This window comes from Cinclus cinclus, chromosome 5, assembly GCF_963662255.1.
Source record: "Cinclus cinclus chromosome 5, bCinCin1.1, whole genome shotgun sequence".
Classification (NCBI taxonomy): Eukaryota; Metazoa; Chordata; class Aves; order Passeriformes; family Cinclidae; genus Cinclus; species Cinclus cinclus.
The window spans coordinates 60,081,881-60,226,059 of NC_085050.1; the positions used below are offsets into that span (position 1 = coordinate 60,081,881).

At 41.2% G+C, this 144,179-nt stretch overlaps 2 protein-coding genes across 2 annotated transcripts in view; one reads left to right on the top strand and one right to left on the bottom strand.

Annotated features, from left to right (window-relative positions):
• Positions 1–323, top strand: part of MMAA (metabolism of cobalamin associated A) — a 5,295-nt gene extending 4,972 nt beyond the window's left edge. The window contains exon 6 of the mRNA XM_062493871.1: positions 36–323. Within this exon, the coding sequence (XP_062349855.1) occupies positions 36–323 (288 nt within the window). The remainder of the gene's footprint in view (positions 1–35) is intronic.
• Positions 324–22,789: 22,466 nt separating this feature from the next.
• Positions 22,790–101,658, bottom strand: ZNF827 (zinc finger protein 827). The gene is made up of 14 exons (XM_062493659.1): positions 101,580–101,658; positions 95,681–96,691; positions 91,609–91,781; positions 81,362–81,845; positions 69,575–69,802; positions 57,027–57,266; positions 56,280–56,337; positions 51,666–51,769; positions 33,130–33,267; positions 31,433–31,604; positions 29,803–29,969; positions 26,683–26,874; positions 26,412–26,589; positions 22,790–23,597 (listed from the first exon to the last, which is right to left on the bottom strand). Exons 1-14 carry the CDS (start codon positions 101,656–101,658, stop codon positions 22,790–22,792), a joined length of 4,032 nt encoding a protein of 1,343 aa, XP_062349643.1.
• Positions 101,659–144,179: the final 42,521 nt, after the last annotated feature.

Consider the following 144,179-nt stretch of genomic DNA (forward strand, 5'->3'; position numbering starts at 1 on the left):
TAGCTTGGCTTTAGCAAATCCTCTGGATCCAACAGGTAATGCGCATCTCTGCCAAAACCGGGGAGGGGATCTCGGATATGTGGGATAAAATGACCGAGTTCCGTGACCTCATGCTCACAAGTGGCGAGCTGGTTGCCAAACGACGGAAGCAGCAGAAAGTGTGGATGTGGAACCTCATCCAGGAAAACATGCTGGAGCATTTCCGGAGTCACTTGGCAGTCAAGGATAAGATCCCACTTCTGGAAGAACAAGTTCTTAGAGGAGTCTTGTCTCCTGGGCTGGCAGCAGACCTGCTTCTGAAGGCATTCAAAGATGGTCTCTAAGCATTGTTTTCAACTCTATTCTTGATAAGTGCTTTATGTAACATTAATACATTAAATACACTTTTTCTGTGCGTGGATTCAGATGTTTTGCTGCAGCAGACATGAGTAGAAAACCTATCCAGTACTCTGCAAAAGAATTCTGTTGAATTCTGTATATGCAGCGATCATGACAAATCTAAACACTCACTAAGAGATTACTACACGCTGTATTGGAAAAAAATAAATTTCCAAATCTTCTATTTGTACATGCCTTAGATTTTTTGATAAAAACTGGATGCCCATGTAAGATGATTTGGTTTGGGAGGGGAGTGAGGTTTGTGGTGGTGCAGGGTTTGGTTCTGGTTATAGGGTCGCCTCAGAGCAGTTGACACTGCAGCTTTCCATTCTAATATAGCAGCAGCTGTTGCCAGAATGGATTGCATTTTCTTTTCTCACTTTGAATGACAGCAAGAACATTGGACTGCCTGACAGCACCAGACCACAGCCTTAGTTTTAAATAAATTGTATGCATATAAATAGAACGTAGTGGTGTTTGGTCCCTCTTTGGAAGCTGTAGTTAGTTACTACACACTGCACAGTAGAAGGGAATTTTAACCATCCTGATATCTCATGTTATCTCATGATATCTCATGTTCCCAAATTTTACCTACTAGGCACTGTTTGCAGTGAAACACTAAGGAAGGGCATTGTGGTGCTTTGGGGGCCATACAGCTGAGGCATTTCTTTGGTAAGAAGGTTTGCACTGGGTTAGCTGGTGTTAGTGGTTTGCACCACCTAAATTGTCAGAACTTCTGAGCTCTGACCACTTATTCCTGTTTCTTAAACCCTGCTGTGGGATTGCTGCAGTTACCAAGAAGCAGCTGAAGGAATGTATGGAGTGGCAGAAGCACAGTGACTTTGTTATAACCATGCTGAATTTTTATTTAAATAACCTTTATTGAATATGTCAGAGAGTGCCCCAAACCAAAAGCAACGTCTTGTGTCCTTTGAGTCCTTTCAGCTTTAAATACTGGCTGTATTTCATGGTACCTTGTAGAAGAAATGACAGGTGGGAAATGAATTAATGAATTTTAACTGGTGCATTCTCAACTTTTTGATCTTCCCTTTGTTTCAGGTCGCAGTTTTTGAGGTGACCCCATTTGTGTTCATCTGTTAGATCAAACCCTTATGGTCATTATTACTTTTTCTGTCAGGGACTGCTGTTTTCCTTGTCTGTTATACATGAGCTGCTAAGCAAGTAATATAGAACCTGCAGCTTTGTTTAAATGACACCTGCTCAAGCAGAGCATGTTTTACAGCTTCTTCAGTATTTGTTTTCTGGACGCAGATCTGCTGATCCACTCAAGCTATGGGCTATCATTATTTTCTCGTTTTGTTGCTTCTTTTATAGTACTGTTAATTTAGAAATAAACTCTTAACAGAAGTGCAATGGCTTAAGCAAGCATTTTCCTCTTAAGGCAGAGCATTAAATGAAAATCTTATTTGTCTTCTTTATGTGTTCAGTTATGCCTCATGCTTCAGTAGGTGGAGAAATATCCTTATATTGAGAGGAATCTTTGGTAATAAAACAGTAAATGAGGCTCCCTGATTTGTTTTTCAGTGATTCCCCTCCCAAACTGAAGAGCTGTCCTGTGCAAACTGTGAACCAAGCCTTCCATATGGTAATGAAATAATTTGTCTTACAGCCTGTAAAATTTTGCTGTGATATGTTTTGGAGTTAACTGTTCCATTAATTATGCAGTTTTGTTAGTGGGCTGGGCAGATGCATTGTCTTCAGAAGGATTGCAGAGCTTCAGCTGGTCGGCTACAACTCTGTAAACAATCCACTATGTCCCAAGATAGGGAGAAACATTCCCAGCTCATCATTTCAGCTCTGTGGGATTAACTTGGCTAAAATGCATTAAAATCCTGTTGTTTGAGTAAACAGGCTTCTGAAAAAAGATAGTAAACAAATCTGTTGAGTAGGATGTTGACATATTCTTAGTTTCTGGAGTTCTCAAGCTGCTCTCATGTTAACACTTAAACCCACAACTATTTCGGAATATTTTGAGAAAATAATATAACTTCATGAGAAGCCAATACCAAGATGAAGTTTGTAGCTGGAGGTATGACAGACTGTCAGACAAATGAGTATGGGAGATAAAGAATAAACTGTTTAGCTACACAAAGTTGTTTCCTACAAAGACTTGCAGTTGTCTGTAAGTGTGAAACTTTTCCCCAGCTCCCTGTGTAATAGATATTGCTGGTGTTTCACAGCTGGAAAAAACAAGTGTGGTGAGATCAAGTGATTTACCCAGGATTCTGAAACAGGTCAGAGAGTGTAAGGGTTACAGTTCAGTAGTCTTTACTCTGAGCCCCACATATATTTACAGCCACGTTACTTAAGGTTGAAAAAATGCTCTTAGCAAGTTCATGCTCTTAGTGTGACTTATTCCTTTCATATCTAATCTGTCTGTTTTCAGCGACAGGACCCAGTGACCCCCTTCTTGACTACTGTTCTGTTGTAATGTCCTGCTTTATGTAATAAAAATCTTTCCTCTGATATCTAATCTGCCCTTGCCTTCTGTAAATGCATTACTTCCTGTTGTGCATACTGCTTCAGCCTTTATGTTCTCACATATATTGCTTATTTGTGAATCTGCAATGTGTTGGCTATTTGAAATTTCAGGGCATGGGAGTTGAGTAAAACTAAAGAATACAAAGAAATTTTTCTTTTTAAACTGTACACAGTTCCCTTTCTAAAGTTTTCTTTCATAATGTGGCAAGATTCAATTACTGACTTGGTCTATAGTGGTGCAAACATCTTCATTTCCCCTTTATTTTCCTTTCTCAGACTGCTCTGTTGCTCCCCCTTGGATGCACAGTCAATAAGTAACATGCTCCATGAGTTAAAATGAGAAAAACATTTTCACAAAGCTTAGTGCTTTTGCAACTATTCCTGCTGGACTGTTGTAAAACATTTATCATTTAATGAAAGATTGAACAAAAGTTGATAAAGAATATGTTTAAGGAAACATCAGTGTGCTCCCCTGAAGAGTTGGGCAATCATCAGTGCACAGACTGACTAGCAACAGGATTCCTCTTCCAAAAACCAGTTCTGCTACTCCACAGTCATATTCCTTACAGTTTATTTAAAAGTAACCCACCCAGCTCATAATGGAACATTACCAGCATTTGTAAATTGAGAATAAATTTTCAAAATTGAAAACTCATAAGCAATTAGAGTACATAATTAGAATGGAAGGATGACAGACATACTCTGTTCCCTCCTGTCATACTAAGGTATGGTTCAGCTGATGAGCAGGGAAGGAAAAGAGGAGCTGGCATTCATGACAGTGTATGGGGAAGGTACATTATGGAGCAGCAAGAAGAATGCCTGTTTTTCTCTATTTTTCCTCCCATGGGAGCATAAGAATTATCTTGGATAATTCACTGTGAAGCCACAGAAACTGATGTGACCAATGGTGTTTGCTGTGTGAGGCTTACAAAAAATATAAATTCAACTCCCACTCCTATCTTTTGGAGTTGTTTGTTGCATGGGACCATGTGACATTTGTTCTTTGGCACTAGGTAGGTTTTTTATTGGGCTGTAAGTGGGGAGTAGTTAGAAGTTCTTGTAGTTTGAGTCAAAGATTGTAACAAGTTACTTGTAACAAGTTAAAAGCTTCACCTTTCAGAATGCAATATAGGATTCCTGTATTTTTCTTTCAAATACTGTGGCAAAGCAAAACACTGCTTTGTGTTACTATGTCTCCATTTCCTCTATCTCTCTTCCACTGGTAGAGTAGCCTACAAAGGCTTTAGTTATGCACCTTTTAACATGACTCAGATATTCATGAAGTTAATCAGGGACTGACAACACTTCTGCTTTATTTCTTCAATTGAAAGTGACCACTACAACCTCGAGATTACAGCCTGTGAGAAGCCAAAGGCTATTACAGCTTCAGAGGCCTGGGCTGACCTGCCCTGTGCAGGCTGCAATGGCTGGGGATGCGGAATGTGTGTCTAATGAGAAGTTGCTACATGAGCTGTGTGGCTGGGAGCAGTGCACACTCACACTGCTAAAGGTTTTCTCCCTGCCCTGAGTCTGTGATCCTGTTTGTAGTTCTCTAATTGCAACCAGCAGAAGACAAGGGTGATGTTGGTTTTTATGACTTGTTGCTTAGCAGCGTTGATCAACAAAAGTACAACCTTTTCTTTTGCTGTAACCTCCGTGAACCCGGGCTTGGATGGAGCTCACCAGTGGAGAACAAGGGTTTCTGAAGCCGTGTGAAACTCCTGTGCTGTGTCTTGTTAGCAGTGTCTGAGGGAAAGCATCTCTTCTTGACCTCTTGGTTACCTTTGCCCTTTACTCCTCTTTCTCTCTCTCATCAAGTCTTAGAAGAAAGCAGGCACCATCCTAGGAAGATGTGGAGGATGGGAAATACAGGCACAAGTCAACTACACAGAGATGTTATCCTGTCTCTTTTCAGGAAAAGGATCAAAGCTGGTTGCCAGACTGTGATGTCAGACTGTCCTCTCATGGAAGGAGAAAGACTTCAGCTGTCACAGTAAGGTATATTCTTATTTAGAGAAGCTTTCCTAGTATTTCAGAATAGGCAAAATAATCTATAGAGGAAGTTAGGGCACTAAGAATTTCCTGGTTTGCATCTTTAGAAGGGATTTCACAAACTGAACCAGAAGGGGGTATTGAACGTGGTTGAAAATGATTGAGGGTCTGCAGTGAATGTGTGCCTTTATCTGATCAAATCTGGCAAAGCCTGCAAAATCAGAGCAAGGAGTAAGTTGCTTGTTTCACCTTAACTCTGAACTGTAAATTGTTAGTCTGACTGGACAAAGGCTTTTTAATGACACCAGGAGCTGCAACAATTATTGTGCCTTACAACATCAGAGGCTTAGACCAGGAGCTTTTACTGTTGCTCAAATCCTTGTCTTTTACACCTAGATCTGAGTAAGAAACAGCTGAGTATTTGTGTACTTTTTCTGCCAGAAATGTTATCCTGAGCCACCTTTATGCTCGTGGACACTAGGTGGAAAATAATGCCTTGTTGGTGTGGTGGTGTTCTCCTTTCCCCCTTGTCACCCTCCAGCACTGACTTCTCCCCTCTGTTCGTTGGTAGCTTTTCAGAGCACTACAGGTCAATGGGTTGAAAGATCAGCATGTGTTTCACAAGCCTGTTATGCTCTGGTGTACCTCCTCTTCTGATGTTTAAAGAGAAACTCTGCTGCTCCAATCTTGTAAAATTTATGGAGAGGACTGATACTGCTGTAATTGCATAATTGAGATCAGATAGATCAGATATTCATTCCAGAACAGGCAGCTGCATAAGAAACTGGCCTCTGCCCTATATGCCATGTCAAAAGCATGGCAAGTGCATGGTGTCCGGCAGAGCTTAATCAAGAAAAATGATCAGCAAATGGGAATGGGAATTATGTAGAAAACATTGTTCTTTCTTTATTTATTGCATGAATCTTAACAAAATTATCTACCTGGAAATCCTGACTGCTATCTGAAGCTGAGAAGAATGACTTTTCATGCCATTACTTAATGAACAGAGCAAATTGTGTTCACCCAAACAGGATTTCTTATTTTGAGCTGTGAGTATGATTTGTCTGTCTTCACTGAACAACAGCTGCTAATATCTGATATCTGCAGGACTCAAAGCAAGAGAGTGAAGTCTTCTTAACTTCTGATTTACAGGAGAAGTAGGGAACTAGAAGTAGGTCAAGATCAATAAGCTTTTAGAAACAGTTTCAGTAAAAGTATAAAAAAAGCCCCTTTTTGTTGTTTATGAGTGCTACGATGCAGCACTTATAACCTGACTGGTTCTTTTTGTGTGCAATGCCAATAGAAACTGATTAGACTTGAAAATTAGTGTTTCAGACTTCAGTTCAAATACTGTTGTCTTTCACTTTTCCTTTTCACTGCCCATTAGAATGTGGCATTCTTAGAAATTAAGGAGTCTTTAATGTGGGACTCTTTAGTACTGTCATTTCCACACCGGCAACAATGGAGCAGAGCATGTCTACTGTACAGCACTAGTACGACTAAAAGCCACTGAAGGCTTTACTTCTGTACTGACATTAAACAGTTATTTTGAGTTATGATGTGTTGAAAGTCCCAGTTTCACATCTTGCACAATGCACATTATCTTCCAGTTTAGCTGGAGACGCTGCTCCAGACGCTCATTGTCACCATGCACAACTCCTTCCATGTTAGAAATGTTTGTGCTTCTCCACACCCTGAGGTCAGGAGAGGTCAGCAGTGGAGGACGTGCCTACATGTGATGGAATAAGGTCCTAGAATAAAGGCAGCCTGAGGTTTGTCCTGCCAGGCAGGTCAGTTTTCCATTTTTGGGGTGGTGAACCTCGTAGGCAGTGAGACAGGAAATTTCAGAGGGAAACTGGGATAATTAAAATAATCTTGTTTGGCCCACTGCCAATTCTTTCAGCTCAGAAAACATTGCTGTGGAGACAGGCACAGATCCTGTAAATTAGTCTAGTCTGATTTGCTCTCACCTAACATTTTTGAACACTGAACCTGAGTGAACATCTATCATGCAAGGGCATTTCTGTGGGACAGTTTGAATGTTTTTGCTTTCATAATTTATTTTTTCTTTATTGAGTGTTCCTTGAGATTAAGGCTGGACTAAGTGGATCCTCAGGTTAGTGTGGTATTTCCTAATGTAGATTACATCACAGAACCACTCCAGAAGAAGGTATTTTCATGAGCAAGACCTGTATAAATTACAAAGAAAAATGAATTTGTCTGGAAAAGCTGAAATAGAGATTTAAATACTACACAGGCTGGATAGAATTAAACCTACTCTTGTTTTTCAGTTTCTAAATCTAGAAGCCATAACATTTTCTCTTCCTGTGCTTAATCTAGAGTGTTTGTCATAAACCACCTTGTCTGCATGCCAAGAGATTGCCACAGAGAGAGACAAATTGCTGCTGATGACAGAGGTAAATCTTGTTATTCTGAAAATTATTCCTCAGACAGCTTCTTGGTAACTTCGTTTTGCGGATGATTCCTGATGAATCGGTGGCAGCGACTCAGAGAGGAAACAGTAGCTCGGAGAGTTTTGCTGTGGTGACCCTGGTGTGTGCCCGGGCACCTGGCAGCTGGCTGGGAGCACCCACGAGCCGATCCATAGGTGTGACTCCTTCCATCCATCCCCTCGGCAGTACTTATGGAGAGCCCTTAGATGGTGCTGTACGGCAGCGCTCCGCCTGCCTGCACCTCCGCTGCATTAGGGATGCCTGTGCCCCACTCAGGGCTAACATTTGGCCGTAGTTCAGTGTGAAGAAGGTGAAAAAGCAGTCTCTGGGCACTGTTAACTAGGATGAGTAAATGAAATCTGTCAGTAGAGACATATTAAATGTTAAATTCAAACATGGATTTCAATAGCTGCTGTAATTTAATCCTTATAAACTTGAATCATGTCATGCTTAAATTTCCATGCCAAACTTATTGCTCCCTGTCTGTAAAACAAAGGGCTTATAAAATAATAGTTAAGGAGTTTTTAAAGGGTGTTTGAGGACCATCCTGATGGAAGAAGTGCTCACCCTGGGAAGTTCCTCGTGTAAACATGGGTGTGGTGGTGTGGCTCTTAGGTTTAATCTTCCAGGCTGTGAAACTCTCTTCATTTCTGTAGAGCTAGGGATGCATATTTAAGAATTTGAGTTGTGCTGTCAATTACAATGGAATCGAAATGGAATTTCCTCTAGCAGGATGGCTTTCAAGCCACGAAGTAAATTTTATTTGGAAACTTTTGGTTAAATTATTAAAGAAAGTTATTAGACTATTCTCAAATACTGATGGTATCTTTTGTAATAACACAGGAGAGAAGTGAGGTGTTGAAAACAAATTGATCTCTGCCCCTCGGAAAAGAGTTATGTGACTGGTTTTTTTCTAAGTTGGGAATATAGCTTTCCTGTAGTTTTACTGCATGCTTATGCACATTCCTGTATTTTGTGTTTTCCACCTGTTCCTGCAGCTTGTGGGGGTTAATCCTGGGAGTATTCTGCCAAATCAAATGAAATATGCACATGAAATAGTTCATGTTTTCAGAATGACTTCATTTAGTCATGAACTTTTTATTTATTTAGAGAGAGAGAGAGAGAGAGAAAGAGCTGATGTTGTTACAGTCTCTGCTCTCTTTTTTTCTCATCTCTGAAACTTCCTATAACCTAACTTTTTTTCTGACATTTGAAATGTCCCAGGCTGCATAAACGGAGTATCTGCTGTGTGTTCCTCTTGTCCCAGTAATTCTATAATTCTCGTCCTGTGGTCCCTGTATGCTGTTATTTTAGGTGTATCCTTTACCATTATGTGGGTTGTTAATATTACCCTGAATTCTGCTGCCATGTAGGTGGGACCAGGCACTGAGATTTTCTTTCTTGTGAGTTGAGAAAGAAACTCTGGCTTGAAAACACTGACAAGTTACTGGGCAGTGATTTGTAGTCTAAAGCTGGTGGCTATAAATTCTCACCTGTGAAAAGAGAATCTCACATGTAGCTCTGCATAACATGTTCCTCCAGCTGCAGCTGAATTTCTGCTTTGTTAATATCCTTAAGCAGCTACAGCAATGTGTCACGCTGATCTGGCATTTTGCATCCCCAAAGCTCTGCTCAAATATTTGAACTTAGTAAGGCACTCCACTGAGCTGAGAGGGAGGCCAGTGTCACTACAGCTTTACAGCAAAAGAAGCAGCATCTGGGAGGTTAAAGCAACTTTCCCTCACCATGCAGCAAGTCAGTGGTGCAGCTGGAATTACAGCTCAGGAGGTTCCTGGCTCGTGCTACACCACACTGTGGAGAAAGGTCATTTCCCAAAATAGTGCAGAAGGTTTGTTATTGATAATACGGCAACAAAGGGCTCTAGATGTATTAATAGGTCACTGTGTACTGCCCTTACTAATACATAATTTAGCAATCTAGCAAAATGGGCTACATCGTATTTTCCTGCAGCAGTATCACTTTTGTAGTTAGGCTTATCTGCTACACTCTGGATAGGTATTTTTGTTTTGGCTCTTCTAACACAGTTATATTTGAAGTAAATAGGGACATTTACTAAGTCGGCATGAAAAGCCTCCTGATCAGCAGCCACATTAAACTGCAATATCCAGCTCACCTTTCAGGTCAGCACAGCTCCTCTGCCCACACAGAGGTGACAGAGTATTGTGGTGCCAGTTCTACCTGGCAGTGCAGGAGCTGGGGTACAAGGATGGGAGCCCACATGGCTGCCAGGTTTGGTGATGGTCTTAGGCCTCCCAGGGAGGCAGGCAAGCTCCATCCCCACCCAGTGGGACAGGGTAGAGGGTGCTGATACTTGTGAAAGGGCTTTCATTGAGATTTGGTCCCAGCTTGGGATGGGATATTTGGTAGCTATTGTTGGATCTTGTAGATTTTTATTTCAATTTGCCTTTTATAAAATGCTGTTGATCCCATTTGAACTCTTTTACTTCAGCAGTGTACTTACTGAAGGATTTTATTTCTTCTCAAAATGAATTATTTGACCTGCTAGGTTATTCAGCAAATTCAAAAGTCCTATGTAGGAAACAAGTTTATTTTTTCACCAAGTACCCAGATCTATGCAACTGGAATTGAAAGAAGAACAAAATGATATTTTTCCTCAGCCAAGTCTGACAAATTGTAGTGAATAATGGTGGGAAGAATGATATTCACAAAGCAAATAGGTATTGAATCCATTTATTCCGTCTCATTATGGTTTGAGTTTGGGTGAAGAGTCTCCAAACAGGGAAACACCAGGGAAAGAAATGTGGAAGCCAAAATGTGTAAGGAAAGTTAAGCAGAGGACATACAGCATCCAGTGATAGCAAGGGTGCTGTTCTCTCATCTCCATGTCTGTGGATATATGTGTTTGAATTAACAGAGAAATGTGAGCTTTATGTGCTGCATTTGCTTTTTAATGCTTGGCGTTGAAGTAATTGGATCTATTGTTGTGGACATTGGGAATGCCAGCTTGGCTCTTACGGTCACTGACTTGTGAACATGACCTTCTGGAGGTCAAAACACTGGAGAGCTTGCTCTGTTTCATTCTCAGAGGTACCAGTCATGATAGTCACTGCTTTGAAAAAGCAATGTCAGTGTTCCCTGCCTTTATCTAGTTTGTTGTTTGTGCTGAATTGTGGTGTGTTTTGTTTTGTTCTTGTTTTGCTAACTCATCTCTTTAACTATCTTCTGGTGGATTCAGAGTTTTTGAAGTTTGGTTGACTTTTTTTTTTTCCCCCCCTGTGTGTGTGTGTGTGTTTTGGTTTGGTCTTTTTGAACCACAGTTGAGTTTTCACAATTGAAACTCGTTGATCGGAGATTGAATTGTATATGTTAGTGGTTTTGAGTGATTGGTACTTGATTTGGCATCCTGCTTTCTTTCAGATGATGAAGTCAGCCTGATGTAGTCAAGCAGTGCCACATAGGAAAAAGAGTAAACTTTCTGAGAGAGACAAAAAACCCTTCTTGTGATTGAGGCCAAATGATTCATGGCAAATGCTTATGGAGACATAATTTCAGCATTGACTACATCTGCCTTCCCTACCAGAGAACTCAAGAGACACCAGAGTGAAACATCCTATAATAGAAGAGACAAATGATCTTTCTAGATTGTCTCAGTTCATGCTCCTGGTCTGGAGCATGCTTGGGTTCTTGTGGCAAAAAGGAAGGTTTCAAGGTCTGTGTGGCTTGTAGTTTCAGGCATCAGATGTTTTTGTGGATCTTCATGGTATGAATCCTTTCCAGGGGCTCAGGGAGTTTGTGTCAGTCCTCAACTTTCCTTGTACAAACCTGTCAAAACATACAGGATTAGAGCACCAAGCATGGCATGAAGCAACCCATAGATTTTGTGGCCCATCACTGGATCAGCTGGACTTAGAGAAAAGCAATCATGGCACTGGTGATTAGATTTCCTATCATAAAATTCCTAAATGGTTCACATGGTGATAGTTGTGCTTACTCAGAGCCTCTTTATTTCTCCCTAAAAACTCACCAGGATATAACTATCGTGTTGCCCCTATCAAAGATTCTGTTTTAGCTGATTTAAATATGTTTTTCCCCAGTCTTTAGCCTTCTTGCACCACACTGCTCCTTAAAAATGCTCACACTGCCGTCTGAAATTTCCATCTGCTATAAGAATTATGTTTGGGACTGTGGGTGGGCTTACTCCATCTAGGTAGTGGTGTTGTTTTTCTGGAGTTAGGAGAGTTTAGACTTCCTTAAAATGGAACTGCTTACAATGGATTTGAGTATTTTTATGTCTTGCTAGACAGCCTTATTTTTTTTTGTGCTGCTCTGTGGCTTGATCAGGGCAAGTAGCACGTTGTATATCTGCCTGCACTTGTTTGGAATTGATGCTGTGCCCTGGGTATTTTGCTCAGATTTACAGCTGAGGTAAAAAGAACAACTGCTTGTTACCATCTTTTTTTCCCCCATCCTCAATGTGTCAAACTGTTCCATGGTCTTTTGGAAGCGTATTGGGCTGCTCAGAACCAGGGAAACAAATGGTGAGCGGAGTCCTAAATCAGTTGTCTCAGGTCTCATTTCCTTCAGGGTTCTGCATTTCTGACTCTTTTTGGCAATTTTTTTCACTGCTTTGCAATGGGCAAGAGCTACTGAGGATATAAAATGTTTTGTTGCTGGAGAAGAAGCAGGGCTGGGAAAATTAGGAGTCCCAGCTGTTGTGTAAATAGCTTTAAGGGCATAAATTTTGAAGAGGCCTGTTTGTGGTTAAGACATTCAAGGTATTCTGTTAGTAAGGGAATCTGTTTTCTGTAGCCCAAACAGATTAAAATCCATTTGGATCATCTCACAAACACCATTTTTTTTCTTTCCCCCATATATCTTTTCTTTATGTAGTATGGCCTTGCTAAAACTATCCATTCTTCAAAGCTTTCTTCTGCTCATAGTTTTAGATTCTTATGAAGGTGTACTGTATAATCACACAGTGAATTGTATTGTGTATTATTCTCCTTTTCTTTATTTCTCCCTGTAGATGGAGAGCTGCTAGAGCTGGGGTGAAATCCATGCTACCTTTAATTACTAAGGGCAAAGTCCCACTTTTGCAAAGCACTTCTCTTTCATTTCTTTCCACTCCGTATCTTTGCATCTCTGTCTTGTGGCTTGTTTGGCAAAGGCTGACAGACCCCTTTCTAGCCTGATAGGGCAATGCTGGCAGAGGTGCCTCACAGGTGCAGCCCTCTTCACAACTGTTAGATGAGGGAAAATGCATTTTTCATCTGGAGTTAGAAAATTATACACGCTATAGTCCCTTGCCCAAAATCCTGGCTGTTTCTTTTCAAGAGAGGCTGAAGTTATATCATGCATCTGACTGGCTGATGCCACAGTATAGAGCCTTTATTTATAGATGTGTATACATAAAATCAATCTTCCTCTACAAACTGTCAAATTGTATTTCCCAAAAGCTGAGGAATCTGCAGTCCATTACATCTGGAGATAATGAATGAGCCCAGCTCTCTAGAAAGAGCAGCTTTGGTTCAGAAAGACTGGTTTGTTTTAATTTGGTTGCTGACATTAGTTGTCTACAGTTTTTTCCTGCAAAAATGAAAATGTTTTTGATGTGTTTAAAAAGTTGCTGCACTGTGATATTTAGTGTAATTATGTTAATTCACGTTTTGTTTTGAATTATAGAGATCCTGAATAGTTGAAGGTGTATGTGATATGAGCACAGACAAAACAAGATGTGCAGGCAGGGGATGAGGAAGGGGAATTACTTAAAGACGGTGGTCATCTTCTGACATTATTTGTGCAAGGGAGAGGATAGATCACTGACTGCAGGTGCCCTGAGCACTTGGTATAGCTGGCTGCTGTTCACCTTTTTGGGATGTGGGTTTGAATTAAAGTGTTCTGTGTTCTGTTTGATGATTTTCAGGAAAAAAGAACCACATTTTGAACTGAAGTTCCTCGAGGTTAACTCCCATGCCTTATAAATTAAGAAAAAAAACCAGTTGCTTGTTTTCATGGCCAGCCTATGAGACATGGAAGATGCATTACCCATTTTCAAGTTAAACTGCATGAATCTGTTTTCTAACACTTCTCATGTCCAAAACAACCTGTAGGTTCTGTCAGGGCATATTGAGCTTGCTGGTGAGAAAGGGCTGGTTTCAGGACTCTCTAACAGGTCTTTGATTACAGTCTCAAGCTCTGCCTCTCCATCCTGGAGAGTTTTATTGCCAATCTCAGGTGTTCCCTGTAATGAGCTGAACACTGGATGAGCTCTGGCACATGCTTGATTGCCTATTAGAAAGAGAAACTGTGCTAATTGCCAAGAACCCCACAAGATATATTGGGTTGGCCAGATGGATGGTGTGAGGACAGGCTGCTGTCTTCTCTCGCCTCTGCCCAGTGTCCCAGATTGCCTGCTGCAGTCGAAGAGAGGGTGAGACTTTTCCCCTGCACTTAGCAGCAGTCTCTGTCTGTGGCTGGAAGGTTTCCCTCTGTTCTCTCACCTTGCTGGGAGATCTTCAAAGACCTTTGAAAGAGGTGGGAGGGTACCTTTCCTTGAGGGTAGCTTTCTTTGCTGGCTGTCCTCTTTATAGCCAGGAAGGGAAGAGTAAACAGGGAGAGCATCAGAATTCAAGTTGAATGCAACCTTGGGATGGTGTAAGATATCAGATTTCTCTTGGCTTGACTGACAATATTAATTGTGCTCTTGGGTAAGTGCTTTTTCCTTTTTTGTTTACAGGAAAAGTGTCTTCAGAAAGTCCCTTTCAGAAAGCTTGTGATGAGATGATGTGAGGGACTTGGCAGTCTTACATTGGAAGCAAGATAATTGATTTGAGTTTGTTATGACACTGCAACTTGTTACAACAAGCAGTCTGCCCTGTGCAAGAGTAGAGCAAAAGGAGACCAGGTATGTGCACTTCTGCTGGGATGGAAGTTCTCTGGCTTTCAGTGTTTGCAGAGTGAATTCAATGTCAACATACGTACAGACAGCAGATCTCAGAGGAGTAAAAGGTAAATAGCCTGACTTGAGGTTTCTAGAAAGAGCTGCAGAGCTAAGGGATTTCTTCTGGGTTTTTAGCCTGTCATGAACTGGCAGATGACATGGGAGAAGGCAGTCCCTGGTCATTTGGCAGTGCCAAGAGCAAGCTTTGAACCATGCAGGCTTCTGGCTGGTTAGGAAACATTCCCACAAGACATTTCAGAGTCCTGACCTCTCAGCTGCCAATGACAGTTTTGGGTGATCTTTTTATTTTTATCTGGTCACTACTACTGAGTTGTCTCAGTTCCTCTCTTAGACTAGCCCAAGAAACTAAAAATGTTCAGTGGGAAACAGATTTTCTGAACAGTGCAAAACCATACCCCATCCATTTTCTTTTGGCTCTCTAAATGTGGAGGATTCTTAAAGTCTCTGCCACCAAATAAGAGCCTGAATCTTGACAAGCTATTGGTTAGGTGACAGAAAATCTAATGACAACACTCATGTGACTTGGGCTGAATGGCAAATCCAAAGTCGAGTGCAGTTATTAGCCACGGGATAGTAACAGTGTGAAGATGGGGAAGAAGACTGGCCTGGCTGAACAGGGAGCTTTTGGTGAACTCAGGGAAGAAAAAGAATTTCTCACCTTTGGGAGAAGGGGCAGGCAACTGAGGAAAAGTACACGGATGTCATTAGGTCATATAGAGAGAAAATTAGAGAGGTGAAAGCTCAGCTGCAACTCAATCTGGCCTTTCCTGAGAAAGATAATAAAAAAGTGTCTTAATAAATTCATTAATAACAAAAGAATGGCCTTGGAGGTTTTTCCCAATGTTAATGATTATAGGATTCTGAGAAATGCATTTATCCTTGAAATAAATATCCTTGATACCCTAATTTTTGTGAAGTGCTTAAATTCACCCTTAGTTGTATTTTCCTGGTTGGAGTTGCTGAAGGACTGAATTTCCTGGCTCTGACTTAGAGAAATCTGTCACTTTGAGTAGGAATGAAACTTGACTGATGCAATCTTATCACAGTATCACCATATAAATGGATCTTATTTATTTTTAATTGAAATGTCAACTTAAAAGATGCAGTGCATATTTTTAAATCACACTGACATTATATTTAGATATTTTCATTAAGTTCTGGGTATGCAGTCCCATTAAAAATAGGGAGCTAAGTATAAAAACATGAAGTCTTAATGCTTGCTTACTAAATATTCAGTGTGCAAGTGGGCATTGCTCTGGTAACACCTGTGAATAGAGCTATTCTGGTACATTTAAAAAGTGTCACTTGCATGAGTGACAGCCACCAATGTATTCATATTATTTCAGAACCTTGCTGATGGAAGGAGCTTTCCTGCAGCTATTTATCTTAACTTACATTCCCATCCCATTTAAAATGTTTTTCTCAGTTTCAGGAAAGAAAGATCCAGTAACTTTTATTGCTAAAACAAGCACTGCTTCTAACTGTGTTGGAATGCAATTGCACACTATGTACTGGAAGTCTGGTAACCAGGGAAGTGTTAATCCCTGCAGCTGAGGAACACCAGACGTGGATAGTTTATCTTAATTTATTTTGCTGGTTCTAGCCCTGAGCAGGGTCTAGACCAGACTCGTGGTAATTTGTGGCAACTTGAGGCAGTGAGAGCAAACTGCTCCTCTTCACTGATGCAGCCTTGCATCTATGGCTCCCAGGTGTGAGCACCTTAGGGCTTTGATCCTCCCAGCTGCTGGCTTCCTGGTAAATCTCTTAAAAAACAAATTCTTCGGCCTGGCATGTGAATGAACATTCCAGGCTTAAATAGCAGGGAAAGAATCAAGGAAGTATTTAATGCTTTGTTGACCAGCCAGGAAGCAGGGCCTACTTATGGTTTTGGTCACTTTAAGCTGTGCTGCAAACACTGGCATGAAGGTCTAGGGCTCAACAAGAGAACATTTTTCTCCTCTTTATTTAAATAGGCACATTCCCAGAAGAGTAACAATCCAAAGTTTACACTTCCAGTGAAATGCTGTCTGAGAAGTGCTGGAAAAAGAAAGGTATGTGATAGAAAGTACAGGTCTGAAAAGTAAAGTAGAGCAGAACTAAATGCAAACAGAAGAGGAACTTCTACTACTTGAAATCTTTTTTTATTGACTATAGCCTAATAGCCTAACCTGGGAAAAAAATGGGGGGGGGGGGGGGGGGTGTTGACTTTTTTTTAGAGTTGTGACATATGTTGATTTTAATAATGATTAAGGTGGAGGGAAATGAAACAATTACAAAGAAACCAAAGCAAAGCAAAACCAAGCATGGAAAGCCCTTCCCCATAAATAGTGCCATACTATCACCTGACACTCTGCTCTTCTGTACAGTTGTTGGGTTTTTTGGGGGAATATTTTTTATTTTATTTTTTGCTTAATGAAACATTTCCAGTCAGTGTACCCCTTACCCCTGCTACTGCTCAGTTCCAGCTCTAAGTTTCCTTCCTTTGTCATATATGTAAATCAAACCCCTGCCAGGTTGGTCCAAGGCAGGTGTGCTCATGCAGAAGCCCAACAGCTGCATTCCTGATGTATTGCCTGGCATTCCCCTGGATGGCTTTCTAGGATATGTTCCCAGGAGTTCTACAGCGAGCCCAGCAGCCAGGTAAAATCCCAGTCTGGTTCAAATGGAACCTGTGAATTCAGTCAAGACGTGCCCCCATCCCTTTTCCAAGGGCTCTGCTGGACACTGAGGCATTGGCTGCCCCACCTTCAAGGTTAGCTGTCAGTTCAGGGATTTTTCATTGCATCTCAGAGAGTTTTTAAAACTTTGGTGCAAGACTCCTTGAGTGCTCTGTGCTGGGAAGACAAAGTTCCATTTGCTGCAGCTCCAGAGACACTGTGGTGTCTGACAGACTCCAGGCAGGAGTGATAGCCCTGGTGTTTTATTAGCTCCCAGAAAAATATATAGCAGGGAAAGAGGCCATGCAGGCTCCAGCACGGTCTGCCTGAGCTCTGACCCCTCGGGCAAGAGGCTACATTGCTTTTAGAGCCAGCACATAACCTTGCTGCTGAGACTTGTCAACAAGGAGGCCAATTAGCAGCAGATAAGATGGTGGATGATATAATGCAGATGTCTGTCTGTTAGGAGCATAACTAATGTATTTTTAACACAACAAGGATTTTAAAACACGGCTCTGCATAAATTATGCCATTCCCTCCACTGTAGAGAAGCCCTCCGACAGTGAAGTGTTATAGAAAATTGTAGGTTTGTTGTTTTAGTTTGGTTTGCCTTTTTTTCCTCCCTGCTAATCCTCTCTTGAAGCCTTGTTTTGCTAGGCTCATGATGACTATGGCACATGTAGGTTTTTTAAGAAATAATTATGAAAAAAGGCCATTTTATTTTTTTTTGCCATAGATTTAAAATATTTAGATTCAGAATGAAAACAGGGTACTTCTTGTGTTCCTGAAAGAGTCAGTACACAACTGGAGCTGTTCTCTGTAATCAGACATAGATATTGGAATATTATCAGAAAACACAGACTAGAGAAAGTTAATTGATTAAAATCATGCAGGTCTGCAAGGCTGTTATAGCCACCTGCTGCAAAGGGCAGGGGCTCCTTATCACATCTCAGCACTTCACACTAAAACCCCTATTTGGGTGAACACGGGGGTTTTCTGTCAGACTAAAGCTTCAGGGGCTGCTTGCAGGCAGTTTATCTTTTGATTGAGACTGGGCCTGATCTTTTAAACAAAAGCTTATTATGAATGACTCAAGGGCTGGAGTTTCTACAAGACTTAACTGCTAGCTGACTACTTAGGTAGTCAGGATAATTCAGTAAGATAAAATAAACTGGGAGGGAGCTGAGTTAAGTAATTCCACAGTCTGGTTTTGGTGATTTAGAACTTACTTAAACAAGGCACATCTTCATAGAAGGTTTGCAGTGGAAGCGACCTTAAAGTCATCCAGTTCCATCCCTTCTGCCATGGACAGGGGCACCTTCCACTGAACCAGATTGCTCCAAATCCCCTCCAGGCTGGCCTTGAACATTTAGAGGAATGGGGCATCCACAGCTGCTCTGGGCATGATTTGCATGGATTGTCTTTTAATTGCTACGATAGCTATTTATGTCTAGTGCAAAAAAACTCCACAGAGAGTATCACTGCATGTTTCCATTACAGATACAGTGTGGGTGGGAAGAGAGACACCATGACTTACCAACTCTGTGTCAAAGCTTTTCTTTCAGCTGAGGAGTCAGCAGCAGGAGAGGAGCAAGGGAGGTGAATTCAAACACCCAGCAACATCTACAAGGTACTGATAAAGGCCCTGAAAATTGGTATCCACACCCCAGTAGAAATAACTGTAAGAAGATTTTTCAGTTGAGCAGACATTAACACTGCCCTAACTGAGGCAAAAAGACAGTCCACATGTATTTAATGTTAACATTAGTATATCTGCAGGTAATTCTTATCTAATGAACATTCAGATTATTTCCTTTCCTTGATTAGTGTTTAAGCAGTCTAACTTTGTTTTAGGATGTTTAGTATCTTTTCTTGTTCAGGGGAGTCAGTAGTACCTTAGCTTCTTGCAGATTTGTCTGCTCTTAGTGTTTCCTTATTTCATATCCTCTGTGCATTTTAATTATTCCAATAATCTCTGGTTAAAAAAACAGGTTTTTCTAAAATGCTGATAAAGTGAGTACACAGTATTTTTTCAATTTAAAAACATTATTTTCATGACAGGAGTTTTAGTGCACAATGTTCTTTCATTCATTGCTTAGCTCATCTTTAAGGAAATTTCCCTGGTTTTATTTGGGCTACTTCCAAGCAAGAGCAAGTCCACCAAACTATTGCTTAAGGATCTTTTTTTGAAAGGTATGACTGAGCAAAGTGCACAGAAGAGGAATTATCCCCCTTGCAGAACTGACCTGGAAGGTTGCTACAAGCACAGATCCCAGAGTGAAGTCCTGGAGCTGTCCTAGGACTACTTGCTGTATTTCTTCATCAGGAGGGAGAGCCAGAATTTTCCTTCTCAATTTCAAAGCTGAAGATTAATATCATTGATAAGAGGAAAAAAAAGGCAGATCTTCTTGTCTTGTAGGACAATCCTTTCCATCTCCCTCCAAATCAACTCTAAATATATTTAAGGTAGAAAAAAGAGAGGAAGGAAAAACCAAAAGAAGCCAGAATATATAGCCAACCTTTTTAATTAGAGTATATTGTACTTCCAAACTGGATACACTAGAAATCGGCAATGCAACATAAGATGCAAAGAAATATACCAGTTACTGTCAAAATGACCCTGTACAGCCTTATAATGCAAAAAGCTTTATACAATACAAATTTTTATTAATGTACACAAACCTTGACAGAATGATATTTGAACATAATACAAGTAAAAAAAAAAAACAAACAGAAAGAAAAAAGTGCTGAGAACTTCAACTGAATTACAGAATGGAAAAACATGCCAGCTTTCGTTAAAGAATGCATAGTGAAAACCAGTATGAAATTACCTTTATGGTGGGGGGAATTTATCAGAACTCTTGGTCATTAATCAGTAGGAGGAACCTCTGGAGATCATTCCTGTCTTTAGTCTCAAACTGCAAACAAATTATTTTCATAGGCAAGAGCTCTGATAAATAGTGTATTTTTTTTTCTTAAAAAAATAAAAACCTCCTAACACACTTTTCCTTACAGAGAAAACTTCTATAACTTGCCAGAAAGAATGAATTTATCCTTTCCAAAGTGCCAGACAAACTTCCCAGGCACACTAAACATTGCCAGATCAGATATTGGTGCAGTGGAACGTGGTCAAAACACGTGGCGGTTGCATGTGGGCAGCTCATTCTTGGAAGTTCCAGCCCCATTTAAACTGCTATTTGGTTTAGATACACTGGCCTACTATTATAACATTCCTCCTTCTTCTTCCTGGACACTTGTACTTTACCTGTAGTTGGTGTGAAAAACAGATTTTTTTTTTTTTTTTTTTTGATTTGGGAGTATTTAGTTTTCTGTGGTGTGGTCAGAGATAAGCATGTGGAGTGTGTTTTACAGGACTGGCAGAGCTTCTGGATACAGACTGCAGATTTCATGCTGTCAAGATAGTAACTACTTTATGCTCTGAGTACTTACTTATCAACACAGTATTTTCTATTTCGCCTGTACTCCCAGGAAGGTGTGAGCAGGAGTAAAGCCTGTGAGATGGAGCAAAGGCTGGTGAGCAGGGCCCTGAGTTAGGTTAGTTGTTTACAAATGTTGACATGCAGTTTGGAGCTGATGGGTTTTCTGTGCTGCATAGACAGAACCGCCAAGTGCTTGTTAGAACCAAAACTGTCTGCTGGAATGTAAACAAATGGTGAGACTTCTCTGTCCTGTAATTAGCAATGCCAAATGATAACCTGCTATGATTTTGGGTATTTCCCCCTTGTAACTATCTTCCAGTATATTAACGGGAGTGTGTAGATTAGGATGTCCTCCACAAACAGGAAGAATTTGGTCATGACAGTTTGGCCATCTCAGTACAAAACTGAGAATGTCTGGCCATCTCAGTACAAAACAAATGTAGGAATCTTGCAAAGAGGTTGAAGTGATGCAAGTTTTGTGTCCAGAAAGTCTTTCTACATAAGCTTCATTTAAGAACTAATGAAGACTGAGTTACACTTCTACTTGTCCATATGGCTAAGACCTCTTGTGGACAAGAAATGCCTCCCTGAACTGGGTGGTTGCTTACCTCCTGTCACAAACGAGGGGTGGTTGGATCCCCCCATCCCACAACAACCTGCAGAGGAAGTTCCTTCAGGACAGCACAAGGGTGGGTAGATAGCATGAAAGATGTGACTCAGGGCACCTCCTACAGTGGCTTGGCCAAGGGACAGGGAGGGGACTGTGGAAAAAGCTAGGTCAGACACTTCTAAAAGACAGCCAGATCCAAATCCAAGAGACACCGTGGAAAACAATAATTCGGTATGAAGGCATTCCTGTAGGTCACATGATCATTTTGAATTGCTTCACATTTTAAACTTCCAATTGTAAAACAAGAGTGCTTTTAATTCCAATCTTTCTTACCACTTATTAAATTGTCTAAGGAACAGAAATCAATTAACAGTCAGTTAGCTTCTCTTGCATTAATATCACTCTTGGCATTTTCAGATTAACAAAGGTTATACAACCAATCTGCATTTGCTTCTTCCTGCAATAAAGTGCTACATATAACATGTCATTTTAATGACCACAAGTAAGAGCATTAAATAAGTACAAAGTTAGCTTCCTAGCAGGACACACTCTATCTGCCATCAACAGAAAGGAATAAAGTATTACTGATGACATGGAGGGGAGCGAGAGGACTGTCAAATTTGCAAGTACAATTGAAATAGTGAGGGTATAAAAGAGAACTTTATGGTTCCAAAAGCATATTTTTATAGCTTTATATTTCAAAGAAGTTACTGGTACCTTTTCAAATAAACAGTCTTGTTAACTTCAGCCCACAATTTGTTTTTTTTCTTTTTTTTTTTTTTGCAAGTGAGAAACAAACTAGTGCAAGACTAAAGCACTGTGCAAAACTGCCTTTTTTTTTTTAGTCTGAGTATTTATACCCAGAATTTACCATACCCTTTTTTAAATCCCCTTGTTGGATTTTTTTTCCACCATAGAATTCTAGTTATACAAGTTGTTCCTGCAAACTAAAAGGTAACCACTGCATAATACAGTATATATATATATATAATATTTATATGCCCTTTTAAAACAAAAGATGTATGCTGTGGCCCAGAGGCAGGTGTTTGTAACACCTGTGTGAGAGCTGAGAATTGGACCTGCTGTGTGGTGTGTAGGCTGCACACACTGCATGTCTGTGTGTGGACATACACACTCTTTTCATTGCTGTCATCCTGCAGTGCTGAAAGCAACTTTTTTCCCTCATCAGTTCTACCCCAAATCCTCCAACCTTGACAACTGAATACAAGGCATCAAACAACTGCAAACAGCATTGAAATAATACACCAGTTCTCCCCCCGCCCCGCCCAAAACATTGCTCCTTCTACAGCTCCACAGTTCAGGGAGAGGCAGGGGGAAGGCAGGGAGCGAGTGTGTGAAAAGGGGAAAAGAAGGATGATTAAATAAGCCAATCCAAGGGATGTGCAAAAGCAATGTCATGGCACGCTACAGGCAGCCTCTCTTCCACACACCCGCACGCACACAAAGCCCAAAAATAAAATGCATCAATATGTCATCTTACAAGTGCAGATTGCCAATAAGGACACTCTTACTTGTTTTTTTTTTTTTTTTTCAGCTTAACAAGACAAAATAGTTTCTTAGATAAGAGTACTGGGAACATGCCTCTGAAGGTAGAAGTATGCAGTAGGTCACCTCTTGGAGATTTAATAAAGCAGCTTTCATGTCAATGCAATAAGTATACACACAGAGCCATTTGCTAAACCTTACTAATGATATAGTACAAGTGTTCGTTACCTCTTGGGGCTACGTTTTGCAGCAATGTATAACCTGCTGGGTTTGTTGGGGGATTTTTTTGGTACAGAATGCAACTGCTCTCAGACAGTTTCTGCCCTTTCTGTTAGTCCAAGGTAGGCAAGGAAGGAGTGTTTAGGTGAAGAGGCACCTCCTGGTGCAGTCTGAGGTCTGGGTGGATGGAATGTGAGATCGTAGTGGTTTCTGGGGAAAAACATCGTTAAAGGAATAAGGTGGGCAAACTCTGAGTTCCAGTATTTATCAAAGGACAGGGAAGTGCCATTGACGGCCAAGGCTTTCACTGCCAAGTTTGGGTCTGCCCCGCTGCCGTGTGCAGCTGACATAGCTACTGTTTGCAGAGCCTGGGAGGCAGACATAACTGAGAGGGGCGAGAGAAGGTTCCTGGAGCTGTTCACTGGTAGGAGCGGACTGGCTTCCTTGGAGGTTGAATACTGGCCCTTCTTCTCCTCTTCGAAGCAGTCCCCATTCTGGTGCTTCTTCACGTGGCGGCTGAAGACAAAAGGGTGGGTAGTCTTGAACAGGCACTCGTCGCAGCTGAAGGTCTGGCGCGGAGCATGCTTCAGTTTCTTGTGCAAGTTGAGATTGTCTTTGCGTTTGCAGCTGTAGCTGCACTGGTCACAGTGAAAAGGGCGCTCGCCAGTGTGGACACGCACGTGCTCGATCAGCTTGTTGGCCGTCTTGGACAGGTAGCCACACTGGTCACACTTGTAATGGTTGCCAAGGCGGTGCTCTCGGATGTGCATCTCCAGCTCCAGCTGGTTGGCTTTCACTGTCTGGCAGATCCGACACTTGTACTCCATCTTGTAGTGAGTCTTCAGGTGGCATTCCATGGCTGCAGGGCGGTTCGTGGAGTAGATGCAGAATGGGCACCTGGCAACACAGCAAGGAAGGGCAGGGACAAAGAAAAGAGAGTCACTCGGGTGGTACACCTGCGTTCCTGCTTTAACCCTGGCACTCAGCCCCTTTCTGACCTACTAAGGAAGAGAAAAAGGCACTCAGTTCTCCCTGTGAAAACTCTTTCCAGTACTTGCATCACCTTGACACATCTCTGCTTAGAGGAGGTTTGCCCATTTAATGGCATTCCTAGGAAAATACTGATTTACTCTGAAGAAGCATCCCTTTAATCTTCTGGCTTACCTTGATGGGGTCTTTCCCCAAAGCAGGCCAGGGAGTGCAGGGTGGGTGACTGATGCACAGGTACTTTGTGTAACGATTCCTAGTGATTGCACGGAGTCACTTTGGCCATTTTTTCCATTAAGAAGTGGTAAAAGTGAGTGTTTACAGATGAGTATGAAAACAGCTGTTTAAGTAAAGATGGAATAAACTTGTAATACCACACGTAAAGCAAAAGCTTAGGAATTCCCTTTTATGTGACATTGAATAATAAGCTTGCTGGGTATCCTCCTAGGAGCAACTGAAAGCCAGGCTGTTAGGATGAGTTGTAGGGACTCCCATTGCTGGGAGATGAGCTAGCCATGCTGAAAGGGGCTTGTGCTTGGCAGTGTTGGCCTACAGCTGTTTGCCTCTGCCATGGCAGGAATGGCTCCTGTGTAGCAACAGGATGTGGGTTCTGCTTACTCACAGCAGCAAGCATCTGGCCTGGGGTTGGACATGGCAAAGGGCCTCACCCCAGCTCCTGAGCCAGGAGGGGCCAAGAAGGGTACAGGAGGGAATCAGGAAAGTTTACAAAGAAGCCTGAGCTGCACGCTGAACAAGCCTGGCCACCCACCAAACCCAAAGCACACCCACTGTTGCTTGGTGCAGAGGAAGAGGAAGTTGGTGGGGACAGCTCCCTGCCAGGGATCTCTGCTGTACTGAACCAAGCACGCATCTTCCACATGGAACTGGTGAGCTCAGAGAACAGGGCTGGATAAAAACTTACAACTAAGGCAGCTGGCTACTGTCTTCCAACATCCCTAGCTGCCACACATCTGCATTCCATGTTTAGTAGGGAATCTGCTAATCGTGTTCTGGCATTTTGGACAATTTCTAAGCTGAGATTCTCTCTGTCTCTATGCGTTTTCCTTGCTACACCTGGTTGCACATACAGGTATCATATTACTCTACAAGTTCATCAAGAGATTTTTGAGGAGAGTAGTAACAGGAGGACAAAGAGATACTGAAACACCTGCACACATTTCCTGATGCATGTCAAGTACTCTGATCCAGAGAGGGAGCCTGTCACTGAGGCTTCTAACGTGATTATCTCTTTCACCAGAGGACTTGGCTGTCAATGCACACATACCTCTCCTGGGCTGGGTGCTCTCTGGATCAGAATCTCAGATTTTGACCTGGAGCTGGAAGAATCATGTTTTTTTTCTCTTCCCCCACAGCAAACAGGAGACAGAAAAATACAATTTACTTAGATCTCTTCAGGCTCTTCTGGATGCCTTAAAAAAAAATAAATCAGAGCTTTTTCTTAGATGCAGCTTTCAAGGTACCTAAATATTACTTGAGTTGGGCAGGAATATAGACTGAGAAACCCATTCTGTTGGGAAGACTTGAGTCATATTATTGTCATGGTTTTTCCTTGGTAAATAGAACAGATTTTACGCAGCTTAAACCAAATGTGCACCCTGTATGTCCAAGGCAGACATCCCGTCTTTCTGACACACTGCTTGTTTCTCAATCTGGTCTTCTTCCCAGATTCAGTCATCTCATCTCAAGTGACCACAGATCCCAGTCTGTGGAATTACTGAGCTGGATTACTTTTGCCTGGCAAACAGGACCAGTTTTCCAAAGCTGCAGCGCAAACCGCGGGAGCTGCACGCGGTAACGTTGAACGTGGAGCGCTCCTCACATCCCAGCCACAGTGCACTGAAAACATCAGTCTGCTCAGCAAGAGCAGCAGAAGCTGGGAGCCCTGTGCTCAACCCTAGCTGGGATCCAAGTGGTTCCAGCCTTTTCTCCTGCAGCAGCTGGACCAGACAGAGACCAGGGAGGTGCCTCTTTCATAACATCATGCTGCCTGCCCAGAGAGCAAACATATGGCCCCAGCAGTCCCTCCTTCCCTCAGGGGTCTGACTTTGACATAAGGGCACACTCCTTCTCTAGAAACACTGCTCTGCACCAAAAGACCTTAAAGAACACCACCACAGCCAAAACCAAAGGGCTTTTATCTAAAAAGACTGTATCACTCATTACATGTCAATTTATCTAAAAGTGATTGCTATGGTGCATGCAGACAAAGCAGAAAGCATCCAAGTTATTAATTCTTGGAGAGAAATTACTTTGGATTTGAGAATACAGAGGCTATAACCTTTAAGGTTGTAACTTCATACTTAGTTGCAGAGGCTGTACATGATTTGGTTTCTTTGACCCAGGTGAAAAACAGAGCCTGGGCTGGGTGCTTCTTTTTGCTCTGATGTCTTGGAAACAAACCCTTATTGTGTCAAAAGCTCTTTGCAGTACTGCCTCATTCTCTGTAGGACCCATCACATACTGTCTCCTCTTTGACTCAAACAGGGAAAGGACCACAGTTTGTTACAGTTCCTCTGCTGCTAGGTTATCAATCTGCAGTAATGATGCAAGCCTGAAGGACTGGCCTTGGGCCATCTAAATACAAGGAAGCCCCAAATCTGGATTATTAGTTAACCAACCCTTTCTGACTGACTTCCTTTTGTCCTATCCCCACAGTATTAAGGTGCTTAACACAGTAAAAGTTTGTGTACTTGCTTTCCTTACTTGAGCCCACCGGTGGGGACAGTGTGGCATTTCTTGTGCTCCAGTAATTGCTCAGGTGTCTTCATGAACTTGTGGCACACGTCACACTCAAACATCCGTGTGATCAGGTGGATTTGCAGGTGACGCTCAAACATATTTTTTGTTTTGCAGACAAAGTTACAGAAAACACATTCAAAGCCTGAAAAATAGAACAGGAAAATTTCGTCCTTACACTGTGGCCAGATTGACTGCATAGAGTGAGAGTTTGCATTTGTTAAACAAATTTTTTTACCTTTCTCTGACTTCTCTTCAGTGTTCACTGAGGTCTGACTACCAGGCACTACAGAAATGACCAGCAGGTTGTTTGATCCCTTGTTTTTTGGGGTTATATCTGCATCTTCTTTGCTGTTGGCAGAGTCGCTTAGTGCTGACAGCGAAGATGAAGATGGACTGTTAGATTCACTGGGTGTCTTCCTCTCTTCAGCTGAAAAACAAAGACAATAATTAGTTCATCAGATTAGATGGAGTCTCCATGATTCCGTTTTAAACTTCAGGAAGTACTTATATTTAAAGTTAATTCAAAACAAGTCTGAAATTGATTGTGCTTATTAAAAAAACATTGTTGGGCCTTCTTCCTTTTTATTAGTGTTTAACCACAGTACATCTCTCAGTTTATCCTGCAGTTGAGTGTTTCTGGGATGGTAGTGGGAAGGGATCATGCAGTTCTACATCATTACTGAAAGAAGTCCCAAGAGAACACTTTGAGTTCAAAAGCTTGTCACTCAGAGAGGAAATAGAATTTCTGTAGGTTAGAGGGGCAGAAACCAAAAGTACCTACTGGTCCAAGCTGCACTTTCCCCCCCACCTTTCCATTTATGTGGGTCCAGTGGGTTAATTTGGGATGAAGAGTAAAGAAGAATAATCTCCCTCATTGTACTGAAGAGCATCCTCAGTAACAGAGGTAACAGTGTGATCTCAAGATTTATGTGTTTTTATTAGGATCTCCTTTCAAAGATAATTGAAAATAAATTAGAAGTTATTTAACTGGACCTAGAAAGCTTCTTTATGAAAGAAAGTATCAAAGCTTCCTTATGTGTGCAATAAGTGTATGAAGTCCAAATTCCAAACCCTATCACGCACTAGAACTGAACAAGAGGGAGAGTTCCCATACGAGAACTGCCATGAACCAACAAGGCAAGGATGGGCAAATTATTCTTTCCCACCCATGTCCTGGTTCAATGAAAGCTGTGTTAAAAGGAGACTTCACTAAAACTTCAAGTTCTCCGTGGATATAATCCCCTGACCAAGGGCTCTGCAAACACCAACACCTGTATACTTAACTTTAAACTGATGAGTGGCACCTTTAAGATAAAAACACAGGAATGCACTAATGAAATCTGATGACCCAAGCTGCCAGCAGGGAGGATGACTGGATATCATACAGAAAGATTCGCTGACCTTGGGGATAAGAGTAATACAAATGGAATGAAATTTAATAGCACACAGAACAAGGTTACGACCTGAAGGGCCAGTAACAAGAATTTTTTGCAACAAATGAGAAGTGCTTAGGTTGGAAAGAGTCAAGGAAAACAAAAGTAGAATTTGAGCAGAACAGGGGATGAAGATGAGCAATCAGTGTTCGGGAGCCTTCAAGGAAGGTAAATGTGATCACAGAATGTTACTGTGTGACCTGTTCCCAGTAGCTGCTGCTGGTTTGCACTGCCACCACTGCTTATTTCATTTCAGCATGTACAGCTGTGATTGCATATGTCCAGAGCAGAGATTCCAACAAGAACATATGCAGTGAGGGATTGGTACAGCAGCAAAACTGTGTTCCATATAGGAAAAGGCTCAGTGTACACTGAGAGGGGAGAGTATTGTTCTCCAGAAATGTACTAAGGGAATAAATACTGTGGAAGGAGGGATGAAAGGTAGAGGGAGGAAAAGGCAGACTGCTGTTTCAGATACAGGGCAGTTCTGGACAAGAACAATGTATGTGTATTCTCATTATCACTATGACACACACTGGAAATTTTAAAAAAGGTCCCTAATCTTTAACACAAGAAAATCTACAGCTGCCTGTCTCTTGAAATAGTTTGTTTAAAACAATGATACCTCTTTGAAGGCATATACCATATCCTCACAAACAGTCCCTTTATGACCTGGTACTATCACAGGATAAGGAACTGGAGTCAAGTGACCCAGAAAACCCATTCTATTTTTTACTCTGTATTTGCCATGTGTGTGAGCATTTGGCTGAATCACCAGCTGAGGGGCTCAGTTGGGCAGGGTGAAGGAAGAACAAGAGGGTTTTGCTTATCTTCTAAAGACAAGTAGCAGTTTCAATCTTTTAGCTACAATAGGAAAATACAGCAGAGCACAGCTCACTTTTGAGCTCTGAGGCTTTTCACATAGCTATGGGTGGTGTTTCTCATTTGCCTTGAACTCCTCTTTATGAAGTGAAGTAGTGCTGAGAGCTATGCTGGCATAAAATCCCTTGAGAGCTTTCCAGTAGTTCATATTTCTGTAGTTCCATTTAACTTATGTATCTGTGAACACAACCAACTGTATTCTTCTCTCCCTTCTTCTTCATCCCTCCTGTTTTCCCAATTTTATTCCTGGTAGGACAGGAAAAGCAATTTAGCAATGGGAAAGTTGTGCTGAATGCAGTCAGGTTCCATATTGTAAATACAACTGTAAGTAGTTTGTGGCAGCAAAAATGCTTCTGCCTGGTCTTATAAGAGAAATTAATTAAAAGGATTCCAGTTTTCTTATCCTTAAATTATGCCAGACTTCATTAGTTGGACTGAGCATATGAAGCTTGTTTGAAAACTGCTATTGCTCTTATCCTTGGCTATTAAGTGAGCAGGACCAGGGAGTGAGCACAACTTGGTCTGCTATTTAATATAAAGTACATTTATGGTATTGCTGAATCACAGCGTCAGCTAAACATCAGCGTGAAATTCCAAACTGATGGACTGTGGGGGCAAACACAGTGAGGAGCAAAGCTCAATATAATGTTTATTTCAGACTTGGAGCCAGGTACACACAATTAGCCCTCAAAGTCACCTTATCATCGCTGAAGTCAAAGCAGGATTTTGATGAAATAGTAAACCAGAAAAACAAATGAAATATTTGACTGAGTCCAGCAGGGGAAGGGATTTGGGGGGGATAAGGGGAATAGGAAGAAGAAGGGCTAAGTAGTCCTTCATTTATTTCACTAAGCTTGAAAATTGATCTGCACTACCAGATTATTTGCCTGGCTGGAGTCCAATTCACTTCACCTTTGAGAGATCAGGCCTTAATTAGCAAGCATTTCAGTGAAAGCAGAGTGCTAATGGGAAGTGTGAAGGTTGCACCTAAAAAGCAAGGAAGACAGAGATCAGTGCAGCTGGAAGAGAGGGATCATCACCTGTGTGCTTGTTGTTGACATGAGCCTTCATATCTGCCTCTTCCATAGTGACAAAATCGCATGCCGTGCAGCAAATGGAGAACATCCACTGCTCCTTGTCCACGTGGAGGGACATATGACTGACAAACTGAACATTCATCTCTGTCTCAAACCCACACACATGGCAGCTGCAGGCAGAAGAGAATTCAAGAATTAAAAACCAAACAACAAACAGAAGCCTACTGCCTTTCCCCCAGTTTGCAAGAGGAAACTCACAGCACAGTTTACTGCTCTTCCTTGCTGTTCAGTGTTCACTGCAAAATTTTTTTGTCTGCTGAAATGCCTTCAAACTGACGGCCACGCCAGTGTGATTAAGGGCAGGCACAATGCAACAATCCTGTACATGCTACACTGATGCTAAATAATCATAAAGTTAATTAAAAACTACAGATTCCAGATGCTGTGTATCACCTAACTGATTCCTCTGGGCAATAAGAGGCACTGCAGCTTTGCCAAGATGTTTAGTACAGCTGATACACTGACAAACAGAGAGTTTGCTGCACACTCCAGGAGTGATTTTCAAGCCCTGGAATGGTTCCCATGCCAAACTGGGATCTTGTGCAAAACTGCCTGGCAGTTTCAGTGTAAGCAAGTAAAAATGGGTTCAAACATTTCTTATGCTTGACTGGAAAAATGCAGTCTTGAGCTATGCGAATAATTAGCAGGGATACAGATTTTAAAGCCAGCACATAAACAGAGTGATACTGAGAGGCAGTGGAAAGCACTCCTTAACTTTCTTTGCAGAGTCCTCCTCTTGCTTTGATTAGGCCATTAACATTTAAAACAAGACAGAAAGATAGGAAAAGGCATATACTCCAGGGCACTATTTTGCTTTCCCAAGGGGAAGTACTAGATAATCTAATCCAGCAGGTCTCATTTATTTCTTACTTCTATGATTTTGTAATTAAATCTGCTCTTGGCACTTTGACTAAAAGTAAGAGTGATTTGGTAATCTGCTTGGCCACTAGAGTGCACATCACAGTTTGCAGAGTGCACAACAGTGCATACAAGAAAAATGTCTAAATACCCATTTCATCTGGGCAATTACTTTCAATTTTTCAGGCAAATTCTCCTGAAGGTTTTCTTTCTTTCACCAGGTTGGTCACAGAATGTATATACTTCTAGCAAACAGAGGAAATGTGTACATTGATTTAAGAATTCTCGATAACACTTTTAAGCTGTTTGATTTCATAGATTTGGCTGAAGAAAAGGGAGCAATCAGAGGCAACTGGAAGCGCTGGGCTTTAGATTCGCTGTGAATCCCTGGACATGTCGGGATGTTTCCGAACACAAAACTTGAAGGAACACTGCTTAAAAAGTCAGAGAGGCTTCTAAGAGCCCAGCTGCCTCACAAAGCCACTTGAAAAAACCACCCCCACAGCAAACCCCCGAGTCCTTCCCAATGGCCAGCCAAGTCAAACAGCACAAAGCAACCAGCCAGGGCTCGCTGCTCATCCTAAGCCAGATACAGGCAAGACAAATACTTCAGTCATGGCTCCAACTCTGCAGCACCGGAAGGGTGGCCCTGTCACACATCCTCAGCAGGCACACCAGATAATGTGTGATGCACAGCCCTCTTCTGGGTGCTCACCTGTAGTAATAAGGGTGCTTCTTTCCATCGCTGCCCTCGGCCGTGACGGCGCTGACGATGTCCTCGGTGTCGGTGCTCACCAGCTTCACCGAGTGCACAGTCAGGTGCTGGTTCAGGTTAGCACGGCACTTAGCAGCATAGGGGCACAAGTGGCATTTGTATTTTCTCTCTTCTGAAAAAAGGAGCAGAAAGATGTGAGTGCATACCTCAGTTCTGAAGCCTGCTGCTTAGAAAGCTGCCAGTAACCAAGTGTGCATTCCTTTGGGTTTCTCCAAGCAGCTTTCAGGATGAGGTACTTGGGAAGCTCAACATTTTTGAAGTTTATAGGCGTTCACAGCAATTACTCAGAAAAAAAACCCAACTAATTTGAAGGTAGTTTAAGGCAAGATTTTTTTAATTTGCTCTACCATTTGTAGTCTGATAATATAAAACTTTATAAACTGGAAAACTGGGGCACCTGCAGTTCTGGGAGCTGCAGCAAACCCAGTGGAGAAACAGGTCAATAGTCTACAACTACTTCCTATTCCCAGAATATTTTGATTTTTGGACTTAGTTATTGTTGAGGTTGCCCATGTGATTTCTTGCAGACAGCTGATAGTTGATGATTTTGTATTAAAATCTGAGGCTAGGAGGAAGTGGAACACTGTATATCATCAGTCCAGTTTCAAAAATAAACTAATGAAAAAGGTCACTCAAAGAACACTCAAAAAAATAAACTAATTCATCATGAGTTTCTGATGCTTCCCAATTTTAAATATTCCTCTTTTTTTATTTTAAACTAATAATTTCTAGATCCTGGCAGCACAGATTTTGTGTGTGCATCAGGCTGCATTTTGCAAAGGGTTGAATAAAATAACCAAACATTACACCAGCATTTACAACCTTTTCCTTTGAGGGTCTGGTCCTCTAAAATCGAAATGCAACACTACAAGTCTGATGGGAAAGGCATTCCATAAAGCAGCTTAGGACTAAGGAAACCTCACTAGACCATGGAGCATCTGAGCCTTTTCAGGATGGCTCTATTGGATGGCTCAACATACACTGGCATTATACCAACAGGATTTCTCAGCACTACAGAGGAAACTCTTGCTTCCGAGTGTTATTTTGCGCCAGCAGTCTGCCAGAGTGCATCTTCCATAAAAAACTCTCTTTGTATCAGCTGATATGAAGCAGATTCACTTTCTTAAAGTTGAAATGGGGTAGAACAGCCCCTATTCCTCTCAGAACTTCATGATGAGAGCAAAGATGAATGACTTATTAATCCTTTCAGTTTCACAGATCTAAAACACCAAGGCTGAATCTTTTGTTGTTCAGTGACACTTGAAAAGTTCATCAGGTGAATGATATTTCTCTCCAAAAAAACCCCAAATCCATCCAAAAAACCAGGCCATGCCCTCTCATCAGAACTCCATTACCAGACTTGCTTACCAGCTGGTGTCCACAGTCTGGTGTGCTGGAACCTGGACAAACTTGAATTGACAGGTTCTCTAAGGAGGAATTTCACGTAGGCTGCAAAGCAGTAACACGTTCACTCCCAAAGCCGCTCTGACATTGTGTCCTATTCCTGTGCTTGGCTCTGCTCTTGGAGAGCTGAGGATGGCTCACACACTCCTCTCCTTACAATCTTTCTCCTCCCTAAAACAAAACCCCATGGAATTCCCAAGTGCTGTAACAACCACAGGTAAGCCCTGCCTTACCTGTGTGCAGTGAGAGATGCCGGGACAGAGTCTGCTGGCGACCAAACACTTTTCCACACACATCACAGGGAAACAGCTGGTCGTTAAATTTCCAAGATGGCAATCCATTTCCCACCTCCAGTCCCAGCTTTTCTGTTTCTGTGCCAAAAAACCACAAAGTCATCTTAAGAACTCTGAAGACTTGCAGATTTCATTCAGCAGAGCCCTGTAGGCGTCATGTAAAATGCAGCACTTCAGCAGCATGCTGTGTGATCTGGCACATGAGTTCATTTAGAAAGGAAATTCCCAGTGCTGGAAAGGAAATGAACCTTTCATACAGCATCTTTCTAAAGCAGAATGCTGAGCCCAAGTGTTCTGGACATAGGCATAGCCAATGAGTTAAACCAGGTTATGTACTGAGAGAAGGTCAAGGATGAGCAAGGCAAGCATTAACCTCTAATTATGGTTTTGTGGAACAACCACTCCTTTGACTTTTTCAGTCAACCACCTTTGCCTGGTGCATGAAGAAGCCTGGCCTGAGATTGTCTATCTAACACTGGATTATTGTTCATGGCTGAATAAAGATTTTCAGACAGTTTGCTTTCTACTGAGGCAGGAATTTTTGCTACATAGAATCACAGAATCACTTACGTTGGAAAAGGCCTCTAAGATCAAGTCCACCCATTAACCTAACACTGCCAGGTCCATCACTAAAGCCATGTTCTGAAGTGCCACATCTACACACAAGAGCAGTCTGACTCTGAAGACCAGAAGATTGCTCAGACGAACATTAAAACAAAAGGACCCAGCACCCCAGTATATGGCTGGCCTCCAAGGTAAGCTCTACCCAGCACTGCTGTCCTCTGGCATCAAAATCCCCAGCAGCTTAGAGGGCTATTGAAAAACTGTGACCTAGAGTGAGCTATTATCTTTTAATAAGTTGTTTTAATTGTTTCAGGAACAGAGAGTCTGCAATAAAAAAAAAAAACCACAAACAAACAAACAAACAAACAAACAAACAAACAAACAAAAGAAAAAACGGAAAAACCCCACAGAGCATAGAGCACAGATATGAAAGAACTTTGTAAAAAGTCGAGAGAAAGGGACTGGGAATGAGGAAGAGGGAAAAAGGTTACACAATGCATCAAGAAGTTGAAAGCATGGCCAGTTTTGATTTGGACAGAATGGAGCAAAAAGCAGGTAAAGACTGGGGAAAAGCAGTGTACTACTTAAAACAATAAAAGAAAGAGCATCAGCAAATCTTGAGTGAAAAAATACCCTGTTCAAGGGTTCTGTTTCCTGAGGAGAAGGGACTGTTGTTTTAAGGTCCACAGAACTACAAGGGTACTTTTTATACACAGCAGCCAGCAGTGAGTGTGCAATTCTTCTAGTTCCACCGGAAGGAAAGATGCCACTGGCAGAGCACCTTTCCCCAGACCAACACCGCCTCTGGGATCGCTGCCCAGAACAAGCTCCACCAGTGTGTGGGAACATGCCCTGATGGAGGAAAACCACTTGGCTGAGATTTTCAGGTAAATGGGGGGAGAGGAGCTGGGCACAGAAGTTCAAAAACATTGTAGTGAGCATAAGTCAACATGGTGGAGTTTGACACAAACAGCGAAATCTTCATCCCATGAAGCACTGAGGAATAAACACCCACGCCCTTGTACTGGCAGCCCCTCACTGACAGTCAGCTACCACTGCAGATGTGACTGCCATGGCTGAGAGAGTTTCTCCTCCAGACAGAGCTTTTCAGACAGCTCCACTGTGGTTTAGGCTAAGAACTGTCAAATACTGTATTTAATTTAAGCAATAATAAAAAGAATGCCTCATTTGGGGCAGAGAGTCCACATAGCAATCTCAGCAAATTTAGAGCTGGCCATACTTGCCAGCCCCTTCTCCACTGCTGTTTTGCTCTCCTGTGACCCTGTAATATGTACAACATTCACACCAGAGGGATTCTGAGCCACCTCTGAGTGCTACCATCCAACAACCTATTTTTCTGAAAAGAACTTCTAGTTAGCAAACAAGTTCTGCCTATTCAAAATACTCATTTTGTGAAATTCAAAAGGAAGACACCCCCCCAATCCCCTAAGGACTGTAAGTGACCCATAACCTCTAAGAACTTCAATAAAGAAGGATTCTTTTTTATTGCTATCCTTGCGTTCCAAACAATGGAAAAATCTGACTGTGGTAGCGCTGCAGATGTTTCAGTAAAGCTTTTTGGGTACATAATCGTAACGGTGCTTCAAATGAGGAAAATAGTAATAATTATAAGAGAAGGTCACAAGGGTGTAGGTTGCTTCAATACGGTCACAACAAAAATGAATTAATTGGGACATGTACCAAACAACCAGACTCAATTAAGTAAGTAAGTCTCTTAACAATTCACTTCAGTGTTAGTCATCAGTCCTCTTTTATCTCTCAAGAAAAAGAAATATAATATCCTCTTCCCTATGAGGGATTGTCCTGGGAAGCTCATGGGAAGCTGGAAAAATAGAAGCTTTCTGATTATCTCAAGCTGGTGACAGCCAGTCCCTTGCAAAGCAGCTGCATATTTTTCATTGATGCAAAACAAGACTCTGAGGTGTTTTGAAAGTACTTCTGTTTACCTTAAAGATGTATTTCTGGAGTCCTAGCTACAGTGCTTCTTCATTCTCTTTTGACTGAATCTTCTCTCTGCAGCAAAGTGCTATTTCTATTCAGCAGCTTCTTAGCTTGCTCATGGCAAACCAGAGCTGGTCTCTTGCAACAGGAGCCTCAGTACTCTGTGAAAAATTTCTCAGCTCCAAGGAAAAGCACCTATTTCCACCCATCCTACCCTCCAGGCAAGCTTTGACTGCATCCTGGAAACTGGAGCTCCGTGTCCATACAGTGGTCCAAAATTCTTCCCAGAACATGCCTGGAACCTGACCTTGCCAGTGACCTGAAGAGTCGTGTGAGTCAACTTCCACACTCATTCCTTGCGCTCTGGCAACAATTAGTGCCAGGGAATGGTGTTTTCTGGGAAATGAGTTCAGGCCCCAGTGACTCCAAGACCACAACACTGGGCTGTGCAGAATGTTCCCAGTGCATCCCTACGCCCTGTTCTAAGGCAGTCAGTACTGCTAGCCTTAAAGAACACCTTACACAGTGGCCAGGAAGAAGATGAACTGAGACCAACTAATGCTAAATAATAAATTACTGTTGTGAAAGATGTCTTTCAGAAATCCATCATTCACCATGACACTCCCTATACTAAAATGAAAACAAAAAGAGGGAAAAAAAAAAAAGGGACTTGATACAGGATTCCTGCTTTAAATGTCCACAGCAAATTCCAAAATGCCTATGTTAGAAAATCATACAACACAAAATTATATTGAAATTATTAATTAATACACTGCATTTCTGTGTGAGTTTTGGAGCTTAAAATAAAATATGCTCAGTAAAATGAAAGGCCTCTACGTTCTCCACTACAATATTAAAAAGAAACAGAAGGATTAAGACTCAGGATATTACAAAGCTAGTGATAAAATTATTTGGAAATAACTTTGCATAGAACCTTTAAGAGCAAAGAATCTTATGTAAAGGTAAGACTTAATTAAATACAGTGAAATACATCTTTATTGACATCTTTATTGACATCTTTCCTGCCCTCCTGCATCACCTCCCTTCTAGCCACAAGTCAACTTCATAATAAGTAGCTGTGTTGAGCTGATCATCCAAGAAGGGGGTAGGAACTGCCACCATCTGCATTTTCTCTGAAATAAGGACATCAACTGCAGAAACACTTTTCTGTGCCTCCTATTCCCCTTCCAAATAGATTTAATTTCTGGCAAACAAAGCACTGCAGCTTGAAAGACTCAAGCCCTTTCCTGAGGTGTTGGGCATAATTCTGAACACACATGTATTTTTAATTTCCACATTTAGTGATTATTTTTTTCCTCTTCCTCTCCAACTGGTGATATAAATACAGAGAGTGTATTAACCGTCCCTTCTGCAAAGTCTTTACCCTGACTTTTGTCAGGATATGCTTGGGGAGAGGACACCGTATCTGGTGGAAGCTGTAACTGAAGAAGAGGATGAGGCATGACCTGAATAATAAAGTGACTGCTTGGAGTCACTCAGTCAGCCTTGTGACTGCTGCTGGTTGTCAGGCACAAGAACTCCCCAGGGACTGGCTTTGGACTCTGATACTTTGATTATTTATTTTCTTTTACTTTGATGTATTTATCAATTACTACTTCACAGTGTTTTATGCTACACCATGTTTTAATATACTGTCCAATGCCATGCCCAACTTCATATCTTTATACAAACAATGGCAAGAATGAAAGCCCTATTTAAGTGAAAAAGACAACCTAAGAAGACAAACAAAAAGTGTGCTGAGGTATCATTCAAAGAAGATAAATTCATATTTATAACCTCTGCTGGTTTATTCTCTGCTCTCACATCCTGTAACTCACTTAAACAGCTGCTTCTCTGTGTTATCTTTGCACCTCCATAGACCTCAGAAGCAAACAAGTCCACAAGGGCAGATCCTTATGGTCAGATGGAATCCCATGGATATAAATTAAAACAGATTGTTCTTTGCAATAAGTATTCCTTACAGAGATGGGACTGAGAGGTGCTGATAAGCCTTAACATGGAAGGTCAAAATTAATTCTCTCTTCAATCTTCTGGAAGTGTGTGTCAGAGTTATATTTTGGGTTATTCAGACAGTTGGACACCACACAAATGGTCAAGGAGAAACCAGGTAAGTTAATTCTGAAAATTAAATTAAAATAAAAATCCTGTGAAAATAGAGAGTGGTCATTAGAGTGTTTTCAATAAATGCCGCTTACAAGCCACCAAACCAGAAAATTAATAAACTAAGAAACAGTGGACATGGTAACCAGGGTTCTGTGAGCTCACGGCAAGAGGATGAACACTTCTGTGCAGACATCCAATGGCAAGGCATCTCACTTGGCTCAGAAAGACTTGGGACATTAAACAGTCATCGGGTAACTTTTGGCTGCTCCCAGCCTGAGGTGAATTGCTTTTTTCTTTGAGATCTCTCAAGTACCCCACATTTACTCAAGAGGTAAATACACTGCATGCAGCTCTACAGGAATGTCACAAAAGCTTGCTCCATTTGTAAGGTTATTTCTGTTTGGTTATGTCTAAAGACAAAAACTTCAAGAAATTATTTATTCAGAAACAAGATATTAAGGTCAGATAATCATGCAAACATTGCTTTAAAAACATTTATTTGCTCAAATAATTTTTCTTTTCTCCTTCTGTCTGCATTTATCTATCTTATTATACAGTCTTCCTATTTCTGTAGCGTTCCCACCATCAGAGATGCATTTTATTGCTTTGGAGTCTTCCCCTTACATGTTCATCCATCACCTCTGGCAAGCACACTGTATTTAAAAATTGAGAACTCCTTTTATGAAATATGTAATTATGGCTCTGTTGCAAGCTTGTTTGCCAAAAGCCTGTGAAAGGTTCCCAAGCTCAAAAATATATTTACTGTACGGAATTGCAGTGCTCCAAATACTATATATCTTACTCCCTTTCCAACTTGCTTCCACAAAGGTTTTATTTGTAGGGCCAGAATCCTTATTTCTAGCACATCAGTTAAAATAAACAGCGGAATCCTTCCAGGTACTGTAGTTCCTGAGGAAGATATCTCTCAACTTACCTAAGCTATCAGAGATCCTGACAGGCCCTGCAGTCTTCATTTGTCACCCCCTGCATCCTGTCTGCTCTTGGTTCAGGTTGTATCTTTTACTGTGAGCAGAGTCATCCACTGTTAACTGAGATAAGGAGGAGCTTTCTAGGCATAACATTCTTCTATATTCCCCACAAAAATACAAAGAACATCAAAAACTCTCGCTCCATGTGTGAGGGAGTCACATAGTTTTTGTTTCCTAAGCCCCAAAAATCTGCACAGAATCAATCTGAATGACAGAACAAACGCACAGAGGAAACAGAAAAAGTCTACTTTCCAATTAAAAAAACCTGTACTAATTAATGCTCTTATTTTTTCCCCTCAAAAGCTTTGCCAGTGTGTAATGTTACTATGGAGCTTGATAAAAAGCAGTAATGTTATGATAATTTAAAATCCTTGATATGGAAGAAAGCAGAACCCAAGTGATTTTATGTATCAGTAGCACTGTACTTTACCTGCTCTTTCTGGAAACAGCAATCATCAAAGTTGGAAATACTTCAGTGAAGTGCCTGCACAGCCCACCAAAAGAAATATTAATATTGTGCACAGAAGTAGTCCAAGTGCACAACAATAGACAGCAGCACTTGAAAAGGTCACTGAGAAACCATAAAGATGTCAGGGTTTGGAAAAAGAATAAAAACAGGTAAAAGATGAACTTTAAAGTTGATTCCATAGAGGAGCATATTGGAAAAAATTGAAGCCCCCTTCACTGCTAAGACCGAGCCCATTGCTCAAAAATGGACAATCAGAAGCAGAGGAGAAAGGGCAAAGAAAAGATTGGGACAACTGACTTTAAAACACAAAGCCACTCCCACCTTCTACCTTTGCATCAAATCTCAAACCTGTTTTCACTTCTCTTTTACAGCAGAAGACTTCTGAGCAAACCATGAAATACCTTGTGATAACCTTCATCTGCATTACAAAGCTCTGGGATTTGCTTCTATTCTCTGCATTAAACTCAAAATTAAGAAACAGCTAAGAAGAGAGAAAAAAAAATCCAGTTAATTTCGTGCAAGGTGTCTGAATTTGCAGGTTTTTATGTAGTTATTTGAAAACTACTTTCACAACATGTACATCATGGCATCAATTTAAGGATAATGCTGGGCAACAGCCTCCATTTCCCCCAGCTTGTATTACAACTGCCTTGCTTTGGCATAAAGCATAAACAGGACTGTCTTGTGGTAACTGCATCCCTTACACAACAAGAAAGAACAGAACAATGTAAAATTCACAACAGATGCAAAATCAGGCCCTCCCTAAGCTGTGAATCTACTGGCTGAGAAGTAGCAGTCCTGGAAGAATTCCTTTATGTCACCGCATGGCTCCAAGAGTTCTTCCATCGGTCACAGTATCACAGGGAACATCAGCTGCGATTCATGGCTGCAGATGAAGTAATACAATATGGCCCAGAGGAAAAATGGCTTATTTTTTTTCACTGGGGCTGCTGAGACATTTCAAGAAAGGCAAAGGAAGCACCAACAAATCTGCCCCCCAAGAAGTGTTTTTCAAAGCTTTACTTGATCATTGTTGGTCAAGAACAACTGAACCTTTAACTAGCAAAGGCTCTATCACCATTCCTACTTTTCTTTTTCTTGTTTAGAAATAACAGCTAAATTTAAATCCTATGTCTATTGTCAGAGAAAAACCTGGTAATGTGCTCCCTTGTCTTTGCATAGTATATTTAATTTCATTTCCTTCATTATCTTTATGACAACAGTTAGATGTGCCATAATAAACTTACATAAGTTTCCTCTAACTCACTCCCAAGCAGGTGGCCCTCACATCTACCTCAAGCATTACACTGCTTGTAACACTTCTTTTGGGTGCTACAGCACTAAGTTCCTATGAACTTATGAAAGTATAATTTGGTCCTATTGCTATTTTTAAACCAAAGTTTAATCCATTTCGATAATGCCAAGAAGTTTCCACCTTTTTAACTTTTTCCCCCCAATTCTGCTTAAGACACACTTCCAAGAAACAGTTTCAAAATCACTCAAACATTTGTGCAAATTAGGACCATTATGGGGCATACAAATTTTCCTTTTTGTTTTTATCAATGTGACAATTTCTGCTTTCAAGTCCATGGGAAATATGGGTTTTTTCTTTTCTAAAGAGAAGATAATAAACACAACTAGGGCACTTGGCAGAGGCTAACACTAGTAGTTCCCCATCCACCATTCAGGTACAAATAAAGATAAATTGGACTTCAGATTGTATTTTTCTTTTCAGCTTTCTGCCTCTTTTTGGGTGAAGCAAAATCTTCTGTACTTGGAAGAAGCTGGTGACCAGAAACCTCAGCTGGGGGGAATGCAAAATAAAGCACCAAATGCTGGGTGAGTTCCTGAGCTGAGTGAATTAATACAAAACAATCAACACTGGATGAGCAAGTAACTACAAACATTTGGCCAGAACCACCTTTCCCAAGGTGCTTGTGATTGCTGCTGTGAAAGAAAACGTTTTTGCTGCTTTTATTACAGATTGCCCAAGTGATAGAGACTGAATATGCCATTTCCTTGAGACTTTTAACTCACTCTTTTAAAGATATTAATGTGTCTCCTTGCTCTCTCCTCCATCACCAGCACATGCATCTACCTGTAAACCATCCCCCCCTTCTGCATAATTCTCCCATCTGTCTTCTGCTTTTGCAGGGCACCTGTGAGCACCACAATCTCCCCAAACTCAACTAAATCACACAGCAACAAATCAGGGCAAATTTGTACTGAGATTGAAATCACACTGTAGAAGTAAAAAACCCCCAAACTTGTCTTCAGCTTTGCTTCGATTATTTTTAAACAATATTCTTTATGTCTATCTATCCACCTGTCTAAAGAGCTGATTAATTCTTCATTTAAATTACTCTTAGGTAGACAAATGCTGTAGAACACAAACTTATACAAGGTAAGATAGGTGCGGACTGAAGAGTCTCAAGGTAATTCTAAAAAGAAATGTCAGGAATGGTGTGCTCCAATTCTTTTTGCAGAGCTAGAAAAGTAATTTTAAGACCTGTCTTTCTATTTCATGCTGAGCTGGTATTTGGAAAAGTTTCATCTTTGGGAAACAATGTGACTCAGTGCTGATGCTTACGTTTACAGAAGATTCTGATATTAGGAAAGACAAAAGAGGATATGAAACCAGAGATAGGTTTGAACGAGATGCAGATTCTAAACCACAGCATGCTCAGTATCTGTAAGCCAAATGCCTCATCTATCAAATCTTTCAGGAGGTTGTTCAATCACCACTGCAGCTTTGTTACTAAATTTATATTGCAGAATTAGAGCTGGAAGGGACCCCAGGAGGCCATCTTGTCTCTCCCTCACCCAGAGGCACATCAGTCACGCACCAAACTTACCCATCAGTCCCAACAGGTGCTTTTCTTACTTATCTTTTTTAAAAAAATCCTCCTGTGACGGGGGCTCCAGAGGCTCCTCTGACAGTTGTGCCAGTGCAAAAACACCCCACTGCTAGAAAGTTTCACTTGGTGTTTAGCTGCAATCTCCTCTGCTGTCATTTAAGCCTGTTATTCCTTACTCTGCTCACATGAACACAGGCAAAGTTTATTATTTTCCTCTCAAAGCTGTGATTTTACATATCAGAATTCCATTATCATATCTCCCTTCTTTTCTTCTCCAGACTAAATAAATTGGTAAAATTCTTCAACCTTCGTGCACAGCTTATGTGTTTTAAACCTCTGACCACCACTGTCTCCTCCACACTGTTCTTGGATTACAGAGCCCAAAATTGAACTCAGGGCTCCATCTGCAGAGCAGAATTACCACGTGTGCCTTACAGACAACATTCTCAACACCTGAGCCAGATGTTTGTCCTTTCTGCAATGCCAGCTCTAAACACTAATCCAAATCCCTGTCTTAAGGTGCCCTGCCTGGGCATTCATTACTCCCCTTTCTTCGTGGCACTCACCACTCCCCCAGGCACAGAACTTTGATCTCACTGCATTGGCTGCTATTTTTTACAGTTTATTCAGTTCCACAAGATAAGTATGAACTCTGCTTCTGTCCTCTGAAGTGCTTATAGCATCTCCCTGCAAGGTGTGCCCCAGACATTCAGCAAACATCCTTTCTCCTCCATCATCCACAACATTAATAAAATGAATGAATGCCAGAGCAAGCACAGCCTCTTGCAGACCCCACGTGGTCCCTGGGCTTCGGCAGCTACACCTCACCCTTAGTTAGAGCTGTACCTACCCTGGGTTTCCCTGCTCACTGTGGGCATTTTGTGGGAGGACACATCAGAAGCTTCACTCAAGCCCAGAGGTCATTAACTATTGTTAGGCTTTTTTTTTCCATATGCATCTCCAAGTTGGTTCCAGTTGTCCTTCCTGAAGCCAACAGGTTTTGTTCTGCTGTTTTCCCTTCTTCCTTTCCCAAAACCAGTTCTACAACTTTGTGCCATTCTCCCCCAAGCTGTCTTCTATCACTTGCATCAAAAGACAGCTCCTAAGAACTTGGTGGGCAGACCCTGTTGTACTAAATTCACTTCCCAGAAAAATACATAGTAGACAAAGTCCCACATTTCTCACTAAGTACTTCCAATGATTGTAGCTGCTCAAAAAACCCTTCTCAAATTTGACCTCCACTGGTGTCATCTGGTTAAGAATATTTCTGGCAACAATGATTTTACTTTTTCAAAAATCACTTGCTACTGAGTAGATATTACTCAGCAAACTTATTATGGTAAGTTAAATAATAAGAGTTGCCAAAATAGTAAGAGATTTCAATGAGTATTTTTGCCTGTATGAGAACACTGCACAGTATTGGAAAACAAAATTTACCCTGTATAAAGGCAGCCCACAGTGAAACAAGAAACACAAGCTTTCAGACAGATGTCAAGTAACTTTCAAGACAGCCATTAGACATGGAACTGAACTCTTTCTGCTTGTTTTAATTAACACCTTTCATCTTGAAGACCCTGTAAACAACTGGCAAAATAATCAGTGCAGTGACTTCCCAGGGAAAAGTGAAATCTATGCGGTCACATCAATTAGAGCAAAGTCCTGCTATTTAGCCTGTATTGAGAGATTGGCCAATTCACCAGGAATTCATGGGATGCTCAGAAGGAAACGATCACATTCCCTGCCCAGCAAATACTGATGGTTAAGATAAACTAAGACATGTACAACGATGCACGTACTGCACATTTCACTTGTCCTGCTTTAGCCAGGGAACACACTGTACACATGCCTGAGCAAGAGGTTATTTGCTGATTTGAAATGGTTTATTCTGCATAATAAATGGTATTTTCAGCTCTGAAAGGGATTCTGCTACTTATGACAACTGTGTGGCTGCTCAGGACACAGCCTCTACTGCTGCATCACAGATCTGAACCATGCAGCAGGAGATGCAAACCAGCTTGGGAGCAGATCTAGAAAACGCTGCAGTTGGCTGAAGCCACCTTGGTTACAATCCCATGGAATGAACCAGAAATGTTCATTCCTGTGCTCGATGGCTGTGGTGCAAAGTGGTTGTCAAGGCAGCTGAGTGCACAGGGAGAGAAGGCTGCACACAGGCAGACGGTCATAGGAATCTGAAGACAGGATGCGGTAGATGGAAAACGTGCCAGAGCCACTATCAGGCAGTTTCGCACTGAATTATATTGAACAAATTCTGCAAAATATGTCTTGCTTTGGAGAACTATGCCAAGTACAGCCCACTTCTATAGGAGTCCAACTATCTCACTTCCCTAGAATGAGTTTCCACAAGTTGCCAGCTATCTGTCTCCTGCTATCAGACTGCAGAGAGCCACCTCAGTGGCTGGCAGTCCCAGGCCTTCCACAGAGCTCACACCAGTCACTTGTACCAACAAGATACACTCTTTGTGGGAAGAATTAGCATGTTGGAGATAAGGAACTCAAATCGGTTACTAAAATCAATCTGCCGCTCTCTCACAAAAAAAAAACCACTTTCCTGCCATCTATGAAGCTGTCACACAGGTTGGATTTGTCAGAGGGACATCCCTTCAGTATTCTTTTTCATGCACCTGCATGGATTTTTACATGGCCATACACATGCATACCCATATGTACACGCACACACACACACAAAGAAGAGTATTTGGTTGAATCTTACTCCCAGACAAGTACCAGAAGAAAAATAAAATTAAAAGGGTGCTTTTGAGGACTGAGAGAGGCAGGCTTTGCATGGCTTAGGGAGTACCTACAATTGGGCCCTGCAGGCAACAATGACTATGTGGCATCTGCTTCCAGCACCACTTTCCCCAAGCACATTTCACAGAAATGAACAGCAGGACCAAGCGCCTGATGGAACATGCTTTGGTAGTGAATTAAGTGCCACTCTCACTTTTCTACCCTGACAGGAAGCCAACAGGGGTCAGGGACTCTCATCAGCAGGAAACTGAAGGGGGTATCCAATGTCTTGGATGGGCAGAGCTCATAACTCAGACCAAAACTGAAAGCAGATAAAATGATCATAAGCACTAATAATGGGATAAAGCAACGGGGGAAAAAAACCACTACATAAGTCAATTCACATGCACACGCACCCCACTCTGCAATTACATTGGCAATAAAAATTGCTGTTCCATCACAGGGATGGAAACAGCTGCCATGGTTTTGAAATATTCTTTCAGGCTTTCAAAAAAGTCAGAAGTCCGGCAAACATGATCAAGGGAATGGAGCAGCTGTCATACAAGGAGAGCCTAAGAGAACTAGGACTGCTCAGCTCAGAAAAAAGGTGCCTTTCCAACAGGGAAATAAGATGAAATCAGGATCTTAGTGATGCCAGTGGAGAGAGGGCAAGGACACAAATTAAAACACAGGAAAATCCATTTAAACATAAGAAAACAATTTTTCTTATGGTGAGCAAGGTCAAACATTGGCACAGCTGGATCAGACAGACTGTCCAGAGTCTCCATTCCTGGAGATGTTCAGAACCTGACTGGACATAGCTTTGAGCAGCAAGATGACTCCACTCTGAGGAAGGGACTGGAACTAGACTTCATACTTCAGCCATTCTGTGATTCTCTCAAAAATAATAATCCACAGGTTCTGCTGTCCTGAATGAATTCAAAATCGATTGCTTGTAATCATGCTCTTAAGCCCTGGCTTTCATTTACAAATGCTAACATTTGAACATTTTAAGAAAGTCTTCCTACAGTAAATAGGATTACCCACAAGCGGAGTGAGAGGCTTTTTGGCAGATGTAAGCAAACAACTGTAAGAAGGTGTGAATCATTCTAATTAACTCCATGGGTACATAGCAGGGAAGCTACACAAGGGCAATTTAAATGCCAACATTTCACTGCTGGTCACTTCAGTGGAAATCCACAGGGTTTGTGTGTTTCATAGTCCCCTAAGGCCTAAGGGTATTTTCCAGGGTGACAGAAATGGCAGTGATCCAACAAACAGAAATCAAACCCTCAAGGTGTCCCCTCATTTCTCAGTGTGCTTACAGTGGTCTCATGGTGATGACCCAAAATTCAGAACTGGTTGTTGTAGAAGATTGTAAAGTTTCTTTTGCTGCAGAGCACAGAAAACCAGAACAGAGCACAAATACTGCCAGAAAATAGTGGATGTGAGCACCTCTGCTGGTTAGACCAAAAGAGCTCTTGCTATCTACTTTGTAGATGCTTGAGTCACAGAAAATTACAACAAGAGCTATATTAAGCTTAAAGAATCTTTAAAAAGCAATTAGGCAAGAAGATACATGCAAACTCATACTAGAGAATGTAGAATCTACACAACACCACCACCATGATTTTGTTCATCGTATTCAAGCTAAAATTCTAAATCTTAAAGGAGGTATTTTCCAGCTACAGTAACAGAAAAAAATAAACAAGATTAAGTGCACTCATGGGCATGCCAGTCTCACACAAACGCTGAAATTTCACATGGCTGAAGGATACAGCCTCCCTTCACCTTGCTCAAATCCCAACATTCCCACAAACTATTAGTGAAGAAAGGAGATTAGTTCACTACTTCCCTGATGTGGCCACACAGGTGTTGGTACTGCTGCGAGCAGAATGTGCAAGGATGAGGCCCTGGGAGCAGGCAGGTTTTCACCTTTTATCATTATTGAAGTTTCAGTGGAATTACTGCTATAGAGAAAAGGACAGTGAGTATGACCAATAACAGGAGAAACCTGTTTGCAGAATAGTCCTGGAGTTCCAAACATACTGGAATCTTTTTACATATATTACCTTAGATCAATAAACATAAAAATGGGCTGATCCTACTAATTTAATCATCAATAAAAAAACAACTGACACTACCAAAATGCAAAATTTTTGCACTATGTTTCCAAATTTCTACTGAAATAAACACCATGCTACTGATTCTGAACAATCCTGAAGAGAAAGCATGGTCTGTCATCTTACAGGTCAGGGCAGGTGTGGACACACAGGGCAGAGGAGACCCTGATGCATTTCAAAAAGATACTGCAGCACAGAAGCTTTACTGGCTTAATTTCACTGAAACAAAACAACAACCAATAAGTTAAGCTGTGGCAAAATTTAAAAAGAGAGGGCTATTCCTGGACTAAAACTCCCTAAGACCTACATCCTCCAGTTCCCAAAGTTTATTTTAGCCACCTGAAATTTATTTGCCACCATCAAAATTACAGCGTTGCAAGTAGTACTAAATTCTCACAAGAAGATGGATTTAAAAGAAAAAAAAATCAAACAAATAATCCACTACAGATGGGATTGTTTCAATATTTGGCACTGTCAATGCAGACAAAGTAGAATACCAGGCTCTTGGTAAACAAGAGAGAAAATAATGAAATATTATTATAGTACACACAGATAGATATACATGGAGGAAAAAAATCCCAAAAAGCAGATGTTTTCACCAATATTAATGTACCATCCAGAAAAGGAATAGTGAATATCACTCATCTGGCTTCCATGAAGGCAAGTTTGATTTACAGAATGAGTCAATGAGATGGTGGAAAACTATTAAAGTACATTAAAGACTGACTAAGGGTCAGGAACAGCAGCATAAGATCAAGTTTTTAATTTATCCAGTGATCTGAACTGAACTATATAGTCTGACATAAAATTATTCTGTCAAAAGAAGAATCTTATACAACAGAAGATAAAAATGTCCTTTTTAAAGTGACTGAAATAAAATTTTTAATTTCTTCTCCCTACCTTTTGCTAGATTAAAAGAGACCACTTTCTTATAGGGAGCAGCTGAAATTATTGAATTGGTTTGGATACGACTTTGTATTAAATATTACTTTGACACTATGGTTATTTTTGAGTAAAGTGTAGGTTGCTCTAGATACCCAAACTATTTCCATTCTTGAATAAAAATGAAATTATTTGGACAGTAAGACTAATACAGGAAAGTGAAACATAATATGGTTATTAACATAGAAAATACCTTAAAAAGTGAGAGAAGCAATTCCCCAAATCTGTAAATCAGTAATCAGTAAATTGCTAAATTTAATCGGTAAATTTGAACTATACCCTAGGAAACTCTGTCTTCCCTTCTCAGAGAGTTAGGAATTCACCACTGATTATCTAGGAGATACCATGACTTCTGTGGGTCTGATGAGTCCCTTTCTGACAGCTGTTGGAGATTTCACTGTTATTTCCTTGGATACCCAAAATAAAATCAACTCTCCTTCCTGTGATACTGGTGCTGATTAGGAATGCTCCACCCTTTTTTCAGGCCAGATATCATTATTTATTTAGGATTTTTTCCCCCCTCCACTAAATGCCCTGATCAATGCATTGCGTTCACACATCTTTTAATATTCTTTCCTAACTATTTCATACTCCTTGAGGGATCTTATCTATTCAACGTCCTACAAAGAATGCTCTGCCACTTAAATACCCAAATTTGCAATTTTCTTATAAACTGGCTATAAAGTGAAGTGGTTTGCACTGAGGGGGCCACTAGGCTTAAGTCTCAAGGACTGAACTTTGGACCCAATGTACTTAAAAATCCTCTTTAATAGTTTCAACACACACACACACAAAAACCCTCAAACAAACAAGAATTGCATTAATGAAAGCAATATCAATATGCAGAAATTTCAGAGTACTGAAGAAATAATCTCAAGAGCTAAAATAACAAGTGAAACAATTCAAATTACAAGGTCATATGCCTGAGAGTGTAGGAACAAGAATTTCTGTTGCATGCTGAAATCATCAGCTGAAATTATAAAGGAAAAGAAAAACACAATACTATTTTACCAGCAAGGGAGACACCAGCGTGTTCTAGTTACAAAGGCTGTGGTTAATCAGGAGAGGCATTTCCAATATTCACTCGGAAGATTGCAGGCTGCTAAAAAAGTCAGGGGTAAAAACTCCTATGAAGGAGCACATACAGCTCTGACTACTCATATTTGCAGAAATTTATGCCCCTAAACAGAGACAGAAACAGTATAGGAAATGGAAACCCTATAATACTAAAAGAGACTAAAAGACACTGGCTGGATCACTTTCCCGAAACAAAGTCAGGATTAGAAGAATGTAAGATGGCACATCAGATGGTGAACATTGCAAGGAAGAAAAATTAACAAAGTTGAAGGACAGCACTGGTAAAATATCAAAAGTAGAACTTGCTGTGAATAAATTCAGGCTGGAAAGAGAGTGGTCCCAACTCTTCAAAGGGGTGAGCTTCTAGAACTGCATCCTCATAAAAATAATAAGGATGATGGGTTTTAAGATGAAGCTCATTAATGAATAAGATGGCATAATGTTACCTAGTACAGAAAAGGATTGAATTTGACACATGAAATGTCCTACGTTCCTGTAATTTTTCCCAATTCCTCTGCAGCTGGAGTGCCAAAAAGTTGGCAGGAGGCTGGGGATGCAGCTGCCCATTTTGGTGCTCATTTGAGAAGAGGCAAATGTGTACATGGGGGTCCACCAGGGCCACTGGACTGGGAATTTCCCATCATTTTTTGACACTGCTCTTTTCCATTTCTCACTGTCCTGTTTCAGGGATGGAGTAACCCAAACCAAATCTCAAGTGAAAGCATTTTTATGTGGGAGAGCACATATACACTTTCATACCATTTTTCTGTAAGACTTTCTGCAGGCCTTTCACAATTCTGTTCCTTAATGCTGCTCTTTGAAGGGATAAAATGTTTTCAGAGCTATCCATTGCACTACATATGCTATTTCTTCTTGCAAGGCTGAAATGAATAAGAAATTTACCTGTGGGTATTCTGCTGCTCTCTTACATGAATATAATGTTTGTAATTTGATTACAAATTTAAATCACATTCTTGGTGCTACTGAGAAGTTGCACTTCAGGCCTAAGAATTTGTTGTGAAGCTGAGAAAAAACAACATATTTGGAATTATAAGAGTTGTTCCAAAAATAAAAATGTAGCAAAAACTGGCATTAAAAAAATTTCAGTATAATTGCTACTATTATATGTCAGAGTCTTATAACCACAGAGCAAAATGTGTTATAATCCACAGATCTATCAAGGTTCCACAAAACAGATTATAGAGCAGCACAAATATATAAAAACTAGTTCCTCAGAAGCCAACCTAACACTCCAGGATGATCTAACCAACAAGACACTTTACATCTTTTAAGCAGAAGATCAAACATGTCACCAAAACCCACCCATGTTTCTAGTGGCCTCACTGAAAGTCAAGTCTTAGAGAGAATTAAAATTCTTCTGCATTTATCTTTGTATGATGTAAGAGTCTTGCTGCTAGAGGCCGTGTCCTCTGAGCTATGGAGCCCTGCCTGAGGAGTCTGTGAATTCTCATCTTTCATCTGGGCACATGAATATTCCACGTTATACCAAGGTAAAAAGCCAGGGTTGAAAGTTAATTTTAATACTTAAAAGCACCACACCTGATCTGGTTCTCCTTACCCAGAGGTACAGAATCCACTGCTTCCTTGCAGAAGTGTGTCTGTGCACAGCCTAGAGACCCTTGTCCTTATCCTACAATTTTTTTTCTTCTTGCTATGCATATTTACCCTTAGACAGCATCTAGCTCTTACCCTCTTCTGCCACTTCACAAGCGCTGTCAAATGACTATTCAAGCATTAAAAAAAAATGAAGGGTCTGTTAAGTTGTAAATTAAATGACAGTCTACAGCTGAAAATTAGCAGTAACATGCCCAAAAGTTTATTGATTGCTAAGAAAAGGTGCATAACCTCCCCCCCATAGCTGACTCTGTAATTACTGACCTTTAGAACCCCAGAGCTATTAATTTAAGAACAGATAGCAGTGAACTAGCAAACTAGTTATTTTGCAGCAGGACAGTGAAGGCACGTATCAAGTTTTTGCATGTGTTCAGTGCGACCTTGAATAGTATTATTACATGCCCATGTTTTCCATTTTCGTGCAGAATATAACCCAAGCTATACCTGGACAAAAAATGCCTGTCAACTAGTTCAGAAAATCAGTGGGAAGGCACCTACAGGCACTATGGCCTTTCAGTACATTTGAAGAACTCCACAACCTTCTAGAAAGGTTCTAAATTACTGTTAAAGTCAGGAAAATTGTACTGCCATCCTGGTATGTCCTGCAAACATTTCGTCTGTACTCCAGAGACGGAAATGGCCAGGAACAGGAGAATAGCAGGCAGTAACTCAGCATCAGTGCAGTGGCAGACAAGCACACACAAAAAATCCCATCACTCCTCTTGATATTGCTAAATTTAATCTGCTATAGACTACTGCACAATTCATAGAAACAGCAGCTAAAGACTATTAACACAAATGCTCCAGCAATATTTAACTTTTCTCTTGTTCTTCTAAATAATAAGCATTTACTATGATGGAGAAATAGCTGCTGAAATAGAATAAGCAAACCATATTTTAAAAGCATTGATCAGGTGGAGTTTACAGTAAGAAAATTTTAGAAATACCTGTTAACTGGAAGTAACAAAAGAAAAAGGTATCTGACCTGGTGCAGATGTCCTTCCATGAAGAGTAGTTTCGTTGGGAAGGAGATCTTTTGAGTTGGATGTGAATGGTGATTGTCTAAATGTGTCTTCAGAAAAGAAAGGGCTATAGGAAAACACAAGATGCCTTTTTTTAAGGAACACAGCAGTTAACAGAAAAAGTAGTAAATACGAATTTTGACTTCAACATCTCTGTTTTGTAAGAAATACCATCTTGTTAAAAAACCTATTTCACTTACAGAATTCATGCTGAAAAATAGGCAGACCATAAGGCAGTGTGCTTTGGTAAAATTGCATTTCAGAGTGAAAATTGAAGACCACACAAAAGGCTTTTAGCTACATTTCAACATCTCACATTTGCTGTATCACAATACAATACAGATCATTAAAATTAGCACTTCAAAAATTTGTATTCCATTGTCATATCTGGAGAGGGCAATCAGGAAAGGTAAAAAATATTATTATTTAATAATCTGAAGCATACAGTAGCTATCTTTAAAACAGAACTTTTCAAGTATTAGGTTAAGATGCTGAATAGTTCTATTCTGACATGGCCTTTCATGAATGAAACTGCCTCCATGAATATGATTTTAAAACTGGAAACAATTCATAAATTGAATGGGTGCACCCCAGAGAGTATAAAGCACAAAAATTACCAGCTACACAATTCCAAAAAGAATATTCTGCTTTAGTTTTAAATTACAGGCAGAAAAAAAATAGTTAATTTCAATAATGAAACGGCATCTTTGTCAAAGTATTTGTTTTCTGCTCAATTAAAGGTCATAACAGAAACAAGAATTCCTTGTCTGCAGTACAGACAGACATCAGCAAGAGGTACATAAAAAATTCAAAATGGAAAACTACAGTCTTTCTTGGAAAAAGGCTTTCTAAGGGAATGTATTCCACCTGCATGCAAACTATCAATGTCTTCTAAGCAAAGTGAGAATCACTTTAAATCTGATCTCTCCCAGACTGAGAATCCTTAACAGGCTGGTGTATAGTGGGTGTTTCAAAGGTGCAAAGAAAGAGGCCAGACCATTTCTGTAGCCTTTTCTTACCCAGAAAAAAAATCCAAGAAACTTTTCAGGATAAAGGACCTTCTGTGAGGTCTTACAAGGTGTTGCACAGTGGGTAGTCCAGACTCAAAGTACGTGCCAGCTGCACCAAGCTGACCTCACCAGTCCAAATACCCAAAGTTTCTGTCCAAAAGGCATCACTTGCCTGTGTTTTCCCTTGTGCAGTTTTTCTGCAGAGAGTGAAAAAGGTGTCTCCACCAAGTCACTTGTATTCTTAGATCTCTTCTGCCTCAGGGAAACTTGTTGATAGTTAGTTGACTTGATTGTGAAACACTTTTGGCAAGCACGTTGTTTTACTTTCCTATTAAGTTTTTTGGATATTAATCATTTTGTGCTGTTCCATATGTGACAGTTAATGGGATATTTTGGTATTTCTACAAAATTTTGAACACATCCATAAGCAGTCAACATTGGGCTGTGCTGAAGGGGAAGGCATGAAGTTGCCCCAAACCTGAACAGTTTGAAGAATGCAAACAGCTGAACAATGCAGGATACTCCAAAAATAAGTGACCAGGATACACCAAAACAGCTCCAACACACATGTGCAAAACTTAACTTCTTCCAAGACTCACACTCCCACTCAGGGGTGACATAATACGAAACAGACTGACACTGTACAAAAATACACCATGATTTATTGCAACATTCCTCTCACTGGTTTAATAATGACCTGAAAGAAAAACAGCAATAAAAAGTGTTTTATTACTACTGCAACTCTTCAAAATCTTGTAATCCACTCGGGTTTCCATGTTGGCCTTCCTGCTTGTGCCTTAGATTCAGTCACTGGGATACTGTTCACTGCTGGTTGCAAGCAAAACGGATGGTGCACGGCTCATCTATTTCAGGTTACGCCACAGATTGTGAGCAGGTGCTGTTGAAGGCCACATTGTGTCAAATCCCAAGGATTTCCCTCTCCTCCACTGGCCTCTGGTGAATTACAGAACCATCCTTGGATACCTCTTTTCTGCCTTCCTCTAGAATGGCAGCTGAGTCTCTTCAGTGGTGGCCCTATTACTATTATTTCTACTTCAGCAGCTATGTCCTGCAATTCCCAGTGCAAAGTATAGAGGGAAGAGCTCCTGCTTCACAGCAAGAAATTACACACATTGTCCTCATTCACTGTGCAATGTCCTTTCTGACAAAGGTTAAGCTTTAGGATATTTATTTTTCCTCTGGCTGCACTTTTCCAGTTTCATGGCTGCACAGTTCTCTAGATGAAAGAGACTTATCTTGGCATCTTACGCTGGCGTGCTCACTTCCAGATCACTCTCTTCTCCACTTTGTCTTCTCATCACAGATGCCAGGCTCTACCATCTCACCCAGCCACTGAACTGTGAGGAATCCTTGCCAGTTCCAGCTGCTTAAGCAAAGTCACATGGAAGTATATGCTGGCAAAGTCCAGGAATACTCACAGGAGGAACAGCAACAGATAGTTTAGAAATGTTAATAAGGAACAAGACAGCAAAAAGTGCCTGTCTACCCCATCTTGCTGGGGTTTGCTGATTTAAGCCTCAACAGTGACACAGCTAAATCTTTGTGCTTCCCAGCTACTCACAGGTGGACAACATTGACCTCACCTTGGCTCTCTGCAGCTGTCAGCACATTTCACACAGCAGTTGTGATCCAAATGCCTTTTTGTCATTGCTCCAGATGTGGGTTATAGTGAGCCAAACTGCAACACCACATGTTTTCTTAATGCAGTCCAATTGCCTCTGTCCTCCACTGGCTGCTCCATCACATTCTATTTTTGAGAAGGCATCATACCCTAACCAGTAAAGACTTCCAGCTGTTTATTTGGTTTGGATTTGGTTTGGGGTGGGTTTTTTTTTTTTTTTTTTTGGCAAGGTCTTTCAAGTCAATCTGTTTGAACTTGCAGGATGTAGTAGACTGACTCACTCCCCTCTCAAGAAGCTCTCCTCATTCATGTCTTCTTCTGCTGATAAATAGGCAAGATAAGAAAAGCACTTGGAGAAACTGAACCAGGCACCCAGCATTTCATGCCTTGATGGGTAGCAGCCACTGTAAGGACATCTCAGGAAAGCTCAACACAAGTTTGACAACAGCCAACTGTGCTACCCTCTTAAAAGTTGGCAGCCAGAAGAAGGGCAAGTTATCTTTGAACTGTCCTCAACCTTTCAAATTGGAATTATCTTTGATAGATCCAAAAGTAGCTCTGGATTCTCACACCAGTCCTGCTGGTAACATCATGAGACACTGAAATCTATTTTCAACTATTTGTCAGCCCGTCCCTGCAGCATACCCTGGCTGGTTAATGAGTAGTTGGACAATATGTGCATTTCTCTCTGTTTGTATCTCAGGTTTATGCTTTTTAAGTAGCCCAGAAAGGCTGTGCAGGCTGCATGTCTGACAAATTCCCACACTAGCAAATATGGGAAGCATTCACTGTAAGCAGAAGCCAAAAGCTCAACTGAATTATCTTTCAACTTGTAACATCAAAAAGTCCCTAATCTACATTTACTGAGCTGGTCAGTTTATTAAAAACAAATTATTTATTGCAGCTAAAATGAATGAATTGGATAGGACTAGAAATCTAAGTACAATGTATTTCAGAGACCTTTTCTTTGCAACCGAAAAGCTTTTCCATTCTGTCTGGGCAAAGTTGTTATAAGTTAGCACTGAGAACTTCTGTAAAGGGGCTGCAGAGGCAAGAAGCTCTTAACTCTCTTGGAATGAATTCTTCATCTGTTCAGTGTGCTCAGCCTCCAACCCATCCACAACAATTAGGGAACTTTCAGGTAGGAAATAAATATATCCTTGCCAATTCCTGCCTACTCCTCCTACCTTACCAAGGGCTCCTAAGTGTTTACCAATTCCAGCTACCACTTATTGCATAAGAGCTTTAAATCTTCCCATAGGGACATGTCACTTTGCAGCTCGTGGATATGTAAACATCTTGTGGGCTTGTTCCCAGCCACAATACTGTAAAGTGCACATTTCTTTAACAGCATAGGCCACAATAGGATCATGTTTTTAACTTCTTCTTAATTTAAGTTACTGTAATAATGTAACTGCAATATTTAATACATGTTTTGTTAGCACTGTCTTACAGTCTGACTTTTAAAAATTCATCTCTAGAATGTATTGAGATGACAAAAATACCAAACAGAAATTTTTCTAAAGAAATCTAGCTAGACAGAAGACAATCAAAACCACCTCTTCTTACATTGGTCCATGTCTTAAAATCCAGTTGTCAGCCTGGTCTTCCCTCGAGCACTGCATGTACCATGCAGTTTCACGTTTTGTTGGAAAAAATAGAATAAATAATTCTTAAAATGATGTGTGAATACTTGATCAGAGGAGAACAGACAAAAGCCCTTTGGGCCTTTTTGACTTATGAACCCTAAGCAATCAGATCTATAGTTGCAGCTTTCAGATATGGGTTCTATTACTCATAGAAATACCTTACATTTGTACTATCAGGTCACATTTGCAGGATACAGACAGGTTTGAGTTCACAGGGTAAGAGGAGGCAATGCTATAAACAGTGCAGCTTTGCGGATAACCATGGGCTGTACTCACCTGGCTGTAGTTCTGATGGTGTTATCTTTATTGTGGTTGTGCTCTTTGCTCACCTTTTCTGCAGAGGAACACATATGAGTTTTGTGATTATATGTCATATGCTCTTTATCACATTTTATTCAGCAGAAATATTTTTATGCTTTCAGGTAACAGCATAACTCAGGATAATTTAGGGGAAATGGTTCCAGCATGATTAGAGAATGGGCATGACTTTATTTAAATTAACACCCAACAAAATTTTCAGCTCCGCACATCAGTGTTAGAGTTCCATGCAGAGTGTGCAATGCAAGTGTTCATCTCCCACTGCCTTTGTGTGATACATGAGGTTCATCTTTGCCAAGGGAAGTGGGCACTGCAGCCCCAGGAGTGCTGTATCTTGCAGACACTGGCCACTTAGGCCAGGAACTGCCATCTGCAGATTCCCCTCTATAGGGATCAAAGTAGTCATCACAAATTATTTAATTAGCTTTCAAAAATACAGGAGCTGAACTTTGGCTTTTCCAACTCAGTTGAAATACTGTGAACCTGACCTGGCTGCCACAGTGCTTTAAAGCATATGCAAACTATGGGGGGACATTTGGCAAGGCCTCTGTGTTTCAAGTGTGAGGGTAGGAAGGTTCTAACTCCTATTTGTTTTCAGCCCTGGTGATCTCACAGTTTCATAGAACTTTGGGGTTACACAAAAAAAAAAAAATAATCTCATTTTATTCTTTAACTTCAGCTATTGAGCAGTTGCACTGGATTTACCTGATAGCTGGAAGAGCAGCTCAGATGCCATCTTCACTGATATGTCCTGGCTGAACAGATTTCTCTCTGGGAGCACACGGCCTTCAGGTGCCTTCTGGATGCGCTCGCCGATGTCTCGCCCCAGTAAAGTGCTGTAGCCAACGTTTTGGCTGGGTGACACCGAAGCCTGCGAGTCGTGGATGTCAACTTCCATCGGTTCTTCCTTTATCTTTACTGTCTGGGCTTCCTTGAAACTCTCAGCTGCAAATATGTATTAAAAAAACCCAAAAATAAACAACCGCCATAATTATTTAATTAGGCTGCAATTTTTCAGAGTGCTCAAACCAGAAATCACAATTACCAAGTTCTAATTTGTGTACCGCATCCCTGCGAATGGGAAGGGAAGCAAGCAGCTGACAGCCTCAGTTTTCTTCTGGCTGTTATAAATAGAAGCAAGCTCTTGAAAATAATTTTTCAAACTAGAAAGCAGGAAACAGTTGCATATTTGCAAATATGAGTTACATCACTTTCTAGGAATACTGCATGTGTGATGACACAGTCGTTAGTGAAGCTTTGTTTCTATTTATTAAACGATGTTGCAGCTCCACACCAGCTCCCCTAAGGTGAGCACTGAAGGCCTCTTACAAACTCCAAATTGCTCTTTATCAACCAGCACTGACAGTCAGCAGTACCAGTATGGGGATAGGGGCAGAGGAGGAAACCTCATCTCCTCTACCATTCTCTCTTTTATAGAAAATTCCAGACAACCATGTGAAGAACCTGTTGTTCATTACACCTGCACAAGCTTTCTAGATGAAAGGAGTATTCGGGGGCTCATGCTTTTCTCAAGGCTGACAGATATTTCCTCATACAACACAAGGTCCAGACACCTTAATGTACAGTTTTCTGAAGTCCATATCCTCCCCTCCTTGTCTTCCTCTCCAGCATCCCAGGTTTCATAAACAAAACCATAGTCTATAAGCCAATTTCTGGTTCACTTTCTACACTTGGGATTCCTTGGGTGTTGCTGAATGCTTTGGTTTGGCTGCAAGGTAAGTGATCATTTTTTATTCAGAATAAAAGCCCCAAAATCTGAAAATCAAAGCTCCAAGGCAACTTGTTTACTACACCCCAAATATCTATAGAGCCCTTTCGATTCAGACTTCCTACTGTGAAAAGAGAAGTTGAAGACCTGTAGAATTTACTCTCAATTTAGTTTCAGAGATAGAGGATGTTTTTTCCCCTAATGGTTTTCATTCAGAGCACTCCTGAAAGGGCACCGGTATCATGGCAGAACTCCCCAACGAGGTGTTGCTTCTGCTGGCTGGATGCTGACCAGAAACTCCAGAGACAGCATAAAAAAGGCAATATGCTTGGAAAACCAAGAATATAAATAAATGCATGAACAGAGTTAAATACCAGAAGGGACACCTAGGTAAGAAACCATTCCAACAAAATTTTTTTGTTCTGTTTTTCCCATCCTCTCTAACTCATGTGTGACTGCGTCAGTTTCACAGATTTTATTTCAAGTGTGAAAGATTCAGGCCTTTCATTTTCAATTACCCAATACTACAACAGATCTCAGAGGCACCAAAACATGGTTTGGTTATCCCCAAAAATATTTTCAACTTCTTCAGCTGGTTGGTGCCATGCTGTTGCCTCTTTATCAATAAGGCATAAACATTCTACCTAAAATTAAACTGGTATCTATCACCAAGTCCTTTTTCATTACCTTGGTTTTTGCTTGTCTCTACATTCCTGGATTAGAGAAAAAGTGGCTTTACTTCCTACAGCTCTTAAAAAAAAATAAAAAAAAAAATTAAGCCAGGAGATAAAAGCCACTTGGATATGTTCCAGGAACAATTTACATGAAGTGCTTTCAATCTTGTCTTATGACATTTCTTGACCTTTAAAATATACATATAAACATTGATAAAAATCTGTACCATCTACTATCCACAGATACATCTCAGATTTCAGAAGTTTTAATAGTGAATTCTCAGCTGAAGGCTGGTTAGAAATATCATAATGCCTTTTTTTTTGTCCTGTTAAGATTTTTCCTTTTTAAAAAAAAATTGTTTAAATCTTCCATTACTCTCTTAAACCACAGAACCTTGCATCTGCGTTCAAAAGTGTAAAAATAGCATGCTACACATTGAAAGTGAACACAGAGCAGCAAAGGAACGCATCAGGTAACAGTGTCAATCAAAAGCTCAGGTAACTCCACAAACAAATGAGTTCTTCAGATGTCTGACAGACTGAGCTCTGCACCCAGCTGCCAAATTTAGGTGCAGAGTCAAGCTGACCTTTGCTGCTCTCTCTGCTTTTAAAATATTCTTTCTATTTCTGTTGCTGCTCCACACAGTTTAATTCCCTGTCCTGCAAATGCTTTTGTATCAGACAAACTGATAGGACCCCAGCTAAGGCAAGAGTCAAGCAATACCACTGACCTTCTCTCCCTCACCATCAGCGAGCACTGCAATTGCCCTAACTAAATCTACATATTTGATCATTTCCTCTGACCTTTATCTTCCCAGCTGCACCCTTTTGATCTGACAGAATGTCCCTGCCAAATGTGAATTCTGTCATACGTTAAATCCCCAAAGCAAACACACAAAGAGAAGGCTGAAGGAGGGTTTCTGATAATTTTACAAGAGCTAATGAAAGGGAAACACAGCCAGTCTGTCCCATGAGCAGCAATCACAGGCATAAAACCCTGCTGTGCTAGATTTTGTGCTGGCAAAATACTGCAATTAAGGTTATGCCCATACCTGTCTCACCATATAGGCAGTCAAACTCCAGCTTCTTGAGGATTATTTTCCCTTCTGTGCTGTTCATTGTGCCCTTATTTCTTTACACAGGTCTCTCACATGGTTATAGTGCAGCTGCAGTTTTTTCAAGTCAAGTACAGGTACAAAAAAAGGTCTCCTGCTTTAAATAAGGAAATAATTTTATCTTTGACTTTTATAGCAGACCTAGTAGATGAGCTGGTTAAATAATCTGCAATGTATCAGAATATGAAGGTAGGATATCAGAGTCAGATTTTTTTCAACAGGTCAGATTTCTATAACAGTATGGCAAAAAATCCATGGGTTTTGAGTCTAAAAAGACTCAAATAGCTCAGAAGTATCCAGACCATGATCTCCAAAACACAGTCTGCTATTCATTCAAGACTAACCTGGGTGAGGCTCAGAATAACAGCACAGCAGTGCTGAGACACTTCATAGGGCAAAAGATGAACTAAATCACCCGACCTTAAGGTCTTATTTTGCTATTAAATTTGTGATACAGAAATACCTTAACAACATAAAAGAAAACTATTTTATACGGGGGTGTGCTTTATCAAGCCACAGAGATGCTGTTTCTTTACAGAGGAATGCAACTTTTAATCTTATCTATGAAAGTCTTAATGAATGTCACCCTATTCACATTGAGTGAGAAAATTTTCCACATCAGATATGAAAAACAGACTACTGGACAGGCTTGTTCCAGGAGGAAGCAATTTCTTCCACAGTTTTCAGGTTCTCTGGCATTCACAACTGCAAGGAAGCACAAAGTAGTAATACCTGCTAAAACCAAGAACAGAACTTCCAAACCTATAACAGCAGAAATGTAGAACAATACTTGTGCTACCTAAAAACTCAGGGTACATTTATCCCTGAAGGCCTGAGAGTGTCATGTCTATAATGTGTGGCAATAAGAACACTTCTGAAATTTAGCCTCAGACAACACCACTCTACAGCCTAGAACAGAGGCCAGCAAGTTCTAGAAGGACCTTATTCAATCTCTCTGAAAGCTGGGACTATCACAATCCAGCTCCAATTGAGCACAAGTCAGCAAAGTGCCCTTGTGACATCCAAGGCCAACCCTATTTTGGGCCCTATTATCAGATCTGCAGCCATCAGGCAGAGGGAGGAGATTCTTACCCTCTGTTCTGCACTTATGAGGTTGCATTTAGGGTATTGTGCCCCATCTGGGGCTTCCCCAGTGCAGGACAGACACTGACATCCCCAGAGCATGTTCAGTGGAAGGCAACCAAGGTTGTCAGAAGGCTGCTGCAAGACAGAAGAGCAGAACAGCTATGAGAACTGGGTTTGTTCAGTCTCAAGAAAACAATGCCAAGGGAACACTTTATTGCTGTCGACAGCTCTCTAGGGAATAAAGAGAAGGTGTAGAGAAGCTAAAGTCAGACTTGTCTCATAAATGCACAGTGATCGTATGAGTCAACAGACAAGCTGGAACATGGGGAATTCTGTTTATACATACAGGAGAAAGAAACTCTCATCAGGATGGGGAAATACTGACACATGTTGCTGAGACAGGTTGTGTTCTCCATCCCTGAACACATTCTAAACTTGGTAAGACCCTCAGCAGCCTGCCTGGCTTGACCTGCTCTGAGCAAAGGTCTGGAATAGATGACCCTGGAGATCCACTCCAAACAAAATCATTTCATCAACCTCCAGCAGAAGGCCAGCTGCAGGTTCATCTTGCAGAACTTTCAAAAGGAAGATAACACCTGTTCTAATACAGAACTAGACATTTTTTTAATGTCTACTCTGAACCTCCCAAACTTCAGCTGGCAGCTGTTACCCCTTCTTTTACCATCTGCCAGCAGGGAGAAGAATTTAACTCCACTGCCTTTCCATGTTTCCTTCAAGTAGCTGCAGGGTGCAATTAGATTGGCCTTTGGTTCCCCTGTGCCAGACTGAACAGGCTCAGTTCCCCCAATGCCTTGAAGCACAGGGAAGCCATGACCTGACGGACCTGATCAGAAGGTTGGAACACTTTGCCTGGGGAGAAAGGCTGAGGGAGCTAGGGCTGTTCAGCCTGGAGAAGGGAAGGCTCCAGGGAGATCTTACAGCAGCCTTTCAGTACTTAAAGCAAGCTTGTAAGAGAGGTGAGGACACAGTTTAGCCTGTTGTGACAGGACAAGGAGCAGTGGTTTTAACCCAAGAGAGGGTAGATTCAGACTACACACAAGGGAAGAAGTTTTTACAATAGGAGTGTTGAAATGTGGGAACAGGTTGCCCAGAGAGGTAGAAAATTGCACTTCCCTGGAAATGTTCAAGGTCAGGTAGGACAGGGCTCTGAGCAACCTGATCTTGATGAAGATGTCCCTGCTCATTGCTGAGGGGTTGGAGTGGATGACCTTTAATGTCCCTTCTATCCCAGACCATTCTGTTATTCCATGCAGCACTCACATGCTCTGAACAGTACACTGAATGTGCCGTACCCTTCCTAATGCTTTTCCTGTTATTTGAGATAAAAGTCAAAGGTAAGGGACAGATTTCATAAAAAAACCACAAGTCATGCACTAAATATTCCTTTGGCTCACACGACAGCTGTCCAATAACCTTACATTGCCAAAATCAAATAAATACTTGTAAAGTCATTCCTGCTCCTTCCCACCATTTTTTTCAAAACTTCATTCACCCTGCGACTAAAATTCTAAGTTACTCGTATTTGCTGAAATGCCCATCAGCTTTACAAATCAACTTCATGAATCAACTTAGAGAAGAAAGCCTTTCCCATATGTGTCATAAATGGGACTCATGTACCAGTCTCCACAATGAAGCAGACAGCAGTAACTAGTGGGTCAACTTGTACCAACTTCAAAAGCTTTCAGCATGGAGAATCAGGCGTTTTGTTATGCTAATTGTTCAGATTTGCTAAGAAATAAACATGCCCTAAAACAGCTTAAATGAAACCTCAGAGGTAAGGAACAGTTGGTGAGCCCTGAAGGTTCTGCTACAGACACACAACAAGGAACATCTGACGTTCCCTAGGGCGCTGTGCTTGATACTTTATTTTGCTAGTATTTTTTTTCAAACTGCTGTTTTATATAAGACAATGTCAATGAATCAATGTTACAGGATCCTGCATTTAAAAAAAAAAAAAAAAACAAAATAAAACAAACCAACATGAAATGGCTCATGTTTATTGAAGTGGAATCTCTGAACTCCCATGTTACAGAATTTTACAACTACAAGCTGCTTCACAGAAATGTGATCCAAGGAAAAAGAAAAAAAAATGAGCAAAATAAAGCCATGGACCAATTAGAGTTGTTATAGACATCTGGTGCCCCTTCCATTTAAATGGTAGGATGATGGTGCTTACCTGCAAGACCCTACTTGAAGAACCTGGTTAAAATAAACCAAAACCAGAAAAAGCTCTAATAAAACTCACTTGGTTGGTAGCAGGGTTGAATCTGGGAATGTGGTTTGCCATTTCTCTACTTCCCACAAAGAGAAAGTCTCATTTCAGATAATATGCTTCCCCACTTACGTTCTGGGTTCCTAGAGAAGCCCCAAGGAACACAAGACTTCCCTGTATTTTCCCTTCTCTGCCTGTTATCATGGCTTTCTAAGCAGGGATGAAAGCCTTGACAGCTCTCCAGCAATCAGTCCAGGTGCAGGGACTCTGTGAGGTACTGGCAACAGGGATGTCCAAAGATGGCACACAGGCACTTCCCAAAGCAGTCCACAACGTTGTGGAGAAGAAATAAGCAGCAAGATTAGTTCTGACCTTTACCTTACACTAGAATTGCACTATAATTCTTTTCTCCTTGTTTTACACTTTTTAAATAGTTGTTCTGCTCAATTAAATGTATGATACAGTGTCAAAAAGATTAACTACAAACAAGAAATACAAAATTACCATAATTTTTAATTGGATAAAGGCCTGTTGGGGGTTGGTTCTTTCCCTTTTCCCGCTGTAGAATTTTCCCCATTGTCATGCTAAGATACCTGTTGACTGTGCCCTGGTGACAAGGGGGAGGAGAGAGAGAGGAGGGAAACCCCTCAATATCCAAACATCCAGAAGAGCAGACAGAAGGCTCTGGCTTGGCCCATTTCCCCCGTGGAGTTCAGACGAGAAGGACGATCGGTGCCTCGGCTCCATCCCTGCCATCCCAGCACCAGGAACCATCCTCACTGCTGTGGGACCCTGCCCTGCTGCCTTCTCGCTGTAACCTGCCACCATCCAGCACTCTGCTGAGCACTGGGACCCACACCGTGAGCGGAGAGCTCTCTCTCCATCTCTCTCTCCCCCTGGGACAGCTCTGCCATCACCCCCAGCCCTCCTGCGGCTCTGCGGGACCCGCCCGCCCCCAGCACCGGGAACTGCAGCTCAGGGAAAAGGTGCCTGCAGCCAAAAAACACTGGGACTGAGTTACTGTTCTGTTTGTGGGTAATTTCATAGCTGTTGTTGTTCTTGTTTGTCTTGTTAAATATACTAGTAAAGAACTGTTATTCCTACCCCCGTATCTTTGCCTGAGAGCTCTCTTAATTCCAAAATGATAATTTGCAAGGAGGAGGGATCACATTTTTCAGTTCAAAGGGAGGTTTCTGCCTTTCTTAGCAAATACCTGTCTTTCAAACTAGGACAAGGCCTAATCAAAGAAAGCCAAAAAACCCATCATACCCCTCCCCTGTAAAAACCAGTTGCTCCAAAAGAGAAACTATCACAAAATTAGGTGATAATAAATGGAGCTGATCAGGAATGCTTTTGGACTCAGTTGTAGGCAGCACCTCAATTTGTGCGCTGAGGTCATGGACTAAGTCTGCACTAACTTCATGTGCTGATAACCCAAAATTAAGATACCTGGTTGGTACCGGTGTATTACAAGAAAACACCGTGTGACCTGAAGACTGAAGAACAAAAACTCCACAGGAACCAAACAGTACAAAAGCCATGCACTTGCTTGGGCTAACAAGAAGATATGTAATACATGAGGAATTGACCCACTGAAAAAAAAGAGAGGAGGAAAACAACCTGAGTAACATGCAAAATGGACACATTTCAAAAACAGGATACATCTGAAATAAAGGCAAATGTGATTCAGACAACATTTCTAGGAAAGACAAGGACATGCTAATGTCCATGGGTAAAACATTAGTTAGAAAGTGCTAGTACCTGGGATAGATTTTATACTCCCCCACCTATACACTCATTTTTGGACAAGAAGTCAAAACACTGTATGCTTCTAAAAGCTAATCCATGCCCCAAACATATCAGCAGCATGACTATTTCAGCAGGAAATGAGTTTTTCAGCTCTAACACTGGCAAGCAAATGCAAATATTTATTTTTAATTTCAGTCTCCTCTGAAACCTACCTTTCAATTTACAAGACTAAGTGTATAAAATTGACCAGGAATCATTGAGGGCACCACTTAATTAAACATTTTGAGAAATAAATTAGCATTTCCATGAAAGAGACCTGGTAAAAATGTAAAAAACAGGTGTATTTGAAACACATTACTCCCATTTCTTCTAACTGATTTTATGTAATATTTTACAGGAATTTAACATCTTGCAGGGATGGCATCCTTCCAAACAGAGATGAGAGCAATTTGCCCCACTCCACTACCTCCTCAAATCTGTTTGATTACCACTGGATCTAGTCTCAGCCAAGATTTAGCAACGGACAGAATTCCCTGTCCATTCCCACACAGCTCACCTGTGTGCACTCATACATACCACAGTGGTAATTTTATTTTCTTCTGTAAAATGGAGATTGAATATCTGCTCAAACTTTGCTGTTAACTTCCAAACACCATTACCTTCAAAATTAATTTATTCTGAAATAGTAGCCTGATTGTTAGGAAATTTTGTCCTCGCTGTTTGGGTGGAAGTGGATTCTGCCCAGACATGCTCAAGAGACATGAGCCCCCTGAGCTTGGACAATACTTTGGAAGAAGTGTGAGTAGGTACCAAGTCTATGAACTGTGGGGTAGAAGACTTGAATCCTAGGGGAACATGGGAGAGAAAAAACTGGTGTAAAAGGTCCAATTCCACCAAAGTAATGTGTGGGGCCTGATCCCAAACTCTGGTCATGTTGCTAGAAGCAATTGTCTGAAGAGCCCTTCAGCTTGAGAGAGTCTTGTCTTGTAGAACTAAAATAGCTGTGTGTGATTTTTCTCTTGTTTCTTTCCATCTGCTTCAACAATGGCAGCTAACAATGTTCTGTTAATGCTCTACTACAGGAAAAGATGTTTATTATTCTAACTTTTCCTAGGTCCGGAGTCATTTCTGAGGGGCTAACAAACGGAGGATGACAAAGGGGTGGTCATTTGGAGTAAACCTACCCTATAAGTATGCACCAGATCAAAACGGGCTCCAGAGTTGGAAAGGCCTTCCATTATCCTGTACAGCTAAGAGCTGGTAACACAGCACCTCTGACTGGGAAAAGAGATTTCCCTGTGAAAAACATAAATCAGTTTATCCTTATCACTGAAGGAGATAGCAAGGTCTATGCCCAAATCCCAAATGGCTCCCACCCATGAGTTTGAAACAATCAGCAGTCTTCTTGCTCAGAGGATAACAGCAGCATGTATGTCAAGAATGCAAGAACCACAACATTTATGTTGGAAAGTCCTTCCTGAATTAGTATGTGATGCAGGTTTTGGTGATTAGTATTACACAGAATAAAGTGAAAACAACAAAGCAAGAACACAATCCATTCATTCTTTACCAAGCACATAGAGAATCTGGAAGGACTTGATTTAAACTCAATTATAAAACATATCAAATCTAACAAGGGCAGTTGACTGAGGATTTCCCACAGAGAGTAAAACATCAAGATATACCGGTTCCATTTTTTATCTTTCTTTCTTTCTTTCCAGTACCATGGAAAAGAAGAAAGCTTGTTCTTGTTTTCCCTTTCATCTCAAGAGGTGGCTCAGGAAGAAATGTGGATGCCTCATCCCTAGAAGTGTTCAAGTTTGAGCAATATCTTCTAGTGGAAGACGTCCCTGCCTACGGCAGAGGGGTTGGAAGCAGATGATTGCTCTCTACAGCTCCCTGAAAGAAGGTTGTAGCTGGAGGAGTCTCTTCTCCCAAGCAACCAGCAACAGGACAATAGGAAATGGCCTCAAGCTGCACCAGGGGAGGTTCAAGCTGGACATCAGGAAAAACTGTTTCACAAAAATGGTTGCCAAGCATTGGAATGGGCTGCCCAGGGAGGTGGTGAAGTCACCAACCCCAGAAATGTTCAAGAAATGAGTGGATGTGGCACTCAGTGCTGTGGCCCAAGACAAGGTCATGATCAGTCAACAGTTGGAGACAATGACCTTGGTGGTCTTTTTCAGCCTAAATGATTCTGTAATCTTTAAGGTCCCTTGATGCCTTGAGAGGCTGCCTAGAACAGAGGCTAGACAGTGTTAAAGGAATAAAGCAGGAATTTACTGAAAGGCCTTTAAAGGATACACCTTGGGCAGTACAAGAGCCCAGCCATGGCTACACCCAAGATGGACTCCGCGTCACAAGTTTTCACATTTTTGTAAGTTTTGGTCCTTTTACATATTGGGGTTAATTGTCCAATTACAGCTTCAGGTTACGAAGTCCCATCCTCCCAGTTTGTTCTCCTCAATTCAGCATTGTTTATACCTTTTGTGCCTAAAGTGCAACAGTGTCCTTGGTTCTTGGGCTGGAAAAGGATTGTTTTGTCAAACTAAACGGTGAGGAGAACTCACTAACACTTCATATGAAGTTCAGAGTTATATACTAATGCAGTACAGAATCTGGGTAATATGAAAGCTAAAACTTAACCATCACCTTCTATGATTTTATGAGTAAGTGGCTTAATTGTTTAAGTAAGTTTTAAGTCACCAAAACCAGGCTACAAAATTGCTTATGGTAGGTTGTGAAGTCAACAGTGATACAGGAGTATTCTACCAGATAAAGACTCAAAAAAACACCAAAATAAACCACAAAAGAGGCTAATCATTTTAAGATTTTCCTCTTGTAGTTGTCCTACATTAAACTGTATCTCAGTGTTTTCCACTCTAGTTTCTGCCTTAGATGGTAATTCAGGGAAGTGCAAGTTGAAAACTGACTGTGACAAACTGGGTGTAACCCCACCCTCTGGCTGATGCTGGAATACCAACAGCAGCAACGACAATTCCATAAATCCGAGTCACTCTTTACCTCCTAATCTATGGATTAGCAAAAAAAAAAACAAAAAGAAACAAACACTATCAGCAAAAACTGCTCAGTCCCTAAGAGCTTGTAAAAGAAATGCTACACTGGTGTATTTCTTATTACAGCCTTTAAAGCCTGGGAAGTCCCAATACAAGCTGAAGACTTGACCAAGATTTAATACATGCTGGATTTCTCTCCTATAAACAGGTATTTAAGGCACAAGTATACTAGGCAGCAATGGAGCTATTTAAACACAGCCTGCCAGTGCTGAACTCCAGACTGACAATCCAGAACCCTCGTGTCTCTGAAGTACTTGACAAAACATTAAATTACAGAGCTCTTTCCTTATAAAAATAGTTACACATAAATTAATATGCACCAAAAAAATAGTCACATCTTAGCATTCATTAGGTTGCAAAGTTCTGTTACCAAAATACCCCACTCAAACCAGTTACCGGCAGCAACTGTGAATTTTAACAATAACCAAGTGTTTCATATTTGGGAGTCTGAGAAAAAAATCTGGAAACTGCTGCTCTGGTTGGCTTTTGTACTTGGAAAACACTTTCTGCACCATTAACATGGAAGGCTTGCAAATTCAAATTCTTCTTCCAATTAAAGTGTGGAAGCTTGAACAGGAGTAAATTAATTACATGTTTTATGGGGGAGATCCTAGTCAGCTCAAGTCTTCCAGATACAAGTTTGAGCTCAAATTCACAGCTGACAGTGTCCAATTAAGACAACTGATTCCAGGTAGGTTTGACAGGGATCTCAGAAGTTAGTAAACCTGTAAGCATTCCCACAGCACTTCTTGCATGACTTTGGCATAATTAAAAAAATAAGTCTTGCCCAGTTTTGGAGAAGATTTAAAATCTATCAGATCCAGTTCAGGTGCAGAAGCACAAAACCCAGCCTGCCAGACTGAGTTTCATGTCTTGGTCCTAAAAATTCATCTGTTAGAAGTTCAAGACCTTTTCATCATTCAGTTAACCTGATCCCAGCAGAAAGAATTTAAACCTTTTATTTTCTCTTAAACCTTGATTCTGACAGATAGAGAAACCATACTCAGCAGAACATAAATTTTTATTTGACTCCCCTCAGCTTTAACACTACCTGTGTGTGTACACTGTCTTCTTGTCTGGCAGAAGAATCTATCACTGAAGCAATGGAACCAAGTTCAAGTGGTCTTGCTAAATGCAGAAAGCTGGCTCAGTTTACACAATTTTTTTAAACAGCGTGTCTTGTAATTTTGGGTACTATGTATTGTCAGAAAAACAAAAGTTTTAAAAATGATATTTTATAGAGCTATGTCAGGTACAGTAAAGTGCAGAAACATTCTTATGATGTTAATATGAATAAATTGTTATTAACATGGTTTTGTACATTTTGAAAATTACAACACCTAAAAGTTTTAAGGCATCATTTCTTTTGACTTATTCCATAGTCATTAACTTGAAAATCAGAGCAGAGACGATTAGATAGCATGGCTATAGATCAAACTGAGATTTCATGTACATGACACTTTGTAGACAGGCCTTTTCAATTCTTCCTTAGCTTGCTACTAAACCCAAACCTACCTTCTTGCAAGGTAACCCTGCTAGCATACCCCCAAAAAAATTCAGAAATTCAATACTATTAAATTAAATACCTACCTGAGAGCTTCATGAGAAGCTCAGATGCTGCCTTGACTGACATGTCCTGCCTCATCACATTTGCCTGTGCTTCTTGTGGCTTGATTTTCTCTTCAGGGATGTTTGGAGCTGAGGCTTCTTGGCTGAACACATAGCTGGGCTGAGACACGGCTGAACTTCCAGCTTCTTCATCCTTAGGCTCTTCTTTCACTTTAAAATTAGGAGTCAAGGGCTCTTTTTGATTTGCAGCTGTCAAGAGAAGGAAAGAAGTGAGACAGTGTAATCCCAGAGCAGCTAGTAACAGGAAGAAACCATAACCTGAGAAATGCTGAAGCAGACACATCAAACTGCTCAAAGATGCTTCAAGGGACAAACAAACTTCTGCACCTTTTCTACAAAGTGGCAGCTTTGAAACACAGTAACTGCATGTATAACAAAGCTCAGAACATGCTCTCACTTTTACCCCCTACTCCTCCTAAAAGCTCTTCCCACCTCATTGGTTTTTAGGTTTTCTACAGGCTTGGTAAAAGTTTAAAACATTTCATGTAAGGGCAAACTTGGCAAAGCCCATGGGTATAACATACTAAGGTTTTAAAGCATGGAAGAGAGGCAAGAGATGAAGAGAGTTGGAAGACAGAAAACCTACGAGGGGAGTAAAAAGGAAAAGATTGCAAATTCCTAGGTCCTAAAAGTTGCTATATTAAGAAGAGAACTAAGGGATTTTCAGAAGACAGCTCTGCACTGTTCCAAGCTCTATATCCATAAAAAGAATGAGAGCAACATAAAAATATTCCTTTCCAATACTCCTCCTAAGCAGCTGTACAACCTCAGAGGAGGGTAAGGAGACTTTGGGGAGTTGCTTAAGATCTACCCACTGAGCAATGCCGTTCTTGAAGGGTCTTTCTCATACCCTTGACAGCAGCACAACCTTTGCACAGTGTTTGGTTAAAAGGATAAAACCAGAACAGCTCTTAAACAATACTTCCAAGCCCAGCCAACATAAATTCATGGGCAGAGGCATGACAAGCAGAAAGCTACAGAAGTTGTACTATTTTTCAAGTAAATCTTATAATTTTTTTTATGTTTAACCGTTAAGAGATACTTCTTTCCCTATCTCTTCATGACCTTTTCTTGGCCAAAATATCATTTCAAATTCCCAGTAACACACAGCAGAGGATTAATTGAGTGCCTTTAACTTTGCAAGTTTGTATTTCCCCTACCTCTAAACTTCTGTATCCACAAACACAGAAGACACACCCTTGAGCCTGACAAAATCTGGCAACATTTACCTGCTTAAACCTTTGGTCTACTTTCTTCTTCAATTCACAACTTCTTACCTACTCTCTCAGTCTCCTCTTTTTATTTATTTTTTTTTTTTTGGCTAATTTCCTCAGACACTCTCCTCAACAACTCCCCCAAAACTCCTACAGGACCCAAATTCCTGCATCCAACTACGAAGTGCTCACCATCTCCCAGAGACACAAACTCTAAAATATGAGGTACAATTGTCATCTTTATCAGAATTAGACACATATTTGCTACTTTGAGCACTTGTTCATTTCCACACAGTTCAATTTTTTATGTTTGTCTTTGGGAGTGTGAGAATGATTTTTAAAGCTACTGCATTACCTTGTAACACAACACATCTTCTCAATTTATATTTCAGAGTTATCTGACTTTCCTCCTTGTTGATTGGCAAGCCATCACCAAAGAACAAGATTAAGACAAGTGGTATAAGGAGTGCACACATAAGCAACATGTGCCCATCCACATTAATTCTATTCACTTCAGAAATTACATTACCTTATATCTGGAATTTTTAACATGACCTATAGGCACTTTTACCACCACTAGGAATTGCTTTTGCATTTTTTATTTTTTAAAGAAGAGCAAAAGCAGAAATATGAAACACTAAAACATGCTTTAACCCATAAAAATACAAGTTAGAGCTCTCAAGCCAATCTTAACTTTACTAAGGTACTAACACAAAAATTCCATCTATCTTCTTTATCCTGGCCTTGGTCTATTCTGGGTTTTGACCTGGGGTGATGAATGGCCACAAAGAAAAAAAAAAGAAAAAAAAAAAAAGAGACCCAAACCTTCTCTGCTGAATTACCTTCTGCTGTCCTTTGCTTTTAAAACCTGCCACTCCAGCTGCTATGCTGATATGAAAAATACCTCCACCAGGATCTGAGTGCAACCACGAGAGAGCAGACTGCCTGAACTTTCAGAGAACGTTAGGGAAAGAAAAGGTCTTTTGAATTTATTTATTTCAAAAAGGTATTAATTCAAATCTGTCCTAGAAAATAAAGGAAGCATGAGTCCGAGTGAAGAGGTAAAGATGACCCACTGAGAACAACCATTAACCTGTGGAGTCAGCCTTGTCTCTGCCATGAACTAGGGCAGAAAATGAGCCAGGTAGAGCAAGCACTACAGGCTGGGTGAGCCTACACTCTTCCACCATTTAAAACAGAGGTGATATTAAATTTGCATAGATCAATGTAAGTCTGCAATCATATACCATGGCAAAAACATCCAGAAACAAACAGAATATAACAGAACTCATATAATATCACAGACGTAAGCAAGGAACTTATTACAAGAGTTAGCTGCTACAGTATGCAGCGGCAGATGTTTCTTTCATTATCCTCCCACAAGAAAAAGGATCAAAAGGAATAATTTTGGAAGAAAATAACATTTTTTAACCCTCTCATCACCAAGGCAAAAGTCAGCAGCCAGTTGGACCCAATCCAAGGGCAAGTGTAAGGTGGTGCCTCTGTGGTCTTCATCCCAGGGTTTCCTCAAGCCCTACCAAGATGAAGACAAGTTCTAATAGCTCAGAGGACCAAAATAACAAGGTAGATCACATCAGAGTTTAAATAGTTTAGTGAGAGTCCAGTTCTTGACCCCTCAATTCAGGAAGAACATTGAGGTGCTGGAGTGAGTCCAGAGAAATGCAAGAGAGCTGATGAAGGCTCTGGAGCACAAGTTTTATGAGAAGTGGCTGAAGAAGCTGGGGGTGTTTAGCCTGGAGAAAAGGAGGCTCAGGGGTCACTATTACTCTACAGTTCCCTGAAAGGAGGCTTCAGCCATGTGGAGGTCAGTCTCTAGTCCCAGACAGCCAGTGATGGGATAAGAGGAATAGTCCCAAGCTGGGCCAGGGAAATCTGAGTTGGACATCAGGAAGAATTTCTTCCAGAAAGAGTGACTAGACATTGGAATGGGCTGCCCAGGGAGGTGGTGGAGTCACCATCCCTGGAGGTGCTTATGGAAAGACTGGACATAGCGCATAGCAGCACACAGTGCTGTGGTCTGGTTCACAAAGGGGTGTTTGGTCATGGGTTGGACTCAATGATCCCGGAGGTCTTTTCCAACCTGATTGATCACATGAAGTGATAGATCCAGAATGAATCCAGTTTCCCCCCTTTTCTCTGTACAATTTTGCCCTTCTGTCCTACCCTACATGTGATCCCTCCTGCAGTGACAGCATGTGCTGCTAGGAGCCACTGCCTCCTCACACTTCTGAGCCATCCTCCAGGCTAACAATGACTGACAAAACCATGTTGATTAGAAATCTACCAGCACAGCAACAGACAATCTAAATTAGTTCTTCAGGGATATGTATACTTTTTGTGTTTACAATACTTCACCAATGAGAAAACACAGTCAGGGTCCCCCAACCTAGAGGACACCCTGAAGGTGTATCTTTGGCAGCATTACACAAAGGAAAAGAACCCCAGACTGTTGCTCTTACCTATGTCACTGATTCTGCCTATTCTAGCTGCTTTGTTTTAGACAGAAGAGGGAATTCATAAACTAGGAAAGAAGTGGAGTCTTATTTCTTTAATTAACTGGCAGCACATTCCTTAAACTGATGATGCTTTCTAAAAACCAAACATTTAAACTGTACATAAATCACAAAAATACAAGAGTTATTTGCATCATTTTTCTTCCCCCAAAAAATAAAAACTAAATCAGACAATTACCGGGTCAGTTTAAAGCTGGTTGCTACAACTAATAAGAGGTTTTACTCCTTCTTGAAATATACTGAAGCAGATTCTAATGTAAATGAAGCCTAAAGCAGATGGACAAATAAAAAAGGGCAGGTTGTCTCATTTATCAAGTGTGTGCATTAAAGCTAGAGGGGGAAAAACCCCACAACACAAAAAAGACCCCTTAAACAACCAAAGTCCCCACCACTCTCATCCCATCTTGGATCCACAACTAGGGACAAAATTGGTAACACATGGGGAATAGCAAGTGTGATGCATCCCCTAGTCATTTCAGGGAAAACAATAAACAGATCTAAGTGTTGCAAATAAGGGAAATAAAAGTCTACTATGACCAGTTTTTTAAAATCCCATGACTGAGGAATCCTTAAAAAAATTTGAACTAGGCAAGAATTAAAAAAAAAGAGTATGTTGAAGATTATTAAAGTATCTTTGAATGACAAAATTATTACTCCCCAGAAGGAAGAGTTATCTTCTACCGACACAAAAATAGATACACGCACATCCTAATTTGTACTTAATTTACATTCATTCTGAACAGCAGTGAGAACAGAATGAAGAATGTGCTGTCTACAGACTGACTAAAAAACCCCCATGAATTTAATTTTGAAGTACACAGCGAGCAAACAAAACAAACCCACGTAGCAAATGAAACCAACAGGCAGGAATCTCTCAAGCACAGTGGATAATGCTCCATTTGTTCCATTCCATACCCAGAAAACACACAGATCAAAGAATATTCCAGACTGCTGATTTTTATCTTCCTGGCAACTGGAATCATTTGAGCCATTTGGCAAAAATAGATGACAAAAGTTATAACACTTTCCTGAAACTGCCAAATGCCACAAGAAAAGTCTTGGGCATCTGCCACTAATCTGAAACACTCTGGTAGAAGCTGCTAACTCCATCAGTCCACTTAAGAGGATTTCTAAATGCTCAAAACATTTATAACTGAAAGAGGAAAAATGGGCTTCTTACTGCCAACCCAATGTTACAAGTCACAATCAGCAAAAAGTTGGTCACTGCTCCATCTGTCTGAGAGGAAAAACATGAAGAACAGAATCCACAACAAAAATTCTGCCACAAAAAAAAGCCATGAGAAAAAACCATCCACAGAGTCTGTGTTGAACAGTTCCACCCCTGATGGTAGGCTCTGGGCTGTGGTTGCTAAAGTGAACCAAGAGCCTCTGACAGATCAGTTCTGCAGTATTTGTAGGACATAGTCCCATGACAGTGGGCATCACATCACCCTGAAGGCAGCTGTGGTCAATAAAGGGTGTGACTTGGGTCATCTACTACTTTATTCTCTAGCAATTGAAATGTCCAGGTAAGAACTGGCATTCTGCATGGAAACCATGGCTTATATTTGATGATATTCAAGAACTGGGAAAGGGGCACAAACACTGCAGAAATAGCCCACAGTGAGCTAATTGCTTTGCAAGAAAATTCTATGGAATTGGAACCTGTTGGAGAATCTGCAGACTAAAATCCAATTGGGCTGATAAATTATGTTCATCTTATTAAACACAGAGGCTGTATACACTGTGAATGGCCCAAAAGAAAAAAATACTGTTCTTCTTGCAGGACAGTCTAGCTGGTCTATCATTTCCTTTTAGTGCCTCTTGCCGTGGAGTATTCATGTGGCCCAGAGCACATCATGCTACCTAACCCTTCTAGGAATTCTCAGTCAATTACACCCGAATTTTAAAGCCCCCTACTCTGCCCTTGGCCAAATAAACAAACCTTTAGGGCTATAAGGGACAGAAAGGGCATTATCAAGGAAGAAGCTACTCATGACTCAAGGGTTTTCAGCACCACAACACTTCTTTTTATCACAGCAATGGCAGAATCATAAATATGATGATACCACAACTTGACACCCTTGGGCTTCAGGAAGCCACCTAAAATATGAGGTCTTCCAAAATATATTGCTTAAGTACATTAAAAACTACAAGCACAGGTCAAGAAAGGCCAGCTAACTAAACTGATTTTCTTTAAAGCTGCTCTGTGTTCAGAAAGCTGAAGTCAAGCACAATGAGACACAGCAAAGGAGAATGACCAGTCCTGCTACTGTGCCCTCAAAATTTCCCCATGTCCCAGTCCAAGTGGAATGGAAGAATCAGGCAAATTGCTAAGGCAGGTGGTACAGAACCACACATCCCTCCCGACACCCCAAGGTGTCTGCTATGCAGCCAAAGTCTCACAGACTGAATGAGCTGTAGCATCTGCCAAGACCATTTCCTCCTTTTCCAGGTAAAAAGGAAAACAGCAGCAGAACAGGTAAGATTGTGAGGACATTGGAGAAAAGAGGAAGCAGTGAAAGGAGCAAGAAGGAATTTATTGCTGATAAGAAAGAATTACTTGCAATATGGAAATGTCTCCTCTCTACAAAGGAGCGAAAACAGGGGAGAGAAATAGCACCAGACTAGTCTTTATGTTTGTTTTAACAAAACAAAAAACAAAACAAACAATCAGAGATGATTGAACTAACAGTGTTTTCAAATCCCATTTCAGATAGATGAGAGAAAGGCTCATGAGCTCGGACTTCTGCCCAGAGTAATAGTGTATTCAGGGAAACAAAAGAGCCATCAGCCTAGTCCAGTCCCATACTCCAAATATAAGAGTTTGTGTAGACATTAAAACTAAATTGTAAGCACAGACCTGGTCCCGAATCATACTGCTGGATTCTTTTAAGTTGTATTGGACCAAGTACACAAACAAAAGGAGTTTGTTGTTCTGCATTTTAAATTGCTGGATTAGAACAGAGACTATACTGTTTAATCTTACTAAATTCTACACGCTCCTTCAAGATGCAAAACACGACAGTGAGATTCTAAGGATGCTGGGAAATTGTGGATACAAGACTAGAAATTCCTGAAAAGAGATTATAAGGGTGATGATATATCGGTAGTAAAGACTAGAACAAGATTTTATTTGCCCAAGTTTTAAGTAGATGTGCTATTGCACACCAGAATTTTACTTCAAGCTAAGGTCTATATGGAAACTAGGAAAATGTAAATCTGGAGAGACTTCGAAGAGAGAACTTGATGACATCAGGGTATTTACAGTGACAGGAGCATTACGGAATTCACAGTATTTTTAAATGAAGGACATGGCTCAATAATTGCCAGTCCTGTGCAATTACATATTCTAATTGAAATTTTACATTCTGACATAAACTACGAATTCCAAATATAGACAGCATGGGTTTTTCTTTGGAACTTGCTACTCAAATACATCAATTACAGCAATTTAATTGGATATGCTTTTATTTTATTAAAAATAGCTGTTTGAAGAGTTCAAGCCAGCCAGTTCAATCTAGTCAATGGCAAATAATAAAACATTTCCAATTACTTGTGTTACCTTTAAGGAACACAGTAATTTTCAAGAGCCAAACGAACAAATAATCTAAGTGATTACTTAGCTTTTCTACTTAAGTGCCGTATGTAGCTGTCTGATGATTTAATCTCTCATTATTCCATTAATGGAATCAGCTAATAAAACACAGATGAAGAGTCCAAATATTTTGGACAGTCACTGAAGTCCCATGGTGGCTTTATTTCCCAAAATAAAAAGACTTGTCTCCTCACATGACAGTGACAGCAGATATGACAAACGGAGAGAAAGCAGTTTCTAACTGGTTTAACATGGCCAGCCCCAAACCCTCAGCATTTTAGCTCCTTCCTCCTGTCTTTTTTTTAGTTTTTCCATGCAAGTAACTTGGGGCACATAAAAAGAACAGCAGAGGCAGGGCACACTTGATACCGCTCCACAAGATGAAGAGATGCGCTTGCTGGAGCAATGCACTTGTTCAAACCCAGAGAGGTGGGGGAGAGAGCCAGCAATGAAGGATGGGTACCAATTACTGTTTCCACACAGAATCCCACAGAGGGCAATAGTGCAAGAATCCCATTCATTTTGTTGGGAGTCATTTATTTCTGAATGTTAAAAGTTACTGTAGCACATAACATAGGCACAGTAATAACATCACTAGGGTACACTGGCCATTGTAGTGTGGATCATTGTGAAAGAATTTTCCATTATGAAAAAAACCAAACAACACCCACCAAAAAACAGCAGACACCAATAAAAGCCCAATAAACGCCCCCCCAAACATCCAAGCCTGAAAAGTGGTTGGATGGACACCAGTATTTAAAGAGATGTGTTGTATAATGTCTGCCACTGAAACCTTTGAAGCAGGAAAATCAACTATTCTTTAAATTAAGATACAAATGCTGTTATAAAGTTTGAACATGGAATTAATAGACTGGGGAGGAAAACATTCTGACAAAGCACTGATACAGCAAAATACTGGAAACATTTAAATCAGACCTACTGAAACCAGAGGAGCAAGACTTGAAGGTAAAAATACGCCCATGCTTAAAATTCTTCTCTTTATGTGTTGAGTCATCTGCAAATCGTTTTTACAAAAAAATCTGAATAAAATTTCAGAGAACCCTTTTAAATTTATCATTAATTTAAAATCCTCTCCTACCTTAAACTAGGATGTAGAGAATTGAATATAGGAAAAATAATAAATCAAGATTTGTTCTAATTCTTAGATTTACATTTGGTGATTTGTGTTATGCCTTATTTCATAAAACACATAACTAAAGATCTAGCTGGCAAGCAATAGCACAGAATTGCGCATGAAGTGGTCTTGAAAAGGTCACCCACGACAGTATTTCTCAATCTCTTTAAAGCTAAAGATTCCCTGAGCCTTTCTGAAAAAAACCTGAATGGCTGTTTTGAGCAGTGTCACCATAATTCATCTCTGGCCCACTCCAAATCAGGTCTAACTTTGAACACCTGTAAATTTCCCCCCAGTCTGCATCTCTACAGCTTGCTGCTTGTTTCTGTTTGGATAACATTTCTTGCCACTGCTTATGACTTCCTATGGTCCACTGACTGAGATTTAGTCCATCTTACTGCTTAATACATGACCAGCCATATCTGACAGGCAGATGTTTTTATATTTCCCCAGTGGCAGAGATGCCACAATCTCTCCAGCCAAACTATCCTAGAAGCATAAATACCTCAGCTTGGGAACGATCCTCCAAATACTGACTTAAACCTTACAGCAATACAATCCTGGTACTTTTTGTCCTAATCACAGTGATTTTATGGTTATTTACTATAATCTCCATTCTCCTGGAAACTGTGCTACAGCACACTGAAAACAAAGATGCTTGGTGACAGCCAACATGGCTTCACTGGGGCAAATCATGCTTGACAAATTTGGTGGCTTTTTATGGTGGGGCTACAGCACTGGTGGACAGGGGCAGAGCAGACTTGCGCCGAGCATTTGACACAAGTGACACGTGTGACACCCTTGTCTCTAAACTGGAGAGACATGGATATGATGGATGGACTTCAGGTTTCCCATGAAACTGCAGATAGACAGATTGACACCAAGCAAGAAGAGGTGCAATAAACACTGTCAAAAATACACAAAGCAATAAATACAAGCAAAAATAAATGTTCATTTAGAACATCAGTATTCAAGAAGAATGAATGCCACAGTCTAAAAGTCTGTATATCTATCTACTGCTTCTTTTCTAGCCACAAGGCCTGTCAGAGAAGAAAATTAGATTGTTTTGACATAATTTGGTCTCGAAAAATCTGTGTTGGCTGTTACAATTGGCATATATAATTTGAGACGTCAAAAGATTTATATCATTGGCAAGGTAGGGCAAATAATTGAAAGTCTGATGGGCCTAACAAGACTGTCGTAATAAAGAAATCACTCAAAGGAACTTAGCTCAGCAGAGCTGAACCATCAAAACTGCAGGTAATAGCCAACTTGCTAAAAGAGAATTACTTTTACTCTAAATTTATGCACTCTGTGTAGAGGAAAGCATGAACCAAATGTATGTAACACAATATAAATCTCAAAAGAAAAGAAATTCCCTTCCTTCTGACATTGCTCTTCCTGTGTAGCAAACTTGGTGACTGGCAGTACATTTTAATCCAAATATGCGTACATACAAAATTACAGATACATCTTGCTCCCCCAGCGACTTTATAACATGTTGCTAGGTAACAGTGCATACAAGTCAGGTTTCAAGACCTTTAGTAAGTCACCATAAAATAACTGCATAGGCCTTTTGCATGAATAATGTACATTTGTATCCTTTCTCTGATGCCAATAGAGCAGACACTGAAAACACGACTGTCTGCCGAACTGTGAACAGCTTCCCATCAACTGCTACATGAAAAGCCACACGCCAAACTGTTGCATGTTCTCTCAGCTTTCAGGCTTCCCCCCACCCTGCACTCTGCTCTCATTCCTGCTACGTGCAACCATCAGGAACACCACCCTCCCCAGGCCAGCCCTGCTGATGTGCAGAACCTCTTTGTGCACAGCAACCCAAATTTAAGATGGACATCGGGACAACAACATGTGCGGGACAGCTGTTGGACAGTGTAAGATGAATTTCATATTGAGTCCAAATTTGAAACTCAAGTAAAAAAATGTACAAGTAAATCAAAAAACACTCATCCTGCCCGCTTTTTGTCAGTCAGAGCAATAATTTCTATTGACAGATTATTTAATATTTTTTTCAGGGGGAGGTCCTGTGGCTTCTTCCAACCAACACAGCAAACCATTTGTGCCAGCCCAATTCACCTCCTGCTTGCCCTCAGCTGTTTTCTCTTTTCTTGGCTGGTCCCATGAAGCCTCAGTCTTGACTTCTTGTATTAACCCATTCTACTCACAGAACTGTGACCCCAGAGATACAAAGATCTGGGAAGATGAGGAGAGAAAGATTTTCCTAAACAAATGGCTGTGGTTTCACCAAGGCTGGGCATTAAGACAGAGCTAATTCCCTAGCTTATCTGACAACAAAATTTGCTCAAATACAACTTACTTTCCATTTAAAGGAGAAAGCTGACTAATTATTTTCTGTTGTAAAGGTTCTCTTTATCTCCAAAACCTAGAACTTCCCATAGGGACAGATCTCCTTGTGAAACAGAAGCTCCTTGAGTGGCATTTTTCCTGACTTCTTCCTCTTCAAAAATTCAAGGCCAACTTCAGAAACATTCGGCACAGAACACCTTCCCAGCATATCAACTGTTCCAAAGCATTCAGGCAAATCAATAAAGAGCACATAAAATATAACAGATACACCCTAAACACATCCTACAGTTCAGTCTCACTCATGAATATAATTTTTACAGCAATAATCTGACAGTGAAAAAACACTAAACACATTTGGCATTAGATACGTATTTCAATTAAAATAACAATTTTTAAAAGCTATACATGAATCTCTAGGACTATTCTTCTTTTAAAAGTGTTAGTAACAAAACCCAAATGCAGTAACACTAACACTTCACACACATTTACTACATAGGCATCAAATACCACTTGGAAAGGAAGGCGAGTATTTTATTAGTCCTTTTTAAGAGGTGGGTAAAGGCAAAGAATTTAAGAATTGAATTTTTGAACATGCTGGACACTTGGGTGAACCCTCAGTGATTTCAAACTAGAACTACAGGTATTCAGCATGCCTGGAAAATGCATCACTAGAGATTTTCCAAGGTAAACACAAATGAACGTGAAAGCCTGGATAAACAGCTCTCACTCCTAATCCCAGCAATCAAACAGCAAAACCCCCTTCTCCTCTCACTGCTTCCCTCTCTGCCCTCTACCATGCACCTCTGCTATCAAAAGAAACAAGAAATTATAAATTAAGAAGCTACAATGTTTTGCTCCTAGCAATTCCTTGACTTAGCAAAACCAAAACTAAGTGCCTCCTAGCCCACAAAGGAGCAGCCAGTGCTGCTGCTCAATTACCTGACAGCTTCATAAGAAAATCTGATGCCATCTTGACAGAGATGTCTTGGCTGAATAGCGCCGCTGCTGTATTAGCCACGAAGTCAGAGGAGTCTTTCAGTTTTGTGTTGTTTGGGGCTCTGTCGACAGTACCAAGCACAAAAGGTGCAGCTGAGGTACCAGTGTCGTCTTTGGGCTCTTCTTTCACCAGCAAAGGTGGAACCCCCCCACCAGGCTGCCCAGCAACATCGGGTGTTTTGGATACAGATGCTGATCCTGTGAGGTCAGGCCCTGCTCCTTCTCTCTGTGGTCCTGGGCAGGAGTCACTGTTTAGCTGTGGTGACCCCTTCGCCTCAGTTTCTGGCATTTCCTCCTTCACTTTAGACTCTGTCCTGAGGAAATGTTGATGGCAGCGCATGTGGAGTTTCAGGCTGAAGTGGCGGGAGGAGGTAAAAGGGCACAGCTGGCATTGGAAGGTCTCACCCCTGTCTTGGTGCTGATGAACCTGGTTCAAGAGGTGAGAGATAAAAGCATGTATTAAGTCAAGCAATTAACAGAACTGCAGAAATCTCAAGTCTGCATTTCTCACACTGAAAAAAAATAAACACAAAAGAAAATATTAACTAGTGAGTGAATTCATTCTGAACGCTTGGAAAGTGGTCAGACCCCAAGAACAGTAAGATTCTTTCACACAAGTCAAAGAACATAAACATCACACTCAAGTGAAAACAAAACAAAAAAACAAAAACAGCCAAAAAAATCAGGAACATCTGATTCTGCAGCTTGGAAATGATGAAGTCTGCTTTAGATCAAACAGTCCTTACAATCAGATCCTGATGACCTGTCAGTGCATAAGCTATAACTTCAAGCTATAACTAAATATAACTAATAGCATTTTTGATTTAAAAACAAACATAACTATGTGCAACTTAACTAATAAAAACTGTTCAGAGCAACCTAGCAAAAAAAAAAAAATCAAAAACCCAAAAACAAACAAACAAAAAACCACCACCACAAAAAAACCCAACCAGCACAGTAACATCTATCATTGATTTATGTATCATTAGAGTAAAAAGACAGCACCTGGCAATACCAAGGAGCTATTGAAACAGTTTGCTGCAAATTAATTCTACCACAAAATATACAGCTCTTTTATGACACAACAGAAACATGAGAAATGGTGCGTGCCATTTATTCCAGTTTATCAGTCAATTAAGGATCGCAGTTAGTCTTACTGTCCTTATTTTGACTGCAGGCTCTTTGTCATAGAGCCTGCATGCTCCAGTATGAACAGAATGCCTGCTATCCTCAGGCCCGATCCTGATTACCTGTTAGAGGGAACTCCATCCATCCATATGCAATGGCTCCCGTATTATATGAACAGACACACTCATTAAACTATATAAGCTACATATACATAATTATACAATTTTTTGCTTCATACAGTACTCATTAAAGAGAAGGAACAACTGAGCCCAGCGTAATAGCAGCAGGACTGTTGAAAAATCTTTTTGCTATGGTTTCGCAAATAAATTTCAAATCTTGACAGCAGCACTCCAGGCTACTCCCTGCAAAAAGGCTGGCAAATACATACATTTGTTCCTTACTAATGGATGAACATGTGATCAGGGCACACTGGCACCAGATGAGCTCCACACATTCACTTTCACTTGTGACTCAAGTTGGTTGGAAACATTTCAGTGAGACAGATTTTTGTTGGAAAATGGCAATTTGTTGAATGCAAAATATTTCACCTGAAACATGGAGAGGTTTGATGAACTCTTGGCAAACAAGGTGTGATTCCCCAGCCCTACTGAGTGGCACACTCTTCCTTCTCCCTGTTCCCTGGGCTTGGCTCAGAAGCAGCCAGCTGTGCCAGGGATCTAAGGCTTGCTGCTACAGCCTGGGAGTCCAAAAGCCCTGAGGGCTGCAGATTTACACTAGGGAGCTTGGAAAATGTAGCTTTAGCTAAGGCTTTCAGCACTTTCCAGTCTCCTGCAGAGCTGAGATCTAGATCCTGAGGGTCCTGGTGCAGACACTGCAGAGCTCCGGGGTAACAGCAGCATTTCCCAAACAAGGCTCAGTCAGAATTCAGGCTAGAGTTTCCCATGGTTGTAGACCTGGCCTGATTGATTTCCTATATTGTAAGAGGAACTTAGTCACAAGCTCGGTTCCAGGATTTCCAGTTCTACACAAGACCTTGACTCAGGTCTGCTGAAATGTGGAGCTGGGGGCTGCCCTCTTTTTGTACATTTTGCATTCAGTGAAGACACATTTCACCAGTGCTCGGTAACTTGTCATTCAGTAGTTCTTTGGTGGCTCTGGAGATGGTAGACAGATGGCAAGAGAGAATTTCTCTTGGCCAGAATGACATTCTCAATATTGTCTAAGCATGACATTTACAGACAAAGCAATTCCGGAATCTTATAATTGCACCTGACAACAACAACAACAAAATAAATAAGCTAGTGCTAACCTAATATATTTTAAGCAACCTTGCAGAAGAATAGCAGCTCAATAAATTCTAAATATTAGCAGGTTACAATGAAAATGCCAACGAGATTGCTTGTCTACACTACTGGAAGCAGGATGGTCTGTGAGCACAGCAGTGTGTGAGCACTCTTCTTAGAGAACACCGAGATGTACTCAGGGCAGCAAACAGCCTCACCATGGCAACTTTATCTCTTACACCCACAGATTCTGTGTGCCAGGGCTTCTCTCCAGGACCCCCTTCAATCAGCATTTCCCTGCCTATGTGTTTAGCCATGTCATCCAGAGGTCCTTATCACAACCATCAATACGATGCTTTCAGAAGGCTGCCACGGCTGCAGGCAGGTGACAGAGCCTGTGTGGGAGCCCACCTTCTCTCCCCAGGAGTATGGCAGGCCACCCCTGCAATATCTTTTCAGAATGGATGAAAATAGGAGCCACTGATTCATCTGATTTGAATTTTTTCTCCTGCCCAAAGACAGTCACTTCATCACCAAAGGATATCTCATAAAATAAAGAATGTTTCTAACTCGCAGGCGAGGAATGAGAGCTCAAACCCAAATATTTTGAATACTGAAAGGAAAAAATTTAGACCTAGAAAAAGAAAAAAAAATTTAAAAAATAAGCCAAAGTTTTAGCCCCCGGAGTGTCCGGAGTCCATTCCCACCAGAAGATGTTAAGCTTTTATTTTCAAAAATAAGTAACATTAATTTCAAAATTTGAACACTAAAGCTAAGCTAAAATCCCTCTAAAGGAAAAACTATCCCTTATCTTCTCATTCAACAGCAGCTAAAAAAGCCAAGATTTGCCATTCTTTGCCATTTGGGGGGAAAAGTCAAGGCAGCAACTACTCAATGCAGAATAAAAAAAACAAGAAACCCTGTAGAGCTACACAGAAAGCCACAGGGGAGATTTAGGCCATGCAATATTACAGTCCAAAAAGGTGCTTCCTTCATGAGGCAGAGAAGGGCTCTTATACTGTACTAATGCTACCCAAACCATCAGATGTCTTCTTTAGATTCAAACAGGCTCTTCCTGCAAGAACCATAGTCAGGAGGAGATAAGAGTGCAGCTGGCAGGTTTTCCCCAAAGTGTCAGTCTGAACCCAGCTGCTGCCAGATTTGGATGTCTCTGAATTACACTGCAACAAACCACAGTGCACAACCTGCTCATACACAATGCTTCTTTCAAAATCCCATAAAACTACTGTTTGACTTATGCCAGAACCACTTAAGGGCTTCTGGCTTCAGAGTTTATTTCCTTTAACCAGGGATGTTCTTCTTGACTGAGCAAAGGACTAGTATCATCTTTAGTCTAACCCTACAGCCTGCCCAGTCTCAAATGATATTCCGTGGTTCTGCAGTTTTTTCAGTGTGTGCTTGCTATGAGACACATGCAGTAATTTTCAACAGAATTACAGTGTCCCTACAAACTTTAGGCCTTGTCTGAGGACTTGGGTACAAGTTACATACTGGTCAGAATTTAAAATTTTTGTTTCTCTCAATTTCTCTGGCTGCCTCCTCGTCCTCACATTACAAGAAAGAAAAAAAGAGGCCATTCAGTTAATCTTCTCTATCAGGCATTATTCTGATCACACCTCTCTCACCCTCCTGGCAGTCCCATTCTTTTCAGATTCTTTCTTCAAAGGCAGTTCTTTCTTGCCATCCCACTAATAATTTTCACTGCCAGCTTTTAAAATGTCTTCTATTTCTCATGTCTTTTCTCATGCAGTGACCAGAAGCAGCAGCGTACCATACGCTAACAGTAACATTGTTACACTTTCAGTGTTATTTCTGTTTTATTCTCCAGATACTCAAATATCTAATGTTCTTTTTAACCACTGCTGTGCATGCCAAGAAAAGGTTTTCACTGAACTGTCTACAACAATATCCAGATATTTTTTCTGAGCAGTTACAGTTCATTATATCCGACAGCCAGGTGCATTATTAGACTCTGGTTTCCAAGGTACAGTACTGTCTATTTGTCAACAATAACTTCATTTGCCCCCTTGTTTATCAGGCAGCCAGCCTCCTTTTGTTCCCTTTCAATCTTTGCCTTTTTAAATCTCAATTCACGCACATAAGGTTGTACCATCTATAATTGTCTTACCTACAGCCATCACTCTGGGTAGACCACATTTGCTAAAATATGCACAATTCCACTTCTAGTAATGGAACACCCCTCTGTTAGCCTTTTGTCATGCTTGAAATTGCTAATTCCTTCCTACCCTTTGTTTTACTGTCTCTTGGTGAATTTCTAATTCGCCATAGTACATCACATTGCTTAATTTATTTGGCAGCTCCTCTGTGAGAAGCTTTGCCAAGGGGTTTTTTTATAGACCAAATAAATTTCAACTGATTTTAAAGTCCGTGATTTTCCTGACATGCTCAAAACATCTTAGTTGAGGAACACATTCTTTTATTTTACAGAAACCACATGTCCCCATCCTATCACATCATTTGTATAAATATGCTGGTTTTTCTGTTACCTTTTTTTTTTTCTTGCGGACATTGTAACTTTCCTGATATCATAAGCCACTTCTTAAGTCATCTACTTATACTTCGAAGCAACATCCCTGCTGATTTACCAGCCACACAGATGTGTCACAGGTACAAATACACGTGATCCCACCCTACAGGGTAAAACAGGAGTAGGGGTGAGGAAAAGGGTGACACAGGCACATCCTTCATTTCATGGTACTACTGAGGATGATCTTTTCCCTTCACCTTCCCTAAAGCTGAGTAACGCTTTGCTCAGACTCTCCTTTCTGGTTATAAGACACAGGCATACACATTTCTTTTGTGGGATTTTTTTAAAAATTAAGTACACTTTCCATTTTAACATCTATCATGTGCCCTCTGCTTTTTCATTTCATGGTCTTTTCCAAAAAATTTGGAATTTGTATAATACTGCATTTTCAAAAGTTAAGTCTTGTGGTGCTAGTTTTGATCTGATCCTTCTCCTGAAGACACGTTATTTATATAGCATTTTCTTTTTTAAAAGTATTTCCTTGCTTTGCTTGAAAACAAGGGGGGGGGGATAAAAAAGGCCTCCCTATAGTGCTGGACTGGATTAGGTGGTAAAAATATTTTTTGAGAAGATTTAAGGTGTCTCATATGCAAAAAGCGAGATTGAAAGGGAAATACATGAAATCATTTGTGGTATGCGTCTGAGACTCTGGACACAGATTTTACATGTTGAAAAGCTGTGCAATTTTGCATTAGCTCCCCTCAGCTGATAGGGAGGTCATGGAATCACAGGTGCCTCCCAGGACTCTTAAAGTTTAACTTAAAAACTAATAAAAAAACCCTCCCATAGAATACATTCAAGTTCCCTCTCCCACGAAGGTGAAGATGTTTTGAAAACAACCAGTCCCACACTTCACCAAAAAGGATTAGAAAAGCTTATTCAGTTGTCTGACAGTAGCTGAGGAAGAAAGAGGGAAAAGCAAATCACAAAGGGGCACTGAGCATCTGGCCTCATTCCTCAGGACCCTTCCTGATTCCCACTATCACATAATTAATAGGCTCCCTAACTGCAAGCCTGTTTATAACCCTCTTTGTATTAGACAAGAACATTAATCCGGATCTCACTGAAATGGTTGCTTTTCACAAGCAGGAAAATCCTGTGGCTGAACATCACATGACCTGCCTACCACTGCACTGAACCTTCCTGTTAAGCTTCGTCTTCCCTCATTTTCTATCAAACCCTCATGTTTCAGCACATGTTCACAATGCCAAACTTCTCTACTGCAACAAGACAGCTCAACCACTTCTGCCTTATGCATATATAGAAGCACAAGGAACATTTATAGATACTGGTTTTGGCCATATGCTCCTCTTCCTCACTCCCCCTTCCAAGTGCTCAGCTAATATCCTGTTGCTTTCTTGGAACATATCTGTATGATCTCACAGCCTATCTGTCCACCAATTGCTGAGGAAGATATGTACATGATCCAAAGGTACCAATTGGCCAAAGTCTGACTGATGCTTGTGGTATTGCTTTGAGGGAAAACGTAATCCCTAGCAAGAAGAACAGAAAAGCCTGACTACATCTTGCTGAATTACACCACAACTTTCTATTGCTTTCTGCAGAAAAAATACATAGGATACTGTCTGAAGAAGAAAACTTATTCCAACTGAACATATATTTTGATAAACAGAGAGAAGGCCTCTAGCATAATAGTTACTGCCTGCTTGGACAAGACACCTCTCTCAGTGACCGATTCATCTTGTCCAGCTTCATTTTCAGTTCAGTACCCTCAGCATCCCTGGAAACCACGTTATGACACCAGAATCAGTTGCTGAGATGCTCCCTCATATTCCCAGGAATAAGAGCCCAAACCTGTGGTTATGCATGCACTACAACTTGCCTCTAAAAAAAAAAAACCTAATAAAATTCTGTACTGTGTCTATTTTAGGATTTTTCTAAGGTGCCTATTGCTGTGGAATCTAAACACAATACAACGATTATAGTTAACACTCTGTGCCTTAAAAGGCAAGCTACTCAGCCCCCTTGCTTGTTGTGTGTTTGTGTGGAAACTTTCCTTCTGTTTCTCTTGTGCCTTTCACTTTCTCGCCTCCAGTTGTGAGCTGGCCCTGGCAAAGTGCCCTTAGTGGAAGACAGCTTCATCCATGTGGTGGGTAGCACATACAGATCTGAATATAGGTCAGGGCTGGAATCATTCCAGCTCTCTATTAAGATTTTCTCCATAGCAGGGGACAGGCCACCGAAAATCTTGGCAATGTTGTGTTCTGGGTCAGTCACTTAGACTGTGTTATAATGTCATAATTATCATAAAATTACACAGCATATGTATTATATAGTTATTGGTCATTAGCCTAAAGACACAGTAAGGAAGGCCCAGATGGACACACAGACCACTCATGGAAATTAAATCTCCAGATAACCAGTTTCAGTAGAGAAGGCCTAGAAGTACCTAGGAAAAAAAAAAAAGGCGGTTCAAGCTCATGGCTATGTTGCCTTGGAGGAATCAAAGACAAAATAATCTGATTTTGAGGACTGCAGCTGAACAATACACATTTTGCCTGTTAACCTTATTGATAGAAGAAAAAAAACCCTGAAAACCAAAGTGCAGCATATAGGGGAAAAAAGCTTGGTTTGTTACAGCATCCTGGAATAGAAGTTGGCTTGTAATGACTGACAAACACCAGCCCAGTATCTTAGCTCTGAGTAGCCTTTTTGGTTTTGGAAAAGGTGTCTTCACCTGTAGCCACAGCTGACACATGGGGAGAAGTGGGTGGAGAGGCAGAAGCAGCTCTATTTTTAGAGGCTGCCTGCCAGAAAGGAGATAAGGCCAGGTAGCTCCCAAATGATACTGAGACATAAGAAAACCAACACACCCAACTGGCATAACCAGAACACTCCATCCTAAGATCCTAAGCAGCCCCCAGCTGTGCTGTACCATTTCTGGTATGTATTCAGTCCATTTGAATGCTGTTGCCTTATATATGTGCCAGTTTTCATACTATCATATACAGACAGATTTAAAGGGAATGTTGTTAAAATTAGAAGAGAAATCTGGTATTTTTTTCATTTTTAATATTTTTATCGATTTATATTTCCACCAAAAGGAATTCAAATTATTTCTGACATTTCTGAACACAAGACTAACATGCCCCTTCCTCATTCACCTGCTTCAGTTTTGATGTGATAGAAAATAATTCTATTAATGGCTTAGTCAGTTGAGAAAAGTGTATGAAACTGAAACTAAGGTAAAACATTATCTTTAAAATTGTTGTGCTTGTAATTCTTTACATCTGTCTGTAAGACCAAAACACAAAAGCAAACCACCTGGTTTTGTAAGAAAATTGCTTTCACCTCAAATAAGGACAAGCCCAAGAATAAAGATGCCCAAGTCTATCATGACCAGACTGCAGTGAAAGAGGTGTCTTCACATCTGGCCTCCACAGTAAGGCTGAAGGTGGCTTGTAATCTCTTACACTGAGTCAAGCAGGCCTGACTCTGACCTCAGGGATTTCTAACTGAGCACTACCCAATCATAATCACAATCTCACAAAATAATTAACACCACATGCTACATGACTGCTTAAGGAGGTATGTTTTAAGCAGATGCAGACTCATTAATGAAAGCATTAATGCTAGGAGGAGAGCAGAAAAGAGTACAAGGGCCTCAGAAAGCCATCACCTTGAGAACACACAGAGACAGTGAAAAAAGTCCCTGATTTTGTCCAACATCCTACCTGTGACCACCTGCAGAAAACACCATGCCAAAAAGGAAGGGATAGACCCTCAACCTTCAAGCAACATTTTTTTGCCAGTAAGGCAAAAACATGCAGAGAATAATTATCTCTTCAGGGAACAATAAGGATGTCCTTTAGAAAGCAGGGGACAACAAATCATCTTTGCCAGGGAGTAGTAAGCTTCTAGGTGATGCACCCTTCTGTGCAGGTTGTCAACACCTGAAAACAAACAAACAAAAACCCCCACACTTTCTTTCCATGCTGTGTTCCCATCCTATCTATTCATCCTCTGATTAGGTTGGCCATCTGTGCCCTCTAGTCAACATGGAACAGCAAGTCCTAAAAGAGAGCCACAGACACTGAGTTTACTTGATAAGGATTAGCATGATACACTGAAGATGCGTGGGAATAGTGCACTGATCTACAGTAGAAGTGTTAAGGAATGAGCCTTCAGACTACAGGGGGATGATTTAAGACCTAGCAACAACTTAAACCAGAGCAAAATCTGATGCTGTGACCAGAGGAATCTGGATAATTTACATAGAAGGGACGAGTTTCTTGGGTGTAAGCAAGGCCATGCTCTTGCCCAGTAAGCCCAGATTCTTCAATAGCATATATGAAACCTGAACAGGCACCTCTGGCCCCCCTCACACCAGTCTGATACCCTGTAACACACATTTATCTACAACAAACAAAATGTTAACTATATTAAAACATTTCACTATTATTATCAAACTCAACTGCATTAACAAGGGAAATATTTTCACTTCAGCTTATTAATCAAAGGGCTAAGAGGACAGGTACCATTTTAACTTCCTCAAGAACATTCTACAGCTTGCAAGATCCAGCACTTTGTGTTGCAACCACTTCAGCTAAACAGACAATCAGTTTCTTCACATTTTTGTGTTTTTCTGTATAAACACAGATGTTGCTTCCTTCAGAAGGTCATCTTCAGCCTTAGCCCAAAACTTAGGCTGAGTTTAAAAACACACTTTAAACACAAAAACAAAATATTACAGTATTATCTGTCATTCATTTTTGGTTTGGATGATTCACTGCTGAAAAGCCCACAGTTAAAAGGTACAGCAAAAAAAAAAAAAGGTAAAAACTGCAGGCCTGTCTGTAGAAAGCAATGGAGACATCCCTGCTAGAGCTGGCCAAGTTGGTTTGCCCACTTAGAGTAAGACAGAGGCATGCAGGGTTATTAGCTGGCATCCTGGGAGTAGCACTGATAGGACTGAGTGTTGTCACATCCCAACCAACATCCCTGCTTCTGGTGGTTCCAGGTCTGGAACTGAGTACGCCACAGACAGCTTGTGCTGCACACAATTGACATAACCCAAGACAGTTTCCACACTGCATAAAATGGAAAGGCAAGCAATGGAATAAAAGTAATTTCTTTCTTTTTATGCCTCTTTACTTAAGTACAAGCATCATTCGTAGTACAAATAGGGAAATTTTGTTCTTGCAAATGCAAATGAAATAGCTTTCTTATACTATCAGTTTTTGACTGATGATTTGAGTACTTTGATAGTCAGTAAAGATTTCCCTTACCTTCATGTGTGATTTGAGATTGTCCTTGCGTGCACAGCGGAAAGGACAGAGCGGGCACTGATGGCTCTTCAAACCCGTGTGAATCACCATGTGCCGTTTCCAGTAACTCTTCCTCTTGATTACCAAACCACAGATGGGACACTGGAAAGGTTTTCCCCCTTCTTCTTCTGAGGCTTAGCAGGAAGAAAAAGAGAGGATCCTTTAGAGCCACTTGTCAAATACTTTTCCCCTTGTAAACACACACAAGATATCACTTCTCAGTGGCAGAGTTTCATCTGTAAAGAGACATCAGTTAAACAACAACAGGTACCAGAAGTTTCCATTCCTCCCCACATATACTTTTTCCCCTGGATCTAGTTATTGTCCCTCTGAGAAAGGTCACCATAATTTATAAAGGTTAATGCCCCTAACTTCCTCTTACTAATCAGTAAAGGATGCTACTCTCTTTCACCTGGGTCCTAATGTTTCTTATAATTTAACTGCAGTGAGATGAATGCCTCTCGTAATCATCACTTTTCAGCTTCATTTCCTATCAAAGGCTGGTTGTACCAGAGTATGGGAAAAAAAATGGGTAACTGTTAAAAAATGATCCATTTCCACATGTGATGGTCAGCCAGCAGGGAAGCAAGATATAAAGCACAGAATTCACAACTTAACTGAAAAGCATGCTGGTATTGCATAGCAGATACACTTAACACCAGAACTGAAAGACTTCGGCTGAAGTCCTGCTGCTGAAATTGTTTAGTTATGGCTCAAGCAGATACTAATGCAGCATCAGCCATCAAAGGTCTTCATCACAGGTTTCCTTCTGCTCCTCTAATTGCCAGGGCTTTAAATCTACTGCCTTCCTAAATGTCTGCACTCTGTTCTACTGCCCAATTCACCTAAAAAAGGGATTTGGTGGCATTGATCAGGAAAGTATGGTTAGACTTCCAAGTGCAGAACTATCACAAGGTTGAAGGGGAGAAATTCCTTGCTGCTGACTTTGCACAACTAACTCTCCATCCATCCAACCTCTCACAATTTCCTCTCATTATTATAAAGGCCTACTATTATAGTGGAACTCGATGTCCTTTTCCTCAGTGTAAAAGACAAGGCTGATTTTCAAACATCCAGAGCTCAGCAGTGTGCATCTTGCAATTCAAAAATTCCCTCAGACTATTTAATCTCATTACTATCACTGATAAGAATACAGTAAACATCAAATTCTCTTGATGAGGAACTAAGTGATAAAAACCTCCAGAAAGATCCATCACATCCCAAAATACAATTCTTGCTATTAAGTGGGAAACAAAACCACTGAAATTCAACTGATTAGACAGTCATTATGTAAGTACAGAAAGAGAAACAATGTCAAAGCATGTATTATTGCAAGTTCAGAAATTCTCCTTGTAAAATACTCTATCACATTTAAAATACCAAGTTGTTCCCCTCTCTGCATCTCTGAAGAGTAGGCCAAAACCAGTGTCATAACTACTTAAGCTTGTGCTAAAATATTTTTAATTTTTTCTTCACGAAAGACAGGAGAGAGATAAACCATAGAAAAAAAAAATGGGTAGCTTTTTTATCTCTCTCTTCTTTTCCTTCTGTCACGTCTTTTCTTCAGCCTCTGGTTATCACCCAGAAGAGAAACGTATAACCAAACATTACCTGGTATTGACCCCCTTAAAAATAAATCTACAATCAACATGAATCAGCAGTGATTTAGCACTTCACAAAATATACAAAGAAATGGGATGAATGCATGTGACTTCACCAAAAACAGTGACAATTAGTGTTACTCAGGAATTGTGCAAGTATGCTCCAAAGCTGAACCATGATAGCTTTATACTGCATGAAGCTCAGAACAAGAAGAAAAACAGGAATTTCAGCTTCCCTTCATTTATATGGATGTCTACTTTATATCACAATGTTACTCCAGTAAGGATAGAATCAGCCAGTGTTTCCCAAAGAAGTTTTGGGAACAAAATTGCATGCATCTCAGGCATTAAGTTACACCAAATAAGCACTCAGCCACTAAAAGAAAGGTCTGTCACTCAACACTCTTGCAAAACAATCAGAACTTAACAGATATTCCAGGCTTCCTTTTCAACTTCAACCCAAATGTGTGAGCAGTTTATAAAACTGGAAATATTAAAAGATTGCTAGAAAAGTTAGCCTCCTCTGCACCAATTTACTGTAATAAAAATGCAAGTAATGATTAGGTTGACCAAACCTGACATACCATTTCAGAAGCAACTACACTCTGATAAGCCATGGCTCCAGCCTCTTGCCTGAAATAATTCTGAGCAAATAGCTCTACGTGGTGGACAAAAGAGCAGCAGGCATACTCTTGTTATTAACTTAGTCCTCTTTAAATAGCCTCCATCTTTTCTGCTCCTTACTTACATCTAATTAATCTCACTGAGTACTGATCTCATAACGAAAGCTACATGTTGCTGGTGGGGAAGTGAACCACACTCAGTAACAGCAAGGCAAATTCATCAGTGCATTAACAGTTCAAAGTATGAGAGAGGGAGGAAAAGACCTCTCAAGCTATATCTACTGGGAAAAGACACCTCTCTCTGGGAACAAAACAACAACAAAAAAAAAACAAAACAAAACCAAAAAAAAAAAAAAAAAAAACAAAAAACCACCCAAGGAGCAACCAGACAGACACAAGAAGATAAAGCATTATATAATTATATACCTTAAAAAAAAAAAAAAAGAAACTCTTTTAGGTTCTCTGAGCAAAAGAAATCAGGAATGTGTAACATTTTCATGGCAAATGTACACACTCAGCTTTTAGCTTATGTTGTTCCAAAAAGGACTTCATCCAAACTAATGAAAACCTTAGGCCAAGCCCATGCCAGGAATAGTTTGCCACTTTAATTGCCTTGGCAAAACACAGCAGTTAAGCATTTATAGAACACATGTACAACACTGAGCAAAAACTGGTACTGACTGTAACTCATTGCATCCCTCTCCCTCCTCTTCCAAGGAAGGGATGAGCATTCCTATCCATCCAATAGCTTCTAAACTATGAGTGGTGACCAAGAGCTGCACAGGGAAAGATCAGGCCTCAGGATACCCCTAAACAAAGAGGTCAGGCGAGAAAAACAGCAGGGCAATTACACAATATCCATGTCAGGCTTCATATCTGTACACTGGCTTGCTACACCTGTGCAGCCAGGCTAGTATTCCTGATAAAACTCAGCCTGATAAAGCTGGAATATAATAAACCCCTTTGTGCATCTCATGAAGATACCTGCCATGCTTCTGTTTCCTCTGCAGCAGAACACTGACAACACCTGAAGCCAGGTGTCCATGATGTGAACTTTTTATAGAAAGAGATGAGAGAAATTATTTTTCCTTATTTTCAAGATGGATCATTTAAATTGCCCTGCATGGCTTGTCAGCTCTTTAAAGCTTTTGTTACCCAGTTTCTTCTTCCCTATAACCCTGATTCCTTGACTGTCAACAGCTGGAACTGATGGAGAAAAATCAGATGTGTAAAATGGTTCTTGTTGAGCAAATTAGAGAAATGCAGTTCAGTTGGATTTTTTTTTTGTTAACAACAAAGGATTTTAAAAAATTTTAATGAAAAGTGGCAACACAATAATATACTCTGGTAAATTAGGACAGGGTAGTAAGTGATTACACAAAAGTCCATTTGTGACAGAGACAGCAGGAGGGAGAATTCTCCCTTGTCCAATATTTCAAAAGCACTAGTTTTGTACATGCTCACTGATACTGTGAACTCCCTCACAGGGCTTCTTTGATCTTCTCCATTAAATATTTTTGTGGATGCATTCTAAACTTTATAAGAGAGGAAAATACTATTGTATGGAATAAAAGGGGGGAAAAAAATATACCAATCTGTACACTCATACCTTTAAAATAGGGAAACATTTTTGACAGCTTGGTGTCAAAGTGGTACTTCAAAAAGCTTTTCTATTCTTCACCTAAAGTATCTATTTCTTATTTTCATAAGACATAGAAACAAACCAAATCCAGACCCATTGAAGAGATGTTATATAAGCCTATAGCAAAACAAATACATTCTACTTAGTGGCTCAAATTGTATCCATACCTGTACTAGTGGGTTTGGATGCTCTTCCCTTGGGGACTGGGAGTAACAGTAATTCCAAAGATTGTGGTGGAGTTGCTTTCTCTTGTTTCATCTCTGAAAGCTGCAGGGGATCCTCAGGAACCAGTGATTTCTTCTTCTCAGCCAGGAGGGTGCCTGCAGCCCTTGCAGCAACCTCCTTGAGAAGGGCAGCTGAAGAGGTCATGGAAGCCAGGGAAAGGAAAGAGCTGGCCGGAGGCGGGTGCTCCTGCCCAGGAGTCATGCTTCTTTCACTCACTTTCTTAGACAAAGCTGCTAACGTGGAGCTGGCTGACTGCGAGCTAAAAGGCGAGGAAAAGGATTCAAAGCTTATCCTGTCCTCAGTCCTGGAAAAAGATTTGTCCTGCAGAACGGCATTGGCTGCAGCTTTCAGCTTCAGGATAGCTGAATCAGGTGACAAACCACAGGTGGTGGTTGAGTTTGGCAACCACTTACCTTGATTCCATATAAAGTGACCGCCTGCATTGTATTGGTCACTTTGTTCCTGTTTCTCAGCAAGCTTTCTGGCAAGCACACTTAGCTGCTGGGCATGGTGAGCAGGTGGAGAGAAAGAGATGTTTGAGCCAAGATTTACGGGGGACTCAACCCTGCCATTGACTGTAACAGCAGCATCCAGCTTGAGGGAGCCAGCCTCCAGGAGCCGCCTGAGGTTACTGCTCAGCGGCTTGTTTGGACCAGGAGGTTCCTCTTCACCCAGAGAGGACACATCTGGAGAAAGGTGCTCCTTGCTCTGTAGAGTGTCTCTTAGTGCCTCATTTTCAATGGATCCCAGCTCCACTGTGTTGCTGCTCGGCGTTGCACTTCCCAAAGAGGTATCAGGGGAGGTGGATTGCTCTTGAATTCTGTCCTCAAGAGACAACTTAAAGTTCTCCTGGACTTCTCCATATGATGCTTCCGAAGGAGTTTCTGAAGAATTCCCAAACCAGCGTTCTTCTTCACTGAGCTCACCTTCCACTTCTTCCTGTCTGGTACCATCTGTGTGGAAACCACGAACAACAGCATTATTCCCAAATCTGTGTAAAGCAGTTTCTTAGCATGAAGCGTGCCTGACCTCTGCAGGACCCTCCTGAATAGCCCCCTAGCACATCCCCCTAAAGTGCAAGGGCTTAGAATCAGCCTGGATTCAGTGACCAGAAAATGAGCTTTTCAAAACAAATAGATCTTTCTTAGAAGACAAAATGATGACAAACCTGTCATCTTTCAAGTTTGCCTAACTAAAGTAGCTAAAACTGCAACAGTGCATATAAACATAGTACATATTCATATATTGCAAACAATTCTTTATTGGCATAGTCTCTACATCCTGCAAAATATTATGAATTCTCTGGTATAAGGCAGGGATTTAAAAGATCAGAAATTACTAGATACTTGTGTATTTATACAGCCAGCACAGGTGTGCCTTCAAAGACAGATCAGGTGTGTAGCTCCTCAAATCTCAGACCAATCCTGCAGTGACCCCTATCTCAAATAAAATAAAATAAATTTGTACTGATAATTCACAATTCATTCCTGAATAGCTGCAATGACTAATACATGAATGCAGGCTAAAGCTCTCATCCCTCCAACTACTTAGGAAAGGGCTATCATATGCACAGTGCTATCTTATACAGACTAGTCTTATATAATAGACAATTCTAGTTATTTATTTGTCACTGTGCAATAAAGTTCTAAAGATCATCCTAAACTGCACTGAGTTTAGCTGGAAAAAAAAGAAAAAAAAAAGAAAAGTGCAGTTATGTTTTCTCCTGTCTGGTAACTGCAAAACACCTGAGTCTCTCCTGAGAGCTGCCAGCTTTCAAAGCACTGTGACCCTGGATTGCTCCTTTTCCTGACAGGTATTCAAAGTCATACAGACATAATCAAGACTTTTTTTTTGGCAGATCTTCCTGCCCAATCATAACATAGTAAAGAACAACAGCAATATTAGAATTAAATTCATATTATCTCCTCTTGCCAGATACATCTCACATTTCTTGCTTTTAGACACAATTTCCCAAGTTGCACAGGCATTTTGTAATTACACTACAGCAAGACAAAAGTATTTAATATAACCTACCACTGACATTCTGGAAATAAGCCTGCAGTATATGCGCTGTGTCTATGATCATGTATTATTCCCAGATCCCCTATTTAATTCCAGCAAATTACAAAACTTGGAGAGAAGGTAATGAATAAAAACTTAAGATTTCTATTATTGCTTTGATCCAAAGAATTTAAGAAGGAAAACCTCAGACAAACGTATCATGAGTACAGAGATACACACTCATGTACACTCCGAAAGCAAAGTTTTGGGAGTTTTTTTATGTTATACAGAATACGAGGCACAGTCTCTCACAGAAAGTTTCTTTTACTCAAAACCCTCTGGAAAAAAATGCCACCAATATCACCAATAGTTTAGAAGCTGGCAATAGATTCAGTTAGCTTAGGTTTGTAATCCAAGCAGAAGAGGGCTAGCATATTCCCTTTTCAAAACAAACAAAAGCCAAACAAACATCCAAGCTCTTAGCTAAAATTATTTTGGTATTATCCAAGTTAACAACACAGGCTCAGCAATAACATGTGCATAAAGGCCAGTACCATGCACATTCAAATAAAGGAGGTAGATGCTAATCAGTTGAACCAGCACCTATGCAGGTCAAAGCAGAACTGAATGTATTCCCTTTTTGCCCATGAACATTAAAAAAGTAACTTGAGCTAGTCTGTACAGCTGGGTGCACTCACATGACAGATCCATTCACTCATCCCAGATGCAAACAAGTTTTGGACTGGAAACCAAAAGAGCACCTTACTGGCACTTTGAACTGATATACCAAGTGCAGGGCACATCCTCTGGGACACAGCCTGGAGGTGACACAACCACACAACCCTGGAGCCAGAGCCTGCTTCCTACCACTTACATCTGTCTGCTGAAACAATCTCTCCCCTTCAAACCCCCTTCTATGTGCCTCTGTAATTCCCATCCATCGACAGGGAGGAAAACTCGCGTTTCTTTTCACTCAGAAAGCCACACAAACATTACAGTCTGAAGCATATTTAAGTGCAAATGGATCCAAAAGAAGTGCACTTTTGTTTTAGAGAAATCTAGAGCTTACTACACCCACAAACTTCCCTGCTCCTTGCCATGTACCTCAATTTCCTCCTTTTTCCAGACATGCACATTCCCCACTTGTCTTGCCTATATGTAAGGGCAGCCACCACCATGTTATTGACAGGGAGCAGCAAGAGGAAAGCAGGATTCTTCATTTATAGGCTTGCTCCCAAGCCCAGGATTTCCCTCCTCTTTAGGTGATGCACTGAGAGCTCCCTCTCCTGTTGCTAATCTACCTATGACCACTCAAGGCCTCTCAAAGCCCCATGCAGTTTCTATAATAAAGGGCAATTTTTCTCTGCGGCCTCACTATCCCAAAAGCCAGCAGGATACCTTTTTTCCACCAGTGCAGTTTCTTTCTGTAGCCAGAAATCAGACCTCTAACTGCTGACACTGTTCTAATTTTCCTCTTCTCAGTAATTCCCAGTTGCTGCAGCATCAAGCCCACTGTATTTGAAGGCTGTAAGGTTAATGCTGAAAAAGCCAGCATCAGTGTCTTATCATGAGCTCAGTCAAGCCTCCCTTTAAACACGAGTGAATTGGTTTAGAAGCAGAACAGTGAAGCCTGGCAATTTCATTTCTAAGAAACGTTGCCTTTCAAGGCCTTCAGGCCAGAATTTTAATTCACCTTGACTTGCAAGCCTGTGAGTTTGAACAAGCCTGAGAACTCCAGGAGAAATCAGCCCAATCCAACAATTTCTTTATGATTTCAAATTATATAAAAGCATCCCTCAGAACACAGGGGGTTCATGGGTCACCCAGACCCAGTTTGTCTGAAACAGGAGCCAGCTCCATGTGTCTGTCAAGAAAACTGTATTTCACATCTGCAGCAGAAATCTGCATGACATGTTTTTCACTTCTCTCACAACACAGTTATGGAGCTCTTCTCATTATGATTCAAGAGTCAAGACCTGCAAATACTGCTTCTTCCTGACTTCCAGAGCGATTCTCAAATGAGAACTGCTTCACAAGCCTTTTGCCACTGGCAGAGGCTAGCTGGAAATTCCAGACAGCCTACATGTTTCAGGACTATCACACTGCACAGCACCCAGGAGCCTCAAAAAAGCATTTTCCACTCCTGTCAGCAATGACAAAAGGCACCAAAGTACTGCTGGGTGACTGCTGCCACTGATGTAGCCCATGTATCCATCTCTGGCAAAGTCACAAATGTGTGCAGAAAGCATTGTTTGAAGAAGTGCCAGTTTCCCTCGCTCGCCAACTCATCTGCTTGTTTTCAAATACAGAGAAGTTCATTTTCTTCTTCAAGAGATCAGTTTGACAGACAAATCTTATTGATCCCAAAGTGTGTTATTTCACTTTGTGACCATCTGCCCTTTTATTTAGAGTGCTGATTAGAATATGACCCTAGTGCCAATAGAAATGTAAATATTAACTTGCTCAAACTACTTATATCTCAAAACTGAAAAAGACAAACATGTTTGTTGATTTATACACTGAGCCACTTGGTTCAAATGCTGGAAACTTTAACTGTTCCCAGTGCAATGTACACGTGCTATTCCTGAAAGTGGCAAGTGTGAGATGATCCACAGCTTCACTTAGTAAGACTTGGAGGGGAGAAATATCAATGTAGTGAGTTAGATAACCAGGAAAGAGAAGAGTCTCAAAGTTGTACTACTGAGGAATAGACATCGGCAGTTAAAACATTATAGAAAGAACACCATCTGAAACACTAGAAATTATCTGAGAAGATGCTACAGCTAAGGAACCCACCCCAGAAACTGATTTTTCATGCCAAGCATGAAAAAATTCTACTTTAATCATTCACTGTAATGAGTAAATTACAGAACTTCAACACAGAAATCTGTAATCTACAGTGATATGAAACATATGGAAATTGTAATGATGGGATTAAAGAATGAAAATTAAAGCAAATGTAAAAGTAGGTAGAAGTCAAATAATTTCAAATAAATGCACACAGGAAAATTGCTGATGACATAAATTAATCGAAATTGCCCTTTTTTCAGCACTTACATTTCAAGGAAAAACTGTGAACCTATAGAACCAGGATTTCAAGATGCAGGACAGCTGAACCTCATCTTTATTATCTTGATATCAGTTACCCTGATTTGTATAAGGATTTCAGATATGATCATTCAAGTTTGTGTCAATCTACATAAAGTTACAATTGCATTTGTTGTCCATTTGACACTCAGGTCATCTTCTTAATTTGCTGCCCCAACAACTCATTTCATTTCATCTTTAGCACCTACCATAAACCATCCTTTGGATTATCTTACATTGAACACCATACCTAGCCTACTGAAAGAGCTGGGATTAAGTGATAGCTTTACACTAGGGAACTGTGGAGCTCTGCAAAGATACCTAAAGAATTTAAAAGAATGCATTAAACTTAAATGAAGCAGGAAGCCATCCAAGAGGAGTTCTGCAGAAACACTGACTGGCTCGGTTGAGCAATCAAGTTTAAGGCCAAGTAAATAGGCAGATGCATAAAAAATAAGGCTGAGACAATACCTGAGCAAGCTAGAGCTTAGCCTTGGGTGACTTTTATCAGTGATAGCAAGAAAAGTGGCATGAGTGAAGAGAAGAAACAATCGACAACCAAGAAGGAAAGGACAACTGTAAAGGCTTTTAACCAGTCATGGACAAAGATAGGTGAGACACAGTGAACTGGAATGCTCATACGTGGCCTCCAGGATAGATTCTCTTATTCTATTTCTTCCTGACTGCTTTCTTAGAACCCTCAAAGGAGGACCAGGCCAGAACTCCCCGTCCTGACAGTCCAGCTCAGGATACCCTCTCCTGCTATAACCCAGGTTCCATCATGACTTGTCATCACCATCATATCCAAGTAAGACAAGTTTTCCCACCACATGGCGGCTGTTAATTCAAGATCAGCATAGGCTCCCCTTGTCCCCATCTCACCTCTGCAGACCGGATAATATGGAGAAGAATGAAGGAGCTAAGGACCAAACATAACTGATAACTTCAGGTAAACTATGTAAACTGTGAAAGTGCATCAATTTAGCAAGGGTAAAGAACAATTACAAGAGACCACCTGCTAATATCACATCACTTTCTAATTTACATTTACTCTGGGTGTCAGTTGCACATAAGCCACTGCTGATCTCACAGTCAGGTACTACAGAAACCAGAAGACACTGACCTAAAAATGACAGTCATACCTGGAAAGTCTATTCTGTGGTATCCTACACAAATTGATCAGTCTAGCTGACAGCCTACAAAACACCCTTTTGGTATTAGGCTGATTTTTAAGCATTTCAAATATTTTTTTTTTTTTAAAAGGGGTGAACATGGTATCTTTGGACTGAACAACTTTTATGGGTTCACACACTCACCAAACCATGCAAATGTGTGTGCTTTAAGACTACGTCCAAGAAGCTTGGCACACTGTGCACCAACACCCCACACTCTCCACCTCTCAAAAGCATTTACAGCCACATCAGATGAGGCTGCATATCCAGAGCAGCAGCTGCGTTGATTTTCCCATAGGAATGCTTGCTAGAAAATCATTATTTTAATAAAAATACAAAGGCCTACCTTAACTCCTTTTAATACATCTACAACAGCAAATAAGACTTGAAAGTCACAGTTACATACATAGTCATGTGCTGGAGTGGCCTTGGTCCCCCATTTTCCCTTCATGATTTTTGTGACCTATAATAGGTAAGCAGCACAGGAAGTCACTGTTCTCTTCAAATGGAATTTCTGGCTCGCTCCTTATCAACAGGATGATTATTCAACTCTTGACCTCCTCACAAAATGGTTTAGTAGTGTTGCTGGTGCTTGAACCAAATTTCTCTACTGCAGGCTGACCTAAAGAGAGCAGCACAGCTGCAAGAAGGATCTGCCAAAAAGCCACAGCTCTTCTGTTCTGTCTTTCTCCCCTGTGTTTAGGTTACGTGAAAATACTCACACAATTAGACAGGGAAAGAAGCCCTAGGTAGGACTCTGTATTTCATCTCTACATCTTCCAAGATAATGACTTTCCTAACTGGAGGGAAGGAGGAGAGGGGAAAAGGAAGGCACAGCTTTTAAAGACAGGGCATACATTCCCTACTTTTATCCCTAACTTTAAGTGACTTTGAAAAAAATCAACATGCAAGAAAATCCCAGAATATTCACCTAAAAATTTCTCTCATACTGCTTCTTTGAAAAAGGACTCTGAGCCAAAAAAAAAAATCTTAGAGAATGTTAATTATTTTGCAGTAACTAGAAGTCTTCAAGATGCTTTGCCTATCCACACAAAGAACTGAATGTGCCCAAATACTACACATTCAGGTTTGCAAAATACTAGACAGTCACAGATGATCAAAATACACGTACAACGCCTCAGTTTCCTCTCAAAGGCAGAATCCAGGTATGATGGACCCTCCCAAGGAAAAGGGGAATCAGGACAGATTACTAAAAAGCTTGTCACAGACAACATAAAACTACCTTTATTTTGTGTCCCTCAAAGGAGAGGGAAGCTGTGGTAGAAGGGAAACAGAGGCAGTGGCCTTCTATTTTCAGCCACAAGCCCCAGAAAAAATGTGCCAAGTAGGTTTCATTAGCTGCCAAAAAGATCCATCTTTTACTAGCAAGCATCCACAGAATGGGACGGAAACACAGTTTCTCCTGAGGAGAGCTGTCACTACTTGTTGAAGGTTCCCAGGGTTGGTTGACAGACCACACGACAGGACCTTACAAAGACAAGTCTGATCTCCCCCCAAAACAAGTTCAAAAGAGAACTCCTAGAATGATGGATCTTTGACATCTCTCCTCCAAAAAAAGATTAGCTATTCTGTTCTTAGGCAGGAGGTTATAGTTCATAGATGTGGGATTAGTGTTTGAGGAGGGTTGCTTCCACTGGGACTCAGATATTTTAAGCTACAAAGGAACAGGCATCACCTTACAGTGCAGTGAGGCGACAAAAGCAAAAGACTAACAGAAGGGGTGGTCCTGTGCCCTCCTTTAGATTTACTCTGTTGTTTGACTGCTTCATGAGCCAATTTGAACTCACTAATTTGGCAGAAAACTACTCATTCTGTCAAGAAATCAGAAAAAAAACTGATGCAAAAGCACACAGGAATGAGACAACAGGTGGAGTTAATCTGAGCCACCTGTCTCCTCTAGTCTTGTGGGGTGCAAAGTATATCAGGTCTTGTTGGTGAAAAACCAACTGAGGATTCTCTCTCCCATCCCAAACCTCAACAACATACTACACCTCTCAGGGCAGTGTTGGCCTGCACAGTCAGGATGGCCAAAGCAGTCAATATCACACAGACTTCTTCAGAAGCCTCATCTGGGACACCTGTAGCTGACTTGGCCCCCAGATACTCTGATCCTAATTTTAGAAAACCTCTTCTCTAGAATTGGTAGGTAGCATCTTTCTGAGAGAAGATCTCTAAAGACCCAGAAATAATATCTTAACAGTGAGGCACAGTAATCAGCAACCATGACAGTAGGAGGGCAGAGCAGTATGTTTATAAAGTAATAAATAACATTATGTGTAAATAGTACACATATATAATACATGAATGATATCTGCTTACTGTAATTTAGAATGAGTTGATCCTAGCTGGATTTTGCCAGTATTTCAGGCCCAGTGAGCTGAAGAACTTGAGGTGTGCATGTGAAACAGAACAGAACACACACAGCCTTAGAGGAGGGTAATGTTTTTGAAGACCACCTCTCAAGAGGCGCACCACAAAAGAACAGTCTGCACAAAAAGCTTCCATCAGCTGACTTGACCCAACTTGACTACCAGGGAGGTGAGCCTGGCTTCTTTACTCAGCCCTGGAGAGGCACACCTGGAAGGCTGTGTCCAGGTCTGGGCTTCTCAGTACAAGAGAGACATGGGGCTCTGACCCAGCTACAAAGACATTTAAGGAACTGGAGCATCTTTCTTACAAGAACTGGCTGAGACACTTGGACCCATTCAGCCTTGAGTAAAGACAACTGAGAAGTGACCATCAATGTATAAAAGTGTCCAAAGGAGGGGGTGTCAAGAGGATGGACCAGGCTCTGCTCAGTGGTGCTGGGCAATAGGACTAGAGGCAACAGCAGAAACTGATGCACAGGAAGTTCCACCTGAATATAAGGAAAAAGCTTCTTTACTGGGCAGGGACCACACAGTGGAACAGATTGACCAGAGAGGGTGTGGAGTCTCCCCTGCAGAGATATTCCAGAACTGTCTGGACACAAATTCTGTGCCATGTGCTCTGGGATGACCCTGCTTGAACAGGGAGGTTGGATGAGATGACCCAGTGTGGTCTTCCTCAACATGACCCATTTTGTGATTAACACAGAATAACTGGAGAAAAGGTATACAAAGACAGTTGATTTTTTTTTTTATGATAAAGGTTTTCAGAAGAAACAACTATTTCTGAGGTCAGCTTACGCTGCAAAGGCTGCCTAGTAGCCCCAAGACAGGTTCATAAAACACATGAAGTGTCAGTAAAACAACAGAGAATCATGTTCCTTGCAAACACTATTTTATGTTACCAGTGTTCTTGTAACAGTTTTACGGAGGCTGAGCAAAATACCACAGCCAGACTTACTGAAAGTTTCTTCCACAGGCCCTTACAAGCATCCTATAATAACCTATAGTTAAGGCTGGGCACAAGATACTGATCAGACTGATTTATACACTACAGGAATATGGCAAATTGGTACATTAACATATCAAAGGAATACACGTCTTCTTCCTGATGTAAACAGAGAAGATGATAAACCATTTTCTATAAAACCAAACAACTTTTAGGCAGAAACTTCTGAGCCAGATTAAAGTCCCTTATTAGGAATTTCAGGCTTCCCTGTGTCTTTTTAAAACCAGCTATGTATGGTACCAGTTTTTGACTCTGATAGATTATAACAAAGTTGAGGAAAAACTGTATGTGCAGGAGTTCCACTATAATTCCCACAGCTCTGCTGGAAATGGGAAACACAATTAACAATCTGTGGTGGTTCAAATGGTTAATATGCAAGTCTATCCAGAGAGATTCCCTGCACCTGGAATGGCAGCGCATCCTTGACATCAGTGAACATTTGCCACCTACACATAAAGTTCAGCAGAGCAATTAAAAATTCTGCCTTTTGTTAGTTATAAAAAGGAGCTTATAAACTCCTTAAAATTGTTTCTAGTCAGTCAAAATTTACTTTGATTGCTCATCTGTTTTGCTCTACATAGACATGTAACTAAATAGGCTGCTGCAGTGAGAAAATATCAACTACCGAACGATAATAGGGATGCTGGCACCTCCAAAATAAGAAGAACTAAAGGTTATTCTCAAGACTTCTCTTATCCTTAGCATACAGAGACAAGACCTATAATGTCAGCCTACCTCATAAAGGAGGGAAAATATTCCAGAATTTTGTAACATGAGCCTTGAATGAAAATAAGACCTCAAATAATTCTAGCAAACTATTTGCAAAAGCTGGCTACAACCAGAAAAGTCCCTAAAGGAGGAATTTTAGTTTCCACTCTAGATCAAATTATTGTGGGAGAATCCTATGAATGCCAAATATTCAGTATAGTAGTCCATAATATTTTAAAGCCATCCTTCAATAACAGCTAACTCTATGAGTAAGATTTCATATCCCTTGGCAGGTCGTTAATGAAACCTTCTTTAAGAAATTGCTTGTGGAACACAGAACTGGTGTCTCTATTAGGAAATTCTAAGCAGAAATACAAAACTACCTTATCTTGAACATAGTCTAGCTGTAAAGGAGAGGCTCAATTACTTATTTCCAAACAGCCATGTGCTTTCTAGTAGCTCAGTTCTTGGTCACAGAAGCCTCCATACCAAAACAAAATTATGAATGCTACAGTTCCTTAGGTCACATTTTGTATCCTATAGGTGCCACAAAAACAAAACAAAAATGCAGGAAAGCTTTGCCTTCTAATCATCATTTAACCTGGTAAAAAATAAAATTGGTGGTCTGCTATATTTTGCATACCTGTGTTCTCTGGTCTTGAGCTACATTCTGTAAACTGCCTGCTCTTATTGAGTACCTTCATCAGCCAACAATTCATCTTAATTAAGGCCTGCCCCTGACCTGCCACCTCCCCAGAACTGGCTGCAGTGATAGCTGTCTCAACTCTTGACTGCGACAAAAATGCATCTTCATTGCCTGAAGTGCACTGCAAACCTCAGCAGTCACAACCCCAACAGTAAAAAACAGGAGGCACAGGAATTCTCAAATATGTCCTCGCAACTTACAGCGGCCAAGAACAAAGTGATCCATTTGTGCTACAGATTATTGCAGCGCTGATTAACCCTCAATAGCTGCGACTCATTTTAGTGGGGCTTGTCACCCAAAACTGACAGGGTCACCACAGCAGTGTGATTTTAGTCGCCCTTACAGGTGGGAAGGAAGCAGAGAAGTTGCAAGCATCAATGCAGCTGGCAAAAGAAGTGAGAAAAGCGTTCAAACATACCACTTTGTTGCATACAGACGATCTGCAATGAAAACAAGTAATTCCCTAATGACAACTGCAATTTAGCATTATGGCCTGGCAATGGCCTTAAGTTTACAAAAGTTCTTATGTTACCTGAAAGACTAAAATTGATCTAAAATCTCCACGAAAAAGCTGCAAATCACCTATGTTCTGAGCTGTGCTGTGCATAGCAATTCCCAGCTTTCCCAGGAGACAAGCCATTGACCAAAAGGCTAATTGAGGCACCAAAACTAGGCTGGCTGATTACCTGCTCCTTCACCCATTCATTCCAAAGTTGCCCTCATGTGTTGTACACACCATATAGGATCATGCCCTTAAGCAATCCAGAGTAAATTTACCATAGCCATCACGATGTATCAGAAAAGATTGTCTGCTAAGGTTGATAAATCAGTCAATTACCTGCTTCCTTGACTTTTATTCTGGTGTAAATGCTTTCAACCTGACATTAGAAATACCTATAAGATGATGACCTGCACATTGCCAAAACCAACTATTTAAATTACTAGCAAATCCTTAATTAATATAAACAATATTACAACAGGTTTGTTTTAAAAAAAAGGTTCTAAATACCAAAGTGATAGCTCCAGAAAATAAAGCTCCCTTGCTGTCATTATTTGAGGCTGCTGGTTCCATGTTAACTCTGGCTCTGTGTAAGACCCTCAGAGCTCCCCGAGCCTACCTGAACACCACAGCAAGAGCAGCTGCTGTCTCTCCATCACTACTCCTTGCTTGGCTGAGCACAAACACAGGGCAGGAGGTTCCCATTCTCCTCAACGTCTCCTATGAGGTCTAAACCACCTTCCTCCCCAGGCCATGCCCTTTCCTCGTGTCAATAAAATAGGGAGAAATCTTTAACATAAATGTTTAACAAGGATGGTAAAGACAAGCAAATACTACTGAAGCACTGCAATTACTGATTTCGTCTTCAAGGCAGAGCTGCTTCAGTGCCCCTGGTGGGAATCTAAAGAACAGCCCAATTCTCACAGGTGGCAGAAGAGTGTCAAAAATCTACAGGCCATGGTCCTGGCCAGTGAGCTGATTTGGGCTAAAAATGGATTATTAAACCTATGGCAAGATAGATGCACATGATCTCAAGGAAAATTTCCCTTTCCACACCTCCTCCTTCATAGTAATAGCAAGAGATTCCCAGAACAGGAGAACAGCAAATAGCTGATGCATAGATGCCAAAATAATTAATAAAATAAAACATAAATGAAATAAAAAGAATAATTATATGTATTATCTTCCTTCCTCTACACACAAGTTATTAAACACAATGGACTGCTCAATAGGACTGGTTTCCTGTATCTCTTCAAAGGTACGGTCAAGTTTTGAAATTGAGAGGAGACAAACCGTGACCAGAGTTTGTACAGGTACAGACTGACACAAGCCTAGCACAGCTCCAATACTTGAGGAAAGCTCTGTTAGAAGTTTTCAGCAGTGCTGCAGAACACACAGCAGCATCCAGAACACATCTAGTCATTTAAAGGAGCATGTTTTCCAACTTTTTCCCCACTGACCTCTGCTCCTCTGAGGGACAACTGCTCTACAGATGCACAACCTCAATGACTTACCTCACCTTTCCCAAGGAACTATTAAGTGTATCTTTCCTACACAACCTAACTAGAAAACAGGCTCTCTTTTAAGGCTGAAACTGTTTTTTTTTTTTTTTTTTTGTTTGGTCACATGTGCCTAGGACAGCAGATTAACTCCCTGGCTTGCACTCCTATGCATTGTACATAACCAACAAAGGTGGAAGAAACAATTTCCTTGCCTCTCACACACAAGGTAACCTTTGAGACCACTTTCTAATGTCTTACTGCTAGCACAGAACACAGAAATTCAGGAGACGTAAGAGTAATCAGAAGTCCTACGGGAAGAACATGGTACCACCTTCTCCACAACTACTGTCTCTAATTTCCAAAGCCAGGCCAAAAATGTCAGGGATGATACAAATGAGAACCTTTACTTTTCCTCTCCTCTCCAATGCTTAAAGGCATGTTGTATCTTCTCCTGAACCAGTTCCAAATAACTTCCCTTTCTAATAACTTCTGAAACCACCAATAGCACTCGGGATGTGACACTGATAAAGTACTGCTATTGCCAAAATGAAAAACAGCTATTTCTTTCTCTACTTTCCTACCTTTTCCTGACCCATCTTCTTCAGCTGGCATAGAAAGCTTATCATAAATACTGACTGACAAAGGGTAAAAAAGAAGAATTATCAGTGATAAAAGCAGTGATTACACCACAAGTGTTTCTGAAGAAAGAGAAAAAAGAGAAATAGATCTCATCAACATACTATTACTATACAAACATTAAATCCGAAGAAAGCCACGTGTGAAGCTCTGCCAGTATGTTTGAAGATTCTCTAAAGAAAACTTCCTGTTGAGCCACGAGGAAAAACCAAACCAAACCCAACCAAACAAGCACTCAAAAAGAGAGATCTAATGTGTGTATACTATCCTGCTGAGCCTCCAAATATCCCCACAAACCATCATACACCCCAACAGCTCTGTCATTGCAATCTAGAACTCTTGGACCCAAAACTGTTTATGGAACACTGTTACAGCTTACAGCACCAGTAAAATAGCAAGAGAAAAAAACCCTGCTTGCTGAAGAGAGGTTTTCATCTCCAAGGCACAAGGTTAACCCAGGTAGATTCTGGGGAAGTCAGAAGAACATAACCTCTCTATCTGTCTCTTTATTGCTGCAGGTGTCTGGCTGGCTGCTCTTCACAGAAAGGACACGGTGGAGTTTGAAAACCTGCCAAAGAACCGATTGTGTTTGCCTATCTTGATGTGCCATCATACATCCTGACCTATACCTACTTTGACTTTTTTGGTTAGTTCACTATTTCCTTCTCTGAGCACGAATACAACATCCCAATTGCCCAGCAATCCCTGTGGCATCCTGACAAAAGCAGTTCGTTCCATTCAATTCAGAAGAAGTTACCATTACATATCCAATAATCCAAACACTTCTGTCTGATTTACACACAGGGCCAGGTTCTATCCTGTGAGATTCGTGGGTATTCGGCAAAGGAGGAGCACAGCACGAGCTCTGATTGTCTCTTGTGTTTTCTAAACCAGACTCAGCCTGGATATCAGCTTATCAGCAGCAGCTGGAAATGGCTCTTAACTAGCACTAAGTAGATCAAAATGCATTCCAGCTGTGGTTTCATCTCTAACCCTTCCCATCTCTGATCCTAAGACTATTTCAAGCTGCAGTGATATGAAGATGTATGAAATAATAGGATTATTCCTCTCCTAGAAATATGCATCCCTATGCGATATGAATCCCCATCTGGGGACCAAGGCATCTTCCATAACATTTTCATCACTCTAGCACTACAAGGGAGATCAGAACAAGGTTGCAAAGATGGCTCATTCCTGATAATAAACGTGAAGTTCAATTTTAAAAATAATGTTAAGGGAACTCACTGAAGTCATCCTAAATTATTCTAAATACTGAAGTCAGAAAGGTAGCAACAATAAATATTGTGAACTTTCTTTCCCTTTTACTAAGAATACAGAAAGAGAAAAATCCACATTAAGCACCGAAATCACTGACTCTTAGAGAAGGACTTTTAAAATACATGAAATTGTTGCTTTAGAACACCTTTATTAAAGATGTTCCAGAGATCAATAAAGTAAAAGAAACAACAAAGTCAACTAGAAATCTGTCATCTTAATATTCAGGTGGCAATAAACAGAACATGAGAAGCCTCAGATCAAGGGGCTACAGTGCCTGTAATTATCCCTACTGTGCTCACAACCCCTATCAAGGGGTCACAAAGCAAAGGGAGGAGCTCAAACTGTGTGGATGGCAATACTCAACCACAGCAGGTAACAACAACCAGAGTACCTGCTTTAACAAAAATCCATTTTAATTTTAACTAGTTTCTGTTTATTTTTGCTATAGGCAACTTCTCCTGCTTGATGTCTGGCAAATAAGGGGCTCCTCACTTACTATTTTACTCTGCCCCATTACTCACCTGAGGCATTTTCTTCTTATTAGCTTTCCAACTGGTTCAGAAACAAAGTTTACATTTCAGATACTGAAATTATCCCCTCCTATACATAACACAGGAATCTAGCTGCCTACAATTTAACCTTTTCTTCTCTCCCAAAATCAGATTAAAACACGGCAAATTATATTCCCTGAGTTTCTAACTCCTCCCACAAGGATACTATGATAAAGTATCTAAGAGAAGTTTCAAGAAGCATTTGTTTTGTCGTGCTGTGTTTGCTACCAAAGACAGCTGCTTTCTCTACTCCTGAGAGGATTGCTTGGGGTTAACAAGCAATGCCAAAATAAGAGAGGATTAGGAAGCTACTCATAGTGGTAGGAGAGCACACAGCAGCAGACCATGTGGAGTAGGCACTGCTCACTACCAGGCACATGGTTTTACACACTACACCTCAGCTTTCAACCTTAATTCAGAGGTCACATAATTAATGCGCAAGCACTCAATTAGAGGTGGACATTCCTCAAACCTTATCTTGCTTTGAAGAAATTAAGGATTCTGTGCCAAGCCCCCAGCACAAGAAATTACAGCTATGGCTACTTAGGGCACAGACACAGCAGAAATGACAACAACCTATTCTGACATTCTGCGAAAAAAAACCACCTAAAATTTAGATAAAGGTGAATAGCTAGAAGTGAAAAGGAAGTTTCCAATTCATGTCCAATCCATTCCCAGCTTTTTCTGCTGAACAAACAAACAGGTGAGACAGTGGCAGTGGAATTTGACTTTATTTTTCCAAAGTGCATTTCTTGGCTGAGAACTCCATGGGCTTTACCAACAACTTTTATGAAGGCCGGTAAAAGCCTTCAAAGACAACTACTTTGATTCCCCTGAGAGCGTGTCCATACTGAATAACACAGTGCTATGTGGTGATATCTCAGCCAGCTGGAATATACCCACAAGTAGTAGAACTGAATTAACCTGGGCACACTGCTGTGATAACAGCCTCCAGTACACAAGGCAGCTTATTTAGAGCTTGCTTTGTTATCTCAGTATGGCACAGCACTGTGCAGGAAGACAATATAAACAATTATGATGAAGCATATTTAGGTCTTATGGGCAATGTTGAAGTACCTCAAGGTGGGAAGAAGAGCTCCCTTCAGAATTATTCACTGTGCAAAGAACTCCCTTTGGCAAGGCAGAATTGACAAAAGGATTATGTCAGCCTTTCCTTTCCAGAACATGGAGCAGGGTGAGAGCCTGGGGGCAGCAGAAATTGGAGCAGCTCTAGGCTGTTATGCTTACTCTGGTGCCTGAGAAGGACTCCTCATGGGCTCAAAGTGCCAGAAACACAGAAGTAGATAAGGGGAAGTTCTGCTCCAAACATATAAAGAAATGGGTCCTCAGTCATTAGTTGCCAGGTCTGGATTTGGCACAGTGGTTTATAAAGGGAAAGACGCTGGCTGTGCTTCAGGAAAGCATGCAAACACAGCTACACCACCAGCTGCTGTCTAAATACACTTGTCTGCCACCCTCTCTGTTCCTTACATTGCACTCCAGCTAATGATCATCTAGTTGAGGAAGATCTGTTAGTATTTTAATTTTTGAGATGAGTAATTATTTGTCCTACTACACAAATCAAAGTGAAGCCTAGAAGCCTGCAAAGAATTTGTGTTCATTAAAGTCACACACACAGGGATTATTCATTAAGCTAAATATGCACTTAGTAAAACCAGCGGTCCTTTCAATGTATTTTTCTAAAAGTTACTTGCCCTGATATAAAATCTAACAGGCACCAAGATTCAGGACACATCCAAAGCATTTGGTCAAAATAAGAAGTTTCAATTTTAAAGCAAGCTTTTGCCAAATCTTCTACCTTTCAGAAACTTTCAGATAAAACTTCAGACGATGCAGGAAATACTTCTTTGGACCTGCACAGAAAGCCTTGCAACAGAGGAAAACCACATCCAAGCTGCAAACTCCAGATGAGGGCCAGCAGAGCTACAAACCCTTCTTGTGGAAAGGAATCCTCAGAGTAGGGTCATGCAGAATTCAAAGGAATGATGACAGTAGCCTGGCCTTGAGTTGCTCCAAATATGTTATTTCCACCCTAATGGGAGCACCCCAAATAAAAGAAACAAAACAGTGCAGATGTTTGGAACCTAATTTCATCTGCTGAAACTGCTGATTATAACACTCATTACAAGACCACTACTACTTGATAACCTTTAATATTTAATGGGATTTATTCTAAACAGCAACTAAATCATCAGTCTCGCAACGTTCTGTCTCCTGGTCTGCTGTGCTATAAGCACCAGCCACTCTTTCCCCTCTCCTCCCCATCCTGTTGTCTAAGTACTGAAAAGAATGAGGGGAAGGACTATTTATGCAGCCCAGTTTTTCTTTCTTTACTGAATGTTTCTCAGAAAAATACCCCAAACATGACTTGTGTCATTCCAAATCTCCCGAACTCAGACTCTGCATGAATGCTTAACCTGCAAAGTGGAACAGTCTTACCTTAGTGTTAGGCTTAACCTGGAACTCCAATACTCTGTATAATTACACCACAAGCAAGGAAATCCCTTGAAAGGCAGGAGAAATTTCAAGGACTAGAGCTAACTCCTAAGCTGTCAGGCTTAGACAGGGCATTCAAAATACTTGGTGTCTAGACCAAGAAGGATACCAAGCAAGGAAAAGAGAAACTGTCTTTGGGAGCATAACATTACCATAAAGTTGACTGTAAGTCTGCAAAAAAGAAAACCTGAAAGACAAGCTTTCAAGTGAGCTTATGGGTACAAGTTGCTGAATCCTTCACTGCAGTAGCCACAACACAGTGTGTAAGTGCAGCACCGATGCTGTCTGTACCCTAGAGCATGTATCCCTTCAAATGAAGTATGCATCTGAGTGTTATTATTTAACTACATTTACAAAAAGAAAATCCCTGGAGAAAGGGACATTATCCACCTTTTTGAAGGTTTTTTTTTCTTTATCCCAATATAATTTATTACTCTTCATGCCTATATCAATACATAGCATGTATTGTTAAGAGAAAACATTTAAGGTAGAACAAAAAAACGTTTTACTTCAGAGAGCAAAAAGGGAGAGGAAGAAAATTCCCCCCATCACCATGAAAACTGGGTTCTATTAAATACTGCTAGCTACTTTGCAGTCCAGGTATTTAGCACATTACTATTATTTTTGAAAGGCATATGATACTCCAAATATCTTGGAGGGATTTGTAAGCCTAAACTCAAATGATACAAATCATGTACCATGAATAGCAAACTAGGCAGCAAAAAAACAGGAAGAAAACCCCAAATTGTTATTTAGAAGATATACTCTTAAAGAACTCCGGAGTCATGCTCGAAAAGCTACAATAATAAAAGGATTCCAGACACAATCCATATCAGCTTTCCCCAACCATCTGAATTCATGTCTATATCATGATTTCTTTGCAACGTGGAAGGGAAAAAAGGTCCTCCATACAGTGCTTCATGACAAATCACACGCCTTGTGAAGCTTCATGTTAGAAACCCTTTTAACTTCCAAAAAGTCCTCTTTTGTAGGTCATGCTCTCATTATCTTGCTCTGGGATCTGGTCTGATTAAATTATAGGAAATTACTAATACTTCACTTTGAACAGCCAGCTCCTCCTGGCTCCTCTTCTTCCTTCTTTTTTTTCTAAACTTAATTCCTCCTACTCCTGCCTTCTTACATATGAAAAAGACAACAATCATTCTGCTACAAAGATTAAGTCATACTCATTCTTCATCCATTTTAAAAGTAAAAATGGGTTCTGTCCACATGCTCTTACATTTCCCAGTCCACTGCTCTCTCTGCTGGTTTTTCTTTTTGGCCAACTATAAAGTCTGCAGCTTTCTTCTAAGTCTTTGGCACCCTTACTCCCTCTAAAATCTCACTCATAAGATCCTAACAAGCACAACACTGACTCTGTGGTAGCCCAATCTATAATCCAGTGTGATTTATCCATATTTTGTACCATCAGACAGCACTAAGACATAGCCTATCATTGACGTGCTTCAGACCACTGAACAATCTTATAAAAGTGACTTCGTTTACATAACAAGAAAAAATTTGAAAATTCAGCACAGAAATTTAAAGAGACAGACTTTACACGCCAAAAAGGGTCCCCATAAAGAGAGGAGGTATTTTAAAAAAGTTTGTGAGGACTTCACTAGCGCAAGAGACAAAATGAGAAAAGTGTTTTCAGATGGATTAAGGGGGTTGTTACTCAATCCACCAAAAGGCTGCTGTTTATTTGAGAGGTGCATTACAACACCACCAAGACAACCATAATGAGAGCATTGAAATTATTAACCTTGTTATACCAAGAATAATAATTTTCCCTATGTGGATCCTCCTGTGGACTATGTGCTATATCAAGATCCCTGCAGTGGTAAGAGGTAAAAAATAACAAACATGTTAGAAGAATGAGTAAAACACGTTAGAAGAATAAATAAAACCTTCCCCCTATACATGCTATCTGTGCTAATAAAGCAATAAACTCATCCGAAAGAGAAAGATTCCCGTTCCTGGCAAAAGTGTTTTCTCTTGGAGGCAACTCTTAAATACCAAATAACAGCAAAAGCACTCCTGACATTGGGAAGACCTTTGAAAAAACCCATCCAAATGCATCCTCTCTTGCTATAAGAAAGTATCAGATGAAGCAAGCTGCAGAAATAAAAAATGAAGGAAGCTCTAAATCACTGTTAATTTACTTGTTTGACAGCATTTTTTTCCTCTGATGATAAAATCAAGCAATAAAGACACAATATAATAAAAAGCCTCACAGAGTTCAAGTGCTTTTTTTTTTTTTTACTGCATAGAAATAGCTGAACACCTCAGTACAGTATCTGGAACATCCAACACTGTACCTGACCATGAAAGGAAGAAGAGTTACATCCGCTCATAGTCAGATACTCAGCTTTTGATACGCTAATATCGTATCAATTCCGAATCTCTTCCTTGAACAAAACAAATCCAACAGAAACTGCCACTGCAGTTTGTCCTGTATTGAAAACATTCTTCAGAAACTAGCAGCAGTTCAAACTTCTCAATGTAGCATTTAATTCTGCCTGAGACTTTGTAATAAATGCAAGCTTTGAATAAATGGAATTGTGGCATTCATTCGCAAATTGCACCGCTGACAAGCCTCTGAGACAGAACCAAGCCCCAAGGAGTATCGATTGCTGCACTTAAGGCAATGTAGTGCTCTAGATCTTAAACATTTACTCGAGTGCCTGAAGACTTCCCAAAACTTTGACTTTTCAGGCTGAGCTCTTCTGAGTCACATTGAGCAGTTCAGAGGTAACAGACTTTCAGGAATCCTCAGTAAAGAAAACAGCCTAAGGTAAAATGGAAAGCGAGGCAACAAGGAGAAAAAGGCATGGTTGTGTTTATATATATATTTGTAAAGATTCTTATGCTGAGTAAATGAAAAATAACTAACTGCTAAAGCAGCTGAAAGGGGGAAAAAAAACCTCCTAACACATACAGAGAAGTGAGCAAAATTCCTTAAAACATTCCAGTGAAAATGAATCGACTTGTCCAAGTTAGCCACATCCAAATCTAATCATAAGACACACATGAACAGGACAAAACTTTAAGTTACAGTCTTAATTCTTCCACTATAAATCAAATTCACACTGCTGCAGTGTTTTGTTTGGGAATGAACGAGCCATTGTCTGTCTAGGAATTTCTAAAATCTCTTCCTCATTCATCTGTATCTTAAATTATGAAGGATGCACTTCCGTGTTTCCAGAGAGGGTGACTGAAGACATTCTGCTGGCATCTGTGACTAAACAGTTCCCCAAACCTGACTTATTTGGACACTAGAACTCCACTTTACAATACATGTAAACACTGGAGTCTCAAAGGGCCCATCCATCTGACTGAACGCTGAGGTTCATCCTGCTCCGAGCAGGGGGCTAGGCCAGACGACCTGCAAAGGACCCTTCCAAACTAAATCATGTTGTAAACAACTCCAGTGACTGAAAGCTAAAGCTTAACTCTGCCATTTTAAGCAGATGCCACCCAAACACACTATTACTACATCTAATAGTATCAATCCTTCTCTTCCTACAAACACTGAGGCGTTGGTATCTAGCAGGTCCCTTGAAACTGAATTGACTCTTGCAGCAGCCTGGTACATCGCCAGCAGTCTTGTACAGAGAACTTCACCATCACATATGTTTTGGCATGTGCTTTTTAGCAATACAGTCTTCTCAAGTGAAACTACCTGCAAATGTAGGTGAGGGCTGTCCAGTGGAGTCAGCGGACAGAAGCATGAAGTCAGGGTGCTAGTCGGCAGTGACAGCAATCCCCAGGTGCTCTGGAAGAGTATCTAACCACTTATGATGATTTAATTAAACCTTGAGAACAGAGAACCTTGGGGTAGAGTCAAGGTTGAGCACTGCAGCTTCTTTTAGGATGCGCATGAGGAACTTTACATTCTTCTGCCACCATTAATACCTCAAAATAAGATACACCCCTTGTACTGCTAAGGAATGTATTGCTAAAACCAGCGAGAATGAGAGAATAGAAACATATTTTACCCATTAAAGCAACGTGTTGCTAAAAAACAACAAAAAATCCCACCCAAACCAAGTCACTCTTTACATCATCTGCACACTGAATTCCAAGGTAATTTCTTAATCTAGAACGCTACTACTCTGAGTTATCTAAACTATTATTATTATTATTGTCAGATAAAAGCTTTTGATCCAGTGCAATCTACATGCAAAACAAATTAAAATAAATAAATCCCACTGAAAGGTAGCATTCGTGTGGGACACACGGCTGATGCGCCTTTCACACACCCAAAAAAAAAACAACCCTCCTCACGTGAACTGAACTAAAAAATTATTCCGAAATAACTACGAATTAGGCCGTGTATTAAAAAAATAAAAATCAAAATAATAACTAACATACGCCGAACTCTATCTGCACAATGAGGGCAATTGCTCCTCGGCCCAGAAAAAGCCGTGACTTCCTCCGGCGCGGCGGTCAGGAGGTCGGGGCCGCGGGCGGCCTCAGCCGCAACCCGGAGGCGGGGGCAGCGCACGGCCGGGCCCGGCGGAGCCGCGCCGAGGCGAGCCCCCGCCACCGTGCTCGGCAGCGCCCGGCCGAGCTAAGATGGAGCCCAGGTTTGATGTCAGCCCCAGGGGCGGGCGGAGGGCAGCGCGCCGGGGCGGGGGCGAGGGCAAGGTCAGCCGCCAGCCTGGCGCGGCCCCGCCGCCTCCGCCCGCCCCGGGAGCCCCGCCGGGGCTTCTGCCGAGCCGAGCTCCCCCCGTGGCCGCACCCCGAAACGCCCCTGTGCGCCCGGGTTTGGCCCCTGCCCCCGCCCGCCGCGCCGGGGCCGGGGCGCTGCAGAGGCGGGCGCCGCGATCCCGCCGCCCCCCCCGCCCCGAGGCAAGCCCGGCCGAGCCGAGCCCAGCCACGCTCTGCGGGAGGAACCGGGTCTGCCGGATCGGCTCCTCCGGCGGGCGGACCGCCAAAGGGCTAAGCGGGGGCAAACGGCAAGAGGATGGGGGGGAACCCCAAAAACAACCTAAAAAATCACCCCCCTGAAGCAAAGCCCACCACGACTCCAGCCCTTGCCTCCAGTCGGCAGGAAAGGAAAAGGGGAGACAAATCTTGGCGGGGCTGCAAGTGCTTCCCCCCTCGCCCCCAGCCCGCCGCCCCCACAGCCCCCATCCCGGGCCGGGTGCCGGTGCGGGAAGGGCGCGGGGAGCGCTGCCCCAGCCTCTCCGCCCGCAGAGCGGAGCGGGGGCCGGGCCACGCTCCGCCCGCAGCGGCGCCCCGCGGGCAGGGGCAGGAGCCGCCCCGGTGAACTCCCGGTGACCGAGCCCGGCTCCGGCACCGGCGGTTCAGCTCTCGCCCTGCCCCGAGCTCGGCGCGGAGGGGCTGCAAGCACGCTCTGTGCAGATGTGTCGGGGACAGATAAATGACCCCTCCATCCACCCCACGCTCTCCTTAAACCAGCCCTGGGGCCATGCAGGGGCAGGGTATTTTTAGGTCCCTTCCCCTCCTCTCCGCCTCCCTCTCAATAGCTGCCGAGCGCTGAATGTAGGGAGAGGGGGGAGAGGGGAGCGGGAGAAAAGTTAACTGTTTTGCAAAGAGGGGAGAAAACAGGCAGGGAAGGGGGAGGGAGCGATCAGGAGCAGGGCAGGGCGAGCCGTGTCAGGGGATGCGTGTGGATGTGCGTGTGCGTGTAAGTGTGCGAGCGCAGTGGGCGCCCGCGGGCGGAGGATCGGATGCACTTTAGCCCTGTGCTCTGCTGCTCTCGTCTAGGGCAGCGCCGCCGAAGCCTGAGTCTCGCCTGACCCTTCATTTCACTGCGGCCAGGAGGAGCCCGGAGCCCGCCGCCGCCTCCTTTCCCTGCTCTGCAGGGACCTCGCCTGCCACGGTCTACCTCCCCGCCGCCCCCTCCCACGCCGCCGCCGCCGGCGGCCCCGGCCCCCTCCGGGGTGGCTCTGGGGTCGGTGTGGGGTGCCCCGCCGGCCCCCTCCGCTGCCGCTGCCCGCCTACCCCCGCTCCCGGGCCGCCCAGCCCCGCCGCAACCTTTAGCCGGGGACAGACCTCTCGGCTGGTTCCGCACAAGACGCCAGCAGCCGCTTCCCTCTCGCCGCCCTCCCCTCCCGTGCTTAGCCCCCCTCCCCACCCCAATAAAACAGACCCCCCCTCCTTCTGGCCCCAAAGAGAAACCCACACCGCCCCCCCACGCGCCCCCCCCCCCCTTAGCACAAATGCACAATCACGGGCGAGGGGAGGGAGAGGGAGGAAAGGGCGAGAGACGCGAAGAAAGAAGGGGGGAAAGGAGAGAGAGGAAAAATTAAAAGGGCACAAGGCTGTTCATCACCAACATGGCTGCCTTAGCTCAGACCTAAAAGAGGAATAACCCAGGCTGTGTCTTTGTCAGTTTCACCTCTGTAACCCTAAACTAATGCACGAAACGACGGAGGCGGCTGCAGAGGGGAAGGAGACGGGGAGAGGAGGAAGGAGAAAATGGCAAAAAGAGGGGGCACTTACGTGAAGAGAGGCGCTTGGGCTGCTCCTGCTTCCTCCTGGGCATTTTCCCCCTTTTTTCACATTCTCCTCCTTGGTTTAACGGGAGATCAAATAAGACCGGGAAGGGGGGGGGCACGGACAGGCACAAAGCCGGGGCCCCCGGGGGAGCTGCTAACCGGAGCGGGTTTTCCCTCTTCGCCGGGGGGAAAGGGGGCTTGAAGCCGGTTTTCTCGGAGCCACCGCGAAGGGCTCCCTCTCCCCCTCTCTCTTTCTTTTCCTCTCCCCCCCACCCCCCACCCCCCCACCCCCCCGCAACCCGGTCGTGCACCTGGCTTGTCCCCGGTCGCAGTATCCCTCAGCGGCCGGGGATGCGTTCCCGGCGGGCGGGCGGGCGCCGGGCGCCGTGCCGGGGCGAGGGCTGGCGCGGCGGTGCCGAGGGCTGCGCCCCGCGCTCCTCCCGGCCCCTAACTAACACTAACGCCGGGATCAAAGGGCAGCGGCGGCGGCGGCGCTCCCGGCGCGCCCGCGGGCGGGCAGGGACACCGCACACACCCCCGCACAGCCCCGGCGGGCGGGCACACGCACAGACACACGCGCGCCCCGCTGGAGCACAGGGGACGGTGCCCTCGCTCCCCGCGGGCTCCGGGCGCGGCGCTGCGCGGCGGCGGAGGATGCGCTGCCCCGGTCCTGCACCCGCCGCTAATCCGCTGTTTAAAATAAATAAATAAATGAAAATTTAACCAAAAAAAACCAAAAAAACAAAAAAAAAAAAACAAAAAAAAAAACTGTGCATGTGAATTTGTGGGTCTCGACCATTCGCACTGTAAATATCCTCGTTTGTGGTGGGAGCAAAAAATAATATCAGCTTTTTTTTTTTTTTTTAAATTAAGGCTTTTTGTCGTCCTGCGTTAGAAAAGCAAAATTGTGGTGGTGTACACAGCTAACCCCATGGAATTACTTGGATGGCCTCATGTATCCCTTCACAAAGCACAGGGGCAGAAGGGGCTTTATGCAGCTGAAATTCAGTGTGGGAGGGAGAGGCTGCTTTCTACACAACTCCCTCCAGGCCATAACAAGCACCCAAAAGAAGCCAGAAAGAAAGGTGAGCAAGTTGGTATTTTGACAATTTCTAGTGCAGGTTCTAAGAAGTGGAAAGAATACAAGCAGAATGGTAATCACAACTCCTTGAAAGTATGTGTGTGAAGGGGGGAAGAAATCAAGATTAGGTCACCCCTAATGGTTGATTTAACTGCTACATGATACTTCTACAGTGCACACAGCAATCTGGACTTCTGAAATTTACTTTTTTTTTTTTTCCCCCTGCTGTAATGCAGGTATAGGAAGCTTTATCCTGAAGCAATTCCAGGGTGCATTATGAAGCCAGCATAGCAGCTTTCATTAACTGATACATACTCTCATTACTTCACAAATCACACATCTTTCTTCAAAGACAGACATGAAGGTGGGGAAAAAAATAGAAGAGGGATTGGGTCTCACTAAAGCACAAAAGGTACTCCGTGAAAGAGAAGTGCTGTCTTTGTGACTTGCAGTCATTTGGATAAAAGTTCACACAGAGGTTGTTAATGATTTAAACTCCAAAACCTGTTACTACAATTGAAGTTAAATTATTTGAAGCATGGTTGTTTCATATAGCTCTCTCTCTGTGTAGGAAAACTTTGAACTTAGCAGAATACATAATCAAAATCATGAGTCAGATGTTACAAAAATAAGAATATGCATTATTCTAGCATATATACCTGTTAGAATTTTTTGGCTTTTGCCAACCTGACTCATCATTTTATCACACTATTTTTCATCCTAACTTCAATTTTTTAAAAATAAATAGCTGCCTAGGAAAACACAAATCACCAAATCTGCAACCTAAATATTTTTAAACAACAAATTTAAACTCCTAATCACCCCAACTTAGAATGGTTTCACATAATCTTATACCCATTTTACAGCCACAATGAGCCTTTCTGAAGGAAAAAAAAATCTAAGTAGTATTTAAAAGATTACATATATGACAATCTCAGGTTCACTTCCATGCCTGTGCACTTCTGAGTTTTGAAGCCACATGTACAGGGTACACAAGTACTGAGACAAAACTAATTCCTCCTGGCTTCAGCAGGTTTATCATTTTACAATACAGCTAAAATACTTCATTTTCATTGAGAGATTTATTTATTTATTATCCAGAGGTAAAACCAAAGTGTGTAACTGTCAGGACTGCAATTTCTGGGGTTAGGGATAAGTCCAAACAGCTGCCTTACACTTACTCATGACCAAGAGTACCGGAGACAGAATTCCCTCAGAATATTTAGATCCTGTCTTTTCCCTCAGTTCTCCAGTCTATACTGGTTTTGGAGATTTCTACCATGTTAGTAGCAATCCGAAAATATCAGAGGCCTTCTTCACTGCTGCTCACAAACCTCAATTTCAACCTGCCTGGGACTAGCAACAGAACTTCGTTCACTGTAGGAGTTGCAGTGCTAGACCTGCTTACTTATTTTTTTTCAATACATTCTAATGGCAACTGTGTTGAACTAAGCCATCTTTGTGAGCAGTGACCAAGTGATCCTGTCTGTGCAGGAGGCCACAAAGTAGGCAGTTCAGAGAGGGAAAGAGTAGTGGCTCTGTGCTATGACCCACCACTGCTGAGGCAGCCCTTCCCCAGGTGCTCTAGGAGAACAGGATACAGGAAATACTGTGTTCTTCACTATCACTCTTTCCACCCTCTATTCCTCCTGCGTTTCTGGCATAAATTAATGTTGACACTGTCAGTACTAATTTACAGTGTGCTGTGCAGGTTTTTTTCCCCTCCATCATTTGAAACCCCCTTTAGGGGAGTTGAGGTGGCGGCAGCAAAAAGGCACCACGGGAACACAGCTCTTTGAAAGGGCCATGGGGACTGGCACACAGCAGAGCAGCATTAAATCTCTCTGAGGATGACCTTGGCTTCCACAGACATCCTAACAGTTTTCCTAGGAGTTTAGTGGGCCAAGCCTTAAGCATGTTCTGCAGTGAAAGAAATCCCAGCGCTTGAATGAATTATCAGGGAAAACTTTATATGCTCTAGCTTTGAAGAGTTTCTAACCCCACACCTGGAGATACTCTCTTTGGGAACAAGTTGTTTTTTTCATCTCTATCCTGGTTAAGTACATTACTCCAGATCTTGTCCTAGTCAATAGACAGTATCCAGCCTTCCCACTGAAACCATAGGCACATCAGTCCTCACTTCCCCCTATTTTACACATTGATTTAAGGAAGGTGACTAAGGGCATCATGCCATTTTTAAAATAATCTCCCATTATGTGTTTGGTGGTGTAGCACAAAAAGAAAAAAAATTAAGTCAGCTGACCACACTTTTAAACATTTTTTGTCCAAACACAAGAAAATAGTTGCAAGTCTTCCACAGATAACATAAGATAAATAATGCATTGCTTCTGAAGGTCCTGCTATTAATAAGTAATGATTGTATGGCACCTTCCAAACACCAAATCTAGTTACACATATGAATTAAATTCAGACCCAGAAACCACTTTTGAACAAAGTAAATATGTTCTTTGCTTACACATGAGAAAAATGAAACAAATTGAGTAAATAAGGTTTCAAACAGTAATAAATGATGTAACATTCCTAAAACCCTTGCAGCGTATCTAGCATCCAAACTGTCTTTATGCAATGTACCAAATACTTGAAAAGGTTACTAAACAGAAACTTAAAAATTAGCTGGCATCCTTGCTTTATTCTTTGGAACTTTAAAGAGTTCTGCTCCCAGGGTCAGATTTCTTTAAAGAAGCGCATCGAGTGGAAGAATGAGACCATTTTAACCAGCTCCTGGGCCCTATCAAGCCAAACTGTGGCCGCCTCTGCTTTAAGTATAGCCTACCAAAAGGAAGGCCAGGTCAGCTGTGTGTCTCCCTGGGCATGCAGTGGAGTTATTCAGGTTCCAGAGGCTCTTTTTAAAGTTAATCCTATCTTTGGATTAATTTTCTGTTGAACATAGGCAAATACATTCTGTAGCCTCTGTATCTTCAACATGTACAAGGAGGCCCACTAGTTTTAATTGAAATTACCATACCTCTCACATGGATTGTCCATTACCCTTAACAGCATAAACTCCTCTGGCTTTAATTTATGCCAATATTTCCATACTCAGCAGTAACTATGAATCAGTCCTTCAAACAACATTTGATTACAGACTTCTCTTTGCATCTAAGCATTTGAAAGGCAAACACAAAGGGATGAACAAGCCCATAGGACAACAGATCATGGATACCATCATCCATGCTTGCAATTGCTCTGTAAACAAATAACATTGAGTAACGGGCTTGTAAGAATAATTAATAATGACAAGTTACTGACTGGCAAGGCCACCAACCAACCCCACAAAGGCCAATGAGCAATGATCAGAAGCCATTGCTTCTGATGTGTATCATCCTAGGCCAGGTAACAACTACCAAGAGGGAGATGTACTTGCATAACTAGCAGATCCTAAATGACACACAGGCTTCAGGTTTTCAGAAAGATGACCAAATGCTCATTCAGCAAAGATTTTAACCTCTTCTTTCTTGAAATGAAAGGCCCGCAGCCACTTCTAGGCAAGAACTCTTGCCGAGAGCATATTGAGTCACAAATGTTCTTGAAGACCAAGAATTCCACTACAATCTGAAAGCCTCCAAATGGAGAGGCATCAAGGAGGAAGAGTGCAATATGACCTATGCCTCTTTGCTAAAACACAACCAGTTTTCTCAGAATCTTGTCTGAATCCTGGCAAACTAGCTAGCCATCATCACTTCATAACAAACTTTAGCACAAGATGCTTCTGGTTGAAGCGCAAATTTAACACATTAATACTTCTTCAGAAAATCCATGGTGTCTATAGTTTTCAGCTGTTAGAATAGCACAGTACCTAGGAAAGATGATATAGCTTCTAATTTCAATTTTAAAAAAAACCCCAACACTTAAAGCCTGGTGGCCTTAAACCCATGCTGATATAAAAAAACAGATTTCACAGGAGGCCAGAAATACATTGTCTATACCAACCAAAGAAGGACCACATATTAGTGTCCACATAATTTTGTTGCTAGTTAAGTACTATAGGATGCTCCTTCAGAATTATCAGAGTTTCATGATTCTTATTTTACCATAACTGCAGTTGGTTTTCAATTTCATAATTGCATAATTTATATATAAAATAATGATATTACATATAAGTATATATATTATATATCACTGTTTCACATCACTTTACTGTAAGCCTATTTTGCAAAAAACAAATACCCCCAAACCAACCAAACACCCAAACATAAAACAACCACCTGCTCACCTGACCCTAGGACTAAAGGAGTTAGTTCTCTAGGAGTTAGGCCCTCGGCCTACACATACCTGAAATGCAGAATTTCTCCCCCAAGTGTAAGTGAGCAACTTCCTACCCAGTACAGATTAAATATAGAAAAAAGAAATAAATATTTTACAACATAAAACACTAAGCAATTTCTGAACTGATGAAAAGAATTTGTTTAGTCAACTGAGGACTGGAACACTTAGCTCAGGGCTACTGCAGTAACAAATGTGGAAATAAAAAAAAGGATAATTATCTGCTCCAATCCTGATCTTTTTGCATAATTTTATATTCTACATTTAAGTGCATTGAAATCAATAACTTCACCCCACCCTAAGAATCATCTAAGGTAAAGCAGAGCAAGAGCCAGAGAACTCCTTCTCTCATTTTGCTTCTGCTTGATAGTTTGCTAGTCACTGGTTAATTGAAGATTTAGGCACAGCCTTATTATCAAGCACCTGCCATGGTTTAAGACATTACCTCCTCCTGGCAAAACCACCCCCAAACTGCCAAAACCAGAATGTATTTATCCTCCTGTTTACAAGAAGAGTTGCCTTCCTTAAGTAGCAAGGCAACAGCATCTTAAGCCACAGCTGTTAGCTAAATGGAAGTGTGTCCAAGTTTTTAAACACCTTGTTACATTTATGTTGAAAGGCAGAGTCTCTGCTGCACCAGCAAGGTGGCAAATTCCTCAGGGAAATCAATTCTGGTTTCTCAATTAACTAGCTAGTTTTCTATTGTTAAAACACTAGAGTAATACCGAGACTGTGTTGGAACATGAGAGCTGACAAGACCCCAAGGAGCTCAGCCACCACCCAGGACTGTGCATTCACCAAACTCACCTCCCTCTGACACAGCACCTTATCAGTGACACAGCGGGAGGAAGGCAGGCACAGAGGGGCATGGCAGTGGTACTGAAGCCAACTACACCCTCTTTTGAATACCTGAAGAAGGGTTGAGATATGGCATTTGGGAGACAAGAAAATACAGTGGTGATGAGACTTTACGTTCCCAAAGGAAAGAAATCCATTAGGATAAGGACGGGAAGGCCATGCAGAGATCAAGCTTCTAGCAGAGTTCATCTGCCTGGTGAATTCAGGGAATTCAGCTATGCTGGACCATGCTGGATGTTCTTAGTGATCAGCCCACCCCTACTGGCAGGCAGAAGGGTTCGGACTGCAAGTCAGCCTGCTGAGCATAAAGGCATGCAGCCTGTAGGAAACCTCTCCTTGCACTGTCACTTCCCCAAAAGGGTGTACAACACACAGGAAAAGGTTATTTGTCTTTTGAGACATTAGAAATAAAGACTAGCTTCCTCAACCCCCTCTAACACTGAGGGAAATACTGTTTCTAGTCCCTAGTGTTTTCAGCAAGCTCTAAGGCCATCCATGCTCTTTCAAGTCTGTAGTTTACACCAACATGCAAATTATTTGTCCAAAAGAAATAGACTAATAATAGTCTATAAATCCACATTTTTCCCAGAAGTCTGTGGGAAAGTCTGCTTTCAACAGAGAAGCACTAAACTTCATGTGTAGGAAAATAGAAGTGGTAACACCTGGAGGGAAGCAGCTTCCATTTCCATAAAAAAAAAAAAAAAAACAAACAAAAAACCAAACAAAAAAAACGGGGATTGTATCCTCAATAAGTTTGGAAATTATTTAAAACTGGAAGGAGTGGCTGATAATACCAGATGGTTTTGCCACCCTTCAGAAGTACCACCTCAACAGAAGTGGGCAGAGGAATATCCTGAAGTTCAAAAGGGGAAATGCAAAGTAGCAAGGAATAGCCCTGGGCACCAGCATATCCTCGGCATCTACTAGCTGGAAAGCAGCTTTTCCAAGGAGGACCTTGGGATACTGGTAACAAAAAGGTGACCACAAGCCAGCAATGCACCTTTGTAGCCAAGAAGGCCGCCAGGACAAAGACAAAATTGCCAGCAGGTTGAAGAAAGTCATTCTGTGCCTCTGCTCAGTGCTGGTGAGCCTGCTTCTGGAATGCTGCATCTTATTCAGGGCTTCCTGGCACAAGAAAGATCTGGACTTACTGGAGCAAGGCCAGTACAAGGCCACAAAGATTATTAAGACACTGGAGGATCTACTGTGCGAGGAGAGGCTGAAAAACCAAGACTGTCTAGCCTGGAGAAGGGAAGGCTCAGAGGGATCTCATCCATTTGTACAAATGCCTGATAAGTGGGAAGGAAGTTGAAGTCAGACACTTGTCAGCAGTACCCACTGCCAGGATAAGAGGCAAGGGGCACAAAAAACCAACACCACACAAAAAACCAACACCACTTTTATTTTTTTTTTTTTACAACCATTAGAAGAGACAAACACTGGTACAGGTTGACCAGCGAGGTTCCCTAAACAACTTAGCTTACCTGTTTGAGCCCTGAGATTGGACTAGATGATCTTAACAGGACTCTCCCAGTTTAGATGAAAGTGTTGTAATATTAGCATTTACTGTTTCCTAAACATGGTATTTGTGTTTGGTTTTATGGGAGTAGTTTACAGAACACAAATATTCCACTAGGATTTTTTAGCTAGTAGGACTCTTCACCAAAACACCCTTATGATATCCAGAACTCTTTAATGTCCAAATGCTTTTTCTTATAATTGGTACTGGTTTATGAGCTACTTAATGGAAAACGTTAATTAATTATTCCAAACTCACAGTTGGTGTTTTACTTCCTTACTCTTCTTCCCTCAGTATCATGAAGATAACAAACTAAATGAACTTATAACTACAGGACAGGTAGAAGAGTGACTGTATTTTTAATTCCTCTAAAATGCAAGCATTGGAAGTCGGCTGCCTTTTTTCTTAGACATTTGCAATGCATCATTACCTCCACCTTTCAGTAGGGGACATGCAGTCTGCCTGTGGTAGTTCACCAACAAAACTAGATGTAGAATTTTAAGGCTGCTGTTCCCAGCGAACCATTATCATCAACACATCCCTGACATGGAGGTGCTGTGGCCACAGGATTTAATTGCTTTTCTCTCTAACCTGAAGCCATACTTCCTTAGTGCTATTCTCTCCTTTCACCAGTAAGCACACAAATTTACTGATACAACCCGTATATATATATATATATATGTTGGCTGCTTGCACTAAAGGTGCCTAGGTTATGGAAGTAAAATTCATGAGATACCCATATAATCTGACTTACTACTCTTACTCTCATTTAGGTTTTGGGAGTGACAGACACTGCTGTGCACCAGGGGATTCCAGCAGTGTCACTCACGACATGAGGGGCTCAACGCTGCACGCAGGTCGTGGTGGCTCTTGGTAGAGAGTGGCATGCTCCTGCCTGCAGATGGAGTCACGGTCCCAGGGAACACACTCTCACACACTTCTTTTCCCCCAACTCGAGCAACAAACAATTGAAGGAGTTGTGGGGCAGGGGGTTGCCCCTTTGTGTGCTTCCCTCCTCAAAAAGCAGCTGTATGAATTAAGAATCGAGGGTCTGGAAATGGAAGGATAAACAGAGCCACTCCAAATACTTTATAGTCTCTCTCTTTGATGTACCCCTACCCCCCAGAAAAAAGAAAAACATAAATCCACATTTTTTGTATTAAAGAAGAAAGATGGGAAGAGAGAAGATGAAGTGTTCTTAAAGTGTACTTTTTCCATATTCCCTACATGGAGGATTTTGCACAAGCTAGAATCAATGGAAGCAGGTGGCAGACTGAACAGTAAGTATTGCCTGCCTAGCCAGAGAAAGTGTGGATCTCCCACTTGAGTCTTGTAAAGTTCATCAAGCAGAGGATAAAAAGTAAAAATCAAGGTGACTGACTTTTAAAGAAGATGTCCAGCAAGGCCATTGACTTCTGCAAGATTCAAGATGTTATTGTTGGGTTGTCTTGGAAATCTTTAATAAAAAGTTCAGGGGTCTATTCATTCTAATATATTGAATAGCAGCTTATAAGAAAATGAGTAAGCCTTCTTGATCTCAATAACCATTATGTTACCTGGCTTCTCCCTCAAGGTGGCAAGAGCAGCGTCCATCACAAACAAAAAAATTTGGTTGCTTTATGAACCCTACAAGAGCTGTATCATTTCCACTCAGAAGGGAGACACTGTGATATTTTCATTTACATGGGGAAAACAGCAAAATCAAGGGTTTTAAAATCATCTGAGTAGCAAAGCAATTGGGAAGTGGGCCAAGAAGATACCCAAGAGCAGCTTTCTAAGAGAAAACAGCATTGGAGAGCATACCACAATGGAATTGAGACTAGGAAGAAACAGCGTGGAACATCCTCCTGGTCTTCTAGTGTAAAAAAAGTCGGCACAGTGGAGTAGAGAAACTCTCCTATTCAGGGTTTGTCAGGCTTCTATGATTCATACAAGCCTCCAGTCCCCACAGCTATGATACCATGTCAGACATAATTACTTCTGCTGTCCAGCTGGGTATGCTAATCAAGGAAGCTGGGTCAAATCTGACACTACACCTACTTCTCTCTCTTCCATAGTGCTTAACCAACTTATTAAAAATGTTGAGAACTCCTAAGACTCTTCACTGGAGAACATAAAAATATGAAGACTGTCATCCTCCATTGCTGACATTGTTGGAGACCTACACAACACATAGGCTATTACCAAAGGTCCTGCTTTATGCACTCAGTGCCTCTGAGTCATCATAAAGTAATTAAGTCCAACAAGTTAGTGGGAGCTAGGTACACGAGGTTCTAAAATAGAAAACAAAAACCCCCAAAACTAAAACATCGCCCAAAGAAAGCTAAAAAGATGAAGATATTTTAGGTTGCAAGGAAAGTCTGAAGACTTCTAGCTTGACAGCTCAGATGTTTTAGCTGGCTGAAATTGTCACACCATCATATAGTAAGAGAGAATATCTAATTTTTACACATTTTAAGCTTAGGGTCCCTCTGTCTTCCCCAGGTTACCTCTGAACTGTTGCCTCACCCTCCTCTTTACATCTCCCTGTTTCTCCCATTTTATCTTTACAACTGAGGCACATCCCTCCCCTTCATCTCACTGCAGAATATTCTTCTAACCTACATGAACATCTAAGCTTTATATTCTTCCTCTGATTGACCATCCTATGTAATTCAAAGGTTCTAGCTTAATTTGATACTAAAAGTCAATTATCCTTACCAAAATATTTCCCACCTCCAAACTGCCATGCCTTTAGCAACTTCTTGTAGTATGAAGACTTCTCTGACCACTGCCTTTCAAAATGGGTTGACTGTATTTTCCAAACAGACCTTCTCCAGCCTCTGTTAAAGTCTCCTATTACCTCAGTCACGTTCTCCCAAGCAAGGCTTCCCATACTACTGAATGTCATATTCTTTTTAGCTGTTTCCTATACAACCAAGCCTCAGGGCTTTAGTGGGACAATAAAGCCCTCTGAGAGAAAGTGGTAGCACATGATTTTGCCATAGGGTTAGGAAAGGAGAAAAGTATTAAAGAAACTTCAAGGGCCTTTGGAGGTCTGTATTAACAGACAGTACCTGCTTAGACCCCAGTCTGAGGCACCTATGCCAGCAGGCACTTGGGAGCCATGAAAATGTACCTTCCTTCCATCTCAAACTCAGGCAACTTTTCAGGCCTTGCTCTCCAGCACTTTAAGACAGGACCTCTATCCAAAATCCTGCTCCCAAAGGGAACAGGGAAAGCCTGCTGAGGGAAAAGTACACAGAGGATGGCAAAGTCACCAATGCAGAAAGGTTAGGTTACAGGCCAATGCTTGTTTCCTAGTGATAAGCTTAACAATACTGAAGATAAGAATGACTTATTTATTAAAAATCCCACAGGAATTAAGTCACTTTTGCATCTCTCTAAGCAAGGACAAGCTTGCCGTTCCGTCGGCCCAAGAATGGCTGCCTGCCGAGCCTGAGCAGGAGGAGACGGGCACCCGGCGAGCAGAGACAGGGTACCCAGAGCAGTGCCGCTCTCCCCAGGCGCTCGCTGGCTCCGCGGATCATTTTCCCGAGGTTTGGGGGGAGCTCCCGTCTTTGCCGCTCAGAGCAGGGCGGCGGGGGTGCCCGTCTCTCCCCGCGGGCTGCAGAGAGCGCTCCAGCTGCTCCCGGAGCGCATCCCCGGCCCGGCGGTCCGAGCCGCCCTGAGTGGGCACCGGGACGGGGATGGAAGAAAGGGACCGAAACCACCTCGCTGTCACACACAGCAGGCAGCGAATTTAAGGATGCGTTTGCCCAGCTCTGTTGCGATATTGAAGCCTACAATTCCAGCCGTAATTTAAGCTTTCCTCACCTCTGTCCTGATGGCCGATTCTTAGCAGACTGACCCTTAACATGGTTTGGATGGATCCATGCTCAGCTCCAATGAAATGCTTCGTTTCCCTTGTGTTTAGAAGTACCATTAAAAAAGCCACCTCCAAACCAACCAAGTCCCCTGGAAACACACACAGCCGTCTGTGGCACTACCGTTTCTACTCCTTGAATTTAAATACACTGAATCACTAAAAATTAGATTATTTAAGCAAAATTTCAGGCAGGCTTTTAGCTACTATATAGTAAAGCCAGCTTTCGAGTAAAACTAACAAAAGAATTAAGGGGGAAAACACTCAAAAACAAACCAGAAAAAGTCACCATTACCACTTTAGAACTAACCAAGCTGGTTGGCTGTGTATTTGCGTGGCTTAATTTTGTGCTTGAGCATTGGCCCAAAGATATTGTTTAGCAGCCAATTATCCTCTTTTGCTTAATTAAAACTACAATGTGGATAGCAATGTTTTAAAGAAAATTACATAGTCAAACAGCACATCCACCTGCACTTTTAAAGCCTCTTCACATACTCTACTAGATCACTGGTGAGCCTTAACACTTCCCCAGTTCAATATCCCACAGGATCTGCTACTTGAACAGTGGCTTCTACTTGGGCCATTTTCATGGGGGTTTAGCTGTGGAACTGCTTGCTATTAATGCAGAAGCTGTAAATGAGACTCTGGAGGAGTTATGAATTTCACCCATTAATTCCAAACCAATCAAATGTGTAAATGCTGGTGCTGTTAACGATTCAACTGCCAAAACAAGTCTTCTGATACTGCAATTTTGATCCCAGACCTTCTTCACAAAGTATTTGTGAATGTTCTTCCCCCTCAACAAAGCACAGAGAACAACTGCTACAAAAAAAGCACACACTCCATAGCAGTGTCTGAGAAAGAGACAGACACATAAGTCAGGATAAAGATGACCCCACATGGTATGCAGTTGTGGCTTAATTGTGGCTAAGCTTCCCTAACTGTTCTTGCATACCATCTTCAACTGTTATAATGGCAAATGCAATGAGTTACACTAAAATACTTTTCTTTCACTGCAAATGTGCCAGAGAGGAAAAAAACACACAGTTAGCTACCTCATTATGCCATTGTAACTCAATAGCCTGTGATAGTCTGTACAATCAAACCAGTGGGTTTTCAAAGTTCTGAATTGGAGAACAGATACAGGAAATTAAGGAGTCACTGCCAATTCATTCCGGATTTAGGAGGTGAGTTTTCAGTTGCTACTGCTTGCCTGCTTTAGTTCTACCACTTTTGGTATATTTTTGATGACCAGGTACTGAGCATCTAGAAAATAGGTACTTTCACCACTGACCTCAGGTCTGTACTTTCTACTTCTTCATTTAAGTTGGTCATAGCAGTAGCATTGCTGATGCAGTCACATTTGGATGTGAGAGAAAGCATCACACAAGGCACAAATACAGAAGAAATTGGTTTAAAAAAATGAATATTTTTGTAGTCTCACCTCTAGGGCAGAATCCAGAACTGTGTTAGGCTACTGAGGCCCCCACATAGCTCATGACTGCAGGTGCCACAGGACCATATCTGTGACCCAGCAATACAGTGAGAAGTTGCCTAGGGCTAGCAGAAAATGGATATTACTTTTATTAGTTGTTCATGCATTTTCCTCAACAAGGGTCCCCCTCTGACATAGCCAAATATCAGGTAATACTCGCACATTTTCCTTCAAGAAAGAAACTGAGCTTAGTTTACCTGTATCCTGGGACTCCCTAAGCAGTGGTCTGCAGTATGAAGGTCTGTGTGTCATCAACCTTTCTTTTAGCTTCTCCCCTTCTCCTCTGCTCCTTTCATCTGGAAGAAAGGAGCAACAATATTCACTGGCTTAACTGTGTCCTATATAGTTCAGTCTCAAGTGGAATTCTGAGAACTTTTAACAATTTAAGTTAGTAAGTGCAGGTGTTTCCAGAGCCAAACAGTATCTGAGGCTTTTTACCCTTAATAGCAGTCACTGGTGTAGGTAAGGATTAGTATGGGGGAAGGAGGCCAGGTAGGTTTGAGTTTTGGCTTTTTTTTTTTTTTAACTATTTAACACTAGCCCCTGAACTGAGTTTGTACAAGCAGAAGTGTGAGGCAACTCATTGCATCTTCCTCACCAACACATTCAACAGCTCAGTTTATTTCTGTAGAAGAGAAATAGTAATAGCCCTTCCTGGGTGCTGATAGAAACAGGCTGTAAAGGTATAGGACAAGTGTTAAGGAGCTAAAATTACTGAATTTTGCTGTTAGCCTTCAGCTACTTTCCTGGCAGTCTGTCCTACCAAGTGCCTTTCTGTTCTTCAGTACTTTTTTCAAACGAAAATTAGCTTTTCCCCAAAGTTCTTAATAGGCATACATTTAAAATTTGAGTTAATTTTCAACTATCCTGATAAAGCCACCAGTTCTGTCAGCTTGTTTTCTAGGCTCATGCATCTTTCCCTGACTATCACAGCTCCCTAGAAACCAACTAGACTGGGGACAGAAGAGACCTATTCTGAAAAAAAATAAAATCTCCTCAAGAAGTATCTATAAACAGAAATGGCTATCATATCAACATGAGATGAGAATGCTTGTATTTACCACTGACATAATGCCAGCATTTTACAGAAAAGTCCTTTTCTACTAAAAGTTCTGTTTTTAAATCAGCTTTTTCTACCATACCTGAATACACATCAACAAATATTTTATTCAGTTATTTAGTATGCTTAGGTCAGCAAGCGGTGTCTGAGAGCCTGAAGAAGACAGAACTCACCCTTCATTAACTTGAATGGTCCTTCCATGCATCCATTGTCATCAGCCAAGTCCTACTTTTTGTGTGTAACACAGGCATCTGTAAGCCTTGCTTCCCATGCTGAAACTCAAAAAAAACCCCCAACCCTGAGGAAAACAGCTCAGTTCCAGGCAGCAACACAACTGTTACACATTTGCCATAATTAGTAATTACTTACTGTGATTATCAATTTGTCATGAATTAGTGAAATCCTGGTCCCAGTTCAATCAAAGACCAAATCTTCACTGATCTGCTCATAGTTAGGGCCTTGCTTGTAGAGGCTGATGATTCCAGTTCTCGGGCATGAAAGCAAATTGTTCCAAGGTTTGAGCCACTTTACTGCCCCCACCTGCTCTTTCCACCCCTTTGCCAGAAATCCATTTTCCCATAACACTGTCAGCAGAATTTGTTATATACCTTCACCTTAGCCACTGCATTCTGCAGTCCAGGTGTTAAGACACTGCCAGGCAAACTCAGCTACTCCTGATCCAGATGAAATGCCTGCTGGCCCATTTCTGATGCCCTGGCACCCCCCTTCCTTCCACCTGGCACTACCTTCCTCCTTCTGCTCTGTTGATTTCACTTTCTGTATTACCATTTTCCAGTTCTGATTTGACATCTTGTTGTTTTAAGGTTGGGGTTTTTTTCTACTTTAAGAACATAAAACTTAGGGTGATACACTAAGCTTTTGCTGGGGACTGTGCCAGAGGAACACAGGTAACCTGCCAAAATTTGAGTGCCACTTCACAGTTTGCCCCTCCCAAACCAATTCCACTTAATCGAGCCACTTCGCTGTTAACACAGTTTCAGACATGCAGCAGTGTCAGGTTTTGCTCCAAAACTCTTTGGAATTAGTGGAAGATACCAGGCTTAGGGAGTTCTAAGCAGTAGACAACAAATGTAAATTCTGCTAATCTTCAGTATGAAAGAGAGAGTCATTTAATTTAACCTAGATTTCTAGGTTACCTGGGGTCAAAAGAGAGTTAAGCTGTTGTTCTCCATCCTGTGGAAGTTAGGATGAATTTCTCTGGGAAGCTTTGCTTTTCTATGGACTGCAAAGGCAACTGAAAGACTGGTTTAACTCAAAACAACAAATTTGTAGGTTCTTAAACCTATCTTAAGGGCAAACTCCAACTTTTAAAACAAAATTATTATTTATTTAGCTAAAAGAAATGCCATTTGGCTAAAATGGATAGTATTTAACTAACAGGAATGCTGTGTCCACATATAATCCGACACAGCCCAGTAACATGGTGTGGTTTGACATTCAGTGGCAGTAAAGAAAGAGAAAATCAAAGCAATTGCCACCCACACTGTCCATCATTCCTCCTTTTCTGCACCACACTAGCAAAAGCATTTGTGTAGCACACAGTGAACAAGACCGGAAAACAGATGTTGCTAAAATTAACTCAGGAAAGGAAAAACTTGGAGTCACTCACCATTCAGATGGGTTCCCAAGGACCCTACAAACTGCCCCTCCAAAGCAGAAAACAAGGACTGCCTATGACTGAATGGCCATTAGAGCCACACTGGCTGAGACCACACACTGTGCCTGCAGTCCCCTAGGCTGTTGTACACTGTTAAGCATTTCACTCTATTCTCTTTCTCCATGCAGATGCCCATCTCTTAAGAAAAGACTAACACACCCCCTACCTTACTGACTGTTTTGACCCTGAAAATATGATGTGTCACGAGCTGATAACGTGTATGGTGTCACAGAAGCTCATTTAGGAATTACACAGGAAGAGTAACAGTGTCAGAACCTCACCTGCTTAGTCTCTCTTTCCCCATCCCAAATCTGTCCCTTCCAATTGCTCAGTACACAAGGCAAATTACACAAAGGTCTATTTGCTCACCTGCAGTTTATCAGAATTAGCTGCTACTGTGTTTGCTAATCAGTCTTTGGAAGGCTTTTGTCCCAGATCAGACTTCCACAAGAAGCACACTAGGCCCACCACCATCAGGAGGCCACCCCTGAAAGAACTTCAGAGTTTTCAGGACCGATAAATCCTACTAAAGACTCATTGAAAAAAAACAGTTTGCTCTGAGAAGTGCAGGGAAGTTTCCAAACATCCTCCTACAGGGACTTGAGCAATTATATTTTCAGGTAAAATACTGAATAGCCTGGCCCTGGAGGTCAGTCCTACTGGGGTTTATGGTTTCTCAGGCCAGATAAAGAGGATGCCTTTCCCCCTCCACCCTGCCAAGATGCAACTGAGCAACTTGCAGGTTTTCTGATCTGAATAAATCTGACACAGATTCTTGCTGAAGGAATTTCTCTTCACTGCAGCCATACCTTCTGCACTGCCATCCTAGCAGGCTGCTTCCAGCTCTGACAGAGATCAGGTAGCACAGCCCCACCTCTGAGCTCCTAGATTATATCATCCTCCCGTGGGGCAGGAGAAGGATCTGGGTCAGCAGTTTCCAAACTGGAAGGTCACACATCAGCTCAGCGACCTTGGAGGATTAGGAATGTAACAAGTAGGATATCCTGCATCCATCACACTGTAATGGCTTCTGTGAATTCAGTTTGCCACAGGATTAAATACATTCCTGAAAGTTGCTTTAGCAACCCTCCCTGCAAATTAAAATGATACTTGTCACTAGCAGTGAAGCTGAAGATAACAGAAGAGAAAGTGAAGAGGAAAGAAAAATTCCAGTATTTCTATAAATACTTTGCCTGTCCTTTTCTCCCTTGTTTGTACTACTGATTGTTTTGTGCTGGACTATTTAGCAAAAAATTTTCAAGGTACCTATATACCTTTCCCTGCTCTGATGAACTGAAACAAGTTGGAGGCCTTTATTTTCTCTCCTGCAACATACTTCACACTTTGGTGTAAAGCATATCTAGAGGAAATGTAAATAAGCTAATCAATACTTTATACCACAGTTAAATTACCACAAGCAAAATGTGGTTCTGATTGTCTTTCTCTTTGGAAACCCAATTAATGAGGAAGCTTGGACCCAATTAGTGAGGGAGTTAAGGCAGAGGGGAAAAAGATCTGAGTTTTGAGGGCTTTTTATATTATCGGCTCATGGTTTTCTCCCCTTATTTACAGTAAAAGTTTAAAAAATAGAAAATGGAACTTGGATTTTTTGCCACAATGTCTGGATGATGCTTTGAAATGTTTAATTAACATGCTACACAAAACAATGTCAATGAGACTGACTTCACTTGTTTTTCAGTGGCTAAAGTAATGAAAATAAAAGTAACGAAAATAAAAGTAACTACAAAGAAAATGAAGGTTGAGACTAAAGAGGCCTGCAATTAATGGGAGGCTGAAGTAGTTCAACTGTCATGTAATCAAAAATATTTGAGAATGGACAATAATTAAAATCAGGCAAAGGATGAAGCCCAGATTATTATAGTGAGATATGGTATGTTCTTCAGGCTATTTGGAGGTTAATGTTACTTGGTTTCATGTGGTTACGGGTAAGTAAGTACTGTACTACCATACAGTAAAAATAATGTAACTGGATACATTCTGTTTCACAGTGACCCAAGGTTAATGGTAGTTGCTCTTAGTATATTTAAAAGGTTTCAAAGAGATGTAACAACCTCAGCATTACAAATCCAATGCAATGGCACTAGTAAATGGCACCAAACAGGCTGGCATAGTACTGGTGCTCTTGGTTCCATGAAAGCAGCTTCCAGCATAATCTATGTCGGCTTTTATCTGTGTAATTACACTGACTGTGTCCATGAATTCTTTCATTCCTGAATGGCACCACCTTTTGAGCAATAGATCATTGGTATGCATCACTCTGATAAGGTATTACACTAATATATCATTAAAGCAACAGATGTATTAGTGTAATACATCACTGGGACAAAGCACTCTGATGATGATGTATTCCTGAAAGGATGGCACCATGCAGAGGAGACGAGGCCCAGGAGAAGACTTTTGCTCAGTTTAATAGAATAAAAGGCATGCCTTCCTGGCACAAAAAATGTGATGCTCCCTATAAATATATGGCACTGCTATTAATTGTATTCCCATTTGTATTGGTAATTTGAGGATCATATGGCTTGGAAAAAAATTACTGTGGATGAGGAAAAGATGTAATTTAAAAACATAACCTATCAGACTATTTCACAGTCCTTTCCCATAATGTCTGATCTCCTCAGCTCTCCAAACACCTCATCAGAATCCTCCCTGTGATAAAAGCCTCAAGACACCTATTCTGTTCTGGAGCAATGAGGCTGTGGGAATGGTTCAGGGCAGCTGGTGATAAAATGGCCTTGAAGAGTTTGCCTGAGGAATGGGGCTCTGCTAGATAAACAGGAAGAGGGCAAGGAAATCCCTAAAATTTGCCTTGGAAGCTTTTGCTGAGTCACTGCTTCTGGAGGCAGGGATTATGCCATAGCCCCCATGCCAGCACAGAAGTTTTATTTAAATACTTAGAGAGCCACATGCAGGTTGAGGCACAGGCTAGGCCAGGTCTGTCCCAGCCTCTGTGTATCAGCCTGCCTCAAGCCTTCCCACATTTCTGGATTTTAGAAGTCCCAGGTTATCTCACCAGTTCAGGGATATACTTCAAAGGAATCTCATGTATTTGATTGCAAAAGGTGTGTGTGCTGATATATGAAAGAGGTGAGGGCTGTGAACAATCAGACCTCTGAAGCAGTCATCCTTTGTGTTCTGTCAATTTTCAGCCCATAAAAGTTCTCACAAAAACTACAATTCAAATGACGAATTTATCTGAAAAAAAAAATTAAAATAATTGCTTAAACACAAAGGTCCATATTACAATACCTTTGGTCATGCAGAGTTGGGCTGTATTCCTCAGCCCTTTTAAGGCAAGGGAGTGTTCAGGTTCAGTGGAAATCACAGTTGGGTCCTAAACAAAATTGAGATGTAAGACTGAATATATTGTCCAGTTTCAAAATAACTCTGAACTGTAGTATTAAGTGGTAAGAGCAGGATGGCTATGGAAAAACAAATAGGAAGAGAAAATAAAAATAAAAATAAAAATAAAAATAAAAATAAAAATAAAAATAAAAATAAGCCATGGAAAGAAAGTAAACAGGAGGGCTCAGAGAAGAGTTGGAGTGGCAAGGATAGAAGAAAACAGGGCAGAATCCTCCCCCCTCCACAATTTCCAATGTCCATTTCAGTATTTAAAAGTTACAGGCACACACACACTTTCCAATGTATAATAGAAAAAAATAGGCCCCCTGGACCCGCTTTTACCATCCTATCTCATCATAAGCTAATGTTTATACAAAGAAGGGATAACAATCTACCAGATTAATATCATGAAGTTTTGCAGGCCAAAATGACTACAGAGGGGATGAAGCAGATGAGAATCAGGATCATGAAGTTTTGGAAATCTTTGTTCTAGCAGTGGTATTGTTTTGCTTAAAGGGTTTTATTTTCAAAATTATAAAGCAATAAGGCAGTGGTATTAAGATGAAAAAATAGCCTAACCAGATCTCTTTTTCTTTGTCTCTTAATAGGACTGTTGGGACTCTGTTAGTACTTTCACAGCCAGACCTATGTGCTCTAGTCTGGGGATAGTGGGTGATGTAAAATAATTAATGTGTGGCATGTCTTTATATAATTTAGTTCTACAGACAAATTATTATCTAATTCCTCTCTTTACCAAATGCTCTCCAGCAGTATTCTATTATTCTATTAAAAATATTTGCATAATTGTTGCATAGCAAAACATACAGGATTGTTTTTTCTTTTTTTTTTTTTTTCAAGTGTATTTTTTCTCACATACAAAGTACAGCACCAAATTCTCAATCCCTGTAAATGAAATTGTCCTAATGGACCTATTGATTTATTGTAGCTGAAGATCTGTTTCACAATTTGATTAGTATCACACATAGGGAAATAGATGGAGTCATTATTTCGTACTTTTTGTTTGGGTTTGTGACCCACTTTCACAAATGAAACCCAGTGCCTTGCAAGTCTGAGTTGAACAGATGCACTACGGGGGGGAGATGATATGTAAGATTTGGAGCCTTCCCTGTGCTTTTCTAAACAGATGAGCATCTGCCAAAAAAACCTAAGCCCCAAAGTCAGCTATGCATTGCACAACTGCTCAGCTCTACAAAAGAAATATTATTACAGTGTCATCATTGGTATTATAATCTGGTCAGTGTCCATGCAGATGTGCTCTCACTTTGCAGAAGGAGTCTATAAATTGTTAATTTCCAAGATGGTATATTTTCTATATGGCTTATCAACCTGTGCTTTGCAAAATTCAGAGAGAACTAAGGGAAATGCAAAGGGAAATTCAAAGAAGCAAAATTATCCTAAGTAGGTTAAATTTGCCACACACCTACACTGGAAGTCAAAAAGGATTAAAACCCACTGATTTATGTGAGATACAGTTTTATATGTTATATCCATACTAAGTATTTTCCTTAACAGTTTCTTCTATGTCTTACTTGCCTTCTATCCCATAGTTTTCTATTTCAGTTGGAAACTGAGACCATACTTTAAAGTTGGTGTTTTTTTTCAACATAGAAACAAATTATGCAGTAAGTCTCTGTACAACCTGTCACAACTCTTTCCTTGAATTCCAGGATGACCAAGACTGCCTCCAATAAACGACAGTTCACACATAAGAAACATTCTCTGGGGTAAGACCAATGGATCCATTCAGTCTGGTATTGTGTCTCTGACAGCAGGGAAAAAATGGGGAGGAGGGGCTGTTCTGGTAACCGTTTTCATTTTTCCATCCCTGGAGGTGCACAGGCACACCTGGGTGCTCTTTTTTCCTGTGTTTCCCTCCACTTCTTTATCTATATATTATTTATATTCTGACCCTTGTACCCCTTCCCCTTTTTTTCTAAGATATTGCACCTGGAGCTGTTATTGCACCTCAAACAGTAGGGTTTTTCCATTTTTATTTTTGAACTTAGACCGTTCTCCCTGGGAAGTTTGTGGGGGTGGAATGGTGGTGGTAGCTAGTGCCTGGTCCATAATACAGAAGCCAGAGGGATAACAACAAAAGGAAAAGCTGTTTCAGGAGGGCATGTGATTTTGGCAACTATTGGCAATGTATTCCTCTTCTACTGCTCCAGCATCCACTGTTGCTGTAGAGGTTTTAGAGGTTGCATTCCTGCATAATCATTCCAGCATCCCTTCATGCACATCCACGAAGTTGTCTAATTCCTTTCTGAGCTTTCTGATACTAGGAAGATTTAGCTAATCCATTACATCTGTGATTTTGTAAACCTTTATCACATCTCCCCTCACCCTTCTCTGCAAAATGAAGAATATCAGCTTATTTCTCTCCTCACAAGGCTGTTGCTACATCATCACAAGCTTTTTGACTGGCCCTCCCCCTATCATCTTTGCTTCTACTGCTTCCTTCTTGGGAGGTGGAAAACAGAACCAAGCTGTGGTGGCAGCACTGAATAGAGGGTGCACCACAGCTTGGTATGGTGGCAGAACGTTTTTGTATGTCATTAGGACTCAGTACTTTCCTTGTGTTCATTTTTCATTTGTGTTGGGTTTTTGAGGGTTTCTTTTGCTGCCATAGCACCATGGGCTCATGATTTCAGAGAATTGAGAGCAATCACTCCAAGATCTCTTCCTGAATTCAAGAGTTCAGCACCTCAGTTCTGAGTTCTACATCATGTAGGTAGGGATTATATTATTTTTCATAAGATCATACTTACCTACACTAAAACTTGTGATGCAAAATCCATTAATATCACCTTCAAACCCCAAAATTCCACTGTTCATTGTCCTCTCTAGCTCTTTGATGAAGTACTGAATGAAACTGGTCCAAGGACCAATTTCTTCCTGGCAATTCTTTTCCATTCTGAAAAATACCCTTTAATTCCTACTCTTTCCTTTGCCCAGTGTTCAGTCCATACAAGAACCTTTCTTCAAGTCTATCTTTACTTTCTGGAATAACCTTAGACACCTGGACTTAGATGATGTATGTTCCCTTCCAACAGGAACTATTCTATTCTATTCTATTCTATTCTATTCTATTCTATTCTATTCTATTCTATTCTATTCTATTCTATTCTATTCTATTCTATTCTATTCTATTCTATTCTACCTCATCCTATCCTATCCTATCCTATCCTATCCTATCCTATCCTATCCTATCCTATCCTATCCTATCCTATCCTATCCTATCCTATCCTATCCTATCCTATCTTATCCTATCCTATCCTATCCTATCCTATCCTATCCTATCCTATCCTATCCTATCCTATCCTATCCTATCCTATCCTATCCTATCCTATCCCATCCCATCCCATCCCATCCCATCCCATCCCATCCCATCCCATCCCATCCCATCCCATCCCATCCCATCCCATCCCATCCTTTAGAACCTTGACAAAGGCATTTGGAAAACTCAAATATGTCCAATCAGTCCTCTTTGTTCACATTCTTACAGTCACCACCAAAGAAATTCAGCTTAGTGAAGCTGTATTTCCCTTTACAGAGGCCAACCTGATCCCTTCTCAACAAGTCAAATTTATCCATCTGCTGACTAATCTTATTTATTCAAACTATTGTTATTACTACTACTACTACTATTACTACTACTACTACTACTACTCCTACTACAGATGGTACTCCATCATTATGCTAGGAATGAGCCTAAGGTTCACCTGTCTGTAGCTCTCAGGATCCATCCAGAGCCATTTGGTAGATGGAAGTTGGCAATTTTGCAGATGGCTGTAAACCCACCCTCCAATACAGTGACTCTTTGTTATTGTATTCCACATCATGGCCAGCAGTTCTGCAATTTCGTATTTGAGTTCCTCCAGGACTCCTGGGTGGATGTTGTCTCGTCCTGATGACTTACTGACCTCTGACTGTCTGTTTGGATAAACACATCCCATGCATTTACTTCAAATTAATCTATTTTTCTGACTTGCTTGCTACAAAGAATGCATCAGAATTGGAAATGAGGCAGTTTCTGCTGTAAAAAAAACAATTGAAAAAGTTCACACTGAGTTTCATTTATCTGCTGCAGCCCCTTCTACACCTTGGTCATTGTTTGGTCCCACTAATCATCAGCTGCTTTCCTGCTTCTGGCGTATTTAAAAATTTCTCTACTCTCAGCTACAGCACTCTTTGCAAGGCTCTTCACATTCTTTTTAGCTTTCTTAATTTCTCATTTGAAATTGGCCTGCCACTTTTATGGGTTCTCTTGTTCTCATTTGAGCAAACTTTCCATTTCTTAAAATCCTTTTTTAAAATTTTTATTTGATGGACTACATCATTTTCACATTCAGCCACACAGGGGATTTTTGGACTGCCTTGTTTTCTTTTTGAATTGTGGCACATTTTTTACCTATGCATCTAACAGAACTTTTAACAGCCTTTAGGTTTCTTTTAGATTTCTTGCTTTTCATTATTTGCAAAGTTAGAACTGAAACATGTAAAATCTCAGAAAATTCCAACCTCAGACCAGACAACTCATGCTACTGAGTACATGATCACAGTGCTGCCCCAACACCTCTGACAGCTCAAAAAGACATTATTTATAATGGTCACTTTCAGCTTGCTGGGCATCAGGAGTGAAAAGGGGTCCTGGATGAATCAGTGACTTGTAGGGATCCATGCAGCAG

What these genes read in the sequence shown, in the direction of transcription:
- ZNF827 (XM_062493659.1), bottom strand. Translation starts at nt 101,658, where the DNA reads ATGTGGTGGGAAAACTTGTCTTACTTGGATATGATGGTGATGACAAGT. An exon ending in ATCTCAAATCACACATGAAG is followed by an intron (nt 81,846 to 91,608) that starts GTAAGGGAAATC and finishes CTCTTGAACCAG; the next exon opens with GTTCATCAGCACCAAGACAG. An exon ending in GTCCCCACCGGTGGGCTCAA is followed by an intron (nt 23,598 to 26,411) that starts GTAAGGAAAGCA and finishes CTGTGTTGCCAG; the next exon opens with GTGCCCATTCTGCATCTACT.